At 51.7% G+C, this 108,324-nt stretch overlaps 10 protein-coding genes, 3 pseudogenes and 1 gene segment (V, D, J or C); 9 read left to right on the forward strand and 5 right to left on the reverse strand.

The window, feature by feature from the left end:
* Positions 1-1,059, forward strand: part of LOC128140714 (olfactory receptor 6F1-like) — a 2,839-nt gene extending 1,780 nt beyond the window's left edge. The window contains 1 exon segment of the mRNA XM_052784925.1: positions 1-1,059. This exon segment is cut by the window's left edge and continues 348 nt beyond it. Coding sequence (XP_052640885.1) covers positions 1-597 — 597 coding nt within the window. The 3' untranslated portion in view covers positions 598-1,059.
* Positions 1-12,094, forward strand: part of LOC128140731 (feather keratin Cos2-3-like) — a 22,821-nt gene extending 10,727 nt beyond the window's left edge. The window contains exon 2 of the mRNA XM_052784934.1: positions 11,459-12,094. Coding sequence (XP_052640894.1) covers positions 11,459-11,761 — 303 coding nt within the window. The 3' untranslated portion in view covers positions 11,762-12,094. The remainder of the gene's footprint in view (positions 1-11,458) is intronic.
* Positions 12,095-19,086: 6,992 nt separating this feature from the next.
* LOC128140738 (feather keratin Cos1-1/Cos1-3/Cos2-1-like) lies at positions 19,087-19,957 on the forward strand. Its single transcript, XM_052784942.1, has 2 exons — positions 19,087-19,167; positions 19,549-19,957. The coding sequence occupies exons 1-2, from the start codon at positions 19,099-19,101 to the stop codon at positions 19,873-19,875; spliced, it is 396 nt and encodes a 131-aa protein (XP_052640902.1). The 5' UTR covers positions 19,087-19,098; the 3' UTR covers positions 19,876-19,957.
* An 8,373-nt stretch (positions 19,958-28,330) lies between these two features.
* LOC128140735 (feather keratin Cos2-3) lies at positions 28,331-29,036 on the forward strand. Its single transcript, XM_052784939.1, has one exon. It carries the CDS (start codon positions 28,495-28,497, stop codon positions 28,798-28,800), a length of 306 nt encoding a protein of 101 aa, XP_052640899.1. The 5' UTR covers positions 28,331-28,494; the 3' UTR covers positions 28,801-29,036.
* A 611-nt stretch (positions 29,037-29,647) lies between these two features.
* Positions 29,648-31,985, reverse strand: LOC128140719 (T cell receptor alpha variable 1-1-like). The segment is given in 2 exon segments: positions 29,648-30,920; positions 31,872-31,985. Coding segments are annotated over 2 exon segments (543 nt in total).
* An 11,290-nt stretch (positions 31,986-43,275) lies between these two features.
* Positions 43,276-44,098, reverse strand: LOC128141230 (basic proline-rich protein-like; the record flags this gene model as incomplete). The annotated part of the gene is given in 2 exon segments (XM_052785834.1): positions 43,276-43,779; positions 43,781-44,098. Coding segments are annotated over 2 exon segments (822 nt in total), but the record flags the coding sequence as incomplete, so codon positions are not given.
* Positions 44,099-44,185: 87 nt separating this feature from the next.
* On the forward strand, positions 44,186-64,297 carry LOC128140729 (feather keratin Cos2-3-like). Its single transcript, XM_052784932.1, has 2 exons — positions 44,186-44,233; positions 63,971-64,297. The coding sequence occupies exons 1-2, from the start codon at positions 44,186-44,188 to the stop codon at positions 64,295-64,297; spliced, it is 375 nt and encodes a 124-aa protein (XP_052640892.1).
* Positions 53,124-55,777, forward strand: LOC128140715 (olfactory receptor 6F1-like). Its single transcript, XM_052784926.1, is given in 3 exon segments — positions 53,124-53,162; positions 53,165-53,221; positions 54,554-55,777. Coding segments are annotated over 3 exon segments (1,041 nt in total). The 3' UTR covers positions 55,499-55,777.
* Positions 64,298-65,210: 913 nt separating the features above from the next.
* LOC128140720 (feather keratin Cos2-3-like) lies at positions 65,211-66,584 on the forward strand. Its single transcript, XM_052784929.1, has 2 exons — positions 65,211-65,451; positions 65,851-66,584. The coding sequence occupies exons 1-2, from the start codon at positions 65,344-65,346 to the stop codon at positions 66,187-66,189; spliced, it is 447 nt and encodes a 148-aa protein (XP_052640889.1). The 5' UTR covers positions 65,211-65,343; the 3' UTR covers positions 66,190-66,584.
* Positions 66,585-71,818: 5,234 nt separating this feature from the next.
* On the forward strand, positions 71,819-72,814 carry LOC128140725 (feather keratin Cos2-3-like; annotated as a pseudogene).
* A 10,457-nt stretch (positions 72,815-83,271) lies between these two features.
* On the reverse strand, positions 83,272-84,256 carry LOC128140724 (feather keratin Cos2-3-like; annotated as a pseudogene).
* Positions 84,257-88,928: 4,672 nt separating this feature from the next.
* LOC128140739 (feather keratin Cos2-3-like) lies at positions 88,929-90,073 on the reverse strand. Its single transcript, XM_052784944.1, has 2 exons — positions 90,062-90,073; positions 88,929-89,662 (listed from the first exon to the last, which is right to left on the reverse strand). The coding sequence occupies exon 2, from the start codon at positions 89,639-89,641 to the stop codon at positions 89,324-89,326; it is 318 nt and encodes a 105-aa protein (XP_052640904.1). The 5' UTR covers positions 89,642-89,662; positions 90,062-90,073; the 3' UTR covers positions 88,929-89,323.
* Positions 90,074-93,272: 3,199 nt separating this feature from the next.
* LOC128140727 (feather keratin Cos2-3-like) lies at positions 93,273-94,303 on the forward strand (annotated as a pseudogene).
* Positions 94,304-104,692: 10,389 nt separating this feature from the next.
* Positions 104,693-105,959, reverse strand: LOC128141232 (feather keratin Cos2-3-like). Its single transcript, XM_052785835.1, has 3 exons — positions 105,886-105,959; positions 105,576-105,675; positions 104,693-105,286 (listed from the first exon to the last, which is right to left on the reverse strand). Exons 1-3 carry the CDS (start codon positions 105,957-105,959, stop codon positions 104,960-104,962), a joined length of 501 nt encoding a protein of 166 aa, XP_052641795.1. The 3' UTR covers positions 104,693-104,959.
* Positions 105,960-108,324: the final 2,365 nt, after the last annotated feature.

The following is a 108,324-nucleotide window of genomic DNA, read 5'->3' on the forward strand; positions in this document are numbered from 1 at the left end:
GAATGTTTTCTCCTGTCTGTCATGGCCTATGACCGCTACTTAGCCATATGCTACCCCTTGAGATACAGCTCCCTCATGAACAGTGTCCTCCCTGCTCGGCTAGCACTCAGCTCCTGGCTGGGAGGCTTTCTGGCCGTCTCGTTGCTGGCCTTTCTGACATCCAGGCTGACGTTCTGTGGGCCAGATGTCATCAATCATTTCCTCTGCGATATAGATTCCTGCCTTGCCCTCTCCTGCAGTGACACATGGCCCGTGGAGCTGGCAACCTTCCTTGTCTCCATAATTGTTGTGGTGGCCTCCTGTGTGGTCACTCTGGTCTCCTACATATACATTATCTCTTCCATCCTGAGGATCCAGTCAGTCCATGGCCGAAAAAAGGCCTTTTCCACTTGCTCTGCCCATCTCAGTGTTGTCACAATCTGGTATGGCTCTACCATGTTCCTGTATGTCAAACCGTCAGCCCAGAACTCCCTGGATCTGAACAAACTCGTGAATACCTTTAACACTGTTGTAACTCCTTTGTTGAACCCCTTCATTTACACACTCAGGAACAAAGAAGTGAGGCAAGCTCTGGGGTGGGCTTTCCAGAAAAAGTGAAGTGCACCTGGGCATCACAGGTAGTGAGAAGCCAACAATTCCCCAGTGAGCTGATCTCACTCACAGCCATCTTAGGATGGGCTGAGCCTCACTTCTTATGCTCCCACCTCCCTCTGTTCATTCCTGAGTTAATTCAAAATGCCTCTGTACTGTTTTTTTCTGGGATAGAGTTAATTTTTGTCATAGCAGCTGGGATAGAGCTATGTTTGGATTTGTGCTGAAAACAGTGTTGATAATACAGAGATGTTTTTGTTACTGCTAAGCAGCGCTTACACAGTCAAGGCCTTTTCTGCCTCTCACAGTGCCCCACCAGGGAGCAGGCTGGACGTGCACAAGAAGTTGGGAGGGGACACAGTTGGTACAGCTGACCCCAGCTGACCAAAGGGATATTCCATACCAGATGATGTCATTATCAGCATATAAAGCTGGGGGAAGAAGAATGAAGCGGGCGGAATGTTCAGAGTTCTGGCATTTGTCTTCCCAAGTAACACTTACGGGTGATGGAGCCCTGCTTTCCTGGAGATGGCTGAACACCTGCCTGCCGAAGTGAAGTAGTGAATGAAGTCCTTGTTTTGCTTTGCTTGCGCACGTGACTTTTGCTTTACTTATTAAACTGTCTTTATCTCAAACCACAAGTTTTGTCACTTTTATCCTTCTGATTCTTTCCTCCATCCTACCAGGGGGGGGTGAGTGGGCAGCTGTGTGGTGCTTAGTTGCTGGCTGGGGTTAAACCATGACAGCCTCACAGTGCTCTAAAGACCAGTACTTGGAAAGGGTCACAAATCCCATCCAGAAATGGTTCTCCAAGAGAGCTGGAGGAGTGGTCCTCCCACAGGTTTGTCTTCCACTTAGCAAAGTGCTTCATTTTGTCAGGGATTCATCTGAATCCCCTAAAGAAGTCCCAGCAGCTGGCTCATTGCTTTAGGAAATAGACATGTATTTCTCTGTTTAGTCTGATGTTTTCTAGATGTATCTATGTCCCATTCTTGTGGCTGTCTCATCAAATCATACTCTGGTTCAAGATAAAATTTGGCAATGTCTAGGTTCTCTACCTATAGTCATTATTCCTAGCATAAGACTGTCAACAAAATTTACATTCCCCTTCTTTTCTCTCTTCTGTATCTGAATGTACTTTCTGATTTTTTATTAAAAATATGCAAATTGCTGTGCTTCATGCTAGGTGTGTCAGGGTATTTCCATAACTAAAACCCCACATCAGTTTTTAACAGTCCATTGTTCCACCCATTTTGGGCTTTGCTGTGGAAACACTTCAATGTGATTGGCAAAGTCCCCAAACTGCAGAGCTGTGAAAGGCTGGCTGGGTCGCAAGTCTCTCCTTGCCCTTATTGGCAGGACATTAGCACTTCCAAAGGGCTCTTGCTTTTCCCCTTCCTGTGATTTTCATTTCACAACTGATGAATCACGTTCTCAAAGCTCTTCGTTCTGCACACTGACAGTGAAGGCAGTCCATGCGACCACTTCATAAGGAGGAGGCATCAACATGGCAGATGCACCTTTATGAACAGTGTGGGATTGAATTCATCTGAGTGTAGAGCTCTCCAAGGGAGATGATGGAGTCTGGACTGAACGTCTTCTCCTCCCTTCTGGAAGCAACGGTGCTTCTGGAGGCGACTCACCAACCTCCCGTATCCACCTGTCCTTGGCCACTTGGCTCTTAGACCTGCAGCCAGGCCCAGGCACCAGTACCCAAGGACAGGCTGATGCCCACCCTTCTCAGCTGTGCTCTCTTTCTCAGTGGCATTTGGGAAAATCCCTGGGACAGCCCACTGAGGCTGGAGAAGGAGCCTGAGCCTGGATCTGTCCTCAGGTAGCCATCACTGCTTGTCAATCCTGCTTTAGGGATAATGTTGTTTTGGGGAAGAATTGTGTCTGGATTGTTGAAGCCCTCTGCAGCCCTGGAAAGCAACCAAAAGCAGGACCTGAAATGTCCAAGGCACCCTAGACGCAGTGGAGTGCAGGACACTGAGGGCTGATGTCCATTCCTCATCAATGCTGTCTGAGATAATGCCCTCTGAGATGAATAGGGGCATGCAAAGCCTCCAACAGGGCTGGCAGAGCAGGCCCATGTCACTTGCAAGAGGCAGGCCATTCTGGAACAGCAGTAGGTCAACAACCAAGTACCTTAGGCTTTCTCAGGTGAACTGGATGATACTTCATGAGCACTTCATAGGGTGGGATCCAGCTGGAAAGCCAGCACCCTCCAGCTGAGCTTCCACATGCAGTGCTGGGGTGGGATTGCCTGAGAATAGGTCCCCAGAACCATTCCTGTTGCCTATGGGTGGAAACAAGTTCACTGAGAAGTGATTGCCAGCTGTTGGGCAGAGAAACCAGCATGGACTCAGGGACATAGGGCTTCCTTCCCAGCTGAGCCCTGATGATTTCCCTGAGAAGAAGAAGAGACATGAAAAAGGGTGGGACCACTCTCTGGCAGTGGATGAGTGTGGGAAGGGTTTGAACAGAGAATCTTGTCCAGCGCCTGGCTGATGGGTCTTTTTCACTTGCTGACGCCCAGATGCAGGGCAAGGAAGGGCTCTTCCCTTCTTGGGCTACTATGGCCAAATGGCAAAACCATAAGAGCAGTTGTGCCTCCTACCACTAGCTTCGTTCTCCAGCTATGGCCATCAGCGGAGGCACAGGGAAAGGGAACAGGACGATGAGCTGATAGGTTACTTGCCCTGAGCACTCACTCCAGTGTACCAGCCATTTTAAGCAGAGGGCATTTACAAGCCTGGCTTGGCTTGTTGATGGTGCAGCCTCCAATGACTCTGCCCCAAGTCAGGTTTCTTGGACTCTTTTCATCATCAAAGACCCTGGATCTAGATGCAGCTGTCAAAGTCATGCTGGCATATGCTTCACAGCAGCACAGGCTGGGGAGGTAGAAGCCCAGACTCACCGCAGTTCCCAGGTGCTGCTGCTTGGGCAGGCTGAGCTCAGAGCCACATGCAAGCAGCGGCAGGGAGGGAACTGCTCCTCAGAGCACCCCCCACCTTTCTGTGCAGTGCTGCAAGCTGTGGGCACCAGTGTGGGCTCAGTGCACAGAAATAGGCAGCGCTGTCCTGGAGCTCGGCATCCCGCACATTCAGAAGCACCTGGGAGGTCTCCGCAGTCAGTTCAGAGGAGAATCTCCCTGAATCTACACGAGCTTTGTACTTGCTCACCCACAGCAGCATCTGAGGGGACTGGGACTGGCGCTGCTGGTACCAGTAGATGTAGGGATTGGCAGAGCTGGTGGAGAAATTGCAGTGCAGAGCTGTGCTCTCCCCTGCCTGGATGGTCATTTCTGCTGGAAACTGCAGCACAGAGTCCTTTTGGGCATGACCTGTAAATCCAGAAAGAGCTTTCAGCTTTGCTTGCCTGTGTACCTGTCCATCTATCACTTCATCAGCTTGCTCACTGTCCCCACTTTGCAGCTCACTTTTCCTAGCCTCAGAAACTGTGAGCTGTTTGCCCCTGCACACTTCTTTCTGCAGGTTCTTGCCACTACTCACCCCCCAGATCATCCTGCTTTTCAGCAATACTCACTGGTCTTTCAGTCCACGGGTTCTATCCATACCTGCCTCTGATCCATATTAACTGCTGGTCTCTCCTTCAGCAGCAGAGGACATGAGCTGTTCCTCTCCCACCTCTGACCATATCTTCTTGCTATCTTCTTGCTAGAACAGTTCCTCCATATGACACACCACATCCTCTGCCCTTGCCCTGTCCTTGTATGGCATTTCAGCTCTTCTTGCATTGAGTTAGCCTTCCCTGTCCCCCAAGGTTTATGACCATCCTGACAGAGATTAGTAGCATTTTATCCAATATGTCCAGGAGAGAAGCTCCTATATGATGCATCGCTCCGTTCCCTAGCGCCTACCCTCTTTCAGGCTTTATGTTTATTAGCAGCACATTCAAGAATGTTCAGTACCTGCAAATTTAAGGTGAGGCCTTATTCCTCCTCTGATGCCCATTACTCATGACATCTCCCACGTTATTTGCTGTACCCACCTGCAGCCCCTGCTCTGCCTACAGAAACACTCCCTGATCCCCCAGGGAAACAGGACTCACGTCTCCCCACTTCCACCACCAACTGCGCAAACTCTTGCCTCGTTCTCCCTAGCCTGAAAGTCACATCTCACCAAAGTCTGTCAGTCCCACCAGTGCTGCCAGGAAAAGCAGGACCATGTCACGCTCTCCCTTCATGGGGTGCCCAGGGACCTGTCAGCAGGAGGCAACCGATGCTTGCAGCTTCACCTCTTCTGCCTCTGCCAGATCAGAGAGGCCTCCAAGCCACAGCCCAGAGGGTGGAGCAAAACTCTCTCCCTGCTGCTCCAGGCAGGCCTCTTTGGGTCTGTCCTCCAACCTCCACCACAAGAAGGCTCTCTAGAGAGATAGCAGACTCATGGTTTAAGTCCTGTCAATCAGAGGGACAGGCATCCTTTGTGAAATTCTCCCGACATCAACCACCTAGCCAGCTGCACAGACCTGCACCCGGCTCTGCAGGAGATGGAGAAGGCACCCCTGCACCCACCCACGTCCACCCTGTCCCTGGCACTGTCTGCATGGAGAAAGGACCAGGCACACACTGAAGTGCCTGGGCTCAGGTGTTGCACACTCCCTCCCTTTGCTTCTGGCCATAGAGGAGGAACCTGAAGAGAAACTTCTCGGTAAAGAGCATCTGCTGCAGAAACCAGCCGCACAGGAACAGACGCGCTCCCGCACTCTGGCAGGGGGAGGATGTGGCAACACAGCTCTCTGCTGTACAGGCAGTCCCTCTGTGTCCCTTCACCTATCCACATTACCCACAATCTCCAGCTGCTTGTCCCACCCTGGGCCCCAGAACCCCAATACCCAGGCAAGCAAAAGGGCTACTTGATTTTCATGTCTTCTGATGTCTGCTGCCTGGAGCAGGGCTCCTCTGCCACTTGCACCCAGGGCTCTTTGCTCACATGGTTGGCAGGGACTGCAGGAAGCAGGTGATTAGTGTAGCAGCACCCATTCACAACCCCGCTCCCACAAGGCCTTCAGGGTCCTGTTTTTCAGTCGAGGCCATGGCAGAAGGACGGTGGGCTGCCCTCTGCTCTCCAATGACTGCAAACCTGCCAGGAGTCCCCTTGTAATACAACCATAGCTGCCACAACAGTCCCCAGCTGAGGCAGGGAAGAGGGCTGAACCTTTCCTCCCTGCCTCTGAAGCCTGTGAACGTGGACTTTCACAGCTTCTGCAGCCACACAGGCCTCACTGGGGACTGGCTGGGCCCAGGACCCCATGGCCACAGGCCTCTTTCCAGCTCCCACTCACCTCAGACCTTCAGTCCCATAGGGCAACTTAGCAGACCTCTTTGTGGCTCACTCCTGAGGTCTGAACTTGAGTCTCAGATGTGTCTTTCAACAAGTGCCCAGCTCAAGCTCCTCTCCTATCTCCTGGACTTTGCTTCAACACCAAAGGCTCTCAACCTGAGGTTAAGGGGACTCCTGTGCAACAAGCCCTATGGCCCGAACACTAGCCACCGTGCGATACACTTGAAGGTGTCTGGGACAACCAGTATCTCCTTCTCGTGTTGGTGCCGAGGCAGAACTGCTGGCTCTACAGGATGCCTTTCCAACACCAGCAGGAGCACGACAGAAGCGGCCTGTGGAGCTGGGGGATTGAGTTTGTAATTGTGTGTCTGAGCCTGTTTACAAAGTTAACAGCAAGAGACCACTTCTGGTTGTGGTTTCAAAGAAACGGCTTGTATTGGCACCGTATCAGTTAGGTCTTTCTGTTCCAAGAGGACCTGGTGATGTTCGTGGTGGGAAAGAGATCCCGGGCCCTGTCCGTTGAGCCGCAGCAATGCCCGCTTCGCGCGGCAGGGCCGAGGGCTGCCCGTGGGCAGGAGGATCTCTGCTGCCCGCCTCCCTGGGCACAGCAGAAAGGCGCTGCTCCTCGCCGGGAGCCAGCGGGGCCGGCGGCTGCAATCGCTCCTTCCCGGGCACCGCCGGCCACCGCCACCGCTCCGGTCGCGATTCCTCCCCGCTGTCGCGGGGGATGTCTGTCTGCGTCCCGGTGGGAGGGCGGGGGTGCCGGTGCCGGTGCCGGTGCCGGTGCCGGGCGGGCGGCGCAACCGCCCCGGGGCCCGAGGCCGGGCGGGGCTGGGCGGGGCCGGGCGGGGCTGGGCGGGGCTGTCCCCCCGCCCCCGCCCCACAGGCCCGGCCCCGCCCGCGGCGGTTCGTGCCCGGCCGCAGCCCCGGCTCCTCTCCCCGTGTCTCTCAGGGCGCAGTAATACACCGCCGCGTCCCCGCGCCGGGGCCGGGCGAGCCACAGGGCGCTGGACCGGCGGTCTGCCGCCACCGACAGCCGCCCCGGCGGGTCCGGCAGCTCTTTGGACTCTTTAAAAGTGCTCACGAGGAATGCGGGGCCTCGGCCCGGGAGCTGGCGGTACCAGAGGATGGAGTCGCCGGTCTGTATGTTGGGGTGTGAGCAGTTGATGCTGATGCCGGTGCCCTCGGTGGTCTCTGCCGACGCCTCCTGCTGCACCTGGGCTCTGCCTGCAGTCACTGACGAAAAGAAAAGAAGAATCCATTTGCTTCACTAGAAAATACCATGCAGCAGGAGAGGGGAGAAGACAGTTCACAGATGACGGGGATATGCTCTGAGAACAAAGTGTGGAGCGACAATTTCTCTGAGAGTGCTTTGTGGGAGACAAGCATGTATAAGGGATGTTTGGAAGGACAGTGTGAGTGAAGAAGAGGAGAAGGCATTGAGGAAAAGAGATTGGATGAGGGGGGGAGGAGGGAGGCAGGGAGGCATAAAGAAATGGATGAACAAAGTCAATGAACAATGCCAAGCTGGGAGGGACGACTTCATTGAGGGCAGAAGGGATGACAGCAGAGGGGAGGACAGAGCTCAAAGAAGGACCAAGAAGGAGCAGGAGGGCCAGAGGCGAGTCCCGGGCCCAGCGCCGGCCCCACGCAGCCCCGGCCCGGCCCCCGTCCACCCCCGCCAGCCCCGCGCACCCAGGAGCACCGCGGCCAGCGCCGCCAGCCCCGCGCCCCGGCACCGCCGCATCCCGCCGCTCCGCCGCCCGCGCCTCGCTGCCCCCCGCCAGCCCCGGCTCTCTGCTCCGGCCGCGGCGCCTCCTCTCCGCCGCCTCCGCCAGCTCCGCCCCGGGGCTGAGCCCTGCGCCGGCGCCGCCCGGGCTGAGAGGGCGCAGGGGCTCTGCACGGGCACCGCTTCGTCTCCTGGGAAATGCCCTCTCCCGCTCCTCCAGCAAGGACACCTCCCCAGCAAGAAGCAGCCTGCGCAGCGCCAGCGGCAGCCTGGCACGGCAGCAGGGCCCTGACCCAGGAGATGGACCAGCTTCCCAGAGCTGTCTCCGAGCTCAGGGGCTGCCGACAGCAGCCGCTGATTTCCTGCGGATGGCAGGGAGGAGGCTGAGAGCCTCCCTCCCTTCAGCTGCCTCTCTGCACTCCCGGCACAATGCCTAAAAGTTGTGCGGTGGCCAAGGGGCTGAGAGGACACCTGTGCCCATGGGAGTGCAGGGTTCAGGGCAGGGGAGAGGGGGAATCACTGAGTCAGAACGCAGGTCAGAAGGGAACTGCAGAGGTCACCTAGCTCAACTCTGGCTTGGAACAGTTCACGTTAGATCAGGCTACTCCATGATGAAGATTACAGAAACTCCCAGGGAAATCCATGCCTGTTCTCATTTTTTCCTTTAGCCTCTTGCTTCACTGGCACTCCCCATGTTCCAGCAGCTGGTCATTGCCTCTAGTCCTGTTGCAGAGCACTTCCAGAGTCTAGGTTCATTTTCTCCATTTCCTCTGAAAAAGTAGTTTTAGACCACAAGAAGGTGTCCCCTGAGACATCTCTTCTCCAAGAGGAGCAGGCCCACTTCTCTCAGCTTCTCCTCACATGTCATGTTTGTCAGCCCCCTAATCGACTTGGTGGCCTTTGTTGGGCTCGCTTCAGTATGTCAATATCCTTCTTGGACCAGGGAGCCCCAATCTGGCTGCAGTACTCCAGCTGTGGTCTCTCAAGGGCCAGAGGGGCAGGGTCACCTTCCTGGACCTGCCGGCAACACTTTGGCTGACACAGCTCAGGATGCACTTGGTCCTGTTTGCTGCAAAGGCACGCTGCTGTCTCATGTTCAGCTGGGTCTCTCCTAAAACCCCACATCCTTTTCTATGGATCTGCTTCCTAGGCAGCCAGCTGCCAGCCTGCATGACTGCCTAGGCTGATTTCTCCCTCAGATGCAAAATTTTGCCCTTGCTCTTTCTGACCTTCATGAAGTTCCAGTCAGCCCATTTCTCCAGCCTGTCCAGGTTCTCTAAACAGGAGCCATGTCTGAAAGTTACGGCCCATTCCCCCTGCTGGGTGTTATCCACAGACTTGCTAAGAGTTCCCACTCATGACATTCCTGACAACATTAAGAGTATTGGTCCTACTACTGATCCTGAATACTACACCCCACTAATAAGTGTTGGCCAGCTGGGCTTTGCACCATGGTCACAACTCTCTGAGCCTGGCAGTACAGCCATTTTTCCACCCACCTTGTCATCCTCTAACTGAACCCATTCGTCTCCAATTTGGTCATCAAGGAATTACAGGAGAGGCTGTCAAAGGTCTTGCTAAACTCTAGGTACACACCTCCCCTGCCCTTCCCTTTTTCCACAGTGCCTGTTACCTCACGAGGAAGCAATGAGGTTGGCTCTCAGATGGAGTAGAGCCTCAGCTCAAAAGCAGACCCACGAAGAGGGGAATCAGCCCTGGCTGAGCTCTCCCAGCAGAGCTGCCTGGCGCTGATCTCACCGAGGTCAGTAAAGGGAAGGGGGAAAGCCCTTGACTGCACTGAGTCCAAGATGGTCCTGACCTCAGGCTGACAGCCATTCAGGCAGGGAGATGGGCTTAGAAAATTTACCCACTGTGCACAGCCCTTGTCAGAAAGAGGGTCTGTTCGGGACACCCCTGTGGGACAGCAGCTGGCTTTGGGAGATGCGGTCTAGGATCCAATGCCCCTTCCCTCCCAGGGGCAGTTGCTGGGCACTCAGACCGAGATTCCAGTGTGGGGCAGGAAGGTCCTTGTGGGCTGAAGTCCAAAGCAATCACCAGTTCTTTGCCTTTCCTGTGCAGGCCACAGGGTCTGTCCTTCCACTCACAGCACAGTGGTATCACGCTCTGTGTTCCTTTCATTCAGTACCTGTTTGATCCAAGGTCTCAGTCCCTGCCTGACACAGCACCAGGCCGATGAAGTACATTTGGCCTTGACATGAGAGGGGTCGTGCACCACCCCAGACACCACTGACCCTGCACTGGAAGCAGATCCACTCAGGGATGGCCAGCGCAAGGTCAGCAGGATTCCTCAGCCTTTCTCCTTCCCCAGAGAGCAATCCCCATCCTTTTGAACTCTCTTGCACTGGGGAGATCTGCTGTGTCCTGGCCTGGAGGGGCAGGCAGGGAGGACTGCCAGCCATGCTGAAGTATTCCCAATATTGTTTACACTGAATTAAACTGTGGATCAAAACTGGTGTGAAACCATCCTTGTTGGGGCCTGAAATCAGCAGCAGCGGAGCTTGAGCTTTGGAGAGGCAGGGAAAGGAGGGCTCAGGAGACAGTGGCTGCATTTCAGTGCCTCTTCCCTGGACAGTTCTCTAGCAGTCTGGTGCCATCACCACTCAGCTGCACTCAGGCTCCTTCTGACCCTGGGAACCTGCTGCTCTGTGACGCTCATGGAGAGAGCAGTGGAGAGTGTCCCTGCCATGAGCAGCATATTCCCTCGTGATGAGGGATACACAAGGACACACAGACATGGGCTCATGCATACCAGCTTGGATTATACACATATATGTGCTCTGATGGGCATCCACACAAACCTGGTTGCTTACAAGTACACGCAAGACAAGCACACACACACAGGAACACCATGAACCATGGACCCTGCTGAGGACCCCTGGGGACTGGGCAGTGTTAGGCAGGAGGGGGTCAAAACCTAGGAGCACAACGCACACCCCTGGGGAGGCAGGAACAAGGGACCATCAGGGTGAGCTGAGGAGGGAAGGAAAGACCAGGACACGGCATGTCCTCATGCACGGGAGCCCATGACATCCAGCTGAGCATTGCTGGAGCTCCTTCCTGAGAATGACACTTCAAGCAGCCCCGACAGGGTGAGCCAGACTGATGTCACTTGCCTGCTCTGGACCTGTCCAGCACTTGAGCTGTGCCTTCTGCCTGCACTGCCGCATTCCTGCCTGAGAAATCCTGGGCCTTTCATCCCACTGCTCAGAAGAAGCCTTCTTTGGGGAATGGGCATGGAACAAATCTGGAAATGAAAAGGCAGCAGTGCAGGAAACCAAAGCACAGCCCATATCATTAGCTGCAATGGTTTGCATTGAAGATGAGCTTGTCAGAAAATTGTTACCTCTGCAAAGGGTGCCTCTGGTCCTACAGCAATGAAGGGCAGGTATAAAAGGCAGCCCAAGTCCCTGCTCTCTCATCCACTGCTCTTGCCTCCTTCTCCTTGGGAACCAGGTGAGTCTGAAGCCCCTTCTCCTTCTCTTCCAAAGTGAGATCTCTCCTCGATGGACCTCTCAGTTGATACAGGCTCTGGCCTGTGCTGGGGTTTGGATCTTCTTGTCCTGAGAGGGGGAAGCAGGGAGAAGGACTGCTTAGAGAGAGGCTGGGACATGGTCGAGGGGTGTTTTGGTTTAGGAATTAGGAGAGAGCCTCCCTGGGTCAGGCAGTTCTTTGTAGGACATTGAAGACTGCGTGTCTTCTGGCCGAGCCTCCAGCTTCCCATTCATTATTGGCCTTGGCTCCTTTGTGACAGGGTAACCAGGCTGCTCCTCAGTCACCCTTGTGCTCTACTTCCTCCCTGCTTCTCTCCCAGGTGCACTTCCAGCCCCACGACATGTCCTGCTACAACCAGTGCCTGCCATGCCGGCCCTGTGGCCCGACCCCGCTGGCCAACAGCTGCAATGAGCCCTGTGTCAGGCAGTGCCAGAACTCCACTGTCGTCATTGAGCCCTCTACTGTGGTGGTGACCCTGCCCGGTCCCATCCTCAGCTCCTTCCCGCAGAACACCGTTGTGGGCTCCTCCACCTCCGCTGCTGTTGGCAGGATCCTCAGCTGTGATGGAGTGCCCATCAACTCTGGGTGCTGTGACCTCTCTGGCATTTCCAGACGCTACTAGGCAGCAGGTGGCCCATCTCCAGATAAAGATGCTGGAAAAGCCCCAGGGTGACACCTTGAGGAACTCAGAACATGGTGCTGGGCAGAGGATCAGTCTTTTGGATGCTGTTTTCAGTATACCCAAATGGTTTTGCCTTTCTTTCCCTTTTCTTTGTTGCTGCCTATCCCCTTGCCCACACTATCTCCCCAACACCAACCTGGTAGGGACCATCTGTCTCCTCTCCCTCCACGGGGCAGGCATGATGCAGGAACTTCCCCATGACCAAGGACTCCAGACTCTCGGCTGCCCCCAGCACTCCCTGCACTTCTGTCCTCCGCTTGGAGTGAACTCGTTGCCCTCTTTTGACTCATTAAAGCTCTGCTGCATTCAAGCCTTGCCTCCCTGTGGTCCTTCCCCCTGTGGACACTCGCCAAGCGGCCAAAAGAGAAAGATGTTGCTCTGGGGTGGATGGGGGAGGTGAGGGCACAAGGAGACCCTTCTCCATCCACAGAGGAATGAGAGGCTCCACACCCTGCAGTGGATCCTCTTTTGGGCACTCTCTCATGGAGCTGAGGAAGCCATCCCTGGCTGCTCTGCTGCCTGTGACGATCAGGCCTTGCCCTGCTGTGTCTCTGCCCACAAACATCCAGAAAGGCAGGAGGCCCTCAGGGGTCAGCAGCCACATGATCTCTTGAGGAAGAGTGTTCCTCTTGCTATGGTTGGAGCTGCACTGGGGTGACAGGGGGTGGTGTTGGGTTCCAAAAGATGATTTGCTTTGGGGAATGGGAAGAGGGCTAGAGAAGGGAACAGCCCTTGGGATGGCCCATAGCTGCTACTCCACCTTCCTCTCCCCTCCACCACTCAGTCTAGGGGCCATGGCCAGCATGCATGGATGGGGCCAGCAGGGAATAGTCACCCATGCTGCTGTATGCATTGAGGCTGGAAAGTAGAGCTAAGCATGTGAGAGCTGAGGGCAATCAGCACAGAGAAGGGGAGAGTGAAACAGTCACAAGAGACCTGTCCTCAATGGTTTTCTTGGTGAATTGGGAAAGTGAGGAGGAATTAGCTGAAGGTCCCAGCCCACCTGAACTAGGAGCTTGTTTCAGGAAACAGAGGGTAGGGCAAGGAAAAGACAACGACCACTAGTGCTGCGTTTGTTGTTACTACCATGCTTGAAGGGGACATGAGGATGTTTGGAGCTGAAGCAGCAGCCCCACATGAGATGCAGGCGCAGCAGCTCAAAGGGGTCTGGGCAGGAAATGGTGGGGTGTGGGCATGGGGCACACAGGCTGGCATCTCCCCTTCCCTGCAAATAAGCCCGGTTTAGGGACGTTCCCTCATCAGCAAAGGGACCAGGACAGGGATAGGGACAGGCATGGGGAGGAATGAACAGAGCCCTTGTGTTCTGCTTGTAACACTGTGGAGCCAGAATAACAACCAACAGGCTGTGGCTCTGCTAGATACCAGGGCAGAAGTAACCCTAATTCATGGAAATCTGCCCCATTACCGCAAGAATCAAGTGTTGAATGTTAACAAAATCGGGGTGAGGGAGGGGCGGAAGAATTATCTGGAAAAGGCTTTCTAACCTTGCAGCCTGCAGGGAACCTACTACTTACAGCTTGGGGTGGGCTCCAAGAGTGCCCCGATATATATCACAGGCCATGATCTGTCAGCAGGAAAGAGTTTTAATATCCAGTGGGGGAAAATATTCTTTCCATATCTACTCAGCTCACAGTGGGAAGGATGGTGCCCCCCTATATTTTGAGGACCCCTCCCTCCAGGACTGTACCCTCAGAGCAGGACTGGCTGCCCCGGGGCATGCTGTCACCTCTGCAACTAGTAGAACATTGTTAGAAGCTGGGGTTGTCCAGCAGATGCATTTGCCTTTCCAGAACCCTGTCTGGCCTGTAAAGCAAGCGGCTGGGTCCTGGTGTAGCACTGTAGGTTACTGGCTTTTGGGCACGGCCGTCCCCCTGGGGCTGCGGTTGCTCCCCATAGCTCACCCTGCCAGAGCAGCCAGAGGCCGCTGATGTGCATTTGCTGTGCTGCCTCAGGGGTACGGGCACAGCCCTCTGCCTTCCCAGGGGACTGTGGCCCAGCTCTAGGAGAAGTGCAGCCTGTCCCCAGGATGTGAGCTGGCCCCTTATGCTGCTGACTGCACCTACCCAGCAGGATGAGAGGAGGCCCTGGGGAAACGTTGTGGACACTACGAGAGAGCACAGCTGGGAAACGAGTCCACAGAAAGCACAACAATCCAGCACTGCAAAATGGGAATGGTATCTTTCCATGCAGGCAAAGCCATGTCCCCACCAAATCAGTGCAGGAAAATCCAGCTCAAATAGGACTGATGGACACGACCAACCCTCCCCTGGAACTGTTAAGCACTGCCTGGGCTCAGAAAGGCCCACCACACAAACATCCCAGCCCTGAGCAGCCACACTGTGCCTAGTTCACAGACCTAGATCAGGCAGATATGTGAAGGGAGGGAGGTGGTGGAAGGCTGCAAGCTTTCATCCAGCTCAGCAAGATGGGTGCGGACAGCAGTCAGCATGCAGAGCTAATGGCTGTGTTCAGGGTACTGGAGGAGACACCCCCACTTCCAAGTTGTCCGTGAAAATCATTCCTTTCTTTTATCTCATGCAGAACCATTATGTGGGTGGAGCCTCACATGACTGCTTCCCCTCACCGCATGCCATGCAGCCTCCCAGCATGAAGTGCTGGATGCCCCTGCCCTCCAGCCACACCAGAGCTCCTCCTTGTCTTCTACACCACACAAGGAACTGGGCTGTTTAGTGATCTCTGTGCTACCGCTGTTTTACAGGGCATGGGACAAGGGGGACAGGACATCTCTGCTACTTCCAGCCATAACATCACTGCTATTCTATACTTCCTCTCTTTGCTTTATCTGTCTGTGGCAGATTGACCTTGGCTGGCTGCCAGGTGCCCACCAAGCCGCTCTATCACTCCCCTCCATCAAGAGGACAGGGGGAGAAAAATACGATGAAAGGCTTGTGGGTCAAGATAAGGACAGGGAGATTACTTACCAATTGCTGTCATGGGAAAACCAGACTCGACTTGGGGAAATTAATTTGATTTATTGCCAATTAACTGCAAGAGAGTAGGATAGCAAAAAATGAAACAAAACTAGAAACAAATTGCCCCCACCCGTCCCTTCTGGCCAGGCTCAACTTCATTCCTACCTAACTCTTCTACTTCCTCCCCCCAAACAGCACAGGGTGATGGAGAATGGGGGTTGAGGTCAGTTGATACTGCTTCATTTCTGCTGCTCCTTCCTCCTCATGCCCTTCCCCTGCTCCAGGCTGGGGTCCCACCCACAAGACACAGTCCTTCACAAACTTCTCCAACATGGGGTCTTCCTGTGGGCTGCCATTCTTCATGAACTGCTCCAGCATGGGTCCTTTCCACAGGCTGCAGTCCTTCAGGAATGGACTTCTCCAGCGTGGGTCCCCCGTGGGGCCACAAGTCCTGCTAGAAAACCTGCTCCTGTGTGGGCTCCTCTCCATGGGCCACAGTTTCTACCAGGAGTCTGCTCCAGTGTGGGTTCTCCACAGGCTGCAAGTTCCTTCAGGCCGTCCCCACCTGCTTTGGTATGAGGTCCTCTGTGGGCTGCAGAGTGGATATCTGCTCCATCGTGGTCCTCCATGGGTTGCCAGGGGACAAGCTGTGTCACCATTGTCTTCTCCAGGGCTGCAGGGGTATCTCTGCTGTGGCTCCTGCAGCACCTCCTCCCCCTCCTCCTTCACTAGCCTTGGTGTCTGCAGAGTTGTTGCTGTCACTTTTCTCACTCTTCTCCTCTGGCTGCTGCACACTGTTTTTTCCCCTTTCTTAAATATATTATCACAGAGGCACTCCCAACGTTGCTGATGGGCTCAGCTTTGGCCAGCAGCAGGTCCATCCTGGAGGCGGCTGTTACTGGCTCTTTCTGCCATGGGGGCAGCTTCTGGCATCTTCTCACAGAAGCCATCCTTGAGCCCTTCAGTACCGAAACCTTGCCAGGTAAAGCAAATACACCGGCATGACTCTGGTATTATTATTTTGTGCAGAAACTCTTTTGCATATCTTGGCTGCAAGATAAACTCAGCTAGCTCAAGGTTAACAGAGGAGGCTGCAGGCAGCTCCCTCTCACTACAGGCAACTACACCACCTGCACCTGCATGCAAAAGACAAGAAGAAACAAGGCCAGCACATCAATTCAAACTGGGGAAAAAAGAAAAAGAATGCATGAACAATCACAGCGTAGCCAAACCATTTTTTTCAGCTGCTCTGTAATTTAAGGTTGCTTCTGCACTTGTCTGCCTTTGGAAGAGAGGGTATTTATCTTAAAGTGAGTCTAGAGACAGGTTCCCTACTACATCACTTCTGATGTGCCAGCTTGAGTGTCTGTAGCCAGAGGGGAGTCTGCCTTGTCTCAGACACACACCCTTCTGCTGCCACATGAGTGTGTCACTGTGGCACCGCTGCCTTTGCAAGGGCAGGGGCTGGTCCCAGACCCTTGAGGAGATCACCAAGGTCAGGTGGGAGCTTCTAGCACTGGAGGATTTGTTTTCTTTTCCTTGTAATACGGGAATTCTTTGCGAGGGGGCGGGAGAGTATGAATGTGTGTGACTGGTCTGCATGTACATAATTGTGTGGGCACAGGTGTGTGTATGGGTGTGCTTTTGTGTGTGTACAGCTGTGTGGAGGAGCAGGACATTTCCTGGTTTGCTTGTGCCCGGCCATTTTGCCCCTGAGGCAGATGCTGAGCTGCTAAAAACCACCCATGGTTACCAGGGCCTATGATGGTGAGGCTTTCCCCAACTGCCTGAAGGCGGCGTCATCTGCCTCCTCTTCTTGAGCAGGAGGTGTGCAGCAGGCTGTGCTGGTTTTGGCCTGGACAGAGTTAATTTTCTTCATAGTAGCTGATATAGGGCTATGCTTTGGATTTGTGCTGGAAACAGTGTTGATAATTCAGGGTTGTTTTCATTATTGCTGAGCAGTGCTTACACAGCATCAAGGCCTTTTCTGCCTCTCACACCACCCCTCCAGTGAGGAGGCTGGGGGTACACAAGAATTTGGGAGAGGACACAGCCAGGACGGCTGACCCCAGCTGACCCAGGGGATATTCCATACCATATGATGTCATGCACAGCATTTAAAACAGGGGGAAGAAGAAGGAATGGGGGAATGTTCAGAGTTCTGGCACTTGTCTTCCCAAGTAACACTTACGGGTGATGGAGCCTTGCTTTCCTGGAGATGGCTGAACACCTGCCTGCCGATGGGAAGTGGTGAATGAAGTCCTTGTTTTGCTATGCTTGCACACGTGGCTTTTGCTTTACTTATTAAACTGTCTTTATCTCAGCCCATGAGTTTTCTCACTTTTACTCTTCTCATTCTCTCGCCCATTCCAGCGGGGGGGGCAGTGAGTGAGCAGCTGTGTGGTGCTTAGTTGCTGGCTGGTTTAAACCATGACACAGACATACCACTGCACCACCACCTGTGCCACAGGGCAAGTGTGAGAGCCTCCCCTGGCATGCTGTCCCCCACACGTACTTCTTCTACCCCTTGTGCTGTCCCTTCTCTTCAGTCTATGGCAGACCTCCTCCTCCACACCTACTTGAAACTCCTCCTGCCCACTTTAGCAGGTGTTTGCAAAAGCACTCTTGCCTCACCTTGTCAAACACCTTCCATGCCTGACCAGTCCAAAAGGGTCCTCTGGGGACAGAAGGCAAGGCTGCTGAGTGCTGCTGCTCCCCACTCCTGCCATGCACACTGCCCAAATGAGCTCTCAAGGGAGAGGGATTCTTTTCTGACTTCTGTGCCGTGCTTTGCATCTCAGTCTTAGTAAAGAGAGGTAATTAAGGGGTTGGGAGTGAAATGGATCAAGACCCCTTCAGGGCATATGTCCTTCCAGCCCTGTGGGACCAACGCAGATTCCAAAGACATCCTTGTGTAGAGGCTCTTTCAGCCCAAACTCACTGCCCTGAGGGAAGGACCTCACAGACTCAGCTTTGTTACCCGCATAATCCATAGAGTCATAGAATGGCCTGGGTTGGAAGGGATGTTGATAGACCATCTAGTCCAATCCCCCTCTCACGGGCAGGGACATCTCTCATTAGATCAGGTTGTTCAGAGCCCCATCTAACCTGACCTTGAACACCTCCAGTGATGGAGTATCTACAATGTCTCTAGGCAACCTTTTCCAGTGTCTCACCACCCTCACTGGAAAAAACTTCTTCCTTATGTCCAACCTAAACCTATCCTCTTTCAGTTTAAAGCCATTGCCCCTTATCTTGTCACTACAGGCCCTGGTAAACAGTCTTTCTCTCTCTTCCTTATAAGCCTCCTTTAAGTATTGAAAGGCCGCAAGAAGGTCTCCCCAGAGCCTTCTCCTCTCCAGGCTGAACAACTGCAATTCTCTCAGCTTTCCTTCATAGCAGAGGTGTTCCATCCCGCTGATCCTTTTCATGGCCCTCCTCTGGACCTGCTCTAAAAGATTCTACAGACTCTTCCCATAGTCAGTGAAGAGACATCAGCTCACACACGGGACTTCTGCCATCCCAAAGCAGACATCCATGGTAAACGAGACAAGTCACCTTTCTGGAGACACTGATCCTGTAATTGACCAGTCGTGGCCTCTGAACTGCCCAGCTAGCATAAGCTCACAGCAAGGCCTGCATGCCTGGTCACGTGCGCATGGCTTGCTTCATCATGCGATCAGAAGTGAACCCACAGGCTGTCCTACCAGAGCCTAGAAGCACCTCCATCCCATGGCTAAACCCCATAGCCATGTCCACGCTACTCAGGGACAGACAGAGAGCAGGGAAAGGGCTTTTGTGGGGGTGAAATGCTTTCAAGCTGGGCACATTACTCTCATCAGCTGCACCTCCCACTCTCACCAACTGCAGATCAGTCTTCCCCCTGACTCTGTCAAGTCCAAGACTTGCGTGGTGGCCCTGGATAGTGTAGACAGCCTCTCTTGGGGTGTCTTGAGCCTTCTCAATTAGCTCTAGAGGACTAGAGGTCTGGACGTGTGTGTGTGTATGGGTGTTGTCTAAGCCAGCTGTTTAGTCTGTATCTTGAGTGTCCTTTACTGGACTCCTCCACCATGTGAGCTGAGTCCTCTGCCCACGCTGACGTGTTTTGCTCCGGAAATGCTTGGGCCTCTCATCCTGTCACACAAAAGATGCCTTCACTGGGGAATGTGCCTGGCATAAAGCAGGAAATGAAACAGCAGCAATTCAGGGAGCCAAAACACAGCCCATAGCATTAGGTGAGATGTTCTGCATTCAAGATGAGCTTGTCAGAAAATAATCACCTCTACAAGGGATGCCTCTGGCAGCCTAGGGCAGTAAAGGTCCATGATAAAAGCCAGCCCAGCTCCTCACTCTCTCATCCACTTCTCTTGCCTCCATCTCCTTGGGAGTCAGGTGAGTCTCAAAGCCCTTCTGCTTCTCTGCTTTCTCTAAAGGCAGGTCTCACCTCAATGGGCCTCTCAGCTGACACCAGCTTGGTTCTATGCCACATCATGGGGCTGCTTGTCATGGGAGAGGGAAGTGGGGAGAAGGTTAGACACGGAGGGAGGCTGAGACTGTACTCATGTGTCTTCTGGACTCAGGGGCTAGGCAGTAGCCACATAACACCTGGTTGCTCTTTCTGGGCCCTGGCAGGATGAGGCCAAGAAGCCCTCAGGCATCCCTGCACAGCCTCCACCTCCTGGCCCTGCATATTCTTTGGCTCCCTCGTGGTGTGGTGACAGAATGCTCCTCACGCCTCCCCATGTTTTGCTTCCTCCCTGCCCTCTCTCCCAGGTTCACCTCCAGCCCCAAGTCATGTCCTGCTGTGATCAGTGCCAGCCCTGCCAGCCCTGCGGCCCGACCCCGCTGGCCAACAGCTGCAACGAGCCCTGTGTCAGGCAGTGCCAGAACTCCACTGTCATCATCGAGCCCTCCCCTGTGGTGGTGACCCTGCCCGGCCCCATCCTCAGCTCCTTCCCGCAGAACACTGTTGTGGGCTCCTCCACCTCTGCTGCTGTTGGCAGCATCCTCAGCTGTGACGGAGTGCCAATCAACTCTGGGTGCTGTGACCTCTCCTGCATCACCAGCCGCTACTGTGGCAGAAGGTGCCCCCCCTGCTAAAGATGCTGGCAATGGCCTCCGATAAGGACTCTAGGAACCCAGAAGATGCTGCTGGACAGAGGATCAAAATTCATGCTGTTGTTTTCAGACTAGCTGGCCACCACTGGCTTGCCCTGCAAGGGCAGCATGGAAGGGACCAGCCTGGGCTCTCTGAAAACATGGCCAATGTCTACCTTTCCTCTCTTCCACTCACCCTTTTTCTCTCTTTTCTTTGTTGTCTTGTGCTCCCCTCAAAGCCTGCTCTGGGGACCCCAGAAACCAGCCTGGAGTGAACTGCTAGGCTGTCTCCCTTTTGCCAGGCAGGTCAACAGATGGCCGGTGGCAACTCTGCCACAGGAAAAAAGGGGAACAGATTCTTGGCTGCTCCTGCGCCTTCCTGCACTGGGGGCCTCCCCTCGGAGTGACCTCATTTCCCTCTTTAGTCATTAAAAAATTGCTGCAATGCTGCCTGTGTCCCTTAGGTGGTCTTTCCATCTGCATACTGACTCTGAGGGACAAAGCCATTGCTTTGGAGGGGAATTAGGTGGGGGCACAGGAGGACCATTCATCACTCCTAGAGGCATTGGAGGGTGGGACACACTGCAGCGAGTCCTCTTTCAGGCAATGCCTCTTGAAGCTGAGGGAGACAACCCTAGTTACTCCACAGCCAATGGCCATCACGCATTGCCTTGCTGTGACCCTGCTCAGAAATATTCCCTTGGCCCTGGAGCATGTCATGTGAACAGGAATCCTGACAACTGCTGTTCTCCAGAGAGGAACTGTGGGCATGTGGGAGTCCCCGAGGAGGTCAGCAGTCCCACAAGCTCTTGGGGAAGAGAGCTCCTCTTGCTTTGGCTGGAGCTGTGCTGGGCAAGGAGGCTCAGAAGACAATATTGCCAAAGGATGGCAGGAATTGGGAAGGGGTAAATAGCCTTGGGGATGGCCCACAGTCCCTACTCTGCCTGCTCCTTCTCTCCATCAGCCAATCTAGGGGCCATGGCCAGCACGCCTGGGCATGGGCAGCAGGGACGGCTTCCCCGTGCAGCCCTATCACCCTTCAGCACAGCGTCTGGCATGGCCCACCTCTTGCCTACATGTGTAGGGCTGAGGTGTTCACAAGTTAGTATTGGTATCAGCTACAGCAGGTCACACACTTGAGTCCCCTGTCCCTGTGACCCAACCACCCCCTTGGGTGAAGGCAGGCCCAGGACAGTGACTGGTGGCCAACCACACACGGATGCTCTTTGGTGCCTTGTGTTCCCCCAGCAAGGAGCAGCTTTCTTCAGGCCCAGGAGCTCTACAGCCTCACAAGTGCCACAACCCAACTCTGGTCCGGAAAAGTGCCATGTGAGAGGAGATATACCCAGCTCTGTGAAGACATAGCAGTGACAGTGGGACCTGATTCTGCAATCAACAGGATCGGTGACCTGTCCCTGAATGGCACGGGGCATGCACCAGTGCAACCGTAGGACACATGTTGGAGTGCCTTCCCCCAGGCACCGAATTCCCAGAGCCCTGAGGCTGAAGTGGCCCTTGTGCTCTGTGCAGCACCACTGCTCCCTACACACAGGCGAATGCCTTCCCACAGCTGCAGACTCTGGGACCCTGTGGTGTGGGGGTTTGCCCTCGCACAGACCTCACACACCACCAACACCACAGGACCAGGATAGGGGACAGAGTGATTCCTACGTGGGGTGAGGACTGGGGGCAGCTCTCCCCAGGCCGGGTTCTGTGGGAGGCAGTGCTGAGTCAGGTGGTAACACAGGGAAAATGAGCATCAGGACCAAGCCTACCTAGACCCAGTGCAACCATGGGTCCCAGCTCTGGCTCGGTTCCTGGCCCACGGTCTCTATGAGAGCTCTGGCCTAGCGCAGGCCTGCCCCAGCTCTGCCCTATCTGTGCCTGTGTCTGGCTTGGGCTACTGTTATCCTCCTGGCCTGGCCAGGCTCCTAGCTAGTCCACGGCAGTCGCTGGGGGGAGCCTTCACCTTGTCCTCTCTTGAGTCTGGCCTTGGTCTGAGCCCCAGCACCAGCTCTGACCCTGGGACTGAGACCTCCTACACATCTGTTGCCTAAATTATGGCAGTAATCGGTAGATACTTTGGGGGTAGAATTATCTCCTGTCTCAGACAGAAGTCTGAGGTGGACCAAGCTCTTTTGTTTTTTCTCAGCAGAGCCCTACACAAGGGAAACATTTCCAGGTGTTTAACCAAGCATGGGGGTGAATACACATCCTCATAACCAGCCTGGAGAGCACCGGCTAGCACTTTTCTTGGCACATCAGAACCACACAGAGTTTTTTGACTCATGTGCTTACCCTCCAAAGAGTGCTCTCTTTCCTGAAGGCATCATGGCCTTTTTAAAAGACAATGCTATGGACAGTGCTTTGCAGAGGAAGCAACTGCAGCATCCCCTCTCCATGGCCTGTGGATACCACTGTGTCTTTTTCCTACATCACCATAACAAGGGATTGCCTTTTGAACAGATTTCAAAATTGTATTCTAACAATCTAGTACAAAATGATCAGATACCGATGCGTTTTGTAAACTAGGAAGATGAAGCTTTCCTCCTGGCCACAGCTACTCAAAATATGTTTCAGAAGACCCAGACCAGAACCTTTTGCAGGAATTTTCATAACTGGATTCTGCAAATAAAACTTATAACCCAGCTGCAAGGCTGAGTGCGTGCTCTTGAAGCTCAGCCCAACCCAAACCAACATGTTTTTTAAATGGACACCACAGAGAGCAAAGTTTAAAGATTTTATGAATTTAAACCCCCCATGGCAGAGAGGGTTGGACTACATGACCTTTTAAAGGTCCCGTCCAAAGAAAACCATGCTATAATTCCATGGTTCTATGAATATTTTGGTTTCAACAGTAAACTTCACAAGGTGCGCCACTGGGTTTTAGGGAACTTCCTCTTCCTGGGTGGTGTGCGTGGTGCTTCTAGGGCCTCCTCAGTCACTTTTAGCTCTTCCCAGAGACCCCAGGTGTTGTATGACCCATGACAGAAGATGGTACATTCATCGCAGCCATGGCTTTCGTAAAAACATTCCAGCCCTTAGGTCTTCTCAGATGGGCCACAAGTCGGAAGGACACATTGGACTAAATCAAGCAGGCTGGACCTCTTAATGCCATCTCCTTTGTATACAAAACCTCCCTGGTTTTCCCAAGAAGATAGATGCTTCTGCTGCCCTACTGTACCTAGGAGCACTTGTGCATTCTTCCAATACCATGGATGCATATTATCAGGCACTTCCTGAACAACAGGGCTGGCATCCTCAGGAGTCTCCAGGGGCTTTTCCACCTCTGTCTTGATTTCTTCTGGAAAAGCAGGAGTTATTTTCCCCCTTTTCTGATCGCTCTGCTTCTCGTGGGACTAGTACTTTTGAAGAGTGGCCATAGAACCCTTAGCTTTCTCATAGGCCATGAAAACCGGGTTTCTGGAGGATGTTCCTCATTTCAGCAGCCAAAGAGGAGACTGTATCAGCCCTCACGTCTTCCTTGGGTCATGGCAGCACCCATAGCAGCTCCAGTTCATTTGCAGGCACCAGATACACTTTTTTCCACACAGTCCCTCCCTGCTTTACCAAAAGCCCTGTCAATCAGTAGAAGAGCAAAACTTAAGTTCTCCACAAACTTGATAAAAGCATATTTCCAGAGCGCTCCCTGATACTGCAGTTGCCAGAACTGTAACAACACAGAATATGCTCAGGCGTAACAGACAGCAAGTGGTCAGCATTCGTCAGTCAGCAAGCAGGTGCAAGTAAGCTGACTGCACAGCATCAGAGCAGGTGACAGGGAGATAGACAGGATTTTCTCTGGCAGCTTGATGAGCCCCAGACCCCAACTGCAGTGGAGAAGCAGGCAGTGTCTCCACCTAGTGTTAAGGCAAGTGCCACCTCTGAGCAAGGTGAAGGATAGAATAGAAAAGAATAGAATAGAAAGGAATAGACTAGACTAGACTAGACTATTACAGTTAGAAGGGACCTACAACGGTCATCTTGTCCAACTGCCTGACCACTTCAAGGCTGAACAAAAGTTAAAGCATGTTATTAAGGGCATTGTCCAAATGCCTCTTAAACACTGACAGGCTTGGGGCGTTGACCACCTCTCTAGGAAGCCTGTTCCAGTGTCTGACCATTCTCTCAGTAAAGAAATGCTTCCTAATGTCAAGTTAGAACCTCCCCTGGAGCAGCTTGGAATCGTTGCCACGTGTCCTATCACTGGATGCCAGGGAGAAGAGATCAGCACCTCCCTCTCCACTTCCCCTCCTCAGGAAGCTGTAGAGAGCAATGAGGTTGCCCCTCACCCTCATTTCCTCCAAACTAGACAAACCCAAAGTCCTTAGCCACTCCTCACAGGACACACCTTCCAGCCCTTTCACCGGCTTTGTTGCCCTCCTCTGGACACATTCAGGTACCTTCACATCCTTTTTCAATTCTGGGGCCCAGAACTACACGCAGTACTCATGAGGAGGCCACACCAACGCTAAATACAGTGGGATGATCACCTCTCTTGCCCAGCTGCTTGTACTGTGTTCCATGCACCCCGGGATGCGGTTTGTCCCCTTGGCTGCCAGGGCACACTGCTGACTCATATTGAGCCTGCTGCCAACCAGCACCCCCAAATGCCTTTCTGCAGGGCTGCTCTTCAGCCACTCCTCTCCCAGTTTATACTTGTGCCTGGCATTACTCCACCCTAGGTGCAGAATCCGGCGTTTGGACTTGTTAAATTGCATGCCATTAATGATTGTCCAATGCTGCAATCTATCTAGATCCCTCTGCAAGGCCTCTTCTCCCTCAAGAGAGTCAACGGCACCTCCCACTTTGGTATTGTCGGCAAAATTGCTAATGGTGCATTCAACTCCTGCATCCAGACCACTGATAAAAATACTGAAGAGAACTGGCCCTAGAAGCGAGCCCTGAGGAACACCTCTGGTGACCGGTCGCCAGCCAGATGTAGCCTCATTCACTACAACCCTTTGAGCCCTGCCTTTCAGCCAGTTCTTCACTCAGCACACCGTGTACCTGCTCATCCCACAGTTGGACAACTTGTCCAGAAGGATGCTGCGAGGGACACTATCGAAAGCCTTACTGAAAGGCAGAAGAACTCCATCCACCACCTTCCCTTCATCCATGAGGCAGGTGACCTTCTCATAGCAGGATATCAAAGTAGTTAAACAGGACTTTCCCTTTATGGACCCATGTTGACTGTTCCAGATGAGCGCATTGTTCTTTAAAAAGCCTTTCAATAGCACTCAGCACGATCTTCTCCACAACTTTTCCAGGGACTGAGGTTAGACTAATAGGTCTGCAGTTTCCTGGGCCTTCCCCCATGCCCTTCTTGTAAATCGCAATAATATTGGCCACCTGCCAGTCAGCAGGGACCTCCCCAGACACCTTCGTCACCCAAGTGATAGAGGATCCAGTGAGACCAATGAGGTCTGCTGGACCTCCTATGCACCAAGCAGGAAGGGCTTGTTAGGGATGTGAAGCTCAAGGGCAGCCGGGGCTGCATTGACCACGAAAGGCTGGAGTTCAGGATCCTGAGGGGAGGGGAGGAGAGTAAAAAGCAAACTCACAGCCTTGGACTTCAGGGGAGCAGACTTCTGGCTCTTTAAAGAGCTGCTTGGACACGTCCCCTAATATAAGGCCCTGGAAGCCAGAGGGTCCCCGGAAAGCTGGTTAATATTCAAGGATCACCTCCTCCAAGCTCGAGAGCAGACCATCCCAATGAGGAGGAAGTCAGGCAAGCATGCCTGGAGGCCAGCGTGCATGAACAAGTTGATCCTGGCAAAACCAAAACACAAGACGGAAGCATACAGGAGGTGGAAGCAAGGACAGGTAACCTAGGAGGAATTAAGGGTCACTGCCTAAGCATGCAAGGATGAGATTAGCAAAGTCAAAGCCCAACTGGAACTGAATCTGGCCACGGATGTCAATGGCAACTAGGCTTCTGTAAGGACACAGGTGACGTGGAAAAAGCTGAGGTGCTGAACGCCGCCTTTGCCTCAATCTTTACTAGCAAGACCAGCCTTCAGAATCCCAGGTCCCTGAGACCAGTGGGAAAGTCTGGAACAAGAGAAAGATGTACCCTTGGTGGAAGAGGATCAGGTCAGGGAATACTCCAGCAAACTACACATAGGTACATGCATCCAGTGCTATCTCCACAGGAAAAAATGGAGTTCAGGTCATGTATCCCATTTCCTGCACACACTCCCTGTCATAGATAATATAGCCCCGCCCTTCTTCTGGATTTTTGTTCACGGGTGTGAAACACTGGTGCGGGTTTACATTACAGATCTGTTTATAGCACACCCCGCACTTCCAACTTTACGTTCGTGCTCTTCTTCTGCCTCAGCCTTAAACTTCTCACAGAAAATCATAGCCAAACAATCAACGTCTTTTTAACAGCTGTGGCTTTGCGCCTCTGTAAGCGTTCTCCAGACCTGCACAACAGCCAGCAACTGGGGCACCTTTTCATTGTCCCCAGGTCAAATGCACAGTCACGAGAAGGCAGTGCCATCAACGGTATTTATAGCTATGGCCATGGTTATACAATGTATGATAAAGCTGACAAGAGTTTCTCACTCCAAACACCTTCCTGACACCCTTCACACCATAATAAAGATGTAAAAGGAGGTCTTGGAATATCTGAGGTTGTCGCCTGGTTTAAAACTCCCCCAATCCTTTTTCCCCTCTGACAGGAGGATGGTGCGTATGTTAACATGCCCTCAAGCAAGGGGATGTCATTCAGCATGACTTTCCTCCGCACAGACCACCCCAGTTTGGCTTGTAGCTCTTTTGTTCTGCATAACAATTCTCTACCTCTCAGGTCCCTTGTGGCTCTAAGTGCCATGTCACTCCCCGCAAAACAGAGATAATTGTTGCTGCTATTTAGATCAAAGAAATAGCACCGCTTTTTGTCTCTAATTTTGGAATGGGGGATAGGCTGCAGGTTTTGGGTACCCCACGCCCAAAGGCTTTTACAATAATGACAGCCAGGTGGAAAGTCTGACCAAAACACGGTTCTCTTTTACTTGGTTGGAGAGTTCTGACCCAGCCTAAAAATGTCACAATGTTCACAGTGTTTAAAGTCACAGCAGGAGAATATAGAGTCATGCCTGCTGACCGCTTCAAGATGGAGATGAGCATAACCACCAGGTTCAAATAGCTGGTGCAAATGATGAAAAACTTGCTCTACACCCCGAACAAATGTGTCATAAGCTTCATGTAGTGAGTGAAGTCTGATGTAAATCAATATATCGGTCTGGCTCCAGATCTCTGGAGCCTCGGCCAGAGGTTAGGGTTAGGGTTATGGTGAGTGCCTGACATGCTCCATGGAAGCCATGGGGCGAACTTCTGCCTCCTTCAACTCCTGCTGCATTTCTGAGTGGGGACCAAAATGGACTCTCAAATGCTCCTTCAGGACCTGAGAGTGCAGCAGGCAGCCTCTGCAGGGAAACAACCTTGTTGTGTTCAACCGCCTCTTGCCCTGTGGGGGGCTGCAGTAAGCGAGAAGTGCCTTCCAGGTGGTCATCTTCTACCCTTGTGGAAGATGTGTTCACTGGCCCAGCATGCTCAGAAAAACAGTTTGCATTAAGGGCCCTTGTGATCCCTGTAATCCCCTGCCAGTAAGATGCCAAAAGAGGTCAACAAATTTCTCCGGAGGGCAGGTTTAGGAGGAAGAGGATTGAAACCCAGCAGCGCAGCCCACCTGCCTGGGAAGCTGACCACAAGTGAACATTGGAGCAAGTTGGGGAGGAGGGAGGGAGGGAAAAAGAAAGACACGGCACGTCCTCACACAGGGAAGCCCTTGGGTGACCAGTCAAGGATTGCAGGGCTGGGAGCAGCTGGGCCATTCCTGTCAACGTGGCCACAGGCAACCCCACCAGCGTGCCCCAGGCCAACATCATTTGCCTGCACTGCACCCATCCAGTACCTGAACTGAGTCTTCTGCCAGCAACGTTGCGTTCCTGTCCTGGAAATCCTGGGGCCTCTCAATCCCAGCACTCAGAAGAAGCCTCCATGAGGGAATGGGTACGGCATAAGCCAGGAAATGAAGAGGTGTCATCGGGGAAAACAACCACCCAGCCCATGTCATTAGCTGGGATGTTTTCCGTTCATCATGAGCACCTTAGAAAATTGTCACTTCCGTAGAAGCTCCCGCTGGGCCTGGGGCAGGTCAGGGCCACCATAAAGCCAGCCCAGCTCCTTGCTCTCTCATCCACCTCTCTCACGTCCTTCTCCTTGGGAACCAGGTGAGTCTGAAGGCATTTCCTCATGTTATTTTCTGCTCATGCAGATGCATGCTCCTCAGTCCTATGCTGGGTCATGGTGCTGCTTGTCATGGGAGGGGGAAGAAAGGTGAAGGTCTCACTCAGAGAGTGTCTGGGACTTGGCTGAGGAGGCTCTTCTTTTAAGAGATAGTCAGCAGCCTCTTTGGGCCTGGTGACACTTTGCAGTACCGTGTCTGGATAAGGCTGAGAAACCCTTTTGCCTCACTGCCCAGCTTCTACCTCCCAGCTCAGCAGGTGCCTTTGACTTTGCTGATGGACTCATGGCAGACGGCTTCTCGCATGTACCAGTGCTGTGATTCCTCTGTGCCCTCTCTCCCAGGTAAACTTCTGGACCTGAGAGATGTCCTGCTACAACCAGTGCCAGCCCTGCCAGCCCTGTGGCCCGACTCCACTGGCCAACAGCTGCAATGAGCCCTGCGTCAGGCAGTGCCAGAACTCCACCGTTGTCATCCAGCCCTCCCCCGTGGTGGTGACCCTGCCTGGCCCCATCCTCAGCTCCTTCCCGCAGAACACCGTTGTGGGCTCCTCCACCTCCGCTGCTGTTGGCAGCATCCTCAGCTGTGACGGAGTCCCCATCAACTCCGGGTGCTGTGACCTCTCCTGCATCACCAGCCGCTACTGTGGCAGAAGGTGCCCCCCCTGCTAAAGCCCCTGGTGACAGCCCGGGCAAGGACCACCCCAAAACCAGCAGCGGATGCTGAACTGAGGACAGAGCTCCCGGCCATTCATTTCAGAGAGGCTGAACATCCAGTGCTGCCCTTCCAAAGGAGGGCAGCGGAGGCCCTCTGAAAACATGGCCAAAGTCTAAATCCCCTGCCTTCCACTACCTCCGATCTCTTTCTTGCCTTCTTTTGTTCTTCTGGGCCGTAAGATCCCCAGACCCAACCTGGGGCATCTGCTGATCCCGCTCTCTCTGCGGTGCAAGCAAATGGATGTCCTGCAGGATCTCCACCATGGGCAATGGGCGCAGACTTTCAGCAGCTGCTATTGCTCTCCCTGCACCGGCAGCCTCCTCTAGAATTGAACTCCCTTCCCTCTTCAGAGTCATTAAAGTTTTCCGCATCACAGCCTCTGCCTCCACGTAATCCTTTTCTTGGTGGACATTGTCTCGTGGTGCCAAGGACGAAAGGCATTGCCTTTGGTTGTGGGGGGAGAAGGTGAGGACGCAAGGGAACTTTTCATCATTTGCAGAGGAAGGGGAGGGTGGGAGACAGGGCAATGGGTCCCTTGCAGTCACTGCCTCTTGAAGCCGAGGAAGACATACTCAGCTGCTCCACAGCCAGTGGAGATCAGGCCCTGCATTCTGGCATCTCTGCTCAGGTATGGCCCCTTGGCCTCAGAGCAGGTCCTGCAGATGGGGAGCCCAACCACTGCTATCCCCCAGTGAGGAGCCCCGTGGTGCTGGAGGCTCTGAGAGGTCAACAGCTGACAAACCTGTGCAGAAGGGAATGCTACCTACACACCCTCTACACCCTCCACCCCCCAAACAGTGCCCTGCACAGCCCAGCAGTTACACAGGTGTGCAGGGCTAAGGTGACTCACAGGCTGATGTTGAAATCAGCCTGGCCAGGCCACACACCAGGGGCCTCATGCTTCTCACACAGCCCCAGCTCCCACCAGACAGGGAGCCCAAGGACAGCAGCCAGTGCCCAAGCCCCCATGGCTGCTCTGTGGTGCCTGGCCTTCTGCCGAGCATGAAGGAGCTTTCCTCAAAGCTGGCTCTTCTCCTGGCAGGGCCTGTTGCCCACCTCTGCCTGGAGGTCTCTTCCCCCATTGTGCTCTTGTACAGAGTTGTACAGCCTGGTCCCACTGCAGAAGAAATGAGGCAGGGCTGGGGAAAGCCCACGAGGCAGGGCATGAGGAGGCCTCCAAGGACCGGCACAGTGCACTGGGGGACAGCAGGTCCTCTGGATCACAGCACATAGGCATGCAGCAACTGGAGGAGCCACAGAGTAGTTCTGAGTATTTTCCAAAATTGTTGTAAGCATGTAATTCCTGGAAGGAGCATTGTCCTGTGGCATGTTATTTACATTTTTCGTCTTACTTTGAACTCTGACCTCTGAGGGACACATCCCGGAGCAGGTACTCTAAGGAACAGGCTTGCAGGAATACCTGAAGCAGCAATGTGCAGTAGACAAAACCAGAAAGTTAAGAGCAGCAGGGAACCATTGCAGAAGCGGTCCCAACCTCCTACATTGCCCATCACTTCTCCAAAGCCATGGGCAGGATAACCACATAACCCACGGTGAAAACGAGGGAACCTGAGACTCGTTCACCACCTTCTTCTTCCTCTCAAGCCACTGACACTGTCCTCTCCTGGAAGAGGATTTTGACCTGCAGAGCTCTGGGTGTACAGGGCAAGCAACACTGCCAGGGGAGAGCTGAGGGCCCCTTCCCCCAAGCTCAGCCTCACACAAACCAATGCCCTCTCTCCCCTGGCTTCTTGCACAGCCAAAGAAGCTTCCTGCACCAGCGTGTCTTGCACAGCACAGAGGTACAAGGCAGCGTCAGAGACCTCGACTTCCTCCAGCTGGAGAAGGCTGTTTCTCCCTGTGGTGTTCAGCAACGTGGTGAGACGGCCACTCCGCCTGGGGCCAGCTGCTGCCTGATATGAGATAAGCTGTGGGGCTTGGCCTTTCCTCTGCTGGTACCAGAACAATCCATAAAAGTTAGTGACCTGGTAGGTGCAGGTGGTCTGGAAGGTGTCTCTCTCCTTGACTGTGACTTGTCCTTCTTGCTGGGTGACGGTGGTCTGCCCCATGGTGCCTGGAAGAAAGCAAGGGTCAGCGGCTGTGCAGGGAAAGGCTCCAAGATGCAAAACAAGAGGGGATGCAAAGTGCCAGAGGAGAAAGTTCCCTGTGTCCTGCTCTGCAGCAAGACCCCCATGGGTGGGAACAGCAAGGTGGTGAGTGTCTTTGGGCAGGAGGTCTGAGACCTCAGCTCAGCGTGGATCCCATAGCACAGTAATGCCAATAACCTCCCACAGGGATACCCCCAGAGAGAGCTGTGCTTTCACCCAGGTCTTCCATCCTCACTCTCCTACTGCCTGGAGGCTCCAGGGAAGAGCCTGTAGTGCCTGGCCTTCCTGTGCTGGCTCCAGGACACCTGCAGCAGGGTGAGGGACCCGGGAACTCCTGTGAGAAGTTTCATCCTGCTCCCCATTCCCTGTGCTCTCAAAAGGCTCCAAGGTCAAGAGCGGGGAGGGAAAAGGAAGCCCTGGCATTGCAATCACACAGGAGCAATGGATAGCCAGGGCATGCTGCATGACATGTGCCAGCCAGGAGAGATACTGGCACACCCTAAGAATGAGAGTGGGATGAGAGAGCTTTCATGTCCCTGCATCATCTTTCAGAAGTGCTGTGCGTCAGAAAATAGGTACTGCTGAGAGAGCAAAGAGCTTCTGCAGTCATATGTCTGTGAAACGCTGGGCCCAGACAGATCAGCAGAGAGAGGCAGAGAGAGGTGGATGGTTGGCAAGAGACAAGGAAGGGCAGGGGTCTAAGATGATCAGCAGAGGAGGTGCTTCCTCTTGGTCTCATTTTTCTTTTCCATCGGTATCTGCATCTTGAGAAAGCAGGTGCAAATCCACCCGTGTGATCTGATGTTTCCCAACATTTGCCCATAATTCAAGAGCAGCTCCCTGCAGAGAACTGTTGAGGGGGTGAGGGTCTCCTGGGGGGAAGAGGAATCAAGCCTCCAGTCAAAGCCAGTGCTTACCTAGTGGTTGCCTCAGGAAAGCAGCGAGGATGAGATACCCGAGGTGCATGCTGAGACCAATCCTCCTGCATGTGTGAGAGAGACTCAAAAAAGCCACACGTCCCCACCAAGAGCCCTGAGAGAGCACAGCTGCCGGAAATGACTCGGCGAGGGCAACAAAGAATGAAACAGGGAAGACAAAATGCTTCTCCTTAGCATGCTTGAATTGCCCGTGCTGTGGTCCTCCCTCCTCCAGCAGGGACACGTGTTGCTCCTGCAGACAACGCCTTTGCTTTTCCAAGGTGAGGGGTTAAAGGGGGATAGACATGCACCTGGTGACCAAGCTCTCTGACACATCCTCCTCTGCAATGTCTTGGGAGTCTCTCTTTCCTTCATGCCTCGTGCCTCTTGTTTCACCAACCTCAAGACCACGGTTGAGTTGGCCTCTCCTGGCTCCTGTATGGTGCCCCAAGCTCCTCTCAGCACACCCCAAGGCTGCAGCTCTCACAAACACAATGGTCAACAACCCCAAACCCTGCAGACACCAACTGTCCCACTCAGCCCCTCCAGGCACTGTGGACTTTCTCCCTCTATTCAGGAGAAGATATCTCAGGAACCGATAAAGGACGTTTCTAGCCACACTGCCCATCCCATCTCATAAATCTCATAAATCAGCTTCTGAAAAGCTTGTTGGGGGAAAAAAAAAAACAAACCACTCAAATGCAACTAAACAGTCCTTTCACTTGACCATAACCCTTCCATTCTCGGTTTCCTCAAAACAAGTAGGATCTGCATTTGACCTCTCCTTCCTTGTAGCCTTTAACAAATCCTTGTAGCCACACTATTTTTACTCTTACCATAGCACAATTTAGGTTGGATAGGTCCTCTGCAGATCACCCACTCCAAGTCCCTGCTCAGAGCAGGTCTCATTAGATCAGGCTGCTCAGGGCTGTGCCTGTCATGCCTGGAAAATTTCCAAGGCCAGAGCCTGTACAATATCTGTGAACAGTGCATTCCAGTACTTGAGAATTTTCAGGGTCAAAACAGAGTGAGAAATAAGAAGACCCCAGGCATGGTCTCAGGAGTGACAGAGGAGAAGGATCACTTCCCTGGCTGGCTACCCTTTTAAAAAGACATCTCAGAGTGCAGTTGGTCTGATTTCCTACAAGGGCACAGCTGCTTGTGCTGCCCTGGGCTCCCAGACACCACCACTGAGGCTAGCATGCAACCTGGCCTGTTGGAAGCCCATCCAAGGAATGCCTGGAGAAGGCGTCCTTTGCCAGTTCAGGACAGGGGCCTCTGCCGTTGCAGAAACCAGGTTTTCCCCTCTGCTTCTGCAGCCCGGGAGCATGGACCTTGAACAGCTGAGTGAGCTACTAGAGCCATGCGGGCTTCCCTGGGGACCAGCTGTACAGAAATCTTTCTGGTCAGTGGACGGCTTTCAGCTTCAGCAAACCTCAGACCTTCGACCCCTTTGGGAAACATAGCACTTCTCTTTCTGACTGCCTCTGAGACATGACCTTGGCACCCCTTGAGCCCCCTTTGTGTCTCGGACCCTAGGCACGCCCAAGCTTTCATCCCATCTCTGGGACTTCACCTGCACCCCAAAAAGCTCTGCATTTGGTGTGGAGCCAAATCCTCTACAACAGCCTCATGGTCTGGGACCTATGGAGAAAGCCTGAGGGTTTCGGTCACCTCTACGTCATTGTCTCGTGTCTGTGTTGGGCTCAAACTCCTGCCTCTGCGGGATGGCTTCCGAGGACCGGAAGAGATCCCGTGGTGGGAAACGATGGAGAAGCTCGGAAGAAGCTGGATGCCGATTGCGATGGCGATGCTCGATGCCGGTGGCAGTGCTGATGCTGACGACAATGCCTGGCGGCAGGGGAAGCGCCCCGGGGCCCGTGGCCCGGAGGGGCTGGGTGGGGCAAGGTGGCCCCGGCGAGCAGAGCAGCAGCCCCCCCTGGCGGGCATGGCTCGGGCTGTCAGAGACTCCTAGAATGGGTTGGGTTGGAAGGGACCTTGAAAGACCATCTAGGCCGACCCCCCGCCATGGCGGGGACATCTCTCACTCGATCCGGTTGCTCAGAGCCCCGTCCAGCCTGACCACGAACACTTCCAATGACGGGAATCCACAACTTCTCTGGGCAACCCATTCCAGTGCCTCACCACCATTATCGTAAAAAATTTCTTCCTTACAACAGCAGCAGCTGACTAGCCTAAGCAATGTTGCAGCTGCTTTCTGAGAAGATTGCTAACAAACCCATGTGGCTGGCACCTTCCTTCCTGATGCTGCACTTGCAGAGCATAGTTAGGAGCTGAACTCCTTCCAAGGGAGGCGTGTCACGGTTGGAGGGGGACCTGCATAGGAGCCTTCCAGACCAGGTGAGGACCCTTGGAAAAAAACAGCCTTTCTAGGAGACTCTCAGGGCACAAGGCTTTTTCTCCTGGCGCCTGTGCAGCGCTGGGCACAGCCTCCTGTCCCCACGCCCGTGGCTCTGGGGACTGCTCCAGTGCTAAAAGGCGATGCAGAGACAGACTTCTCCAGCAGTGCAGCTCCATCAGCTCTAATGAGCCAGGTTAACTGACAGATGTTAGGGCTTGGCTCAGGCAGTCTGAAATCTCCTCCGGATGCCACCTGCTGATTAATACTAGTTTGGCTTTTGAAAAGAGGATACTTATCTTAAGGCAACTTCATCAGGCCAGCTTCCTTTCTGGAGTCCCAGCCTCAGCATTTGCAGCTGCAGGCCATCTGGCTCAGCCCAGACACACAACCCTTTGCTGATGTGTGAGCATGTCAGGGCAGCACCTCTCCCTGCTTTGAAGATGGAACTGGTCCCAGACCTCCACAACTGCCCTACAGCGATCACCAGGGATTGGCTGGACCTTGTCAGACTTTGGGATTTCTTTGCCTTGTTAGGTGGGCAACTCCTGGAGCTGCAGCAATAGGGATTGTCTCTAGCTTTGACTTTGTCTCTCATGAATGGACTCACATGTGAACAGGCTGAATGTCCAAAAAGGACCCTGCAGCTTGGACCCCAATCCACCTTTTCTCTTTCCTCTAATGAGAACACAATCAGGTGAACCACTTCTGCCCAACCCACAAAAGCCCTTTGCTGTCATTAATCCACCAGGGATGGCTGGTGCCTGATTTAACTTCTTAACACTGGGCTTTCAAGGGCTTGCCTAAAGGTGAGGGGCACAGAGGCAGAGAGCTGGCTGGTGGAGTCCTGGTTATCAGAATGTTGGGGGAGGCTGTGCTTCCTCATGTGTCTGTGCATCTGTCTGTTCTTGTGGGCGTATTTGTGCCTACGTGTTTGCATTTGCAACTGCACATGTGAGAGTGAGTGTCTGCCAACGTGTGTGTGAACAAGTGCATTTCTGTGTGTGTCTGTGCCTGTGTTTGTGTACGTGCACATTTTTTGCAGGTGAGAAAGTGTGTGTTTTGAGTGTGCATGTGAGTGTATGTGGGTGGGCATACTGTGTGCAGATGAGCACATCTATATCTGTGTTCGTACCGGCACTTGCATATATATCTACATGCAAGTGTGAGGGTGCAGGTGCGTATAAGCACATGTGAACATTTATGTGATGACATGTCCTGGAGGGTTAAGGTATGTGCATCTACATATGGATGTGCATGCACATGTCTTTTCATGTGTGCTCCCACGTGAGGAAATGTTTGTGTTTGTGCAGGCACATGTGTGTGCTTCCACTTCCATATGTGTACAAGGACCATGTGCATTTGTGTACATACATGCTTGTGATCGCACACACCTCTGTGACCCTAGGGATGGGGACGTGTGTGCACCCTGCGTGTGTGGATGTGAGCACTTTTTCACGTGCACCTGTGTGTACGTGGCTGTGCAATTCCTTCCATTCACTTGTGATGTCAATGGGTGAGATCTAAATGAGAACAAGAGTCCAGCTGAAACCTGCAGTCAGTCTCTGGCCTGACTCACACATCCTATGGGTGCAAGTTGCGGTGACTGCCCACATTTGCCCCGGACCGCTGCACCGTCCCTGCTGGATGTTTTCTGAGAAACAGCCCCAGTGCTTGCAGTCCTGTTTGCTAAGAAGCAGGAGTGCTGACACTTGGGAATTGGACCCTCCCCTTCCTCCAGCCCAACCCAGGAGACAGGAGCAAAAGACGGAGAGGTGGGAAAAGGCTAAAACTCCTTTGTCAGCAGAGGAGGAGAAAGCGGAAGCCGACCTGGAGAGTCCCCAGCAAGAGTCAGTGTGCGCAGCTCCATCCCTAGCCTGGGACCGCTAAGCACCTGGAGCTGCTGGGGACGAGAAAGATCAGGATGAGGGCCTCCCTCCGGGCGCCTCTCTGCAGTCCAAAGCCAATGCCCGAGACCTTTGCAGAGGTGAAGGGGGTGTGGGGAGAAATGGACTAGTAGAGTGTGTGGGGGCCAGGGAGGGAAGAAGTAAAACGGGCTCAGGGCTCACCTGCAGACAGGGAAGGAAACTCTCTCTGCTGTTGTAGCCCCATTTTGCACCATCAGGCTACCAGTGAGCAATGACCATGGACAAAGAAAGCCTGGCTGGAATAGGAGAAAGAAGGTCATTGACAGGAAGAAGCCAGAAGTCACCTCGAGGAAGAATTCCTCAGGGAAACAGCTTCCAAGAGAGTGTTTCCACCTCTCATGCAGCGCCCTCCCTTCCACCACCAGCAGCCCCTGGGAGAAAGAGGGTCTTGCCCTGACCCAGTCAGGGAAGAGCAGCAGGCATTGGGATGTGTGACCTTGAATCAGACATCCCTTTCCCCCAGGGCCAGTTGCTGGCTGCTCAGTCTCAGGACACAAAGGTCCAAGGGGCTGAAGACCAAAGGGTTCACCAGCTCTTTGGCTTTCCTGCGCACAGCAACATAAGGACTCCAGTCCCTCCGGTTCAATACCTGCTCAGTGCAGGGATCCACATGCACAAATGTCCACACAGGCAAGCAGACATGCATCCACGCAAGCAACTGTGGGCTCAGGAGAGGCAACACGGGGGATCACCCTGGCAGGGAAGGGCTGCAACACCTTCAAATAAGGCCCCAAGCACACCCTTAGTGTCCGCTGAGGACTCCCAGAGGCTTTGCAGACAGGGCAGGAGGCCAAATAGGCCACCAGCTTTCTCCTGAGGGCAGCATTAGGAGGAAGAGAGCCAAATCCCAGCAGCACGACCCATCCACCTGAGAAAGTGATAACCACATACAGCTAGAGTGAGCTGGGAGGGAAGGAGGTTGGGAAGTTGGGAGGGAGAAAGGTGTGAAATGTCCTCATGGATGTGAACCTGGGGGTGTGGGGCTGAGGACTGCAGGGCTGGAAGCAGCCAAGGCCCTCCCTGCAAACAGAGACACAAACCACCCCACCAGAGTGCCACAGCCTTACATTAACTGCCTGCACAGGAACCCTCCGGCTCACGGTCTGCATCTGCTGTCTGCACTGATGCATTTCAGCTCTGGAAAGCCTTGGGCTCATCATCCCGGCACTCTGTGAATGAATGGGCATGGTAGAAATGAGAAAATGAAAAGGTAGCACTGCAGGAAATCAAAACACAGCCTTCATCATTAGCTGGGACATTTGGATTAAGGGACGAGCGTGTCAGGTCAGAAGACTATTACCTCCACAAAGGGTGCCTGTGGACCTTGGCAAGTGCAAGGCCCTTATGAAATCATGTATAACTCCTCTCTCCTTCATTCACATCTCTTGCCTCCTTCTGCATTGAGAACTAGGTGAGGGAAGCTCTTTCTCCTCCTCCTCCAGGGTGAGGTCTTGCCTCAATGGCCATCTCAGCTCATACCCACTCTGCTCTATGAGCTCCTTCTTATGGGACATTGAAAGGGGAAGAGTGTTTGGCTTGGAGAGATGTGACGGACTGGCTGAGGTGGCTCCTGCGCAACAGGCTTGGCAGAAACCTCTCTAGGCACGGCTGCTCTTTTACGAGCCCTTGGGTCCAAGCGGAAGAAGCCCTGGTGTCTCCCTGCACAGCCTCTACCTGACCATGCAGCAGGCAGCTTGTCTTCTTTGTGGTGGGAAGCAGGATCTTGGCCTGCAGATCCCTGGGTGTACAGAGAAAGCCGTGATGCAAGGGGAGAGCTGAGAGCCCCTTCCCCAAGCTCAGCCTTGAAAGACAGATGCCCTCCCTACCCTGGGTTGTTGCACAGTCAAAGATCTCTGCACCAGGGTGTCACTCACAGCGCAGAGGTACAAGGCACTGCCAGAGACCTTGACTGCCTCTACCTGCAGGACGCTGTATTTCCCTGTGCTGTTCAGCAATGTGGCGAGATGGCCACTCTACTTGGGGCCATCTGCTGCCTGAAACGAGACCAGCTGGGGAGCTTGGCCTTTCCTCTGTTGGTACCAGAGCAAGCACCAAAAGTTGGAGGTCTGCTATGTGCAGGTTGTTTGGAAGGAGCCTCTCTCCTTCACTGGGACCCACTGGATGACACTAGTCTGCCCCACGGTGTCTGGAAGAACACCTGTGACAGTGACTGTGCAGGGAGAAGCTCTGGGAAGCAAACCAGGAGTGCATGCAAAACCCTGCTGGAGAAGGCTCCCTCTCCCTTGCCCTGCAGGAAAATCCTGAGGCCTGGGCACAGCCAGCTGGAGAGTAGTTTTGGGCAGGAGCTTGGAGCTCTCAGCACAGCATGGATCCTGAGGAGAGCTGTGCTCTGTCCCTGCTCCTTCTCCTACTGCCCAGAGGACCAGCCTGTCATGCCTGAGCACCATGTGCTGGGACCAGCATCCCTCCCGCAGGTTGAGGGGTCCACGGAGCTGTGGCAAAAAGACTCATCCTACTTCCCCATCCCTGTCATCTCTGAGGGCTCCTAGCTCCCTGAGTACACACAACGCTGAGCTTGAAAAAGGGAGCGCTGGCTGTGTTGGCAACCAGGAGAAAACTGGCAGCCATGACAGTCAAGTGCCAGCCAGGAGGCAGAATGGGACACCCAGTTAATGTCAGTGAGATGAGACCTTTGAAGTCCCTGTCACAGCTTTGACAGGATCTGCTAATTTGTGGTGGAAAGGGAGAAATATGGGAGTGCAGAGAGAGCTGAGATCTCCTACAGTGACAGCAGGTGGATCAGAAGAGAGAGGCAGAGAGAGAGGGATTGCAGGGGAGGGAAAAGCAGGAGAAGGGCTCTGAGGTCTCTCTCCTTTCTGTTCAATTTTTGTTTCCAACAGTAGCAGCATCTTGAGAGAACTATTGCAAAACCACAAATGTGAGCAGGTATTTCCCAGCGTTTTCCTGTTAGTCAAGTGTAGTTCTCTGCATGATCCTGATAAGGCTGGCAAGGGTTTCCTTGGGAGAAGAAGTAGTATGTGTTTACAGAAAGCCAGGACTTACCCAGCAGTTGCCCCAGGAAGACAGTGAGGACGAGATATCCGAGGTGCATGCTGAGACCAACCTGCCTGTTTGCTGAGTGAGAGAGTCAGAAAACCACCTCGCAGCCCCGAGATAACAGAGCTGCCAGAAACGACTCTGTTGGGGGAGCAAAGGAAGAAGCGGGAAAGAGAAGTGATCTCTTCTTCCTGTGCCTGAAATGCTCCTCCTGGGTGTCTCCCTCCTCCAGCAGCAACACCTGTGGCTCCCTCAGCCAATGGCATTCTGAACATTTCCACCATGGGGGTCCCTGTGGTCCCCAGTCATGGGAAGAGGCTGTTCCTGGGCAGCTCACAGTGGAGTCCTCACCTCCCCAGCTAGAATCACCTGCTCTTCTGCACACCCAGTGCTGGACCACTTGGGAGGACAGGGGTTTCTTCCCCACTAAGTTTCACATCTTCCCCTGGGGTCCTCAGCTCACTGGGGACACTGCTATTTCTTCTGGAAACAGAAGTCTCCTCTGTATCTGCCACTTCTTCACTTTCCTTCCTCAGCTGCCTGGGAACAATGCCCCTCCTCCAAGTCCCCAGAACTAGGAGATGAACCCTGCTGTGCAGCAGCCCAGGGGTTCTGGCTGTGTCTTAGTCTGGTGGGATAACCCACAGTGTGGGAGAGCAACCTGGCTCCATTGGGGCTGTTAGATGCCACAAACCCACAGTTGACAAGGACAAGCTTCTCCAGCTCTAGGGGAAAGGGTGAGGGGTCAGCAGGGAACAGGACGAGGGATCAGTGGGTCACCTCCTACTCCCAGGGAGCTCATGGGGCACCCATTGGATTGCTGCACTGCGAGGGGTGAGGATAGGGTAGCTCTGCACCCCAGAGCTGAAAGGGCATGTGAAGGGGTGGCGGATGGGCAGGTGGGGACCCCTACTCCCACCCCCTTTCCACATTAACTCCAAAGCCAGCCCACGCACCAGTCATGGCAGAGATAACAAACTGTTCCTTATCATTAAATTAACCTAACCTGAGTAGGCACAGGCTTGTGCTGTGCTGAGCTGTATATAGCACTTGGCAAACTTGGCAACATTGCCATGAGCATGTCCTTGTCTTCATCTAAGAGTGAAAAACCATGCTTTCTTATAAATGTCCTTTTGCTCAACAGTAGAAATTAGGAGTGGTCTATTTCTAAGAAAATCCCATGAAAACTTAAAAGACAACAATGCCAGCCAGTCTCAGCATGGGCAGGATTTGCACTATGTGCTAAACCCCAACTCGAGCTCCACCTCATGCTCCATAACTCAGGGTTTCCAGCATCTGAAGGGGCATAACGTCACCCATGCTATCCCCTTCTACCTTCTGGTGTTATCTCCAATTAATGGTATTTTAATCAACACTCTGTGGAGTACCATTCTTACTGGGATCTATCTACAATCACGCTCCACCCTCATCATTACAAAAACCCACAATTCCAAATTTCTAGTAGCAGTTGCCCCCCTTCCAGAACGTGCCCCTTGCCTTTTGCTCTATCACTGTGCTCAAGAAGAGTTTGGTTCCATCTGGCCCTTCATCCTCCAGTCAAGTGTTAGAAGCATCCAAAAGCTCTCTCTTAAGCTTCTCTTTTGAAGGCTGAAGAAGTCCAGTTCTCTCAGACCCTCCTCATGTCTTGTGTTAGAGAAACACAGAATTGTTATATTTGGAAGAGGCCACTGGAGGTCATTGGGCCCAAACCCCACCTCAGGAAGGGTGACCTAGAGCTGGTTGCGAAGGACTATGTCCAGACGGATTTTGAGAACCTCCACGGCTGGAGACTCCATAACCTCTCTGCGCATCCTGTGTCAGTGCTCCCTCACCCTCACAGTGAAAAAGGGTTTCCTGGTGTTCAGACAGAGCCTCCTTTCAGCTTGTGCCAAATGCCTCTTGTCCCGTCACTGGACACCCTGGAGAAGAGCCTGGCTCCATCTTCACAGCCTCCCTTCAGGTATTTGTGCACATTGATGACATCTCCCCTGAGACTTCTCTCTGCTGAACACCCCCAGCTCGCTCAGCCTTTCTCCATATAGGAGATGTTCCAGTGTATTCATCATCTAAGTGGACTCTCGCTTGACTGTCCCCAGTATGCCTGTGACACACAGTTCCCTACTGAAAACACACCCCCCCTCACCCTCTGCAGTCACAAGCACGCCCACAGTCCTGCATCCCTCAAATATCAGCATGGGCCTTCAGCCCATCTAGTAGCCCTGCCTGGAGCCTGGGCCCTCTCATCCAGCACCTGGGTCTCCTTCTTCTCTCTAGATAGGGCAGCCTGATGTTCACTAGCAAACAGATGCATGCAAGCACCCACTCCTCTCACAATCACCCCCACATTCCTGGATCCCGCAAACATTAACATGTCTTGCTAATATCAGCCTATCATCCATGTGCTGGCCTTGGGCTCCCTTACCTACCTCTGGCTCACACTTTAGATACAGATTTTCCTCCAACTCACTGCCCAGGCCAGCTTGAAATACCCTACCAAATGCCAATACACACCCATGCACATCAGGTTCAATTCACAAATTAAAAGGAGAAACACACTGAGGTCCCTCCAGTCACTGGGCCTTTCACCTCTCAGACATACACGTGCAATGCGGTCCCTCCAGTTTCTGGCTTTACTGAGCAGGCACAGGGCCCATCCCAGCAAGTGCACTGACAAGCCCCTGCTTAGGTGCAGGTACCTCCTTTTATCCTTCCTCCTCCCTTCTGCCTCTTCTTACACCTCTCCAGCACTCTCTTTCCCCCCACATCTGACCCTTCTCCTAAGCATTCCTTAATAAGCGTAGCCTAATCCTGCAGGACCCCCCTCAAACATCCATAATCGTTATAAACTCAGGATGACCCACTGCAGAGCCACGCCTGCAGTTTCCTAATGACCCATCAATTAGCGGCTGAAGAGCTCTGGTCTCCCTTATCACTTACTGAGGGATCGCTGTCATTGTGTGCTTTGTTTATCACTTTCCCTTTTACTTGTTCTTCCCTTTGAAAGGAAAAAGGGGCTTGAGCTGACAGCCTTAGTGAACCAGCAGCTCTCACCTTCCACATGCCCTGACAGTATCCTCTGGTGAAGTTCCTCAGGTGTGCGACGTCCTCAGGGTGCTGAAAGGCTCCTGTCCCCAGAGAAAATCGGGCCTCTTGAGTGAAGGCTCTGGGGGAAAATCCCATGTTGAGATCAGTCTTTGAAGTGTCTCCCTGCAACACCTGCAGCAATGTTAAGCCACGGGATGCACTTTTCAGGATGCCTGAGAAGTTACAAACATGAAGGAAAAGGGAAAGATTGGACAAAGGAGCAAGCGGTTTCAGATGTAAGGTGGGTGTGAAAAAGCACTCAGCTCACTTGAAATGCCATTCTGGAAGGAGTTAGTTTGTGGCCCTGTATTCCAGCATATTTCTTGTTTGCCCTCCCAAGATGTCCTGCATTTCCTGCAAGATCCTGAATCCACCCCCAGAGAAGTTTGAGTATAGCTGTGGATGAGGACAGACCTGAACTCAACCTCCAGGTAGGATCCAAACCACAGCTTTCTTCCCCATCCAGGTGGGAATGGGACTTCTCATCCACCTTCCAGTACCTCACAGAGACACTTTTCTCCAGGTGCCTCAAACTCTTTGCCTCCTTCTCATTCCCCCTGGCACATCTCTGCGTTGGACATATTCCCCTCTCTTCCACTAAGCTTGAACTTTCTTTGTCACATCAGAAGGCCTCGCTGCCAACTGTCATGGCCTACTGAGGTGACATCACTCCATTAATCGGAATATGTTGGCCTGCCATCATGGCTGCTTTTCTCAGCTTTCCCCACAGCTTCTCCTCTCCAGGACCAGCTCTTTGCTTTCCAAAACAGGATTAGCATAACAAGAGGCATGTGCACAGAGGGACAAACTAGATCCCAGAAATGCACACCCGAGAAATGCAGCCTCCAGCAGTTTTCTGTTGGGCAGAGGAAAAAGAAACAAAACGTGGAACCCCTTCTGGGCGTTCTTTTCTAAGTCAAGTTTTGCATTAGCAGCTTCGCAGGGGAGTCCCTGTGGTTACAGAGCAGAGGGGAACACCTGCTCAGGGCTCCCTTGGCTATCCCAGCGGGGAAAGTCAGACGCCCGAGAAGAGGCCCTGTATGTCCCGTGTCAGCAGTGGCCGGTCCCTGCGGCAGGACCGAGGGCTGCCCGTGGGCAGGAGGATCTCTGCTGCCCGCCTCCCTGGGCACAGCAGAAAGGCGCTGCTCCTCGCCGGGAGCCAGCGGGGCCGGCGGCTGCAATCGCTCCTTCCCGGGCACCGCCGGCCACCGCCACCGCTCCGGTCGCGATTCCTCCCCGCTGTCGCGGGGGATGTCTGTCTGCGTCCCGGTGGGAGGGCGGGGGTGCCGGTGCCGGTGCCGGGCGGGGCGGGCGGGGGAACCGCCCCGGGGCCCGAGGCCGGGCGGGGCTGGGCGGGGCCGGGCGGGGCCGGGCGGGGCGAGGCGGTGCCGGCGGGCGGAGCGGCAGCGCCCCCTGGCGGGCCCGCCCGGGGCTGTCCCCCCGCCCCCGCCCCACAGGCCCGGCCCCGCCCGCGGCGGTTCGTGCCCGGCCGCAGCCCCGGCTCCTCTCCCCGTGTCTCTCAGGGCGCAGTAATACACCGCCGCGTCCCCGCGCCGGGGCCGGGCGAGCCACAGGGCGCTGGACCGGCGGTCTGCCGCCACCGACAGCCGCCCCGGCGGGTCCGGCAGCTCTTTGGAGCCCTTAAGAGTGCTCACGAGGAATGCGGGGCCTCGGCCCGGGAGCTGGCGGTACCAGAGGATGGAGTCGCCGGTCTGTATGTTGGGGTGTGAGCAGTTGATGCTGATGCCGGTGCCCTCGGTGGTCTCTGCCGACGCCTCCTGCTGCACCTGGGCTCTGACCACAGCCACTGCCGAGAAAGGAGAAGGAAAGACCAAAGATCACCAAAGATCACTCAGCTCTGGTGGCTCTTTTCCCAGAGAAACAGTCAGGAACAGTGGCAGTGAGACAAAACTGGACTGGAACGGATGGTGACGTGTGCCCATCAACAAGGATGGAGAGTGGTCCTGGGGCAGGTGTGTGGAGCCAGGGGAGAAGTCTGGGAGGGAATGTGAAATTGATGCATGCCGAGTTACAATGAAAGTCAGGTGCATGGATGGAGGGATGGATGGATGGATGGACGGCAAGAGGGACAGGAGACAGGAGAGTTGGGTGTGTTGCAGCGAAGGATGAAGGGTTGAATTCAGAAGAAGAATAAATGCTGAATGCACAGGGGGATGAGAGGATGTATGCAATAACGGTGTGGTGCAGGAAAGCAACCTCGTGCCTACAGACATGAAGGAAACGGAGAGATGAGAGAGGGGTCTCAGGGTGGGAAGAGGGCTTAAGGATGCTAGATGCGTGGAGAGATGGGTCAAAAGCTGGGTGCGTGGATGGCTGGATGAAGAGAGGAGGAGCAGACGGGGAGATGGGTTGTTAGAGTGAAGGGCGGAGGGCTATAGTCAGGGCAGTAAGAACTGCCGAATGCACAGGGGAAAGAGTAGGTGCATGGAAAGGCAGGCGTACATGCAAGCAGGCTTGTGCCACCAGAGCTGATGGCAAAATAGGGAGGATAGGAAGCGAGGACTCGGAGGGTTTGGAAGGGGGACGAGGGATGGCAGAGAGGCAGGGAGGGGGAAAGACACGCTGAAGAAGGAGAGGGAAGGCTCGGCGCTGGGCTCCCCGCGGAACAGCCCGGGCACAGCCCCCGCCCCCGTCCACCCCCGCCAGCCCCGCGCACCCAGGAGCACCGCGGCCAGCGCCGCCAGCCCCGCGCCCCGGCACCGCCGCATCCCGCCGCTCCGCCGCCCGCGCCTCGCTGCCCCCCGCCAGCCCCGGCTCTCTGCTCCGGCCGCGGCGCCTCCTCTCCGCCGCCTCCGCCAGCTCCGCCCCGGGGCTGAGCCCTGCGCCGGCGCCGCCCGGGCTGAGAGGGCGCAGGGGCTCTGCACGGGCACCGCTTCGTCTCCTGGGAAATGCCCTCTCCCGCTCCTCCAGCAAGGACACCTCCCCAGCAAGAAGCAGCCTGCGCAGCGCCAGCGGCAGCCTGGCACGGCAGCAGGGCCCTGACCCAGGAGATGGACCAGCTTCCCAGAGCTGTCTCCGAGCTCAGGGGCTGCCGACAGCAGCCACTGATTTCCTGCGGATGGCAGGGAGGAGGCTGAGAGCCTCCCTCCCTTCAGCTGCCTCTCTGCACTCCCGGCACAATGCCTAAAAGTTGTGCTGTGGCCAAGGGGCTGTGAGGACACCTGTGCCCATGGGAGTGCAGGGTTCAGGGCAGGGCAGGGGAGAGGGGGAATCACTGAGTCAGAATCCAGGACCTCCAGAGGGCATCTACATCAACTCCCTCTTGGAACAGGTCGCATTAGATCCAGCTACTATTAGATGAGGATTGCAGCGGCTCCCAGGGAAGCGCATGCTTAACTAGAACTCATGTTCCAGCAGCTGTTCATTGCCTCTACTCCTGTGGCGGAGTACTTCCACAGTCTAGTCCATCTTCTCTGTTGCCTTTGAACAGGTAGTTCCCGGACCTGCTGGGAACAATCTGGCTAACAGAGATCAGTGTACCGCCTGTTCCCTGTGGTTGGCTGTCATCCCCAAACTTGCAGAGAGTGTCCTCATTCCCACTAGTTGTGGCATTCGTGAAAACAGTAAACAGTGTTGTTCCTACTGCTGATCCCTGAGAGACTCCAGTAGTAAGTGTCTGTCAGATGGGCTTTGCTCCACGGATCACAACTCTTTCACCCCAGTAGTCCAGCCAATTTTCCACTCACCTTATCATCCTCCTTCTGAACCCATTTGTCACCAATTTGGTCATAAAGGAAGTATGGGAGAATATGCCACTCCAGTTGTGGCCCACCAGTGCTGAATAAGGGGTAGCAATCCCCTCTCTTGACCTGTTGGCAATACTTTTGTCTAATGCAGCTGAGGGTACCACTGGACTTCTTTGACACAAGGGCACATTGCTGGCTCATGGCCAAGTTGGTGTCTACCAGAACCCCCAGGTTTTTTTCTGCAAAGCTGCTTTCTATCTGGGTGATCCCAAGCTGCCCTAGTGCATGAAATTGTTCTTCCCCAGGGGCAGGAATTTGCACTTCCCCTTCTTGAGCTGCACGAGGTTCCTATCAGCCCATTTCTCCATCTTGGCGAAGTCCCCCTAGATGGCGGCGTGACCCTCTGGCCTATCAGCCACTCCTCACGGTTTGCTATCATCTGCAAACTTGCTGAGGGTACACTCTGTCCCATCATCCAGATCATTAAGGAAGATGTTCAACAGGACCCAGTATTGATCCATGGAGTACACCACTAGTCATTGGCCTCCAACTAGGTTTTGCACTACTGGTCACCACCCTCTGGGCCAGGCCATTCAGACGGTTTTCAATCTACCTCACTGTCTGCTCATCTAGCCCTTACATGAACAGCTTCTCTATGAGGATCTTATGGGCTACAGTGTCAAAGGCTTGTCCAGGTAGACAAGCTCTACTGCTGTCCCCTCATCTCCCAGTCCAGTCACTTCATCACAGAAGCTTATCAAGTTGATCAGGCATGACTTCCCCTTGGTGAAGCCATACTGACTACTCCTGATGACTTTCTTATCCTTAACATGCCTGGATTAGGCAGGCTTTCTATGATTAGATGCTCCATCTCCTTCCCAGGGATCAAGGTGATGCTGAAAGGCCTGTAGTTCCCTGGGTTCTCCTTCTTGCCCTTCTTGAAGACAGGAGTGACATCTGCTTTCCTCCAGTCCTCAGGTACCCCTCTCAATCACCATGATCAACTGAAGATAATCATGAGTGACCTGGCAATGACATGAGCCAGTTCCCTCAGCACTTGTGGGTGCATTCCACCAGGGCCCATGGACTTATGTATGTGCAGTTTATTTAAGGATTCCCTGACCTGATCTCCTTCCACCAAAGGTAGATCTCCCTTGCTTCTGACTTTCCCCCTGGTCTGCAGTTGCGATTTCTGAAGGCCAGTCTTGCTAGTAAGGACTGAGGCAAAGAAGGCCTTCAGCATCTCAGTTTTTTCTGTATCCTGTGCCACCAGGGCCCCAATCTCACTCAGCAGTGGTCCTACATTTTCTGTATTCTTCCTTTTGTTACCTGTGTCCTTATAGAAGCCCTTCTTAACTGCCTTTGACATCCCTCACTAGACTTATTTCCAGCTGGGCTTTATCTTTCCTAACCTCATTGGACATTGTCTCTGTATTCCTCTCAGGTTACTTGTCCTTGCTTCCACCTTCTGTATGCTTCCTTTTTGTGTTTGAGTTTGATCAGGAGCTCCTTGTTCATTCACGTAGGCCTCCTGGCATGCCTTCTGGAATTTGTCCTCACTGGGATGGGCTGCTCTTCAGCTTGGAGGAGGTGATCCTTGAATATTAACCAGCTTTCTTGGGCCCCTGTTCCCTCTAGGGCCTTATCCCAGGGGACTCTTCTGAGCAGATCTTTGAAGAAGCCAAAGTCTGCTCTCCTGAAGTCCAGGGTTGTGAGCTTGCTATTCACCCTCCTCGCTGCCCTCAGGATCCTGAACACCACAGCTCATGGTCATTGCAGCCAAGGCTGCTTTTGCTTTTCACATCCTCAATGAGCTCTTCTTTCTTGGTGAGTATGAGGTGCAGCAGAGCACCAGAACTCATTGGCTCCATGTTCCTTTTATTCAGTACCTGTTCAGTCCAACGTCTCAGCCCCTGCCTGACACAGCACCAGGTTGATGAGTACATTTGGCATTGGCATGGACATGAGGTGGGTGTGTGTCCCACCCCAGACACCATCAACACTGCATTGGAAACAGGTCCACTCAGGGATGGACAGCACATGGTGAGCAGGATCTCTCAGCCCTTCTCCCTGTCCATAAAGCAAACCCCATCCTTTTGAACTCCCTAGCACTGGGGAAAGCAGCTGTGTATTTGCCTGGAGAGGCAGGGAGAGGGGACTGCCAGCCATGCTGAGGCACTTCCAATATCGTTACACTGAATTAAACTATGGATCCAAACTGTTGTGAAACCATCCTTGTTGTGACCTGAAATCAGCAGTAAAACAGTGTGAGTTTTGCAGAAGCAGGAAAAGGAGAGCTGAAGATAAAAAAGATTGCATTTCAGTGCCTGTGCTGTGGGCAGTTGTCTGCCAGGTTTGTTCTGTTGTTGTTGAGCAGCACTCAGGCTCCTTCTGGCCCTGGCTGCTTTGTGGAGCTTATGGACAGAGCAGTGGAGAGTCTTCCTGCTGTGAACAGTGCATTCCCTTGTGATGAGAGACACACAAACACACACATGCTCATGTGCACCATCCTGCAATCATGCAAAATTCTGCACCCAGAAACACTTGCACAAATCCAGCATGCAGACAAGTGCAGACAAGAGAACACATGCATAAACATGACCAGCTGGGGACACCCTGGGGATAGTTCTGGCAGGGATTCTGGGGAGCATTCTGGGGAAGGACAAGGCCCTGAATGTGCTAATGGTGGTGTTTGGGTGTCCAGGGAGACTGCACAGAGGGAGGTGTATTGGGAGCTTTGAAGAAAACGCTGTACTCAAGGAGTGGCAAGACAGATTTGCTCTATTGTGCCTTCCACTAAAGGCCTGAGATGCCCGTAAATTAGCATGAGCAGCTGCTGCAAAGAAATCTGCTGGAGTGCCCTGTGCCAGCCTGTGCTGCACGTTGGTGGATGTTACGACAGAAATAACCTTCCAGTGTTCGAGAAGATGTGCATTTTATTTTTGTAACACAAAATAAAAGGCACCATGTTGACGTGCGGAAAACAGACTCCACAATCAGTGAGATCGTAAAGTAGGTATGTTCATTCAGCGCTGGGCAGCACGGGGGGTAGTCCCACCAAAGTCGTGCGCACCCGACTCGGCAGTTTGTCTCAAGTTTATACAGTCAAGTGTTACATATTCACACTATGCCTATACATATGCATGACCTATCCCCGCTTCATATTAAAATTAGCTCCGAGAGGTCATTTCCATAGTCTCCTCTCAACTGCGCTTGCGCAGTGCCTCTTTATGGTGGTCGCAGAGGTGAAGATAGATGACTCCTCTTCATCACCGCTAGTAACCTTTTTTCTTGCGCAGGCTCAGTGGTTTCTTGGCATTCACCCAAGCCGCAAGACCAGTCTTAGCTGGCTCTTGGGGCCTGCTCTTGCTTCTTATCAGGAGCTGTCTCTACCTCATTGGCTGGTCCTTGGGACCAGCTCTTCTTATCAAAGACTGTCTCTGCCTCAGCCAATTTCAACAATGTAAGCGCTAAACATCATCTCTCATCCCCCCTTTATTATGTCTACTGAGATTCTTTTGACTCCCCTTGTCTCAAAGCAAGCCAAGCAGTTAAAGCCCCTGTGGTATGGAGGGCGATGGCTGAAATATAAATATGGGGAAGCCTGGCAGATTGACTATATCACACTCCCACAAACTCGCCAAGGCAAGCACCATGTGCTTACAATGGTAGAAGCAACCACCGGGTGGCTGCAAACATATCCCATGCCCCATGCCACCGCCCGGAACACTATCCTGGGCCTTGAAAAGCAGGTCTTGTGGTGACATGGCACCCCAGAAAGAACTGAATCAGACAACAGGACTCACTTCCAAAACAACCTCATAGACACCTGGGCCAAAGAGCATGGCATTGAGTCGGTATATCACATCCCCTATCATGCACCCGCCTCCAGGAAAATTGAACAATACAATGGACTGTTAAAGACTACATTGAGAGCAATGGGGGGGTGGAACCTTCAAACATTGGGATACACATTTAGCAAAAGACACCTGGTTAGTCAACACCAGAGGATCTGCCAATCGGGGTGGCCCTGCCCAGTCAGAACTTTTACATACTGTAGAAGGGGACAAAGTCCCTGTAGTGCACATAAAAAATACGTTAGGGAAGATAGTCTGGGTTACTCCTGCCTCAGGCAAAGGTAAACCCATTCGTGGGATTGCTTTTGCTCAAGGACCTGGGTGCACTTGGTGGATGATGCAAAAAGATGGGGAAGTCCAATGTGTGCCTCAAGGGGATTTGATTTTAGGTGAGAATAGTCAGAATTAAACTGTATTATATTAGTTTCTATATAACCCTGCTACTGTATGTTATCGTTACTATAATTGTTATGTGCTATATCCATAGTACTACAGTAAGAATCACTTGGATCAAGCAAGAATGAACTGTGATAAAACTGAGCAAAGTGCAGTACTAATGGAACCAGAACTGACTCCAGCATGCAACAATCCAACGGTGCACAGCGTCCTCCTGCTGTGTCCAATGTCACCTGCTCGCCATACCGCACTGAAGCCCAATTCTGCTCTGCCGACTGGAAGGACTTTGCACCACCCCTTCTGCCCAGAAAGACTGGTATGACAGATGGAGCCCAGATTTGGGAACTAAATGAACTTAACGAACATTTTATGAACACGACCCATAAACTAAAGGAATGATATCTGTGTGTGTTTATACATATATATATAGATGTATCATTGTTTATATGTCTCAAAGGGACAGAAAAGGTGATGATGATTGAATGGGATGTAACTGAAGGTATGGGAACTGAGCATGATGTCAAATAGTATAGAATAAGGGCTGGATACTGTCCTGGTTTCAGCTGGGATAGAGTTAATTGTCTTCCTAGTAGCTGGTACAGTGCTATGTTTTGAGTTCGGTATGAGAAGAATGTTGATAGCAGTGATGTTTTCAGTTATAGCTAAGTAGTGTTTAGACTAAAGTCAAGGATTTTTCAGCTTTTCATGCCCAGCCAGAGAGAAAGCTGGGGGGGGGGGGGCACAAGAAGTTGGGAGGGGACACAGCCAGGACAGCTGACCCAAACTGGCCAGTGGGGTATTCCATACCATGTGATGTCACATCTAGCATATAAACTGGGTAGAGTGGGTGTGGGTGGATCACCACTCTGGGACTAACAGGGCGTTGATCGGTGGGTGGTGAGCAATTGCACTGTGCATCATTTGTATATTCCAATCCTTTTATTATTACTGCTGTCATTTTAGTAGTGTTATCATTATTAGTTTCTTCTTTTCTGTTCTATTAAACTGTTCTTATCTCAACCCATGAGTTTTACTTCTTTTCCCGATTTTCTCCCCCATCCCACTGGGGTGGGGGAGGGAGTGAGTGAGGGGCTGCGTGGTGCTTAATTGCTGTCTGGGGTTAAACCACGACATAAGGTCTTCCCAGGGCCTTCTCTTCTCCAGGCTAAACAATCCCAACTCTCTCAGCCTTTCTTCATAGGAGAGGTGCTACAACCCTCTGATCATTTTCGTGGCCCTCCTCTGGACTTGCCCTAATAGACTCTGCAGGTTCTTCCCACAGTCAGTGAAGAGACATCAGCTTACACAAGGGACTTACCCCATCTGAAAGCAGATGTGCACAGTAAATGGCATGAACCATCTTTCTGGAAACACAGATTGTGCAATTGACCAGTCGTGGCCTCTGAACTGCCCAGCTAGCATAAGCTCACAGCAAGGCCTGCATGCCTAGTCATGTGCGCATGGCTTGCTTCATCATGCGATCGGAAGTGAACCCCTCAGCTGTCCTTCCAGAGCCTACAAGCACCTCCATCCCATGGCTAAACCCCATAGCCATGTCCATGGTACTCTAGGGCAGATAGATAGCAGGGTGAGGGCTTCATGGTCAGCGAATGGGCTCAAGCTGTGCACATTACTCTCATTAGCTGCATCTCCCCCTCACAACAAGTGCAGATCAGTTTTCTCTCAACCACATTGATTCCTTGGACACAGGACTTGCAGAAGATGACTCTGTCAAGTCCAACACCTGTGTGGTGGCCCTGGACAGTGTAGGCAGCATCTCTCTGGGTGTGGGTCTTCTCAACTAACTCTAGATGCCTAGAGGTAGAGACTTGTGTGTGTGTGTGTTGTCTAAACCAGCTGTCTAGTTTATCTTGAGTGTCAACAGAAGAAAAATTAGTGCTTGTAAGGCATGGATTGCCTGATCTGTATGAGAGAGCATCTTTTGAAAGGGCTAAACTGACACTTGACAGTGCCTATTTCTCTCCACTGATAATGAATGGAGCAAAGATGAGAAGCTTACCTGGAGACACCTGCTCTGGAGGCAGGGGAGATCAATTTTCCCCTACTCACCTCTTGACTTTGTGCTTAGATCTTACTTAGATCTTTACTTCAATGAAGACTGAAGACTTAGGCCTTAGCTGCAGTTAGAGGCTCTGAAATGAGGTAGGTGAATCCCTTACCTTACTCCCTCTGTATTCATGCGTCCATAGTTGCCTTTAGTTATGTCCCACCCTGGAGGTTTCAAGACCACATTACTATCCAGCACCAAATACTTGACACTTCCAGTCTCTTGGGCATACCTAGTTCAGACACCTCCTGTGCGTCAGCAAATGGCTACACAAGGGAGCACTGAGTTCCTGACAAGGTTCACATACCACAGCTGCAGGCAGGAGGCAAACACCCAGCCTGACAGCAACTTTAGAGAATTGCATTGCTGTTCTTTAATTGGCCTGTGTGAAGAGAGAGCATTATCCACCTCTGACAAGCCCATGAGATCCCCCAGAGATCAAACTCCCTGTGGCACATAGAGGGAAAACAGAAACCTGTCTCCTAGGTGTGGCCAGTTTGAGCTTCAGTGTGTTAATGAGGTGGGTGTGGGGATGTTCTTAAGCTAATGATGCTGGTGACTCTCTGATGTATGCTCTCACTATATGGAGCTAAATTGGAGAGACTTTACACTGTGTGTGTGCACACAAGGCTCCCCTTTGTGGAAGTACAGTGGTGGCTGTGAGGGGGAAAGAAATTTGGGAGCCCAAGCTGTCAATACCTGCTAGGTAAATGGAGAGGAAATAACGTCAGGCAATTGTGTACAGCTTGAAGTGCATTGGCAAGGGGAGAGCTGTTCATCCACACTTCTGACATCGCTGCATCCAGAGCTCCTCCAATAAATCAACCTCTTTCCAATGTTCTCCCTCAGCGAAGGAGACCATGGCTTCATGGCTTCAACTGCAGGATGGTGCATGTAGAGATGTCTTTTGAATCATTTCCATCAGCTGAGCTGGTGAGTGAAGCCTGCCCAAGACCTCTAGCATAAACTTCCAATGCTTTGCATGTTTAAGGAGAGCTGGGTTTAGGGGGTTTCCTCTGCCCTTCAGCCACATGAGATTTCTGGTATGTATTGCTAAGGAGGAAGAAAGGAGAGAAAGGGATCCTTCAGGTGGTGGTTCAGCTCCATCTGTCTTAGACATTCACCTGAGAATGAGATCATTTCTGCCCTAGAGAACTGATCAAGAATCCTCCCTTGTCTGCAGGGAGGGCATAGATTATATCCAGCAGTTCAGCTGGTTTCTCAGCAGAACTGCCTTGGTGGGGATTCAACTAAGAGGATTTTGCCTTCAACCACTGAGGCATGGATATGTCTGCCCAAGTTGAGATGTCCAACATTCATCTAAGCTGCTTGCTAGACTCCTGCCTTAGTCCTCAGAGACAACCTGGCACTTCTAAAGGGCTTTTAGCCATGCATATAAGACAAGATGAGCCATGTCTCCCTCGTGCCTTTTCTCTGTCCACGGAGAAAGAAGGGGGTAAGCTGAGGAGGTGAGATAGGAGTATTTCGCTGTAGATCTTTCAGCTTCGTCAGCAGAAGTCCTTCCCCTGACTCTGAGATGGCAAAATTAGAGAGGTGAATCCTACCCCTAGTAGCTATGCTGAGAAGCAGACGTCAGTGGAGGAAATGGAGGTATTTGAAAAGCTTCCTGTGCTGAGACTTGGAAGAAAGCAAATATACAAGACCATGAGTCCTTGAGTAATGACTGTCATACTAGCCTGCTGCCCTGTGTCACTGCCATCTCAGTCCAAATTTCTTGTGATAAACTGACCTAGAAGAGGTGAGAAACTCTTCCAGTACCACATTGTCATGACAGTTTTCTCATCCCTCAGTCTCATTGGCTGAAATCACAACTCAGTATTGCCTGCCTTGAAGAGTGCAGGTAATGCTATTCCCTTCCTCTACAACAGCCTTTCACATAGCTGGAGACCCTCAGCCTGCCATCCAGTTTCATAAATGGGATTTTCATCTCAGGGAAGCAATTGCATTCACCATGTTCTAAAGGAGATGCCTGCGCTTGATATGATAAATAATTCTCCATGTTCATTTGATGGTGTAGGCCTGACCTTCAGGGTCAGTTCTAGTTGTTCAAATGTGTTTCTGCAGCAAGGGATTTCCCTGACAATTTTAACTTAGGGTAGATGCCATTTTCCCATGCTCTGCACCAACTACTTTTGCAGGGATGGTGGTTTTGTTTCACTACTAGTGCATCTAGTAGTATCTGAAGTAGCATCTGAAGGACCAGCACAGACATGCAAGCTCACAGAAACATTCCTGTCTTTGCAGATGAACCTCCACACTTGGGAGGACATGGCAAATGGGACAGGTGTGGAAGAATTCATCCTTCTTGGCTTCCCAGGCACGTGGCATTCTCGGGTCTCCCTTGTGGTGGTATTTGCACTGACGTACTCCCTGACAGTAATAGGCAATGCATGCATCATAGCTCTGGTGTGGATGAACAGCAACCTACGGACCCCAATGTACTTCTTCCTCTGTAATCTCTCCTTTCTAGAGATCTGGTACACTACGGGCGTTGTTCCCAAAGCCATAGGAGTCATGCTGGGGACTAGCCAGACCATCTCCTTCAGAGTCTGCATCCTCCAGTTGTTTTTTCTTCTCTCCCTAGGCTCCACTGAATGTTTTCTCCTGTCTGTCATGGCCTATGACCGCTACTTAGCCATATGCTACCCCTTGAGATACAGCTCCCTCATGAACAGTGTCCTCCCTGCTCGGCTAGCACTCAGCTCCTGGCTGGGAGGCTTTCTGGCCGTCTCGTTGCTGGCCTTTCTGACATCCAGGCTGACGTTCTGTGGGCCAGATGTCATCAATCATTTCCTCTGCGATATAGATTCCTGCCTTGCCCTCTCCTGCAGTGACACATGGCCCGTGGAGCTGGCAACCTTCCTTGTCTCCATAATTGTTGTGGTGGCCTCCTGTGTGGTCACTCTGGTCTCCTACATATACATCATCTCTTCCATCCTGAGGATCCAGTCAGTCCATGGCCGAAAAAAGGCCTTTTCCACTTGCTCTGCCCATCTCAGTGTTGTCACAATCTGGTATGGCTCTACCATGTTCCTGTATGTCAAACCGTCAGCCCAGAACTCCCTGGATCTGAACAAACTCGTGAATACCTTTAACACTGTTGTAACTCCTTTGTTGAACCCCTTCATTTACACACTCAGGAACAAAGAAGTGAGGCAAGCTCTGGGGTGGGCTTTCCAGAAAAAGTGAAGTGCACCTGGGCATCACAGGTAGTGAGAAGCCAACAATTCCCCAGTGAGCTGATCTCACTCACAGCCATCTTAGGATGGGCTGAGCCTCACTTCTTATGCTCCCACCTCCCTCTGTTCATTCCTGAGTTAATTCAAAATGCCTCTGTACTGTTTTTTTCTGGGATAGAGTTAATTTTTGTCATAGCAGCTGGGATAGAGCTATGTTTGGATTTGTGCTGAAAACAGTGTTGATAATACAGAGATGTTTTTGTTACTGCTAAGCAGCGCTTACACAGTCAAGGCCTTTTCTGCCTCTCACAGTGCCCCACCAGGGAGCAGGCTGGACGTGCACAAGAAGTTGGGAGGGGTTGTCTCCTTTCCTCCACCACGCACATCCAGCCCTGCCTGTAGCCGTTTATGCTCCTCTCCTGCTGTATCCTGGAGCACAGGAATACACCACCACTTCCCCATGACAGGGCCAGGTGAGTGACAGGGAGTCGGACCAGTGGTCTGCCACCACCAACAGCCACTCAAGTGGGTCCAGCAGCACTTTGGAACCTTTCAGACCTCTCACGAACTATGCAGGGCCTCAGCCAGGGAGCAGACAGTACCAGTGGATGAACTTGTTAAGACTGTATGTTGGGGTGTGAGCAGGTGATGTTGATGCCTGTGCCCTGGGCAGCCTCTGCCAATGGTTCCTTTAGCACCTGGGCTCCACCAGCAACCACTGCTGAGAAAGGAGAAGGAAAGGCCCAAAATCACCAGAGATTGCCCAGTTCTTATGGCTCTTTTCCCAGAGAAATGGTCAGGAACAGTGGCAGTGAGACAGAGCTGGACCAGAATGGATGGGGACATGTGCCCATAGAGACAGGGATAGAAAGTGATCCTGGTGTTTGGTTGTAGAGCAAGGTGAAAAGGCTGGGAGGGAATCTGAAATAGGTACATAGAGTTGGCATGAATGTCAGATGCATGGATGCCTGGATGGATGGAGAGAGGAAGAGTAGACGGAAGAGTTGGGAGTATTACAGTGTAGGACAGAGGGCTGAATTAAGAACAAGAATGAATGCTGAATGCAAAGGGGGACTCATGGATGTATGGAATAATGGAAATGTGCAAGAAAGAAAACTTGTGCCTGCAGATATGAAGAAAGCAGAGGGAAGGATGAGAGAGGGCTCTCAGAGAGTAGGAGTAAGGGTTAGAAATAGTAGATGCATGGAGATATGGGTCAAAGGATGGATGGATGGAGAGAGGAAAACTGGCAGGGAGAGTGGGTGTTACAGTGAAGGACAAAGGACTAAATTCAGGGCAATAACTGCTGAGTGCACAAGGGAAATAGCGGGTATATTGAAAGGCAGCTGTATATGCAAAAAAAATCATACTACTAGAGTTGATGGAGACAATGCAAGAATACCGAGCAAGGACTCAGAGTTGGGAAAGAGGGCAGTGAGATGGCAGACAGGCAGGGAGCGGGAGCAATGCCTTGAAGTATGAGCACAGCCCTGGGCACCCACACCTGATGCCTGTCCTGCACACCCAGTAGCACTGCGGCCAGCTCCACCAGCCCTGCACTTCCCACGCTCTGCTGCCCAAAACTCACTGCCCATTGCCAGCCTGGGCTCTCTGCTCCAGCCCCCACATCTCCTCTCTGCTGTTGCCACCCACTGCCACCAGCTCCAGCCTGGGGATGTGCCATGTGCTGGCGCCGCTCTTCTCTGTCTCCTCTGAACAAGGAGTTGTAGAAAGCAAGAAGGTCTCCCCTGAGACATCTCTTCTCCAAGAGGAGGAGGCCCAGTTCTCTCAGCCTCTCATTGCATGTCATGTTTGTCAGCCCCCTAATTGACTTGGTGGCCTTTGTTGGGCTCGCTTCAGTATGTCAATATCCTTCTTGGACCAGGGAGCCCCAGCTTGGATGCAGTACTCCAGCTGTGGTCTCACAAGGCCCAGAGGGGCAGGGTCACCTTCCTGGACCTGCTAGCAACACTGTGACTAACTTGGCTCAGGGTACAGTTGCCCTTCTGTCCTGTTTTCAGCTGGGATAGAGTTAATTGTCTTCCTAGTAGCTGGTATAGTGCTATGTTTTGGGTTCAGTATGAGAAGAATGTTGATAACACACTGATGTTTTCAGTTTTTGCCACGTAATGTTTAGTCTAAAGTCAAGGATTTTTCAGCTTCTCATGCCCAGTCAGTGAGAAAGCTGGAGTGGCACAGGAAGCTGGGAGGGGACACAGCCAGGACAGGTGACCCAAACTGGCGAATGGGGCATTCCATACCATGTGACATCATGCCCAGTATATAAACTGGGGGGAGTTTGCCTGGGGGGATCGCTGCTCGGGAACTAACCCAGTTAGTTAATTTCTTCCTTTCTGTTCTATTAAACTGTTCTTATCTCAACACACGAGTTTTACCTTTTTCCTTCTGATTCTTTCCCCCATCCCGCTGGGTGGGGAGGGGTGAGTGAGCAGCTTTGTGGTGCTTAGTTGCTGGCTGGGGTTAAACCACAACACAGTGGGAAAATAGCTGACTGAACCACTGCCAAACCCTTGAGCTCACTAAAGCTGATGGGGCTGGCCAGCGCCTGATCTGTTGCCTTAACTGTAGGGTCTGAAGGACTTGCCTAGAATCATCCCAAGAGGCTGAGAGCTGGCATTGGGCATCCTGGTTGTCAGTGCTGTGTGTGCATGTTCATGCTCACATACATGTTTGCCGCACTTTCTCCGCTGCGACAATCTAGGGAAAACGACGCATTGCCAGGGACTCGCCCTGGGGAGAAAACGGACCAACACAGATACTGTGGATCAAACGGTTTCTCCGTTTATTAACTGCGCAACACTCGGTTATATATGTTTCTAGTATCTACTCATGCATAAGCCATTTGTTGATTGGTTAACATGTGCCGTTCATGCTCTTAAACAATAGTCTAATTGGATAAAGTCTTCTGATCACGCGAATAGTTTCCTCCACCTGCATGCTGTCTTGCACCCTGTCTTCAGTCACGTCACCCTCCTGTTGTCAGTCACGTACGCCCGACCTTGTTCTACTTTTTGTGCTTACTTCAGCAAACTTATAACAAAGAACAACAGTGGTGTCTTGTGCTAGCAAACAGAGAATAACGGTTGTGCCTTACGCAGTTTCAGTGCCTTATGCAGTTTCCTTCGTTCTCCCACACATGTTCCTCTGGCTATACTCATGTGTGCATTCACACGTACATGTGTGCCTGGGGGAATGCATATGCAAGCATGACTGTGTACAAATATTGTGTGTGTTTAGGCATGCCTGTTCATGAGTGTGTATGTGTTTTAGCACATGCACATGCCTTCATGCAGGTGGGTATGGACATGTGTGGCATTGATCCGCATATATGTGTGTGTACATAGGTGTGTGTGTATGTATGCTTTTATGTATTATTTGTGTACAGAAGTGTACACATATCTATGCAAATATATGTGTGCAGGAGCATGCATGTGTAAGCATGTGTGTTTGAGTATCTGTGCATACACATTGGTATGATGGGGTAGCTGTGCATGTGTCTGCACATGGACTCCTTTGGGAACGTGTACACACATCTCTATGTGTGCACACATATAAGTTGCTCTTTGGGTGCATGCAAACTCACACGTGTAGTTGGAACCATGTGTTTGGGACTGTGTGTGTGCATGCCTGTGAGTGTGCACACCTCTGTGTGCACACAGGCGTGCATGTGTGTGCACCCATGAGGAGGTTCACGTATGCATCTTTTTGGATGAGCCTATGGGGTTGGGTGTGCAATTCCCTCCACTCACTTTTGATGTCATGAGTGATCTCATGACATCAAGGATCAACCCGGGAATTGTATTGAAACAGTGATCTGTCATAGGCATCCCACCGAGGATGAGATGCGGTGACTGTGCAGGTGGCCCCATGACTGCTGAGCTGTTCCTGCCAGAGGTCGTCTGAGGGATAACAGACTGGAGAAGGGGCCTCCAGCAGTCACCTAGTCCAACCCTGTGTTCAGAGAGGGTCTCAATAGATCAGGTTATGCAGGGCTGAGTCCAGGCAAGTTCGGAACACTTCCAATGACAGGGATCCCATAACCTCTCTGCGCAAGGTACTCCAGCACTTGACTATCCTCATGGAAACAGTTTTTTTCCCTGGTATCTAATCAGAATTACCCATTATTACACTTGCATCCATTGGCCCTATTCTAATCATAGTTTATCTCCAGAGTCTACCTCAATCTTCTCTGTATCCTCCAGTGAAGTGGTAGTAGGCAGCAAGTGTGTCTTCCCTTAGCCTTCTGTTCTCCAAGATGAGCAGGCCCAGCTGTCACATCCACTTCTTGCACATCACGAATATGGCTACCTGACCATCTTTGAGGCCTCCACAGGATTCACATCTGTTGATCAATATCCTTCTGGGACTTGGGATCCCCAAACTGGGTGCACTGCTCCAGGTCCAGGTATGGGGACAGCTTCCCCGTGCAGCCCTATCACCCTTCAGCACAGCATCTGGCATGGCCCACCTCTTGCCTACCTGTGTAGGGCTGAGGTGTTCACAAGTTAGTATTGGTATCAGCTACAGCAGGTCACACACTGGAGTCCCCTGTCCCTGTGACCCAACCACCCCCTTGGGTGAAGGCAGGCCCAAGACAGTGAATGGTGCCTTGTCTTCCCCAAGTCAGAGCAGCTTTCTTCAGGCCCAGGAACTCTACAGCTCCACAAGTGCCACAACCCAACTCTGCTCCGGAAAGGCGCTGTGTGAGAGCAGATAAGCCCAGCTCTGCTGAGATATGGCAGTGACAGTGGGACCTGATTTTGTGCTCAGCAGCATCTGTGAGCTGCCCCTGAATGGCACAGGGCACAGGTTGCGGTGTCTTCCCCCAGGCACCGAGCTCCTTCAGCATCCCAGGGCCCTGAGGCTGAAGTCGCCCTTGTGCTCTGTGCAGCACCGCTACTCCCCACACAGGCCAGGGTATTCCTACATCTGCAGACCCTGGAACCCTGTGGTGTGGGGGCTTTTCCCCCACACAGACTGCACACACTGCCAGAACCACAGCACCAGGACAGAGGACGGGGTCATGCCTCTTTGCTGGGGGCTGCTCATCTGGAAAGCAGCTTTGCAGAAAATGACCTGGGTCTTCCTGGTGGACACCAAGTTGATCACGAGGCAGAAATGTGCCCTGTCCTCTAAGGTGGCTAACGGTGACCAGGGCTACATTAAAAGGAGTGTTACCAACAGGTAGAGGGAGGTGATCCTTTCACTCTGTTCAGCACTGGTGAGGCAACACCTGGAATATTGGTTCAAGTTCTGGGCTCCTTAGTACAAGAGAGATATGGACGTAGTGGAAAGCATCTCATGAAGGGTCGCAAAGATAATTAAGGGACTGGAGCATCTCTCCTCTGAGGTAAGACTGAGACAACTGCAACTAGTTACCCTACAGAAGTGAAGATTCAGGGGGGATCTTATCAATGCATGGTGGCTTGACCTTGGCTGGCTGCCAGGTGCCCACCAAGATGCTCTATCACTTCCCCTCCTCAATTGGACAGGGGGAGAAAATATGATGAAAGCTTCATGGGTCGAGATAAGGACAGGGAAATCACTCAGCATGTCTCATGGGAGACAGTCCTTCACAAAATTCTCCAACGTGGGTCCCTCCCACAGTTTGCAGTTCTTCGCAAACTGCTCCAGCATGGGTCCTTCCCAAAGGGTGCAGTTGTTCAGGAACAGACTGCTCCAGCGTGAGTCCCCTGTAGGGCCACAGGTCCTACCAGAAAAACCTGCTCCCACGTGGGCTTCTCTCCATGGGACCACAGTTCCTGCCAGGAACCTGTTCCAGCTCTCCACAGGGTCACAGCTTCTTTCAGGGTACATCCACCTGCTCCATCATGGGGTCCTCCATGGCTGCAGGGTTGATATCTGCTCCACTGTGGTGCTCCATCGGCTGCAGGTGGACAACCGGTGTCACCATGGTCTTCACCATGGGCTGCAGGGGAATCTCCGCTCCAGTGCCTGGAGCTGCCATGCCACTTCCCCCTACTTCACTGACCATAGTGTCTGCATAGTTGTTTTCTCTCATATATTCTCATTTCTGTCTCCCCGCTGGTGTTGCACAGCAGTTTTTTACCTCTTCTTAAAGATGTTACCAGAGAAGTGCTGCCAATGTCACTGATTGGCTCAGCTTTGGCCAGCATTGTGTCTGTCCTGGAGCCGGCTGGAACTGGCTCCATCCGACATAGGGGCAGCTTCTGGCATTTTCTCACAGAAACCACCCCTGGAACACCTTCCACTACCAAAACCTTGTCAAGTCAACCAAATACACTATATATATGTAAATAAAGAAGGGAAGGTGCAAAGAAGACAGGGAAGGTGCAAAGAAGACTCTTCTCAGTGGTGCCCAGTGACAGGACCACAGGCAATGAGCACATGCTGAAACACAGGAGGCTGTGTCTGAAGCATCAGGAAACACTTTTTTACTGTGAGGGTGACTGAGCACTTGAATAGGTTGCCCAGAGAGGTTGTGGAGTCTCCCTCATTGGAGATATTCAAGACCCATCAGGACACAGTTCTGGGCAACCTACTCTAAGTGACGCTGCTTCAGAAGGGTGGTTGGACAAGGTCACATCTAGTGGTCCCTTCTAACAGCAACCATTCTGTGATTCTCCAAAAACCTTTACAAAATAATTTTTCCAAAGTTGTTTTACCCTTCCAGGATAGCAGAAAAGGGGTGCTTCCAGTGCACGCCCATGATCAAAAGCCATAAAGGAGACTTTTAAATTTTCAGTCAGTACTGTTTTGTCATAGATCACTTTCTACATCTTCCAAAAGGGTCTTGGTTTCTATTGTCCAGTTCTGATTGTTCCTGGTGATGCAGTGCTGCTCTACCATGATCATTTTAGGATTGTCACTGTCTAGATTTACACTGTAATCTAACACAAGATCCCTCAGTGCCTCAGAATTGATCATTCCTTTGTTTGTTGCATTTAGAGTGATGCCTTTAACCTCTAAATTACACTTTTCTCTAGACTGTGAGAAGCTATAGGATTTAGGACCTGATGACACAAACTCTATGATGTGCTCATCTGGCAGACACTTGCCCATCGACTCATGGAACAGGAGGCTCCCAGTCCTCTGGATGACTTACAGATACCACAGAGGCTGTGTCAAGATAAAGACAATGGTCTCGCAGGGCACCTGAGAGATTTTAAAACTCTAGGTGTGCATATGCTGTTGTGAAGCAAGCGATGGAAATGTTAGTATTGTACTCCAGGGTCATGTACCCTTTGGCATGGTTTCATAAGACAGTGGCCATATCCTCATCAATAAAAGCACAAGAGGACATATCAAAAGCTGGAAAAAAGAGGTAACCATACAACTCATCTGGTTGTTTTACAATGTTGAAGTTGAGTAGGTTGGATCTGCTGTCCAAATCTTCCCCATAGAGAATTTAAAAACAGCTTTGCCGTTTGGTGTTTCACAGGGTTTTTCTTACTATGTTCAGGCCACAAAATGACATCTTCTTTCTGCCTGTCAAGTTTCAAGTTTCAACAAGTTTCATGTAGTGAGTAAGGCCCGATGTAAACTATTAATTCTGTATCCTTCTAGATATTGTCTACCTCCAAACCTCTGGAACAGCCAGTACCACTGCCAGATGTGCTCCATGGAAAGAGAAAAACACAGCATATCCTCATGCAAGGAAAGTACTTCGGTGATCAGCCAAGGATTGCAGGACTGGGAGAAGCTGGGCCCTTCTTGTCAATGCAGCCATAGGCAACCCCACCAGCGTGCCCAGGCCAACATCATTTGCCTGTATTGCACCCATCCAGCACTTGAGCTGAGGCTTCTGCTGTCACTGACACATTCCTGGCCCAGAAATCCTGGGGCCTCTCAATCCCAGCTCTCAGAATAAGCCTCCATGAGGGAAGGGGTATGGCATAAGCCAGGAAATGAACAGGTAGTGTTGGGGAAAACAATCACCCAGCCCATCTCATTAGCTGGAACGTTTTCCGTTCATCATGAGCACCTTAGAAAATTGCCACTTCTGTAGAAGCTACTTCTGGGCCTGGGGCAGTGCAGGACCACCCTGAAAGCCATCCCAACTCCTTGTTGTCTCATCCACTTCTCTTGCCTCCTTCTCCTTGCAAACCAGTTGAGTCTGAAGTCCTTTCCTCATGTCCTTTTTCTGGTCATGCAGATGTGTGCCCCTCCATCCTATGCTAGGTCATAGCGCTGCTTGTCATAAGGGGTCGAAGAAGGGCAAAGGTCTGACTCAGACAGTGTCTAGGATGTGGCTGAGGGAAATGTTAATTGAAGAAATAGGCAGCAGCCTCGCTGGGCCTGGTGACACTTTGCAGTACCTTGTCTGGATGAGGCTAAGAAACTGTTTTGCCCTACTGTCCAGTTTCTACCTCCTGGCTCAGCAGGTGCCTTTGAAACGCTCAGAGTGGGCTGATGGACTCATGGCAGACTGCTCCTCACCTGTCCCTGTGCTCCGCTTCCTCTCTACCCTCTCTCCCAGGTGTGCCTCCATCCTCGAGACATGTCCTGCTACAACCAGTGCCTGCCCTGCCAGCCCTGTGGCCCGACCCCACTGGCCAACAGCTGCAACGAGCCCTGTGTCAGGCAGTGCCAGAACTCCACTGTCGTCATCGAGCCCTCCCCCGTGGTGGTGACCCTGCCCGGCCCCATCCTCAGCTCCTTCCCGCAGAACACCGTTGTGGGCTCCTCTACCTCTGCTGCCATTGGTAGAATCCTCAGCTGTGATGGAGTGCCAGTAAACTCTGAATGCTGTGACCTCTCCTGCATTAGCAGCCGCTACTGCAGCAGAACATGTCTCCCCTGCTAAAGGCACAGGTGACAACCAAGACAAGGACACCAAAAATCCAGAAGCTGATGCTGAACTGAGAACAGAGCTCCTGACTATTGATTTCAGAGAGGCTGTGCATCCACTGCTGCCCTGCAAAAGGAGGTACAGCTGGGGCTGTCTGAAAACATGACCAAATCTAACTTCCTTGCCTTCCACTGTCTCCCATCCCTTTCTTGTCTCCCATTCTTCTGGGCTGAAAGACTCTCAAGGCCAGCCAGGGGGACTGGCTGACCTATCTCCCTCTATGGGACAGGCAGATGGATGCCCTGTGGGATCTCCACCGTGGGTGATGGGCACAAACTTTCAGTACCTGCCAGTGATTTCACCAGCAGCCTCCTCTATAAGGGAACTCATTTCCCACTTCAGAGTCATTAAAGCTTTCCACATCAAAGCCTCTGCCTTCATGTAACCCTTTTTTGGTGGTGTTGTCTTGAGTTGTCAAGGAAGAAAGGCATTGTCTTCTGTGGAGGGAGGTAAGGTGGGGGCACCATACAACCTCACTTAGTTTTATTCAATAATTCTAGATAAGGAGGTCTATATGGTATATTTTTATTTCTTCCTCTAAACATCTATGTAGGAGCAACACATCAAAAGGAACTTGCAGACACTGAAAAAAAGTGGGGGGTCTTAGTGGTCCTTTTACGGCCATTGTATCTTACATGAAAAAAATGTCAGCTCTCAGCAGACCAAGTAAGTTTGCAGGACTAGGAGTAGCTGGAGCTCTTCCTGTCAGCAGGATCATAAAAAAAAAAAACCCAAACCCACCAGAGTGCCCCAGACTGACATCACCTGCCTCCACTGGACTCTTCTGGCACTTAGTCCCTGTCTCCTGCACACTGTGATGCATCCTTGACCTGGAAGTCCTGGGACTTCTCATCCCAGCACTCAAAAGAAGCTTCCGTGATGGAATGGGCATGACATAAACCGGGAAATACAAAGGCAGCGTAGAGGCAAACAGCAGCACATCCCATGTCATTACCTGGGATGTTTCCGTTCATTAGGAGCATGCAGGAAAATTGTTGCTTATGCAGAACTGCCTTTGGGCCCTGAGGCAGTGTGAGGCCAGTATAAAAGCCAGCCCAACTGGTCGCTCTCTCAACCACTTCTGTCACCTCCTTCTCCTTAGGAACCAGGTGAGTTGGAACCCCCTTTTCCCCTCCTCCTCCTCCTCCTCCTCCTCCTCTAGAGAAAGATCGAGCCTTCAAGAACAACTCAACTGCTACCGGCTCCTTGGTCTTATTGTCAGGGCTCTGAGATCGTGGTCGGTGGAGAGGGCAAAGGAGAGATGGTCTGTCACGGAGAGAGTCTGAGGCTGGGCTGAGGTAGCTTTTTGACTACAGGCTAGGCAGGAGCATTGCTGGGCCTTCCTGCTATGCGAAGGACTCGGCTGAGCTCAGGCAAAGAAGCCCTTGTTCCCCCCTGCACAGCCTCTACCTCCCCACCCAGCAGGTGCCTTGGCTTCCTTTTGGTGGGGTTGCAGGCTGTTCCTCAGGTGTCCCTGTGCTCTGCCTCCTCCCTGGCCTCTCTCCCAGGTGAACCACCAGCCCCGAGACATGTCCTGCTCCGACAAGTGCCAGCCCTGCCAGCCCTGCCAGCCCTGCGGCCCAACCCCGCTGGCCAACAGCTGCAATGAGCCCTGTGTCAGGCAGTGCCAGCCTTCCACCGTTGTCATCGAGCCCTCTCCCGTGGTGGTGATTCTTCCTGGCCCCATCCTCAGCTCCTTCCCGCAGAACACTGCCGTGGGCTCCTCCACCTCTGCTGCTGTTGGCAGCATCCTCAGCAGTAACGGAGTCCCCATCAACTCCGGCTGCTGTGACCTCTCCTGCATCACCAGCCGCTACTGTGGCAGCAGAAGGTGCTCCCCCTGCTAAAGCCACTGGTGACAGCCCAGACAAAGAGCCCCGGGAACCCAGAAGATGATGCTAGACCAAACAACGGAGATCGTGACCATTGCTTGGAGAGGGCCTTAGCATGCCCCACTCCTCTTGCAAAGGGTGTCAGCCCTTTGGAAAAGGCCAGCCTGGGCTCTCCGAAAACATGGCCAATGCCTCTCATTCCCTTCCTCCACTCTCTCCTTTCCCTCCTTTTCCTTTCTTGTTTTCTGCTCCCCTCAGCCTTGAGGCCCACCAAAGGCAGCTTGGGGGGACCTGCCTGCCCCTTTCCCTCTGGGGGTTGCTGGCACTTGGCCGCCTGTGGCGATCCTTTCACTGTGGCCTCCTCTCAGAGACATCTTGTTTCCCTCTTTAGACTCATTAAACTCTGCTGCATCCCACGCTCTGGCTCTGTGTGGTCCTTTCCTCTCTGAATGCTCTCTAAAGCTGTCCAGGGAGAAAGGAGCTATGCTGGGAGGGAACAAATGGGTGAGCAGGCGGACCCTTCCTCACTCCTAGAGGACTGGGAGGGCAGGACACACTGCCTGTTGGCCTCCTTCAGTCCCTGTCCCTTGGCGCTGAGGACAACATCTCTGGCTACTCCACAGGCAGTGACCATCAGCCCTTCCCTTGCTGCATCTCTGCCCAGAAATATTCCCCTTGGCCTCCGAGCATGCCCTACAGGTGGTGATCCCAACTTGTGCTGTCTTCATGGGAGGACCCCAGTGCTGCAGGAGGCCCTGGGAGGTCAGCAGCCCCACAAGCACTCCAGGCAGCTCCTCTTGCTCTGGATGGAGCTCTGCTGGGGGAGAAGGCTCGGCCAGAAGACGGCCGTGAGGATGGAAGGAGGGGATGGTAGGAGAAATCATCTTGGCGAGAGCCCAGAGCCTCCTCCTCCTCACCTTCCCACCCACCTCCAGAAGGAAGGGCCACGGCATGCATCCAAGGGCAAAGACGGCTAGGGCAAGTCGCCTGTTCTTCCGTCACGCCCATACAGTGCCCCGTGCAGCCCCAGGGGTTCATTACACAGATTTGCAGGGCTGAGGTGTCTTGCAGAGTGCACATCCCCAACTCCCATCCGACGGAGCAGCTCCAGGACAAAAAGGGCTTTTGCATGGGCCTGTGTATTGGGTCTGGCTGAGATGGAGTTAATACTCCCCATAGCAGCCCTCATAGCACTGTGCTCTGCATCAGTAGCTAGAAAGGTGTTGATAACACACCAGTGTTTTGGCTACTGCTGAGCAGTGCTGGCACAGCATCAAGGCTGTCTCTCCAACATTTTTGCCACCCCCCCTCAACGGCAGGCTGGGGCAGGGCGAGATCTCGGGAGGGGACATAACCAGGACAGCTGACCTAAACTAACCAAACAGATATTCCATACCATATGACGTCAGCTCAGATATAAAAGCTAAGTAAAGGGAGACGGAAGGGGGGCATTTTTTGTCTTCAGGAGCAACCACTACGCGTACTGAAGCCCTGCTTCCCAGGAAGTGGCTAGACATCGCCTGCTGATGGGAAGTAGAGAATAATATCATTTGTTTTTCTTTGCTTTCGCGCGCGACCTTGGCTTTCAGTTTATTAAACTGTCCTTATCTTGACCCACGAGCCTTTGGTTATATTTTCTTCCCCCTGTCCAGTTAAGAAGGGGGAGTGATAGAGCGGCTTTGGTGGGCACCTGGCATCCAGCCAGGGTCAACCCACTACAGCCTGCAAGATGACACAGGAGAGGGACTGACAGTTCCTCCCATGATACGCTAGAGAGAGCACAGGTCAGAACAGCCCATGCTCCCTCTTTGCAGCTCACGGCAAGGGCAATCCCATCCTGGGGTGCGGGGAAAGAACAGTTCCGCGGCAGAAGATCTCTCACCACCTTCTCCTTTTCCCTCAGGCCACTAAGCCCAGACCCTCACAGAAACAGCATCTTCATTTGCAGATCTCTGGGTGCATAGTGGAAATAGGGGTGCCCAGGGAGAACTGAGGGCCCTACCCGCAGAGCCCCGCCTTGCACAGAAGGGCCTCCTGCCTGGATGCTGAGAGACGAGAACTGCACTGTGCCCCACGTCCTAGCTTCCTCCTCTCCTGAAGCCTAGAGCTCATGGGGAACAGCCTTTGGTGCTTGAACCTCGGAAATTTGGGACTACAAAGACAGCTGAGATCTTCTGCACTGACCTATCTGTGAAACACTGAGAGTGGATGGGCCGGAAAAGAGAGGCAATGAGGGATGGACGGTTGGGGAAAGAAAAGCTGTAAACCTGTCCCTAGTTCCCAGGTACACAAGCACAAAGGCCAGCTGACAGCATTGCCCAGCGTCCTCTGAGGGCAACAACAGCGGGAGAAAGAGACTGCTCCTGATGGCACAGATTCAAGGAGAAGAAAAAGCATGTGAATGACAAAGAGTCATGGCACCTCTAATTGCCATAACTGGTGTGAAACTAAAAAGACCTTGGCTGGCTTCCAGACACCCACCCAGCTGCTTTCTCACTCTCCCTCCTCAACAGGACAGGAGGAGAAAGTAAGGTGAAAAAGGTCACAGGTCGAGATAAAGACAGAGGGATTACTTACCGATCACCATCACAGGCAAAACCAGGCTTGACTTGGGGAAGATTCATTTACCTTATTGCCGATTAAAAGTACAGCAGGATGGTGAGAAACAGCAAGAAAACCCCTTGAAACGCCTTTATCCCATCCCCACCTCTTTTTCACAGCCTCAACTTCCCTCCTTCATTCACAGCTCTTCTACTTCCTCCACCCTTGAGCACCACAGTGGGATGCAGAACGGGGCACTGTGGTCAGTACACAACTGTTCCTTTCTGCTGCTGTTTCCTCCTCACGTTTTCTTCTGCTCCAGCATGAGTCCTTCCCATAGGCTGCAGTATTTCAAGACTGGCTGCAGCGTGGATTGTGTCTACGGGCTGCTGTCCTTCTGGATAAGACTGCTTCAGCGTGGGTCCTCCAGGGGCCACAGTTCCTGCCAGGAGCCTGCTTCAGCATGGGCTCTGCACGGACCACAGTTCCTGCCCAGGATATCCACCTGGTCTGGCGAGGCATCCTCCATGGGGGTATCTGCTCCACCATGGTCTTTCCCTCGGGCTGCCTGGGAATCTCTGCACCATTGCCTGGAGCACCTCCTCCTCCTCCCTCCTCTCTGGCCTTGGTGTTTACAGGATTGTTTCTCACAATTTCCTTTTCTCCATTCCTCGCTTCCTGTGCAGTGTTTTGCCCTTCCTTAAATACGTTTTCACAGAGGCACCACCGGCGTTGCTACTGGGCTCAGCATTGGGCAGCAGTGAGTCCCTTTTGGAGCCAATTGGATCTGACTCTGTCAGACATGGGTGTAGCTGCTGGACTCTTCCCACAGAGGCCACCCTTGCAACCTTGGCCCCCAGCTACTGAACCCTTGCCACATAAACCCAATAGATAGAGTGGGTCCAGCAGAGAGTGAAGCACAACTAGGTGGATAGGAATTTCAACAGAAGAGAACCATTCCAGGCTTCAGTAAGGGACAGAAGTAACTGTGAATAACCTCAAGAAAAACGCTATTGCTGGTCACGCTTTACGATTTGGAAAGACATGCTCCAAAAACACAGCCATCTAATGTGCCTGGTAAATCTTTCTGAATGCCTTTATTAAGCGGCGTGCATGGAACTAGTTATGGTGGTTGCCTTATTTTTATTATCATCAGATCTTCACTGCTGTGTTTCACATGCTCCCTGCACCTCTTTGAAACCCCATGGCACTTTCCCAAAGCATTCTGCCTGGCAGGTCCCTGAGGGGACAGAAACCTGCTCTGACGGTGTGCAGGGTTGCAGTTTTGCCTTCTGTTTTGCGCAGCCACTGTACACTCCAGACATGAGAGCTATCCCAGCTTTTCTCCAAAACCCCGATAAGATCATGGGTCTGCAAGTGTGCGCAGACTTTGAGCTTGTCCTGCTCGTGTTCTGGCTCAGGCTCTTGTCTTACATGTGTCTGGGGTCAGGCTGGGAAGGCAAGTCAGTGAGTCAGTGAGTCCAGGTCAGCATGATAGTCGTCAGGGTTCAGCAATGTCCAGCAATCACCAGGTGTGTTCACAGAGGCGAGGCAGGTCTCAGGTGAAGCTGGGAAGTCACCAGCATGTCAGGGTCCAGAGTGAGATCAGTGTGGTCCATGGCCCGATACAAGCACAGATGTGTCACAGCTGGAGCTGTAACTCAGGTTGGGGCCGAGCACTAGGACTTAAGCTTGAAAGCTGCTCCCGTGGGAAGAGGAGGTGGCAGTGGCTGAAGCCTCCCAGCAGCAACATCTGGCAATGATCTGAGCAAGGTCAACGAAGGGGAGCGGGTAGACCTCAGTTAAAACTACCTCTAAGCTGGATCGGAGGCAAGGCAGACTAAGATGGAGGATGCACGTGTGCTCAGGCATGCCTGCCTGGAACCATCAAAAGTCTGTATGCTCACATAAAGCACATCATCAACTGGGGACTCTGCTGAGGAGATGCTCAGGACCACACTGGCAGGACAGGTGTCATGGTTTAACCCCAGCCAACAACTAGGCACCACGCAGCCGCTCACTCACTCCCCCCCACCCAGTGGAATGGGGGAGAAAATCGGGAAAAGAAGGAAAACTTGTAGGTTGAGATAAGAATGGTTTAAGAGAACAGAAAAGAAGAAACTAATAATGATACCGATAACACTAATAAAATGACAACAGTAATAATAAAAGGATTGGAACGTACAAATGATGCGCAGTGCAATTGCTCACCACCCGCCGACCGACACCCAGGTAGTCCCCGAGCGGCGATTCCCCGCCCCCACTTCCCAGTTCCTATACTAAATGGGACGTCACATGGTGTGGAATACCCCATTGGCCAGTTTGGGTCAGGTGCCCTGGCCCCTCCAGCTTTCTCACTGGCCGGGCATGAGAAGCTGAAAAATCCTTGACTTTAGTCTGAACACTACGTAGCAACAACTGAAAACATCAGGGTTATCAACATTCTTCGCATACGGAACTCAAAACATAGCACTGTACCAGCTACTAGGAAGACAGTTAACTCTATCCCAGCTGAAACCAGGACAACAGGACTCAAGTACCCCGGGGAAGCACCAGGCCCCAGACACCCTCCTGGCGTTGCCTGACGACCTGCAGGGTCTGCACAGGGAGGGGATGAGGCAAATGAGCCCAGCAAAATTGTCCTGAGAGCACTGTTACTGTTGCAATGGGGTCAGACACTCCCAGCAGAAGCCCACCTGCGTGCAACAATGAGCGACCACCAGCGAGAGGTGGGGGAAGCAAGAGAAAAGGATGCGGCACGTCCTCCCACATGAGAGCCCTTGGGCGTGCGGACGAGAAGCACGAGCGTGCTGCCCATTTCCTGACAACTTTGCCACAAACAAGCCCACAGGAATGACCCAGGTGTACATCACCTGCCTGCACGGGACCCCTCCAGCACTTGAGCTGAGTCTTCTGCCTGCACTGACGTCTGTCTGCCTGCACTGACGTCTGTCTGCCCCAGAAATCCTTGGGCCTCTCATGCCAGCACTTACAGAAGCCTTCATATGGGAAAGCACATGGCATAAGCCAGGAAATGAAAAGGCAGCAGTGCAGGAAACCAGGACACAGCCCATACCATCAGCTGGGATGGTTTGCATGTGACATGAGCTTGTCAGAAAATTATTACTTCCACAAAGGGTGCCTCTGGGCCTGAGGCAGTGCAGGACTGCTATAAAAGGCAGCCCGACTCTCTGCTCTCTCATCCACTTCTCTCGCCTCCTTCTCCTTGGGAACCAGGTGAGTGCGGAGCCTTTTCTCGTCCTCCTTCAAGATCAGGTCTTTCCTCCATGTATGTCTCAGCTGCTATGGGCTGTCCTAGCCCAGGGCTGGGAGCTGCTTCTCATGGCAGAGGGAAGGGGAGAGAAGGTCTTCTGCAGAGGGAGGCTGGGACTTAGTTGAGGTGGCTCCTGGCCTTGGAGCTGGGCAGCGTATGCTGATCCAGGAGGTGCCTTGGCTCCACTGTGGATGGGTGCAGTGCTGCTTCTCATGTGTCCCCGTGCTCTGCTTCCCCTCCCCCGTCTCCCAGGTGCACTTCTTGCCCAGAGACATGTCCTGCTACGACCAGTGCCAGCCCTGCCGGCCCTGCGGCCCAACCCCGCTGGCCAACAGCTGCAACGAGCCCTGTGTCAGGCAGTGCCAGAACTCCACTGTCGTCATTGAGCCCCCTGCTGTGGTGGTGACCCTGCCCGGCCCCATCCTCAGCTCCTTCCCGCAGAACACCGTTGTGGGCTCCTCCACCTCCGCTGCTGTTGGCAGCATCCTCAGCAGTAACGGAGTCCCCATCAACTCCGGCTGCTGTGACCTCTCCTGCATCACCAGCCGCTACTGTGGCAGCAGATGTCAACCCTGCTAAAGCTGCTGGCAACGTCCTCGGGCAAGAACCTCAATAACGTGGTGCTCGCCAGAAGATAAGAGCTTTGGGCCACTGTTTCCATCTTCCAGTCTCCACTCTGTCTCTTTCTTTTGCTGTCGGCATCCCCCAATGCCAGCCTAGTGGGGCCTGTTGGCCTGCGTCCCTCTGCAGGGCAGGCAGATGGACACCCTGCAGGAGCTCCACTGCATCTTAGTGGCTGCCCCTGGTGCTCCCTGTGAGCCACCTCCTTTTCTTCTTTAGACTCATTAAAGTTGTGCTGCATCCCAGCCCGGGCCTCCGAGTCCTCCTTCCTTCTGAGGCAACTCTTCCAGTCTGCTCAGGGAAAAAGGCGGAGGAAGGGGAGGGTGGGATTCCCTGCAGTGACTTTTGTCACTTGGCAACACGGTAAATTAATTTCATGGTTTCATCAATGAACTGATTGTAACTGCTTCCGAGGGATGCTCAGCTTAGTGGGTGCCTCACCTCAGCTTAGCTCCTTTGGGCAAAGACGTTGGCAGCTCTCGCCAAGTGCTGTCTCCTCTTCCCCATCACACTTGATGAAATTTCTACCCAGGGTCTACCTTCCTACTAACAGGCACCTTGGGCATTTCAAGTAGGCAATTATGAATGAGGCAATCAAGAAACCAATGCACCCAGGAATTACCACACAGACGATGAGTTGCAACGGGAGTCAGCCATTTCATGGCAATGGTCAGTTCCAGCAAGCCAGAAATGTCAGTCGGAAGGCTGCCAGGTCCTCCCTGCTCTGGTGTACTACCCGCACCTCAGCCCAGGCATGGTCAGACCTTCCTCTGGGGTAAATGGGTTCTGTCAGTCAGCCACAGGGGCTGGTTTTGTCCCTCTGACAGCAACAGAAATCACAGATTTAACCCACCACAGCTTTGTTCCTTCACTCTTGTCTGGGCAGCCGATTCCTTCTGGTCACGTACTGGGCCACGGTAAAGGAGAACAAGTCGCTGGTAACTGATCTCATTCCCCTGGGCTTCCCAGACCTCTCACGGTGGGCACATGGCCCCACGTGCCATTATCTTCTCCATGTACCTTCTAACTCTGGTGGAGAATGGCCTCCTCATTGTCACCGCGTGGACCAATCAGCACCTGCAGACCCTGATGCATTTCTTCTTCTGCATCAGGTTTCCTTTGTGGAGATCTGGTACACCATAACTGTTGTGTCAGAAATGATGAAGACTTTCCTTGTCACCAGGAAAATCATTTGTGTTGCCTGCTGGAAGGCACAGTCATTTTCCCCTTCCTCCTGGCTATCACCGAGTTCATGATCCTCTCGGTGATGTCCTTTAATTGTGATGTCACCATACGCAAACTGCTCCAGTATACCACTCATGAAAAAGAAAATCTGCTTCCTGCAAGCCCTGGTAGCATGGACATGGGGTTTGTGGTCATCTTCACCCAGGTGGCTCTCCTGCTGAATCCCATTCTGCAACAAGAAAGCCACCGCTGGGATCCAAGTCCCCTGACTCGGCCTCTGCTGATCCAGTACCAGCACCCGCCGCCGCCCCCTTGTACATGTTGAAGGTGACCGAAGCGCTGGAGAACCTGTCCTGTGAGGAAAGACTGAAGGAGTTATGTCCTTTCTCCCTGGGGAACAGAAGGCTTGGGGGGAACCTCATCACGGTATTCCAGTGGCTACAAAGAGGACGGAGGCTCTCTCATCACAAGGAGTCACAAGGAGAAGACAAGGGCCAACGAGTACAAGTTGCACTGGGAGAGGGTTCATCTTGACATAAGAAATATATTTTTTTACAGTAAGAACAATCATTCACCGGAACGACCTCCCCAGGGATGTGGTAGAGTTCCCACCCCTGGAATTTTTCAAGATGCGCTTGGACAGGGTTGTAGATGATCTCATCTAGGCTCCCGTTCCCATGAAACGTTGGACCAGATGATCTTTCAAGGTCCTTTCCAGCCTGGACTATTCTATGATTCTATGATCCTCTCAGTGATGTCTTTCAATCGTGATGTCACTGTATGCAAACGGCTCCACTGCACCACTGTCAAGACAAAGAAAATCCGCATTCCAAAAGAGTTTATTGCAATTGAGACTAACATTTTTTTTGCAGAGAAAATGGGATGCTGCATGGCTCATGTCCTCTTCATTTCCTAGACTTGTTCACCTAGTGAGGCATACACTGCAGGCAGGGAATAGCAAAGAGGGACATGAACATTTGAACTTCTTCTCTGGAAGGCTTTTGTCACGATCAAGAGAAATGAGAACCCCCAAAGAGTGAGTCAGCAGGTCCACATTAGACTTCTGTCTAAGGCGGCAGATCATAGAATAGAATCATAGAATCATTTTGGTTGGAAAAGACCTTCAAGATCATCAAGTCCAACCATTAACCATGCCCCCTAAACCATGCCCTGGAGTACCCTGTCCACTCGCTTTTTGAATACCTCCAGGGATGGTGAATCAACCACTTCCCTGGGCAGCCCATTCCAATGTTTGACAACCCTCTCAGTAAAAAAATTTTTCCTAATATCTAACCTAAATCTCCCTTGCCTCAACTTGAGGCCATTTCCTCTTGTCCTATCTCCAGACACCTGACAGAAGAGACCAACACCCACCTCACTACAACCCCCTTTCAGGTAGTTGTAGAGAGCGATAAGGTCTCCCCTCAGCCTCCTCTTTTCTAGACTGAACAACCCCAGATCCCTCAGCCGCTCCTCATAAGACTTGTGCTCAAGGCCCCTCACCAACTTGGTTGCCCTTCTCTGGACACGCTCAAGCAGCTCAATGTCTTTCCTGTAGTGAGGGGCCCAAAACTGAACACAGGACTCGAGGTGCGGCCTCACCAGTGCCGAGTACAGGGGAACAACCACCTCCCTGTTCCTGCTGGCCACACTGTTCCTGATACAGGCTAGGATGCCGTTGGCCTTCTTGGCCACCTGGGCACACTGCTGGCTCATATTCAGCCGGCTGTCAACCAGCACGCCCAGATACCTACACCCAGAGGAGCGTACTGATTATCTAGGTCTTCTAGGTGAAAGCTCTGTTGTGTGTTGAAGGGCTCCATCCAGGGGTCCACTGCCTGGGGCCAGGGCAGAGCAGGGCCTTGGACACATGCTGGGGCTGTGCCTTCCTGGACGTAGTACTAGTACTCTTCCTCCCCATGTAACTGCCCAGACTGGTCCTGTTCCCTGCAGAGCCTGGCATGGGGAGAGGTGTCCTACTGTGAGGGCACAGCCCTGCCCTTCGGTGTGTCCATGTGGTTCCCAGTGGTGTGCAGGGTCTGCTGTGTGGACACATATTTAGCTAACGGTTGCAAGAGCATTCCAGATGCCTTTAGAAGACCTTGAAAAGAATAAAAAAGAAGACAAAAAAAGAAAGATGCCAATTAGAAGAACACAGGTGCACATTCCACGATAAAGGGAACTTGGCACAAAGAACCTCAATTCGGCAGTTTATCTTGACAAATTAGACTGAGACAAGTTTCGCATGTTTTAGTTAGTATAACCAATTGTGTCCTATGTTTATGCGCGTGTACAGTGTTAGTATAACCAATTATATCATGTTTATGCGCGTGTACAGTGTTGATATAACGAATCATATTTTATGCTTGTGCGCGTGTACAGTGACTTTGCAGAATATGTGACTATAAGTATGTGTGTGTTTTAACAATAAAGGGTCGTCTGCTGTCTGCTTTCAAGATTACAGGCATCCGTCTACTTCAGTCTCCTCAAATGGTGACCCCGACATGATTGCGGGCCGAGAAAACGCTGGAATTGCTGGAAGTGCGTCCGGAGGAGACTCTAGCCGAACGATCGTGTAGCCAGCTGGACTGAGCGGACAACCTTCTCCCGGGGGATCAATCACCCTGCTTGTTTGGAAGTCAGGTGAGCGGCTAGGAGGATTAAAATGGGTGCCCAGATGTCTGTGGAAGAAGGGGCAATTGTACAAATGCTTTTGCATATCCTCTCCGTGAGAGGGATTAAGTATGATTCAAATACTTTACGTATGATGCTGAAGTGGCTTAAGGACCATGGTGCCCCCACTTCGAATGTAGAAGTCTTTGAAGTTAAAAATTGGGAAGAAATGGGAAAAGTAATTTGGGACTTTGTACCGCGTGGGGACGTGAAGGCTCAGAAAATCTCTGCTACGTGGAGATTGGTGCTGGAAACGTTGAAAGCCCTTAAGGCAGAAAAGGAGGTGGCTGCTGCTGTAAAAATTTCAATTGAATATACCCCGGAAAAAAAGAGAAGTGTGTGTGGTGAGGTGGTAAATAATTCGGACAGTGATGAGGAATTAAACACCGAGGGAGATGTCATTAATGGAGGCAACGATCAACCTTTAAGTAACCTGCCTCTCGAGCAGAGACCTATCCCCTCTGCACCTCCTTATGAGACAGATACATCCCCAGGAGAAGCTACAAACAAGCGATGGAAGGACATAAATGATAAAATGTTAACCGAAGGTCTAAATCCTGTGGCTTTTCCAGTTACAGTCAGGCAGAATGCCCCAAACGTGTGGCAACCTTTCAATTGGGATTTAATAAAAGAAGTACGGAAAACAGTAATGGCTAATGGACTGTCTGCTCCGTTTAGTCAGGCGTTATTGGAGAATATATTTTCTGGTCAAATTTTAACGGGCTTTGATTGTACACAATTGGCTACAATGATTTTAACCCCGACTCAGCGTCTATTATGGAAGGTGAAATGGGCAGAATTATGTGATTTAGCAGCACTAAGAAATTTGGACCGCCCAGAAGGAGATCCGCGGTATATGATCACTTCTGCACAAATGATGGGGACTGGTGACTTTGCAGATGTTAACAGGCAAGTGAGGCTACCGGTGGAAGCATTACAAGAATCAGCTTCCTTAGCTCTGAAGGCAATGGTAACCTTGCCTGAAGCTGGAAAGCCAGAACAATCATTTACAAGTATAAGGCAGGGTAATACGGAACCTTATATGTCCTTTATTGGTCGTCTGCGAGATGCTATTGAAAAGCAAATAGATAATGCTGATGCCAAAGAAGCATTGATAATAAAATTGGCCGTGGAAAATGCAAATGCAGACTGTAAAAAAATACTACAATCGATGCCAGGAAGAGTGACGCTAGTAGATATGATAGAGGCCTGTAACAAAGTTGGGTCTTTGGAGCATAAAACTACATTAATGGCCAATGCTTTTGCTGTAGCCATGCGAATGGGTACAAAAATTGTTAAGAAATGCTATAAATGTGGACAACCGGGACATTTGCAATTTCAGTGTAAAGAAGGGCAAAACAAAGTGGAAGCTGGGCCTAATATATGCCCTCGTTGTCATAAAGGGAGACATTATGCTAACCAATGTAGATCTCGTTTCACAAATGAAGGTGTAGCTCTGCCACCTCGAGGTACCCCATCGCCGGGAAACTACAAGAAGAGTGTGAGGAGCGGTGCTGGAAAGCTCCGAAAGGACCCCAGAATGACGCCAAGAAGGATGTCTGGCAGAATTGCCAGCCCGAACAGCTGGAAGTGCCGGAGTGGATGTCTCAACAATAGAAACCATTCTACTATGGAACTCTCAGGTACACCGTGTGCCAGTAAACGCACAAGGACCATTAGGTAATGGGCTTAGTGCCCTGTTGTTGGGACGGTCTAGTATAACATTACAAGGAATTTTTGTGCTTCCCGGGGTGATTGATGTGGACTACACAGGCCGTATTTATGCTATGATTTGGACGCTGTCTCCACCAGTATCAATACAGGAAGGAAGCAGAATTGCACAGCTAGTCCCTTTTAAAGCAAATGTACCATGTAAGGTTAATCAACAGTGTGGCAATGCAGGGTTTGGATCTACGGGATTAGAAGCTCAAATTATGTGGTCAATGGAGATCAATAAAACAAAACCTAGTATATCAGCAGAGTTACAAAATGCAAAGAACAGGCTAGAAAAAATAAAATTACAAGCATTAGTGGACACTGGAGCAGATGTAACGGTTCTGTTGTGGGAGGACTGGCCTGTTACTTGGGAGCTTTCTGAGATGGATTTGAAACTGTTCGGTGTGGGAGGATTATCAAAAACTCGACAAAGCAAATATATGATTCAATTGATTTGTCAAAATTCAGTTTCTTATATCAAACCTTATGTAACCAATATCCCTATGAACCTGATAGGCAGGGATGCATTAAGTCAAATGGGATGTGTGCTTAGTACAGGAGACAATTTTGTGGCGCGGCCATTGACGGGCGACCATGCCTAAAACTGAAATGGAAAACAGAGGAACCGATTTGGGTAGATCAATGGCCGCTGACTGAATCTAAGGTCGCCATCTTGAAACAGTTAGTACAGGAGCAATTGGAACAAGGGCACTTGGTGAATACCACGAGCCCTTGGAATACACCAATTTTTGTCATTCCAAAAAAATCTGGGAAATGGAGACTATTTCATGATTTAAGAAAAATAAATGAAGTAATGGAAAATATGGGAGCCCTTCAATTAGGGTTACCCACGCCTACTATGATTCCACAAGGATGGAACATTTTGATTATTGATTTAAAGGATTGTTTCTTTACAATATATTTAGACCCGAAAGATGTGGAAAAATTTGCCTTTTGTATCCCCACCATAAACAAACAGGAACCCATGGAATGTTATCATTGGGTAGTTCTGCCACAAGGAATGAAAAATTCTCCAACCATATGCCAATCCTATGTATCCCAAGCTCTAAAAGGGTTTAGACAACAAAATCCAGACTTGATTATTTATCACTATATGGATGATATCTTGATAGCAGGGAAAAGAGAGTTATCCGAAAAGCTCAAAGAATTGACTACACAATTGTCTGATTTTGGTTTAAAAATAGCACCAGAAAAGGTACAAAAAATGCAACCATGGAAATATTTAGGCTGGAAGATTTTAGAAAAAACTATAGTTCCACAAAAACTGGAAATTACAGACAAGATTGAAACATTGAATGATGTGCAAAAATTACTGGGGACAATCCATTGGGTTCGAACACTGTTGGGAATAGATGATGAGCTTCTGACCCCTTTATTTGAAATGTTACGAGGCGACACTACCTTAATGGCACCTCGACAATTGACCCCTCAAGGTAAACAAGCATTACAACAGGTAGCAGATATAATATCCCAGAGTCAGGCTTTTAGAATTAAAGAAAATCTTGACATTAATCTTAGCATTTTAAACCAAGAAAAACAACCCCTCGGGATCATATATCAATGGGAGGGAAGTCACAAAGACTTGTTAATAATAGAATGGATCTTTTTAGCTCACCAGGCCCGAAAAACCATAATTTCTCGAATTGAAATGATTTCAGCATTAATTATAAAGGGGAGACGTTGGATTATTGAGATTTGTGGACGAGAACCGCACACGATTGTCGTTCCTTTAACTCAAGGATATTTACAATGGTGTCTACAGAATAGTCTAACTTTACAAATTGCTTTTGCAGATTTCGAAGGAAAGATAGATATTCATCTTCCTGCACACAAAATGTTTACCTTGCTACAAAATATACAACTAGAAGAAAAAGAATTGTGTGCAGAGTTACCTACTGATGGTCCTACAGTATTTACGGATGGCAGTGGAAAAACAGGAAAGGCAGTAGTAGTTTGGAAAGAAGGTCAGGTATGGAAAAATCACATTGTCACATGTGAAGGCTCCCCCCAAGTGGTGGAACTTCAAGCTGTAATAGAAGTATTTAAAAAGTGGCAGCATGTTGAGGTCAATATTATTGCTGATTCTTTATATGTGGTAGGTGTAGTAAAACGCTTGAGACGGGCTTATTTGAAAGAAATTGATAACATCACATTGTTTGAAAAATTTAAGATGTTGCTATTTCTGTTAAACCAACGGACAAAGTGTTATTATATAATGCATGTCCGAAGTCACACCAGTTTGCCTGGATGGATCACAGAAGGGAATAAACGAGCTGATTTGCTAGCTAATCCTGTATGGACTGGGCCATCCCCCAATAAATTTCTACAGGCACGTGGAGCTCATAGTTTTTTCCACCAACCAGCGAAAGTATTAGCCAAACAGTTTCAAATTTCTATAGCAGATGCCAAAGCCATCATTCAATCCTGTGCTGAGTGCCAGAAATTATCTGGGCACGGAGATGGCGCTGTAAATCCTAGGGGTCTGCAATCCTTGCAGTTGTGGCAGACTGATGTGACTCATGTACCAGCTTTTGGAAAATTGTGTTATGTTCATGTTTCTGTTGATACATATTCCTTGATGATATGGGCCACAGCACTTGCGGGCAAAACAGGTCGACATCTGCAAACACACTTACGACAAGCATTTGCAGTAATGGGTGTCCCGGCCCAGATAAAAACAGATAACGGACCATGTTTTATAGCACAACGGACTCAGGAATTTTTTCAGCAGTGGGGAGTTACTCATATTACTGGCATTCCTCATTCTCCCACAGGTCAAGCTATAATCGAACGTACTCATAAAGTATTAAAAGATTTTTTGGAAAAACAAAAAAACGAGGGAATTAGGGGAACCTCCTTCAAATAGACTCATGAAAGCAATATATGTGATGAATTTTTTGACCCTGCGTGGAGAGTCAGTTGTCCCCCCCTGTAGTTCGGCATTTTCAAACAATGAATAGTGGGATTCAAAATATTGATAGTGGGTGGAAAGTCTGGGTTAAAAATATTGAGCGTCAGCAATGGGAGGGACCTTTTAAAGTAATAACGTGGGGCCGAGGTTATGCTTGTGTCATTACAGAAAATGGGCCGAAGTGGATTCCAACTAAATGGACGAAACCTTATGCTGAGATTGATATGGAACACGCTGACTGTAGTAAGCAGCATGACAGTGGCACCGGTGATTGATCCACATCATTTAACACCGTGGGACAGTAAGAATGTTTGGGTGACACTGACTAAAGCTATTAATCAAACCTCTTTTTGTGTGTCATTGGCATTACCTGAACAGTCTTTTATTCTTATGTATTTTATTAGGTATAATGTTGCTTTTGCCGTGTTTAATTAGCTGTGTTCATAGGTTTTTGCAACGGGCAATACAGCATGTTGTTACTTGTCGAAAAACAAAAAAGGGGGAATTGTGGACACATATTTAGCTAACGGTCGCAAGAGCATTCCAGATGCCTTTAGAAGACCCTGAAAAGAATAAACAGGAAGACAAAAAAAGAAAGATGCCAATTAGAAGAACACAGGTGCACATTCCACGATAAAGGGAACTTGGCACAAAGAACCTCAATTCGGCAGTTTATCTTGACAAATTAGACTGAGACAAGTTTCGCATGTTTTAGTATAACCAATTGTGTCCTATGTTTATGCGCGTGTACAGTGTTAGTACAACCAATTATATCTTAAGTTTATGCGCGTGTACAGTGTTGATATAACGAATCATATTTTATGCTTGTGCGCGTGTACAGTGACTTTGCAGAATATGTGACTATAAGTATGTGTGTGTTTTAACAATAAAGGGTCATCTGCTGTCTGCTCTCAAGATTACAGGCGTCTGTCTACTTCAATCTCCTCATGCTGGAGGACAGATCTCCAACGGCCAGGGACTGCAGGGCTAGCAAGACCCTGCCTGCAAGTGAGGAGCAGTGGTGGTGTGAGCAGAGCTCGGGCTGGCCCTGCCTCAGAGCAGCTGGGGAGCCAGGGAAGCTGAGTACGGGCAGGGTCATCCCTAGCGTTTGTGCTGTGCTTGGGTTGGTGCCTGTCCTGTACCGCCGAAGGTGCCCAGTGCCCAATGAGCTGGACAAAAATGCTGTCTCTGCCCTGAACTGTGGGCAGGAGGAGCATGAGGGGAACCTCACGTGGTCCATGGGGCGCTGTGTGCCTGAGACATTCTTTTGAGCCCAGCATTGTCTTCAGGAGTTCCTTTTCTGCACCCAGGAGACCACGGATACCCAAGGGACACCAGGATATAGAGCATTGGCTGGGGCTAAAAGGCCAGGGTCCAAAAAGAAAATTTCAAGTGTAATTGAAAAGCATACCTAAACGTTGGCATTAATAGCGAAGCCACAAATCCCTTGCACAAACTCAGGGAAGACGGGCACCTGAAACAAGCCATGAGAAGGCAGGGGGCCACTGGACTGCGGAGAGCGCAAGTAGCTGTGGGGCTGCTCTGTGCGCTGCTGCCATCTGCCCAGTCACCCGCTGCCTGTAAATGGTGGGGTGGTGGCCAGAAAGTGGATCTTTGGGCACTGGGTGCTCTCCTGGAGCCCCAGTGGCCCATGGGGCTGTTGGGTTCACAGGGAGTGGGGACTCCATTGTGCAGCCTCAGTGCGGCTGGTCCCGATCCTAACTTGTGAATTACCTCAGCCCTGCATGTCTGGAGAGCAGCTGGGCCCTGCCAGGTGCTGAAGGACTGTAAGAGGTACCTGTCTCATCTGCCTGTGCCCATGTGTGCTGGCCATGGACCTAGATCAAGTAATGGAGGGGAGGGGAAGGCGGAGATGAGGCTGTGGGCTGCCCGCAGGCATTCTTGTCTCCCCATCCCCACTCCTGCCATCCTTGGGAGCAATCCTCTCGCTGATGGCCATTGGCTGTGGAGTAGCTAGGGATGTCTTCGTCAGCTGCAAGGGAAAGGGCACAAAACAAAAGCCACTGCAGGGAATCCCACCCCCCCTTCCTCCATCTTTTCCCTGAGCAGACTGGAAGAGTTGCCTCAGAAGGAAGGAGGACTCGGAGGCCCGGGCTGGGATGCAGCACAACTTTAATGAGTCTAAAGAAGAAAAGGAGGTGGCTCACAGGGAGCACCAGGGGCAGCCACTAAGATGCAGTGGAGCTCCTGCAGGGTGTCCGTCTGCCTGCCCTGCAGAGGGATGCAGGCCCCGCTAGGCTGGCATTGGGAGGCACCGACAGCAAAAGAAAGAGACAGAGAAGAGACTGGAAGAAGGAAACAATGCCCCGAAGCTCTTCTGGCGAGCACCACGTTATTGAGGTTCTTGCCCGAGGACGTTGCCAGCAGCTTTAGCAGGGTTGACATCTGCTGCCACAGTAGCGGCTGGTGATGCAGGAGAGGTCACAGCAGCCGGAGTTGATGGGGACTCCGTTACTGCTGAGGATGCTGCCAACAGCAGCGGAGGTGGAGGAGCCCACAACGGTGTTCTGCGGGAAGGAGCTGAGGATGGGGCCGGGCAGGGTCACCACCACGGGGGAGGGCTCGATGACAACAGTGGAGTTCTGGCACTGCCTGACACAGGGCTCGTTGCAGCTGTTGGCCAGCGGGGTTGGGCCGCAGGGCCGGCAGGGCTGGCACTGGTCGTAGCAGGACATGTCTCTGGGCAAGAAGTGCACCTGGGAGACGGGGGAGGGGAAGCAGAGCACGGGGACACATGAGAAGCAGCACTGCACCCATCCACAGTGGAGCCAAGGCACCTCCTGGATCAGCATACGCTGCCCAGCTCCAAGGCCAGGAGCCACCTCAACTAAGTCCCAGCCTCCCTCTGCAGAAGACCTTCTCTCCCCTTCCCTCTGCTATGACAAGCAGCTCCCAGCCCTGGGCTAGGACAGCCCATAGCAGCTGAGACATACATTGAGGAAAGACCTGATCTTGAAGGAGGACGAGAAAAGGCTCCGCACTCACCTGGTTCCCAAGGAGAAGGAGGCGAGAGAAGTGGATGAGAGAGCAGAGAGTCGGGCTGCCTTTTATAGCAGTCCTGCACTGCCTCAGGCCCAGAGGCACCCTTTGTGGAAGTAATAATTTTCTGACAAGCTCATGTCACATGCAAACCATCCCAGCTGATGGTATGGGCTGTGTCCTGGTTTCCTGCACTGCTGCCTTTTCATTTCCTGGCTTATGCCATGTGCTTTCCCATATGAAGGCTTCTGTAAGTGCTGGCATGAGAGGCCCAAGGATTTCTGGGGCAGACAGACGTCAGTGCAGGCAGACAGACGTCAGTGCGGGCAGAAGACTCAGCTCAAGTGCTGGAGGGGTCCTGTGCAGGCAGGTGATGTACACCTGGGTCATTCCTGTAGGCTTGTTTGTGGCAAAGTTGTCAGGAAACGGGCAGCACGGTCGTGCTTCTCGCCCGCACGCCCAAGGTCTCTCATGTGGGAGGACGTGCCGCATCCTTTTCTCTTGCTTCCCCCACCTCTCGCTGGTGGTCGCTCATTGTTGCACGCAGGTGGGCTTCTGCTGGGAGTGTCTGACCCCACTGCAACAGTAACAGTGCTCTCAGGACAATTTTGCTGGGCTCATTTGCCTCATCCTCTCCCTGTGCAGACCCTGCAGGTCGTCAGGCAACGCCAGGAGGGTGTCTGGGGCCTGGTGCTTCCCCGGGGTACTTGAGTCCTGTTGTCCTGGTTTCAGCTGGGATAGAGTTAACTGTCTTCCTAGTAGCTGGTACAGTGCTATGTTTTGAGTTCCGTATGCGAAGAATGTTGATAACACTGATGTTTTCAGTTGTTGCTACGTAGTGTTCAGACTAAAGTCAAGGATTTTTCAGCTTCTCATGCCCGGCCAGCGAGAAAGCTGGAGTGGCACAAGAAGTTGGCACAGGACACAGCCAGGGCACCTGACCCAAACTGGCCAACGGGGTATTCCACACCATGTGACGTCCCATTTAGTATAGGAACTGGGAAGTGGGGGCGGGGAATCGCCGCTCGGGGACTAGCTGGGTGTCGGTCGGCGGGTGGTGAGCAATTGCACTGCGCATCATTTGTACATTCCAATCCTTTTATTATTACTGTTGTCATTTTATTAGTGTTATTGGTATCATTATTAGTTTCTTCTTTTCTGTTCTCTTAAACCATTCTTATCTCAACCTACAAGTTTTACTCCTTCTCCCGATTTTCTCCCCCATCCCACTGGGTGGGGGGGAGTGGGTGAGCGGCTGCGTGGTGCCTAGTTGTTGGCTGGGGTTAAACCACGACACCTGTCCTGCCAGTGTGGTCCTGAGCATCTCCTCAGCAGAGTCCCCAGTTGATGATGTGCTTTATGTGAGCGTACAGACTTTTGATGGTTCCAGGCAGGCATGCCTGAGCACACGTGCATCCTCCATCTTAGTCTGCCTTGCCTCTGATCCAGCTTAGAGGTAGTTTTAACTGAGGTCTACCCGCTCCCCTTCGTTGACCTTGCTCAGATCATTGCCAGATGTTGCTGCTGGGAGGCTTCAGCCACTGCCACCTCCTCTTCCCACGGGAGCAGCTTTCAAGCTTAAGTCCTAGTGCTCGGCCCCAACCTGAGTTACAGCTCCAGCTGTGACACATCTGTGCTTGTATCGGGCCATGGACCACACTGATCTCACTCTGGACCCTGACATGCTGGTGACTTCCCAGCTTCGCCTGAGACCTGCCTCGCCTCTGTGAACACACCTGGTGATTGCTGGACATTGCTGAACCCTGACGACTATCATGCTGACCTGGACTCACGGACTCACTGACTTGCCTTCCCAGCCTGACCCCAGACACATGTAAGACAAGAGCCTGAGCCAGAACACGAGCAGGACAACCTCAAAGTCTGCGCACACTTGCAGACCCATGATCTTATCGGGGTTTTGGAGAAAAGCTGGGATAGCTCTCATGTCTGGAGTGTGCAGTGGCTGCGCAAAACAGAAGGCAAAACTGCAACCCTGCACGCCGTCAGAGCAGGTTTCTGTCCCCTCAGGGACCTGCCAGGCAGAATGCTTTGGGAAAGTGCCATGGGGTTTCAAAGAGGTGCAGGGAGCATGTGAAACACAGCAGTGAAGATCTGATGATAATAAAAATAAGGCAACCACCATAACTAGTTCCATGCACGCCGCTTGATAAAGGCATTCAGAAAGATTTACCAGGCACATTAGATGGCTGTGTTTTTGGAGCATGTCTTTCCAAATCGTAAAGCGTGACCAGCAATAGCGTTTTTCTTGAGGTTATTCACAGTTACTTCTGTCCCTTACTGAAGCCTGGAATGGTTCTCTTCTGTTGAAATTCCTATCCACCTAGTTGTGCTTCACTCTCTGCTGGACCCACTCTATCTATTGGGTTTATGTGGCAAGGGTTCAGTAGCTGGGGGCCAAGGTTGCAAGGGTGGCCTCTGTGGGAAGAGTCCAGCAGCTACACCCATGTCTGACAGAGTCAGATCCAATTGGCTCCAAAAGGGACTCACTGCTGCCCAATGCTGAGCCCAGTAGCAACGCCGGTGGTGCCTCCGTGAAAACCTATTTAAGGAAGGGCAAAACACTGCACAGGAAGCGAGGAATGGAGAAAAGGAAATTGTGAGAAACAATCCTGTAAACACCAAGGCCAGAGAGGAGGGAGGAGGAGGAGGTGCTCCAGGCAATGGTGCAGAGATTCCCAGGCAGCCCGAGGGAAAGACCATGGTGGAGCAGATACCCCCATGGAGGATGCCTCGCCAGACCAGGTGGATATCCTGGGCAGGAACTGTGGTCCGTGCAGAGCCCATGCTGAAGCAGGCTCCTGGCAGGAACTGTGGCCCCTGGAGGACCCACGCTGAAGCAGTCTTATCCAGAAGGACAGCAGCCCGTAGACACAATCCACGCTGCAGCCAGTCTTGAAATACTGCAGCCTATGGGAAGGACTCATGCTGGAGCAGAAGAAAACGTGAGGAGGAAACAGCAGCAGAAAGGAACAGTTGTGTACTGACCACAGTGCCCCGTTCTGCATCCCACTGTGGTGCTCAAGGGTGGAGGAAGTAGAAGAGCTGTGAATGAAGGAGGGAAGTTGAGGCTGTGAAAAAGAGGTGGGGATGGGATAAAGGCGTTTCAAGGGGTTTTCTTGCTGTTTCTCACCATCCTGCTGTACTTTTAATCGGCAATAAGGTAAATGAATCTTCCCCAAGTCAAGCCTGGTTTTGCCTGTGATGGTGATCGGTAAGTAATCCCTCTGCCTTTATCTCGACCTGTGACCTTTTTCACCTTACTTTCTCCTCCTGTCCTGTTGAGGAGGGAGAGTGAGAAAGCAGCTGGGTGGGTGTCTGGAAGCCAGCCAAGGTCTTTTTAGTTTCACACCAGTTATGGCAATTAGAGGTGCCATGACTCTTTGTCATTCACATGCTTTTTCTTCTCCTTGAATCTGTGCCATCAGGAGCAGTCTCTTTCTCCTGCTGTTGTTGCCCTCAGAGGACGCTGGGCAATGCTGTCAGCTGGCCTTTGTGCTTGTGTACCTGGGAACTAGGGACAGGTTTACAGCTTTTCTTTCCCCAACCGTCCATCACTCATTGCCTCTCTTTTCCGGCCCATCCACTCTCAGTGTTTCACAGATAGGTCAGTGCAGAAGATCTCAGCTGTCTTTGTAGTCCCAAATTTCTGAGGTTCAAGCACCAAAGGCTGTTCCCCATGAGCTCTAGGCTTCAGGAGAGGAGGAAGCTAGGACGTGGGGCACAGTACAGTTCTCGTCTCTCAGCATCCAGGCAGGAGGCCCTTCTGTGCAAGGCGGGGCTCTGCGGGTAGGGCCCTCAGTTCTCCCTGGGCACCCCTATTTCCACTATGCACCCAGAGGTCTGCAAATGAAGATGCTGTTTCTGTGAGGGTCTGGGCTTAGTGGCCTGAGGGAAAAGGAGAAGGTGGTGAGAGAGCTTCTGCCGCGGAACTGTTCTTTCCCCGCACCCCAGGATGGGATTGCCCTTGCCGTGAGCTGCAAAGAGGGAGCATGGGCTGTTTTGACCTGTGCTCTCTCTAGCGTATCATGGGAGGAACTGTCAGTCCCTCACCTGTGTCATCTTGCAGGCCCATGCAAAAGCCCTTTTTGTCCTGGAGCTGCTCCGTCGGATGGGAGTTGGGGATGTGCACTCTGCAAGACACCTCAGCCCTGCAAATCTGTGTAATGAACCCCTGGGGCTGCACGGGGCACTGTATGGGCGTGACGGAAGAACAGGCGACTTGCCCTAGCCGTCTTTGCCCTTGGATGCATGCCGTGGCCCTTCCTTCTGGAGGTGGGTGGGAAGGTGAGGAGGAGGAGGCTCTGGGCTCTCGCCAAGATGATTTCTCCTACCATCCCCTCCTTCCATCCTCACGGCCGTCTTCTGGCCGAGCCTTCTCCCCCAGCAGAGCTCCATCCAGAGCAAGAGGAGCTGCCTGGAGTGCTTGTGGGGCTGCTGACCTCCCAGGGCCTCCTGCAGCACTGGGGTCCTCCCATGAAGACAGCACAAGTTGGGATCACCACCTGTAGGGCATGCTCGGAGGCCAAGGGGAATATTTCTGGGCAGAGATGCAGCAAGGGAAGGGCTGATGGTCACTGCCTGTGGAGTAGCCAGAGATGTTGTCCTCAGCGCCAAGGGACAGGGACTGAAGGAGGCCAACAGGCAGTGTGTCCTGCCCTCCCAGTCCTCTAGGAGTGAGGAAGGGTCCGCCTGCTCACCCATTTGTTCCCTCCCAGCATAGCTCCTTTCTCCCTGGACAGCTTTAGAGAGCATTCAGAGAGGAAAGGACCACACAGAGCCAGAGCGTGGGATGCAGCAGAGTTTAATGAGTCTAAAGAGGGAAACAAGATGTCTCTGAGAGGAGGCCACAGTGAAAGGATCGCCACAGGCGGCCAAGTGCCAGCAACCCCCAGAGGGAAAGGGGCAGGCAGGTCCCCCCAAGCTGCCTTTGGTGGGCCTCAAGGCTGAGGGGAGCAGAAAACAAGAAAGGAAAAGGAGGGAAAGGAGAGAGTGGAGGAAGGGAATGAGAGGCATTGGCCATGTTTTCGGAGAGCCCAGGCTGGCCTTTTCCAAAGGGCTGACACCCTTTGCAAGAGGAGTGGGGCATGCTAAGGCCCTCTCCAAGCAATGGTCACGATCTCCGTTGTTTGGTCTAGCATCATCTTCTGGGTTCCCGGGGCTCTTTGTCTGGGCTGTCACCAGTGGCTTTAGCAGGGGGAGCACCTTCTGCTGCCACAGTAGCGGCTGGTGATGCAGGAGAGGTCACAGCAGCCGGAGTTGATGGGGACTCCGTTACTGCTGAGGATGCTGCCAACAGCAGCAGAGGTGGAGGAGCCCACGGCAGTGTTCTGCGGGAAGGAGCTGAGGATGGGGCCAGGAAGAATCACCACCACGGGAGAGGGCTCGATGACAACAGTGGAAGGCTGGCACTGCCTGACACAGGGCTCGTTGCAGCTGTTGGCCAGCGGGGTTGGGCCGCAGGGCTGGCAGGGCTGGCAGGGCTGGCACTTGTCGGAGCAGGACATGTCTCGGGGCTGGTGGTTCACCTGGGAGAGAGGCCAGGGAGGAAGCAGAGCACAGGGACACCTGAGGAACAGCCTGCAACCCCACCAAAAGGAAGCCAAGGCACCTGCTGGGTGGGGAGGTAGAGGCTGTGCAGGGGGGAACAAGGGCTTCTTTGCCTGAGCTCAGCCGAGTCCTTCGCATAGCAGGAAGGCCCAGCAATGCTCCTGCCTAGCCTGTAGTCAAAAAGCTACCTCAGCCCAGCCTCAGACTCTCTCCGTGACAGACCATCTCTCCTTTGCCCTCTCCACCGACCACGATCTCAGAGCCCTGACAATAAGACCAAGGAGCCGGTAGCAGTTGAGTTGTTCTTGAAGGCTCGATCTTTCTCTAGAGGAGGAGGAGGAGGAGGAGGAGGAGGGGAAAAGGGGGTTCCAACTCACCTGGTTCCTAAGGAGAAGGAGGTGACAGAAGTGGTTGAGAGAGCGACCAGTTGGGCTGGCTTTTATACTGGCCTCACACTGCCTCAGGGCCCAAAGGCAGTTCTGCATAAGCAACAATTTTCCTGCATGCTCCTAATGAACGGAAACATCCCAGGTAATGACATGGGATGTGCTGCTGTTTGCCTCTACGCTGCCTTTGTATTTCCCGGTTTATGTCATGCCCATTCCATCACGGAAGCTTCTTTTGAGTGCTGGGATGAGAAGTCCCAGGACTTCCAGGTCAAGGATGCATCACAGTGTGCAGGAGACAGGGACTAAGTGCCAGAAGAGTCCAGTGGAGGCAGGTGATGTCAGTCTGGGGCACTCTGGTGGGTTTTTTATGGTCCTGCTGACAGGGAGGGCCCTAGCTGCTCCCAGCCCTCCAATCCTTGGCTCGTCACCCAAGGGCTCCTGTCAGTACGTGCCCTGTGCTCTTTCCTTCCCACCCGGCTCAGTCCAACAGTCAGTGGCTGTTGTCTTCCCAGGCAGGCGTGCTGCACTTCAGGTTTTCAACTCTCTTTCACCTTAAGCTGCCCTCAGGAGGAAGTTGCCAACCTCTTTGGCCTCCTCCTCTCTCTGGACAGTCCCTGAGACGCCTCTAGCTATGCTGCCTGTGCATCTGTCCTGCTCAGAGTGCCCCGTCCCCGCGCTGGCAGGGAGGTCCCCAACAGCGCCTCAGTCACATCCCTTCCTATTGCCTCTGCCCCCATGTGCTTATCAGCAGCAACGTGCGTGGGAGTGTGATTGTGTACCAGTCTGTGGGATTACCTGCATGCACATCTATGCTTGTGCGTACACCCAGCTGTATGCCTCTGGCGAGACCGTGTTTCTGTGTGCATGTGTATTTTTTTGCACAGGTGTGAGTACTTGCATGCAACTACATGTGTCTGTGTCCTTCTGCACGTATGCCTGACTCTGTGCATCTGTGTATATCGTTGTGTATGCTTGTTGGATATGTGTGAATGCATGCAAGTGTGTACATAGTTGTGCCTGACCTCACGCCCAGGCCTAACCATTCCAAGGCCTGTAGTGACATCCCTCCACAACAGTGCCAGGCACTGACACAGTCTCAGCCCCTCGTTGTCTGAGGGGTCACAGACAGGGTCACAGCACTCGGGTCTCACTGAGGAGAACCCTGGCCAACTCTTTCCATGCTGCCGCCAGGCAGCCCTGGGGGGCTGTGCTGCTTCCCAGCGTCCTCACTCCTGACTCATGTAAAAGCTTTGAGGTTACAGGATTCTGTTGGTCTGTAGCGACGGGGGAGCCCTCTGCCCCAAATGGCCCTTGCCCAGAGACAGGAGCTATGGGAAAAGGAATGAGAGCCTGGGGAGCCTGGGAGGAGGAAGTTGGTAAACACCAGGCCTTGGGCCAAGGGCTCCAGAAAACAGCACCAACACTGGAAAGGGCTGAGGATCCACACCACCAGCAGCCCTAGAGGAATCCAGCAGTGGCATAAGCTCCCCCTTCAAGCCTCAAATGTGACACAGTCTGGAAACAGTGGTTCCCAACCATTTGACCTTAGCTGAGCTGCCGGAGACCTAGCTTGAGGGCCCCATGGCCGGGGGAAGGAGAAAGGAAATCCAGCATCACCTAGGATGATTCCATACACTAGGAGCATGCAGGAAAATTGTTGCTTATGCAACAAATGGGTGAGCAGGTCAGAACAGCCCGTGCTCCCTCTTTGCAGCTCACGGCAAGGGCAATCCCATCCTGGGGTGCGGGGAAAGAACAGTTCCGTGGCAGAAGCTCTCTCACCACCTTCTCCTTTTCCCTCAGGCCACTAAGCCCAGACCCTCACACCTCTGGTAAGGGACAGAAGTAACTGTGGATAACCTCAAGAAAAACGCTATTGCTGGTCACGCTTTACGATTTGGAAAGACATGCTCCAAAAACACAGCCATCTAATGTGCCTGGTAAATCTTTCTGAATGCCTTTATTAAGCGGCGTGCATGGAACTAGTTATGGTGGTTGCCTTATTTTTATTATCATCAGATCTTCACTGCTGTGTTTCACATGCTCCCTGCACCTCTTTGAAACCCCATGGCACTTTCCCAAAGCATTCTGCCTGGCAGGTCCCTGAGGGGACAGAAACCTGCTCTGACGGCGTGCAGGGTGGGGGAGAAAATCGAGAAAAGGAGTAAAACTTGTAGGTTGAGATAAGAATGGTTTAAGAGAACAGAAAAGAAGAAACTAATAATGATACCGATAACACTAATAAAATGACAACAGTAATAATAAAAGGATTGGAACGTACAAATGATGCGCAGTGCAATTGCTCACCACCCGCCGACCGACACCCAGGTAGTCCCCGAGCGGCGATTCCCCGCCCCCACTTCCCAGTTCCTATACTAAATGGGACGTCACATGGTGTGGAATACCCCATTGGCCAGTTTGGGTCAGGTGCCCTGGCCCCTCCAGCTTTCTCACTGGCCGGGCATGAGAAGCTGAAAAATCCTTGACTTTAGTCTGAACACTACGTAGCAACAACTGAAAACATCAGGGTTATCAACATTCTTCGCATACGGAACTCAAAACATAGCACTGTACCAGCTACTAGGAAGACAGTTAACTCTATCCCAGCTGAAACCAGGACAACAGGACTCAAGTACCCCGGGGAAGCACCAGGCCCCAGACACCCTCCTGGCGTTGCCTGACGACCTGCAGGGTCTGCACAGGGAGGGGATGAGGCAAATGAGCCCAGCAAAATTGTCCTGAGAGCACTGTTACTGTTGCAATGGGGTCAGACACTCCCAGCAGAAGCCCACCTGCGTGCAACAATGAGCGACCACCAGCGAGAGGTGGGGGAAGCAAGAGAAAAGGATGCGGCACGTCCTCCCACATGAGAGCCCTTGGGCGTGCGGACGAGAAGCACGAGCGTGCTGCCCATTTCCTGACAACTTTGCCACAAACAAGCCCACAGGAATGACCCAGGTGTACATCACCTGCCTGCACGGGACCCCTCCAGCACTTGAGCTGAGTCTTCTGCCTGCACTGACGTCTGTCTGCCTGCACTGACGTCTGTCTGCCCCAGAAATCCTTGGGCCTCTCATGCCAGCACTTACAGAAGCCTTCATATGGGAAAGCACGTGGCATAAGCCAGGAAATGAAAAGGCAGCAGTGCAGGAAACCAGGACACAGCCCATACCATCAGCTGGGATGGTTTGCATGTGACATGAGCTTGTCAGAAAATTATTACTTCCACAAAGGGTGCCTCTGGGCCTGAGGCAGTGCAGGACTGCTATAAAAGGCAGCCCGACTCTCTGCTCTCTCATCCACTTCTCTCGCCTCCTTCTCCTTGGGAACCAGGTGAGTGCGGAGCCTTTTCTCGTCCTCCTTCAAGATCAGGTCTTTCCTCCATGTATGTCTCAGCTGCTATGGGCTGTCCTAGCCCAGGGCTGGGAGCTGCTTCTCATGGCAGAGGGAAGGGGAGAGAAGGTCTTCTGCAGAGGGAGGCTGGGACTTAGTTGAGGTGGCTCCTGGCCTTGGAGCTGGGCAGCGTATGCTGATCCAGGAGGTGCCTTGGCTCCACTGTGGATGGGTGCAGTGCTGCTTCTCATGTGTCCCCGTGCTCTGCTTCCCCTCCCCCGTCTCCCAGGTGCACTTCTTGCCCAGAGACATGTCCTGCTACGACCAGTGCCAGCCCTGCCGGCCCTGCGGCCCAACCCCGCTGGCCAACAGCTGCAACGAGCCCTGTGTCAGGCAGTGCCAGAACTCCACTGTCGTCATCGAGCCCTCCCCCGTGGTGGTGACCCTGCCCGGCCCCATCCTCAGCTCCTTCCCGCAGAACACCGTTGTGGGCTCCTCCACCTCCGCTGCTGTTGGCAGCATCCTCAGCAGTAACGGAGTCCCCATCAACTCCGGCTGCTGTGACCTCTCCTGCATCACCAGCCGCTACTGTGGCAGCAGATGTCAACCCTGCTAAAGCTGCTGGCAACGTCCTCGGGCAAGAACCTCAATAACGTGGTGCTCGCCAGAAGATAAGAGCTTTGGGCCACTGTTTCCATCTTCCAGTCTCCACTCTGTCTCTTTCTTTTGCTGTCGGCATCCCCCAATGCCAGCCTAGTGGGGCCTGTTGGCCTGCGTCCCTCTGCAGGGCAGGCAGATGGACACCCTGCAGGAGCTCCACTGCATCTTAGTGGCTGCCCCTGGTGCTCCCTGTGAGCCACCTCCTTTTCTTCTTTAGACTCATTAAAGTTGTGCTGCATCCCAGCCCGGGCCTCCGAGTCCTCCTTCCTTCTGAGGCAACTCTTCCAGTCTGCTCAGGGAAAAAGGCGGAGGAAGGGGAGGGTGGGATTCCCTGCAGTGACTTTTGTCACTTGGCAACACGGTAAATTAATTTCATGGTTTCATCAATGAACTGATTGTAACTGCTTCCGAGGGATGCTCAGCTTAGTGGGTGCCTCACCTCAGCTTAGCTCCTTTGGGCAAAGACGTTGGCAGCTCTCGCCAAGTGCTGTCTCCTCTTCCCCATCACACTTGATGAAATTTCTACCCAGGGTCTACCTTCCTACTAACAGGCACCTTGGGCATTTCAAGTAGGCAATTATGAATGAGGCAATCAAGAAACCAATGCACCCAGGAATTACCACACAGACGATGAGTTGCAACGGGAGTCAGCCATTTCATGGCAATGGTCAGTTCCAGCAAGCCAGAAATGTCAGTCGGAAGGCTGCCAGGTCCTCCCTGCTCTGGTGTACTACCCGCACCTCAGCCCAGGCATGGTCAGACCTTCCTCTGGGGTAAATGGGTTCTGTCAGTCAGCCACAGGGGCTGGTTTTGTCCCTCTGACAGCAACAGAAATCACAGATTTAACCCACCACAGCTTTGTTCCTTCACTCTTGTCTGGGCAGCCGATTCCTTCTGGTCACGTACTGGGCCACGGTAAAGGAGAACAAGTCGCTGGTAACTGATCTCATTCCCCTGGGCTTCCCAGACCTCTCACGGTGGGCACATGGCCCCACGTGCCATTATCTTCTCCATGTACCTTCTAACTCTGGTGGAGAATGGCCTCCTCATTGTCACCGCGTGGACCAATCAGCACCTGCAGACCCTGATGCATTTCTTCTTCTGCATCAGGTTTCCTTTGTGGAGATCTGGTACACCATAACTGTTGTGTCAGAAATGATGAAGACTTTCCTTGTCACCAGGAAAATCATTTGTGTTGCCTGCTGGAAGGCACAGTCATTTTCCCCTTCCTCCTGGCTATCACCGAGTTCATGATCCTCTCGGTGATGTCCTTTAATTGTGATGTCACCATACGCAAACTGCTCCAGTATACCACTCATGAAAAAGAAAATCTGCTTCCTGCAAGCCCTGGTAGCATGGACATGGGGTTTGTGGTCATCTTCACCCAGGTGGCTCTCCTGCTGAATCCCATTCTGCAACAAGAAAGCCACCGCTGGGATCCAAGTCCCCTGACTCGGCCTCTGCTGATCCAGTACCAGCACCCGCCGCCGCCCCCTTGTACATGTTGAAGGTGACCGAAGCGCTGGAGAACCTGTCCTGTGAGGAAAGACTGAAGGAGTTATGTCCTTTCTCCCTGGGGAACAGAAGGCTTGGGGGGAACCTCATCACGGTATTCCAGTGGCTACAAAGAGGACGGAGGCTCTCTCATCACAAGGAGTCACAAGGAGAAGACAAGGGCCAACGAGTACAAGTTGCACTGGGAGAGGGTTCATCTTGACATAAGAAATATATTTTTTTACAGTAAGAACAATCATTCACCGGAACGACCTCCCCAGGGATGTGGTAGAGTTCCCACCCCTGGAATTTTTCAAGATGCGCTTGGACAGGGTTGTAGATGATCTCATCTAGGCTCCCGTTCCCATGAAACGTTGGACCAGATGATCTTTCAAGGTCCTTTCCAGCCTGGACTATTCTATGATTCTATGATCCTCTCAGTGATGTCTTTCAATCGTGATGTCACTGTATGCAAACGGCTCCACTGCACCACTGTCAAGACAAAGAAAATCCGCATTCCAAAAGAGTTTATTGCAATTGAGACTAACATTTTTTTTGCAGAGAAAATGGGATGCTGCATGGCTCATGTCCTCTTCATTTCCTAGACTTGTTCACCTAGTGAGGCATACACTGCAGGCAGGGAATAGCAAAGAGGGACATGAACATTTGAACTTCTTCTCTGGAAGGCTTTTGTCACGATCAAGAGAAATGAGAACCCCCAAAGAGTGAGTCAGCAGGTCCACATTAGACTTCTGTCTAAGGCGGCAGATCATAGAATAGAATCATAGAATCATTTTGGTTGGAAAAGACCTTCAAGATCATCAAGTCCAACCATTAACCATGCCCCCTAAACCATGCCCTGGAGTACCCTGTCCACTCGCTTTTTGAATACCTCCAGGGATGGTGAATCAACCACTTCCCTGGGCAGCCCATTCCAATGTTTGACAACCCTCTCAGTAAAAAAATTTTTCCTAATATCTAACCTAAATCTCCCTTGCCTCAACTTGAGGCCATTTCCTCTTGTCCTATCTCCAGACACCTGACAGAAGAGACCAACACCCACCTCACTACAACCCCCTTTCAGGTAGTTGTAGAGAGCGATAAGGTCTCCCCTCAGCCTCCTCTTTTCTAGACTGAACAACCCCAGATCCCTCAGCCGCTCCTCATAAGACTTGTGCTCAAGGCCCCTCACCAACTTGGTTGCCCTTCTCTGGACACGCTCAAGCAGCTCAATGTCTTTCCTGTAGTGAGGGGCCCAAAACTGAACACAGGACTCGAGGTGCGGCCTCACCAGTGCCGAGTACAGGGGAACAACCACCTCCCTGTTCCTGCTGGCCACACTGTTCCTGATACAGGCTAGGATGCCGTTGGCCTTCTTGGCCACCTGGGCACACTGCTGGCTCATATTCAGCCGGCTGTCAACCAGCACGCCCAGATACCTACACCCAGAGGAGCGTACTGATTATCTAGGTCTTCTAGGTGAAAGCTCTGTTGTGTGTTGAAGGGCTCCATCCAGGGGTCCACTGCCTGGGGCCAGGGCAGAGCAGGGCCTTGGACACATGCTGGGGCTGTGCCTTCCTGGACGTAGTACTAGTACTCTTCCTCCCCATGTAACTGCCCAGACTGGTCCTGTTCCCTGCAGAGCCTGGCATGGGGAGAGGTGTCCTACTGTGAGGGCACAGCCCTGCCCTTCGGTGTGTCCATGTGGTTCCCAGTGGTGTGCAGGGTCTGCTGTGTGGACACATATTTAGCTAACGGTTGCAAGAGCATTCCAGATGCCTTTAGAAGACCTTGAAAAGAATAAAAAAGAAGACAAAAAAAGAAAGATGCCAATTAGAAGAACACAGGTGCACATTCCACGATAAAGGGAACTTGGCACAAAGAACCTCAATTCGGCAGTTTATCTTGACAAATTAGACTGAGACAAGTTTCGCATGTTTTAGTTAGTATAACCAATTGTGTCCTATGTTTATGCGCGTGTACAGTGTTAGTATAACCAATTATATCATGTTTATGCGCGTGTACAGTGTTGATATAACGAATCATATTTTATGCTTGTGCGCGTGTACAGTGACTTTGCAGAATATGTGACTATAAGTATGTGTGTGTTTTAACAATAAAGGGTCGTCTGCTGTCTGCTTTCAAGATTACAGGCATCCGTCTACTTCAGTCTCCTCAAATGGTGACCCCGACATGATTGCGGGCCGAGAAAACGCTGGAATTGCTGGAAGTGCGTCCGGAGGAGACTCTAGCCGAACGATCGTGTAGCCAGCTGGACTGAGCGGACAACCTTCTCCCGGGGGATCAATCACCCTGCTTGTTTGGAAGTCAGGTGAGCGGCTAGGAGGATTAAAATGGGTGCCCAGATGTCTGTGGAAGAAGGGGCAATTGTACAAATGCTTTTGCATATCCTCTCCGTGAGAGGGATTAAGTATGATTCAAATACTTTACGTATGATGCTGAAGTGGCTTAAGGACCATGGTGCCCCCACTTCGAATGTAGAAGTCTTTGAAGTTAAAAATTGGGAAGAAATGGGAAAAGTAATTTGGGACTTTGTACCGCGTGGGGACGTGAAGGCTCAGAAAATCTCTGCTACGTGGAGATTGGTGCTGGAAACGTTGAAAGCCCTTAAGGCAGAAAAGGAGGTGGCTGCTGCTGTAAAAATTTCAATTGAATATACCCCGGAAAAAAAGAGAAGTGTGTGTGGTGAGGTGGTAAATAATTCGGACAGTGATGAGGAATTAAACACCGAGGGAGATGTCATTAATGGAGGCAACGATCAACCTTTAAGTAACCTGCCTCTCGAGCAGAGACCTATCCCCTCTGCACCTCCTTATGAGACAGATACATCCCCAGGAGAAGCTACAAACAAGCGATGGAAGGACATAAATGATAAAATGTTAACCGAAGGTCTAAATCCTGTGGCTTTTCCAGTTACAGTCAGGCAGAATGCCCCAAACGTGTGGCAACCTTTCAATTGGGATTTAATAAAAGAAGTACGGAAAACAGTAATGGCTAATGGACTGTCTGCTCCGTTTAGTCAGGCGTTATTGGAGAATATATTTTCTGGTCAAATTTTAACGGGCTTTGATTGTACACAATTGGCTACAATGATTTTAACCCCGACTCAGCGTCTATTATGGAAGGTGAAATGGGCAGAATTATGTGATTTAGCAGCACTAAGAAATTTGGACCGCCCAGAAGGAGATCCGCGGTATATGATCACTTCTGCACAAATGATGGGGACTGGTGACTTTGCAGATGTTAACAGGCAAGTGAGGCTACCGGTGGAAGCATTACAAGAATCAGCTTCCTTAGCTCTGAAGGCAATGGTAACCTTGCCTGAAGCTGGAAAGCCAGAACAATCATTTACAAGTATAAGGCAGGGTAATACGGAACCTTATATGTCCTTTATTGGTCGTCTGCGAGATGCTATTGAAAAGCAAATAGATAATGCTGATGCCAAAGAAGCATTGATAATAAAATTGGCCGTGGAAAATGCAAATGCAGACTGTAAAAAAATACTACAATCGATGCCAGGAAGAGTGACGCTAGTAGATATGATAGAGGCCTGTAACAAAGTTGGGTCTTTGGAGCATAAAACTACATTAATGGCCAATGCTTTTGCTGTAGCCATGCGAATGGGTACAAAAATTGTTAAGAAATGCTATAAATGTGGACAACCGGGACATTTGCAATTTCAGTGTAAAGAAGGGCAAAACAAAGTGGAAGCTGGGCCTAATATATGCCCTCGTTGTCATAAAGGGAGACATTATGCTAACCAATGTAGATCTCGTTTCACAAATGAAGGTGTAGCTCTGCCACCTCGAGGTACCCCATCGCCGGGAAACTACAAGAAGAGTGTGAGGAGCGGTGCTGGAAAGCTCCGAAAGGACCCCAGAATGACGCCAAGAAGGATGTCTGGCAGAATTGCCAGCCCGAACAGCTGGAAGTGCCGGAGTGGATGTCTCAACAATAGAAACCATTCTACTATGGAACTCTCAGGTACACCGTGTGCCAGTAAACGCACAAGGACCATTAGGTAATGGGCTTAGTGCCCTGTTGTTGGGACGGTCTAGTATAACATTACAAGGAATTTTTGTGCTTCCCGGGGTGATTGATGTGGACTACACAGGCCGTATTTATGCTATGATTTGGACGCTGTCTCCACCAGTATCAATACAGGAAGGAAGCAGAATTGCACAGCTAGTCCCTTTTAAAGCAAATGTACCATGTAAGGTTAATCAACAGTGTGGCAATGCAGGGTTTGGATCTACGGGATTAGAAGCTCAAATTATGTGGTCAATGGAGATCAATAAAACAAAACCTAGTATATCAGCAGAGTTACAAAATGCAAAGAACAGGCTAGAAAAAATAAAATTACAAGCATTAGTGGACACTGGAGCAGATGTAACGGTTCTGTTGTGGGAGGACTGGCCTGTTACTTGGGAGCTTTCTGAGATGGATTTGAAACTGTTCGGTGTGGGAGGATTATCAAAAACTCGACAAAGCAAATATATGATTCAATTGATTTGTCAAAATTCAGTTTCTTATATCAAACCTTATGTAACCAATATCCCTATGAACCTGATAGGCAGGGATGCATTAAGTCAAATGGGATGTGTGCTTAGTACAGGAGACAATTTTGTGGCGCGGCCATTGACGGGCGACCATGCCTAAAACTGAAATGGAAAACAGAGGAACCGATTTGGGTAGATCAATGGCCGCTGACTGAATCTAAGGTCGCCATCTTGAAACAGTTAGTACAGGAGCAATTGGAACAAGGGCACTTGGTGAATACCACGAGCCCTTGGAATACACCAATTTTTGTCATTCCAAAAAAATCTGGGAAATGGAGACTATTTCATGATTTAAGAAAAATAAATGAAGTAATGGAAAATATGGGAGCCCTTCAATTAGGGTTACCCACGCCTACTATGATTCCACAAGGATGGAACATTTTGATTATTGATTTAAAGGATTGTTTCTTTACAATATATTTAGACCCGAAAGATGTGGAAAAATTTGCCTTTTGTATCCCCACCATAAACAAACAGGAACCCATGGAATGTTATCATTGGGTAGTTCTGCCACAAGGAATGAAAAATTCTCCAACCATATGCCAATCCTATGTATCCCAAGCTCTAAAAGGGTTTAGACAACAAAATCCAGACTTGATTATTTATCACTATATGGATGATATCTTGATAGCAGGGAAAAGAGAGTTATCCGAAAAGCTCAAAGAATTGACTACACAATTGTCTGATTTTGGTTTAAAAATAGCACCAGAAAAGGTACAAAAAATGCAACCATGGAAATATTTAGGCTGGAAGATTTTAGAAAAAACTATAGTTCCACAAAAACTGGAAATTACAGACAAGATTGAAACATTGAATGATGTGCAAAAATTACTGGGGACAATCCATTGGGTTCGAACACTGTTGGGAATAGATGATGAGCTTCTGACCCCTTTATTTGAAATGTTACGAGGCGACACTACCTTAATGGCACCTCGACAATTGACCCCTCAAGGTAAACAAGCATTACAACAGGTAGCAGATATAATATCCCAGAGTCAGGCTTTTAGAATTAAAGAAAATCTTGACATTAATCTTAGCATTTTAAACCAAGAAAAACAACCCCTCGGGATCATATATCAATGGGAGGGAAGTCACAAAGACTTGTTAATAATAGAATGGATCTTTTTAGCTCACCAGGCCCGAAAAACCATAATTTCTCGAATTGAAATGATTTCAGCATTAATTATAAAGGGGAGACGTTGGATTATTGAGATTTGTGGACGAGAACCGCACACGATTGTCGTTCCTTTAACTCAAGGATATTTACAATGGTGTCTACAGAATAGTCTAACTTTACAAATTGCTTTTGCAGATTTCGAAGGAAAGATAGATATTCATCTTCCTGCACACAAAATGTTTACCTTGCTACAAAATATACAACTAGAAGAAAAAGAATTGTGTGCAGAGTTACCTACTGATGGTCCTACAGTATTTACGGATGGCAGTGGAAAAACAGGAAAGGCAGTAGTAGTTTGGAAAGAAGGTCAGGTATGGAAAAATCACATTGTCACATGTGAAGGCTCCCCCCAAGTGGTGGAACTTCAAGCTGTAATAGAAGTATTTAAAAAGTGGCAGCATGTTGAGGTCAATATTATTGCTGATTCTTTATATGTGGTAGGTGTAGTAAAACGCTTGAGACAGGCTTATTTGAAAGAAATTGATAACATCACATTGTTTGAAAAATTTAAGATGTTGCTATTTCTGTTAAACCAATGGACAAAGTGTTATTATATAATGCATGTCCGAAGTCACACCAGTTTGCCTGGATGGATCACAGAAGGGAATAAACGAGCTGATTTGCTAGCTAATCCTGTATGGACTGGGCCATCCCCCAATAAATTTCTACAGGCACGTGGAGCTCATAGTTTTTTCCACCAACCAGCGAAAGTATTAGCCAAACAGTTTCAAATTTCTATAGCAGATGCCAAAGCCATCATTCAATCCTGTGCTGAGTGCCAGAAATTATCTGGGCACGGAGATGGCGCTGTAAATCCTAGGGGTCTGCAATCCTTGCAGTTGTGGCAGACTGATGTGACTCATGTACCAGCTTTTGGAAAATTGTGTTATGTTCATGTTTCTGTTGATACATATTCCTTGATGATATGGGCCACAGCACTTGCGGGCAAAACAGGTCGACATCTGCAAACACACTTACGACAAGCATTTGCAGTAATGGGTGTCCCGGCCCAGATAAAAACAGATAACGGACCATGTTTTATAGCACAACGGACTCAGGAATTTTTTCAGCAGTGGGGAGTTACTCATATTACTGGCATTCCTCATTCTCCCACAGGTCAAGCTATAATCGAACGTACTCATAAAGTATTAAAAGATTTTTTGGAAAAACAAAAAAACGAGGGAATTAGGGGAACCTCCTTCAAATAGACTCATGAAAGCAATATATGTGATGAATTTTTTGACCCTGCGTGGAGAGTCAGTTGTCCCCCCCTGTAGTTCGGCATTTTCAAACAATGAATAGTGGGATTCAAAATATTGATAGTGGGTGGAAAGTCTGGGTTAAAAATATTGAGCGTCAGCAATGGGAGGGACCTTTTAAAGTAATAACGTGGGGCCGAGGTTATGCTTGTGTCATTACAGAAAATGGGCCGAAGTGGATTCCAACTAAATGGACGAAACCTTATGCTGAGATTGATATGGAACACGCTGACTGTAGTAAGCAGCATGACAGTGGCACCGGTGATTGATCCACATCATTTAACACCGTGGGACAGTAAGAATGTTTGGGTGACACTGACTAAAGCTATTAATCAAACCTCTTTTTGTGTGTCATTGGCATTACCTGAACAGTCTTTTATTCTTATGTATTTTATTAGGTATAATGTTGCTTTTGCCGTGTTTAATTAGCTGTGTTCATAGGTTTTTGCAACGGGCAATACAGCATGTTGTTACTTGTCGAAAAACAAAAAAGGGGGAATTGTGGACACATATTTAGCTAACGGTCGCAAGAGCATTCCAGATGCCTTTAGAAGACCCTGAAAAGAATAAACAGGAAGACAAAAAAAGAAAGATGCCAATTAGAAGAACACAGGTGCACATTCCACGATAAAGGGAACTTGGCACAAAGAACCTCAATTCGGCAGTTTATCTTGACAAATTAGACTGAGACAAGTTTCGCATGTTTTAGTATAACCAATTGTGTCCTATGTTTATGCGCGTGTACAGTGTTAGTACAACCAATTATATCTTAAGTTTATGCGCGTGTACAGTGTTGATATAACGAATCATATTTTATGCTTGTGCGCGTGTACAGTGACTTTGCAGAATATGTGACTATAAGTATGTGTGTGTTTTAACAATGAAGGGTCATCTGCTGTCTGCTCTCAAGATTACAGGCGTCTGTCTACTTCAATCTCCTCATGCTGGAGGACAGATCTCCAACGGCCAGGGACTGCAGGGCTAGCAAGACCCTGCCTGCAAGTGAGGAGCAGTGGTGGTGTGAGCAGAGCTCGGGCTGGCCCTGCCTCAGAGCAGCTGGGGAGCCAGGGAAGCTGAGTACGGGCAGGGTCATCCCTAGCGTTGTGCTGTGCTTGGGTTGGTGCCTGTCCTGTACCGCCGAAGGTGCCCAGTGCCCAATGAGCTGGACAAAAATGCTGTCTCTGCCCTGAACTGTGGGCAGGAGGAGCATGAGGGGAACCTCACGTGGTCCATGGGGCGCTGTGTGCCTGAGACATTCTTTTGAGCCCAGCATTGTCTTCAGGAGTTCCTTTTCTGCACCCAGGAGACCACGGATACCCAAGGGACACCAGGATATAGAGCATTGGCTGGGGCTAAAAGGCCAGGGTCCAAAAAGAAAATTTCAAGTGTAATTGAAAAGCATACCTAAACGTTGGCATTAATAGCGAAGCCACAAATCCCTTGCACAAACTCAGGGAAGACGGGCACCTGAAACAAGCCATGAGAAGGCAGGGGGCCACTGGACTGCGGAGAGCGCAAGTAGCTGTGGGGCTGCTCTGTGCGCTGCTGCCATCTGCCCAGTCACCCGCTGCCTGTAAATGGTGGGGTGGTGGCCAGAAAGTGGATCTTTGGGCACTGGGTGCTCTCCTGGAGCCCCAGTGGCCCATGGGGCTGTTGGGTTCACAGGGAGTGGGGACTCCATTGTGCAGCCTCAGTGCGGCTGGTCCCGATCCTAACTTGTGAATTACCTCAGCCCTGCATGTCTGGAGAGCAGCTGGGCCCTGCCAGGTGCTGAAGGACTGTAAGAGGTACCTGTCTCATCTGCCTGTGCCCATGTGTGCTGGCCATGGACCTAGATCAAGTAATGGAGGGGAGGGGAAGGCGGAGATGAGGCTGTGGGCTGCCCGCAGGCATTCTTGTCTCCCCATCCCCACTCCTGCCATCCTTGGGAGCAATCCTCTCGCTGATGGCCATTGGCTGTGGAGTAGCTAGGGATGTCTTCGTCAGCTGCAAGGGAAAGGGCACAAAACAAAAGCCACTGCAGGGAATCCCACCCCCCCTTCCTCCATCTTTTCCCTGAGCAGACTGGAAGAGTTGCCTCAGAAGGAAGGAGGACTCGGAGGCCCGGGCTGGGATGCAGCACAACTTTAATGAGTCTAAAGAAGAAAAGGAGGTGGCTCACAGGGAGCACCAGGGGCAGCCACTAAGATGCAGTGGAGCTCCTGCAGGGTGTCCGTCTGCCTGCCCTGCAGAGGGATGCAGGCCCCGCTAGGCTGGCATTGGGAGGCACCGACAGCAAAAGAAAGAGACAGAGAAGAGACTGGAAGAAGGAAACAATGCCCCGAAGCTCTTCTGGCGAGCACCACGTTATTGAGGTTCTTGCCCGAGGACGTTGCCAGCAGCTTTAGCAGGGTTGACATCTGCTGCCACAGTAGCGGCTGGTGATGCAGGAGAGGTCACAGCAGCCGGAGTTGATGGGGACTCCGTTACTGCTGAGGATGCTGCCAACAGCAGCGGAGGTGGAGGAGCCCACAACGGTGTTCTGCGGGAAGGAGCTGAGGATGGGGCCGGGCAGGGTCACCACCACGGGGGAGGGCTCGATGACGACAGTGGAGTTCTGGCACTGCCTGACACAGGGCTCGTTGCAGCTGTTGGCCAGCGGGGTTGGGCCGCAGGGCCGGCAGGGCTGGCACTGGTCGTAGCAGGACATGTCTCTGGGCAAGAAGTGCACCTGGGAGACGGGGGAGGGGAAGCAGAGCACGGGGACACATGAGAAGCAGCACTGCACCCATCCACAGTGGAGCCAAGGCACCTCCTGGATCAGCATACGCTGCCCAGCTCCAAGGCCAGGAGCCACCTCAACTAAGTCCCAGCCTCCCTCTGCAGAAGACCTTCTCTCCCCTTCCCTCTGCCATGAGAAGCAGCTCCCAGCCCTGGGCTAGGACAGCCCATAGCAGCTGAGACATACATGGAGGAAAGACCTGATCTTGAAGGAGGACGAGAAAAGGCTCCGCACTCACCTGGTTCCCAAGGAGAAGGAGGCGAGAGAAGTGGATGAGAGAGCAGAGAGTCGGGCTGCCTTTTATAGCAGTCCTGCACTGCCTCAGGCCCAGAGGCACCCTTTGTGGAAGTAATAATTTTCTGACAAGCTCATGTCACATGCAAACCATCCCAGCTGATGGTATGGGCTGTGTCCTGGTTTCCTGCACTGCTGCCTTTTCATTTCCTGGCTTATGCCACGTGCTTTCCCATATGAAGGCTTCTGTAAGTGCTGGCATGAGAGGCCCAAGGATTTCTGGGGCAGACAGACGTCAGTGCAGGCAGACAGACGTCAGTGCAGGCAGAAGACTCAGCTCAAGTGCTGGAGGGGTCCCGTGCAGGCAGGTGATGTACACCTGGGTCATTCCTGTGGGCTTGTTTGTGGCAAAGTTGTCAGGAAATGGGCAGCACGCTCGTGCTTCTCGTCCGCACGCCCAAGGGCTCTCATGTGGGAGGACGTGCCGCATCCTTTTCTCTTGCTTCCCCCACCTCTCGCTGGTGGTCGCTCATTGTTGCACGCAGGTGGGCTTCTGCTGGGAGTGTCTGACCCCATTGCAACAGTAACAGTGCTCTCAGGACAATTTTGCTGGGCTCATTTGCCTCATCCCCTCCCTGTGCAGACCCTGCAGGTCGTCAGGCAACGCCAGGAGGGTGTCTGGGGCCTGGTGCTTCCCCGGGGTACTTGAGTCCTGTTGTCCTGGTTTCAGCTGGGATAGAGTTAACTGTCTTCCTAGTAGCTGGTACAGTGCTATGTTTTGAGTTCCGTATGCGAAGAATGTTGATAACCCTGATGTTTTCAGTTGTTGCTACGTAGTGTTCAGACTAAAGTCAAGGATTTTTCAGCTTCTCATGCCCGGCCAGTGAGAAAGCTGGAGGGGCCAGGGCACCTGACCCAAACTGGCCAATGGGGTATTCCACACCATGTGACGTCCCATTTAGTATAGGAACTGGGAAGTGGGGGCGGGGAATCGCCGCTCGGGGACTACCTGGGTGTCGGTCGGCGGGTGGTGAGCAATTGCACTGCGCATCATTTGTACGTTCCAATCCTTTTATTATTACTGTTGTCATTTTATTAGTGTTATCGGTATCATTATTAGTTTCTTCTTTTCTGTTCTCTTAAACCATTCTTATCTCAACCTACAAGTTTTACTCCTTTTCTCGATTTTCTCCCCCACCCTGCACGCCGTCAGAGCAGGTTTCTGTCCCCTCAGGGACCTGCCAGGCAGAATGCTTTGGGAAAGTGCCATGGGGTTTCAAAGAGGTGCAGGGAGCATGTGAAACACAGCAGTGAAGATCTGATGATAATAAAAATAAGGCAACCACCATAACTAGTTCCATGCACGCCGCTTGATAAAGGCATTCAGAAAGATTTACCAGGCACATTAGATGGCTGTGTTTTTGGAGCATGTCTTTCCAAATCGTAAAGCGTGACCAGCAATAGCGTTTTTCTTGAGGTTATCCACAGTTACTTCTGTCCCTTACCAGAGGTGTGAGGGTCTGGGCTTAGTGGCCTGAGGGAAAAGGAGAAGGTGGTGAGAGAGCTTCTGCCACGGAACTGTTCTTTCCCCGCACCCCAGGATGGGATTGCCCTTGCCGTGAGCTGCAAAGAGGGAGCACGGGCTGTTCTGACCTGCTCACCCATTTGTTGCATAAGCAACAATTTTCCTGCATGCTCCTAGTGTATGGAATCATCCTAGGTGATGCTGGATTTCCTTTCTCCTTCCCCCGGCCATGGGGCCCTCAAGCTAGGTCTCCGGCAGCTCAGCTAAGGTCAAATGGTTGGGAACCACTGTTTCCAGACTGTGTCACATTTGAGGCTTGAAGGGGGAGCTTATGCCACTGCTGGATTCCTCTAGGGCTGCTGGTGGTGTGGATCCTCAGCCCTTTCCAGTGTTGGTGCTGTTTTCTGGAGCCCTTGGCCCAAGGCCTGGTGTTTACCAACTTCCTCCTCCCAGGCTCCCCAGGCTCTCATTCCTTTTCCCATAGCTCCTGTCTCTGGGCAAGGGCCATTTGGGGCAGAGGGCTCCCCCGTCGCTACAGACCAACAGAATCCTGTAACCTCAAAGCTTTTACATGAGTCAGGAGTGAGGACGCTGGGAAGCAGCACAGCCCCCCAGGGCTGCCTGGCGGCAGCATGGAAAGAGTTGGCCAGGGTTCTCCTCAGTGAGACCCGAGTGCTGTGACCCTGTCTGTGACCCCTCAGACAACGAGGGGCTGAGACTGTGTCAGTGCCTGGCACTGTTGTGGAGGGATGTCACTACAGGCCTTGGAATGGTTAGGCCTGGGCGTGAGGTCAGGCACAACTATGTACACACTTGCATGCATTCACACATATCCAACAAGCATACACAACGATATACACAGATGCACAGAGTCAGGCATACGTGCAGAAGGACACAGACACATGTAGTTGCATGCAAGTACTCACACCTGTGCAAAAAAATACACATGCACACAGAAACACGGTCTCGCCAGAGGCATACAGCTGGGTGTACGCACAAGCATAGATGTGCATGCAGGTAATCCCACAGACTGGTACACAATCACACTCCCACGCACGTTGCTGCTGATAAGCACATGGGGGCAGAGGCAATAGGAAGGGATGTGACTGAGGCGCTGTTGGGGACCTCCCTGCCAGCGCGGGGACGGGGCACTCTGAGCAGGACAGATGCACAGGCAGCATAGCTAGAGGCGTCTCAGGGACTGTCCAGAGAGAGGAGGAGGCCAAAG

The sequence above is a fragment of the Harpia harpyja genome, chromosome 4 (assembly GCF_026419915.1).
Source record: "Harpia harpyja isolate bHarHar1 chromosome 4, bHarHar1 primary haplotype, whole genome shotgun sequence".
Lineage (NCBI taxonomy): Eukaryota > Metazoa > Chordata > Aves > Accipitriformes > Accipitridae > Harpia > Harpia harpyja.

Excerpts from the sequence above, each read along its gene's own strand:
- LOC128141232 (XM_052785835.1), bottom strand. The coding sequence starts at position 105,959 with ATGACCCAGGTGTACATCACCTGCCTGCACGGGACCCCTCCAGCACTT. Across the intron at positions 105,676-105,885 it reads AGTCTTCTGCCTGCACTGAC|GGTGCCTCTGGGCCTGAGGC; the intron begins GTCTGTCTGCCT and ends ACTTCCACAAAG. Across the intron at positions 105,287-105,575 it reads TCCTTCTCCTTGGGAACCAG|GTGCACTTCTTGCCCAGAGA; the intron begins GTGAGTGCGGAG and ends CCCGTCTCCCAG.
- LOC128140739 (XM_052784944.1), bottom strand. The coding sequence starts at position 89,641 with ATGTCCTGCTCCGACAAGTGCCAGCCCTGCCAGCCCTGCCAGCCCTGC.
- LOC128140738 (XM_052784942.1), top strand. The coding sequence starts at position 19,099 with ATGATAAAAGCCAGCCCAGCTCCTCACTCTCTCATCCACTTCTCTTGC. Across the intron at positions 19,168-19,548 it reads TCCATCTCCTTGGGAGTCAG|GTTCACCTCCAGCCCCAAGT; the intron begins GTGAGTCTCAAA and ends CCTCTCTCCCAG.
- LOC128140729 (XM_052784932.1), top strand. The coding sequence starts at position 44,186 with ATGGTGACGTGTGCCCATCAACAAGGATGGAGAGTGGTCCTGGGGCAG. Across the intron at positions 44,234-63,970 it reads GGAGAGTGGTCCTGGGGCAG|GTGTGCCTCCATCCTCGAGA; the intron begins GTGTGTGGAGCC and ends CCTCTCTCCCAG.
- LOC128140720 (XM_052784929.1), top strand. The coding sequence starts at position 65,344 with ATGCAGAACTGCCTTTGGGCCCTGAGGCAGTGTGAGGCCAGTATAAAA. Across the intron at positions 65,452-65,850 it reads TCCTTCTCCTTAGGAACCAG|GTGAACCACCAGCCCCGAGA; the intron begins GTGAGTTGGAAC and ends CCTCTCTCCCAG.
- LOC128140735 (XM_052784939.1), top strand. The coding sequence starts at position 28,495 with ATGTCCTGCTACAACCAGTGCCAGCCCTGCCAGCCCTGTGGCCCGACT.